Raw genomic sequence first — 117,137 nt, 5'->3', positions numbered from 1 at the left:
TGAGGTTTTAATCAGTCCTAAAAGTTGTACACTCCAGACAGTACCGTACGGATAAGTTTTGTATTAGGGTTAATATGAAACCTTAAACTGATCAATCTAATATGCTGAAACCCTAAAACTGAACTATTAAGATTTGCCGCAGGAATAAGATCACAAGGTTCAGTCCAATACTAGGGTTTACCGCAAGGATAAGACAAAACCCTAGAGTGGTTCGGCCACCCTTGCTGGATAGGTCCAACCTATCTTCTCTGATGTTACTTCTCTCAGAAAATAAAAGACTTACAATAGGATGCAGTTCGCTGCCTACCAAGGTTACCCGAACCCTAGCCTTCTCTGATTCTTCCTGATCACCAACTCACTACAACTGTGGCACTTCTTCAAACAGCTGCTAATCCTCTGGAGATCTCCAAGAACCAGTCAACGAACTCTGATTTCTCAGCTTCCAGCCTTAGATGGTTCTCATGTGGTCGGCTGGACTAGACTCACATGAGAAGCCCTAGCTCTGATACCAAGTAGAAGTTCAGGACTGTTATCAGTCTTGAACTCTAATGGATTTCAGGATCGAAGATAAGAAAAAAGGTAAGAGGAAAGAAGAGGAAGAGGGAGGAGAAGCAGTAGAACACAAGGGTTGAAAGGAGGAGCAGAAGCTTAATGTTCTGCCGCCGCCACTTTAATTAATATTTATAGGTTATGCTCATTACATGCCTTAGTCTTTACATAACAAATAGGGCAAAAAATAAGACTAAAATAAATAACAACTGAAACAACTAAATGACCAATAGCTAACCCTAGGCAGACTAGAACATCTTCTACCCTACGAACACAATGGGACCGTATCTATGGGGCCCACATCAGTGTTTTTTACAGTTTTCATGAATTAATGTTGAAGTTGCCAAAATATTTTCTTCTTCCTGTGAAATGATCTGTCTTTTGATCTATAAAGATGCAGAGAAACTGTGGCCTAACCATAGAACCCCTTAGGAATGGTCTTGTAGCCATTTTTTGTTTTCTTATAACAAAACCAGTCTAATTTTCAGTCATAATCTGAGTATGAATCGTGGCTGTAGATTGGGTGATTTGTTCATTATTGTGAGATCAATTTTATGACCAGCTAATCAGGCATGGTCAAAGTGTTAGAGAGAGAATGGGAAATGTACATTTCTAATGTGCAAGGTGTACTAATCAATTATCTCACTCTGAAAGTTTGGAGTGTGAACTCTTGTAATTTGATTATCATAGTGATGCAGGGCATCTCAATACAACTTTGTTCCCATTGTGATTGCCTCAGTGAATTGGGTGAAGACCTTTTCATCAAACCAGAGAGCAAAACCAACTATTACAAGAGACAAGGAACAGTGTGTTTTGATAGTACTGTTTACCTTTAATGACCATGAAAGTATTTGTGAATTTCTTTTTTTTTTTTGTGCTTTCATCTAGTAGTTATTCTTTCCCATAAATGGTGTTTCTGTTTCATCTTTCTGAATCTTTCCTTGAGGAGGATGATTTCTTAGCTGTTCTTTCCCTGGTTTCAATAGTTTAGCACGTCATTGATGCCTGTATTGACACATATAACCAATGCAACTATCTGACTACTCATAAGCACTAGGCATTATTGCAAGTTTGTGTCTGGTTTTTCATGGATAGAGGACAAACAATCTCTTATTCTGGGTTGAAATTAAAAGTCTGAAAATGAATATGTTCATCCATATTTGATCCACTGTAAGTTGAGTTCTACATCTGTACAATCCACTGTAAATCAAACCATGGGTAAAATTCATAAATCTGTTAATTAAGGTAAGGATGAGGGATGTGTTGCTCTTACTTATTAGCTTGTTAATGTCATAGAAGTTGCAGGGTTCCATCCTCTTCCATGTTGAAAAAAACAAAGAAGGATTTCTGAGCCAGACAAAATAAAAAATAAAAATAAAAAATAGAAGGAATTCTAATTCTACTGTTAGGGTGATGACATCCTGTTGATGTTAATTGTCGACCTAAAGCTAAAGCCAAAGCCAAAGCCAAAGGAAGGGGGCCAGCCAACCAGGAGCCGTTGCAGTCTCCAGTCCTTGATGTACCATTGACTGAAGTTACGAGCCAACAACCAGCTAAGCCTCCAAGTACGTACTTGGACGTTTCTTGCAACGGTAGAGTAGAGATTATTGGGCCCCACCCAATTCCACCACATAAGCATTTTGGCTTTACTTTCTAGAAATCCTATTTGGTTGCGCTGCAATATGTGGTTTATACATATTGTGTCCTCATGAATTTAACATACGAGTACGGGAGATAATCCTTAGAAACCCAGGATCAACCTTACTGCCACCCACGTTGGGGGGTTGAGGGAGGGAGATGGGTTACCCCCCTCCAGTTGTGTAATCCCATGAAGAAAAAAAAAAATACAGGAGATATTCCCAATGTGTGAATGGATGCCATGCAGATAACTCAATGCCAAACATGAAATATGCACACTCAACGTTTGCCATTGTAATGTTGTGTGTTTGTTGTGTTTATGCATCCGAAACCAGGAAAAGAACATCATGGATACAAAGTACAATACAACATTGTTTATGCTGTTTTATTACACATAAGTGCCAAAAATGCAACAAAGGAAATGTTTCATCTAAAAGTCCATTTAACATAATCCGAAGTAAAAAAGTAAAAGTACAAAATGTGAAAAGAGAAAAGTAAAAAAAAAGTACAAAATCTTAATACCCATCAATCGGAATCAAGCATATAAGCGCTTATGTGCGGAATCATAACATACAGACAACACCACGATACCAAACACAAATACCCAGTTATTTTTTACGATCTAACGAGTCAGGAAGAATCCCGGAAAGAGGCCCAAGTTACTCGACGTAAGCATGAGCAGGGGGGTGTCGAGTACGGAATCAACCAAGGCTGAACTACAAATTAACATACTGATTCAATGTCCGTTTCTTCATCAGGAATATGCCTTTTCATTTCTTATCCCAAATGCCACTATTAATCTTAACTAGTAAATAGTATTCTACACAAATCATGGACAGAATATGCTCTTACCGAGTCTTTCAATAAATATTTAATGCAGAAAAGTCTACGTCTCTCAAGGGATTTGCTGAATGCATGAGTGGAATTTTAGAAGTGACGAAGTCATCAAGATGCCCTTTGTCTAGAGGCCTTATTCAGTCATTCTCTCTCCCCCTCCCCTCTTTCTCTCTCTACTTTTTTATCTTTTTGAAGCTTTTCAACACCCACACGTGAAAGCCGAAAATATAAATTTCCACTTGCCATATTGTATCCATTTTCTAGAGAAAGGGATGGTAGTGTCTGGACTCTAGAGACTACTTCCTTTCTTTAATATAAAAATCAAAGAGAGAAGCTTCTCTCTCTCTCTGCAAGGGATTAGAAACTTCATAGTAGTTCACACAACATCCTAATTGCCTTATCCATCTTGTTCATTCAGTCGGTGGTCCAATTCCTTGGATAGCACGTGTGGATGACAAATAGGCCAATAAAAATGGGGATTGGACGTTCTTTTCTCCACCAAACCACTCTTCTATTGGCTTAATACACATCATTGATTGAGCAGTTTCTTATCACTTGTCGGTGTATATGTTTATATGTGCACGTGTGTTTGTTTATTTTATTTATCATCTCATCCACTCATCCATCCACCCATACGGGATTCAATGCACCTGCATAGCCATGGCCGGAATAAAAATGGTTGTACTTTGTGTTTGTGAGACACCAATACAGACAATAAGAAACTTATTTAGTGACCTTATCTAACAGCTTAAACTTTTATGTTTAAGTATTCTTTGAAATGGTATTAATCCTTACTTTCTTCTCATAATTAATTAAATTTAAGTAGAATGTATGAGTGGGTCCATGCTCATTCATACTTTAAGCTTGATGGGCTTTTACATGAGAGGGTGTATTAGAGAATGAAAACCTATTCAAAGACCTCACTTAACGGAAAATCTTTGGCTATTGTTTTGGGAGCCTATAAATGATATCTCATAATAAGTGTGTGTAAAAATAGTATTTACACTCAATACCTTTTTAGTTGAAAAGAGAAAATAAAGAGTTGAATTAGCTAAGGTGTTATGTGTATAGACTCCCAAAACAGCCCAGGCTGTTTTTTCCAAACAGCCAAAGTGATCTCTCACTTAACAGCTTAAACTATTAACTTGAATAGTTCCTTTAAGTCACATCCAAATTGTGTTTGGTATGACTTCCATTTATTTGAAAACGGTTCTGGTTCATTGCCATGTTGGTGTTTATCCCAAAATGCTATTTGATAAGATTGTTTATTAAATAAATATTTGTCATGGTTTATATTCCCCCAACACCAAGGTGTTTATTTACAATGCAGCTTATGTGGTGCTTAATAGCATCTAAAATGTCAACCACTTTTTCTCAATTCTAAAAATAAATCAAATACAAACATTTTTTAAATAAATAGAACCCATACCAAACATCCCATAAATAATTAATAACCTTGCGAGAATTAATCTAGTTCAAAACTTGAAATTTGGAAAAATTTTAACCCATGAGAATAACCCCTTTGAATTTGACGATGTGTGTATGAGATCACACACACAACGTCTATAGCACACTGATGAGTACTTGAATAAAGCTACAAAATCCTAGCATTTACCAAGGTCAGGATGACTGGGACCAGCATTGGGTAGTGGTCCCTTTTTATGGTTGACTCGGCCGGGTGAGTCGCTTGAACCAAGATTCATTAGACTTTAATCCTGTATTATTATGACTAGATTAGCTGGGAGTCATGAGACAGCTGGTGCATTGGACTGCTCCAACCCGTGACCGGTCAGCCTTAGCAAACCTCCAAATCCAATGAACAAAAATGTTCTTTTATTAGTTTGTGGATAAGCGAAGGGACCAATTTGCATTGAGAGTGCTGTCGAAGAGAAAATAAAATTTTGGACAAATTTTATTGGCTTTCTCTAGGGATGGCAATTTTTTTTATTTTTCCCGATTCTTAATGGGGACTCACCTTGGATAGGGTGGAGATGGGGATGGGAAAATTTTTATCCTCATTGGGGGGACAGGGCGGAGATGAAGAGAGAACCCCAACCCCTGCTCTGTGGGATCTCCATTAATATAAGCACGCATACATTTATATAGTATACATACATCTATATATTAATATGTTTAAAATTTTGGTTTAATATGTTTGAATCTTTTTTTAAATAAACTTATAAATTTTAATTGTTTTATTTTTTTATTTTTAAATAAAATAGAAAACAAAAACAAAATAGTTGACATTATAAAAAATCATGGGGAGTGGGGATGCCCGTGGGGACGGGGATGGGGATAAACTTGTCTCCGATGGTGGGGACAGGGATGGGGAGCGACTCCCCATCCCCCGCCCTGCCCTGTCCTGTTGCCATTCCTAGCTTTTTCTCATACTTCCAATTCCTTTTACATGATTATATGAATCCTTTTTCATGTCATTTTCCAATCAAGTTGTATGAATAGTTTAATATGTCGCATCTATTGATACTAGAGCTATAATCAAATCAGATTCAGATCGAATTCAGTTACATTTGAATTTGGTCCAATTATTAAAATTCTAAATCCGAATTGATGTAAAATTTATTGGATTAGGATTTAATTTAATTTCACTCTATTTTTATTAATATATATATATATATATAATTGAACTTGAATTTTTATCAAATTGAATGCAGGTATAGGTATAGGATTTTCGAAATCCATTGACAGCACTAATTTATACTGTTCTTGTTCACACACCAAGCACATTATCAGTCATCTATTTGGAATTGGAACCTAATTGACCTTAGTGACCCATAAGGTTTTGAGAATTGTGACTTGATTTGGGCAGATTTTATTAGAATTTTAAAATATGCATAATTGAGTTAATTAAACTATTGGTCCGGATTAACCTGGCCTGGTTTCTTTTTAGGTTCCTCATCTATACCGGCGGATACTTGCCTCGGTTGTGGTGTAGGTCATAAAAACTAAATTTAAATATACAATATTAACATCTTTACCCTTTACTTCCACACTTTCATAGCATGTGCCCTAACACTAGTCTCCATGATATTAAGATCTGTGTTAGAGTCTCCAGATCCCAATTCTAAAGTGGACAAAACAAGTCCTTCGAATTTGGGTCCAATAACCACCCATCTTCTGAAAATAAATGAAGTTTTTTTTTTTCACTAGTGTGAGCTTATCTTACACCACCAGTCCCTAACCTAAATAAAGGAGGGTTATATCAAATTGGCAGCTGGCACTACAATTTTTTGCCAAAACTCTCATGGTCATAGATCTTAATTTGTCTTTGATGAATATGGCACTAAATAGAATGGAATGGCAAAACATCATTCATAAAATCGAACCCATATAGTTGAGAAGATAGCAACAAGATAATCAAGTCGGAGCCAAAACCCATCACCAACATGAAAGATGAATAATCAGTTCCAACAAACTAAATGAAAACTAAGTGGCAATTCCATCAGAGAAGACTATATAGAGTTGTAATGGTAGTTACATTCCAAAGAAGGATCATAGACTAGCAGCAAAGAGGCTGAGGCTAACCCATTAAAACTCCTTTTGCAAAGAAGCTTTTTAATGCCAACAAGTCTGAAACTCTCTTAAAACATATTTTTCAATAGAATTTTGTTGGTATGCATGAGCGAGGTTCTCAAATTATAGAATCTGTGCTGGAGCGTGGCCAATGGAATATGAAAGAAAATGTCAGATTCAAAAGGGATAAACAGTACTGGAATGGACCTACTAGATTCAGTAGGATGAAACCATGTGGATGGAATGAATGAACTTATGGCCACCAGTCTAGAGGTTCCCATGTCTGATAAATGGCTTGGATTGACCACATCCTCCTCTTCATGGCAGTTATCAGAAAATAAGCTTGATAAGAGGCCTAATTGATCTAATTTCTATTCTAGAATTTAATTAATGAGAAAGAACAATCCCTCCCCCTTCCAAAGAAGTAATCATGTATCACAAAGGTGATAACTAATAATCTTTTTCATTTTCCAAATAAATCATACTTCAGCCTCCTCTATTGGTTAATTCTCCATTCCAGTAATACATGATAATTCTTAAGTTTCAACAATGGTTTTGTATGGTTTAGTTCCAGTATGCCAGTATTGAGAAATTAAAGTTTCTGTCTATTTTTTTCTATCTTTTTTATATTTGGCTCAATCAAAACCTTTGTGCTGGTTCTAGGCATGTTTGATGAGCTTTTACTGAAGAACTTAATTTTTTTTGTTCAACTTTTGCCAACAGTTAAAGGTTTAACTCAAGTTCTATTTTAAAATGTAAAAAGGATTTTGTTTTCCAACTTTAGACTGTTCAGGTTGGTAAAAGTTTTAATTCAATATGACTAATCTTTAACTTTATGCTAGATGTGTTTCTTGACCATTTAAAAATTATCCAATCTTGGAAGTGATAAAAAATTCCAGCCCAAATTGAAAATAAGGCTCAGTTTGGAAGGAACATAAATACAAATATATAACATACAAATGCATATAAAATAATACAAAATACAAGATTTTGCATTCTATAAATTTGTATTTATACTCCTTCCAAACTGAGCCTTAGGTCCACAAATGAATAAAACAGATTAATAAAGATGTGCAAAAATTATATGACATCGACCATACTACCAAAAGTGCAGTAGCAGGTTCACTACCTAATACATTTATGGTTGTATCCACGTGTACATGTTTATGTGTATAGATACATGTTTTGTTTTGTGTTTTGCCCACATTTATTTGGCCAAGTCCTAATAAAGTTCAAGGTAATAATTATCTTTTTCATTTTTCTTCTATTTTTTGTCATATAAAATTTGATTTTTTATTAATTTTAAGTTTTATACCTAATATTTTTTCCCCTCTTTCTACCATATTTTACAAACAACTGTATCTCTATACCAAGATTTTCCTTTCTGAATAGCAATAAATTTTGTCAAGAATTGAGAAATGGATACTTGGTTTCTGAACTTCAGATATTGTTTGGATTCTTTGTTTCTTCTTTTCTTCAATGTTAGGTGTCTATGATTTATCCTGGTGGTAACAAGGGAAAATAGTGTTTTTTTTTCTATATTAATGGTCGACCTTGATTGTTTCTATAAGAGGATCAACCGATCAAGTAAAGCTTGCATTTGGAGAAGCTTCATGATTTGTGTTTTTAAAACCTCAACTTTAGGCTTTGTGTTTTGCGGGCATTAATGAGGTTTGGCTTTTTTTTTAAAGAAACCCTTACCAAATACATACAACGCTTTTTGTCTTTTTTTTTTTGAAAAAAAATCCTTTTGGGTCATCTAACCCCTACCTTACACATTTTTTTAGTGCTTGATATTTTTTTTTCTCTACATTATTTTGATATTGAAAAGCCAGCTCTATTGAGTAAGATTGTAGTGGAGTGCACTTAGCTCCAACATCAACATCTAAGATCAAAGCCTCTTGAATAGCTTCATCCTAAGACAACTATTTGTTTTAGGTTTTGATTATATACATTATTCAAATTTTGAAATCATCAAAGGGTATATTGGATGGAGTCTCAATAAATTCTTACAAATAATTGAGGAAGTTTAAAAGATTGGATAAATATTTGAGACTAATGAAGTAGGGAAAAAAATTATTTGAGACTAATACAAGGCCAATTGACAATAGGTAAAACATATTTGAGACTAACAAAGTAGGGAAAAATATTATTTGAGTAAAGATGCCTTAAGCCCATTTATTTTCTTTAAACCATAGCTTTCAAATCATGGTTGACTTAGATAATCGGACTGTTTGACCCGGACATAGACTATAACTAGTTCCATTTCACTCCGAACCATTCTTTTGCCCAAAACTGTTGATTTCATCAGTAACCCACTGACTTAGGTGGTCAAACTGTTAATCAATTCATGTATAACAATTTTTGGCATTTTATTTTAATTATTTTTCTTTTTAAATTACAACAGACGGTTGAATCATTGACACAAAAATCGGTGGTTAAAGCATTTCTGATTCTGCATCAGTTTTTAAAACATTGCTTTAAATATCTGCCATGAAGCCATTTGGTAACAGCTGAAGTAGCTGAATTGATTAAATTATTGCTTCAGAATTCAGTAAATAAGCCATTAAGCAGATTATCAGTTCTTTTAGGCTATGTTTGGTTTGAAGGAAAATGTGAGGAAAAGAAAGGAAAGGTAAGAAAATCCATACAATGTTTGTAAAGATTTTCCTTTTCCCACCTTTTTCCTTTAAACCAAACACAACCTTATTTCTTCCTCACAATGCTTTTATTTAAAATAATAACCAAAAAATAATTTAAAAGGAAAAGAAAGAAGAAGCACTACAAATATTTTCTTTTTCAAATTCTAGAAAGCAAAAGTACTACTTGGATCCTTCTCTCTCTCTATCTCTTTTCTATTTTTCTCAATCCCAAATTGAAAAAGCGTGCTCCCATTACCCACGTGCTACAGTTACAGCCCAAAAACACCCCGACTTTTCCTTTGGGTTTTCTTCATCCATTCTTGGAGACTCGAAATCTGACCACGCCCACCTCCATTACTTCACCTTTTGGGGTGGATCAAATCATCCCCCCAGTACACCATTACTGCTTTTCTACGACTTTAATCCCCCTCTTTTCCTACATCACGTAATTTGCACTCAGACTAATCTCCGGCTTCAGCCTCCATTCCATCCCCTTTTTTCATATTTCCCAAACAGTCCTATCAACTTCGCCTTATTTGTGAAAATTTTCAACCTCAAAAGCAGTGCCAAATCAAGCTGGCAATTCCATCTCTTGTCAACGATTTTCAAATTCGGGTAAAACCCAAAAACATGCCTGATTGTAACAGATACCCTCCTTCAACACTTATCCAACGGATATTTCCCTTTACGGAAATAGGCCTTACAGAGACAACCAACTTAAATCCATCCAAACAAGGTAAATAAATTCCAATTGATTCGAGCATCCAAAAGTCCAAAACCAATGAGATACAAACATATCAAGGAGAGGTCTACACGTGTCGGTATCATAACCGACGTACGCAGAAAGCATCTTTTCTCAGCCCATGTAAAAACCAAAAAGGCCTTAGACTTTACAAGTCGGGCCCACCCACCACAGGATGTCCCCAGATTGTGACCAGCCCAGTTCTCCCGGGGTTGGATACCGGCTTTCCCGGTTGATCACTGGCTGTATCCACTATCCAGTTCCAACGGGACTCATCAGTCCTCACTCCTCCCCAACTTCCAACACTTGTTTATTTTTTAGCTCAAAAAAATCACTTTTTAGTACCCAAAAAATATTTAATAACTTTTTTATGCTTGTTCCAATGTTCTTCCTATTTATTAATTATTATTTAGTACTTCTCAGTAGGGGTAGCGCAGTAACCAACGCCAAGAGTAGCTGAGGATTTGGAGTTGTCCTTTTCCCCAAATTTAGCGGCTGCTTCGTTCTGATGCGGAGGGCCGCCCTGCCCGCCGTGATGTTGGCCCCACCAACCACCATCAGTGTCCGGCCATCATTTCATCGGAGAAGAGACGTACGCCCATTAACTCTAGAGTTGACAGAAAAGAGAAGTCACCCAACTGCCGTCAATCCGTCATCGACACTTCAACGGTCCGTTACGGCTCCGTATCGTATCGCTCCTATTCTTTTTTTCCGATATTCGTTTTAGAATTAGCGATTCGCCGAACCCGATACCCTCTTAATCCTTTGATAATATAACGGTAAAATACAAAAACTTTCCCAGAAGTTTCTGAAATCTCCCTTATAATTTTACTTTAGCAAAAACCTTTCCTGAACTTTTAAAAAAATTGACAAAAACCTCTCTATACTGACTCAGAAGGAAAACATTTACCGATACATGATTTTTTTTTTTCCAAATACTCATTTTACCCCTTTGTAAAATGGGTAGTGAAATAACTAACCGATGAAGAACGGATTACGCCGATCAAAAACAATCGTCGATGAAGAACAATTGTCGGAAAACATACTGGCAAAAGGGAATATTCCGAGTTTGATCTCCGAACGCCATGATAGGCCTGTCTGGGAATATTCCAAATACCCATCTTCAAGGCCACGATGAGATCTCCGAACGCCAGAGTTTAATCTCCGGTCACCCTCCAACACCAAGGCGCGAGGCCATGAATATCCTCCGAAGGGTCTCTTCTAGTTTCCCACACATTTCATTCTCGTTGATTTCGTCATTGGCCAGAACCATCCTCCTCACTGCACCGGCCAGAGTCACCTGAATGCCCTTCTCACTCTTGATCGACGGTGCTGGCTCCAACGGTGAACAACCATGGGGAAACGTTGGAAATAGAACCAGCGTCAAGTCCTGAATTGCCAGGAGAGGTGATCACAACGATGTTGTTCTTGACGGCATGGAAGGCTCCAATTGAAATGCCATCTTGGAAATAGTTGGAGGGGGCTTCACCGAGTACCCTGTACCCTGTGAACGAGCCCGTTGCAACCACAAACTTTCGTTCAGACACTTCAATTTCCGGTCGGGCTAGGAGCAAACGAAGTTCAGGGGAGGTTTTTGTTAAAGTAAAATTATAGAGGAGATTTTTATAATTGTCAGAAACGTCAATTTTGTATTTTACCCAAAATATAAAATCTCCCGGTTTCTTACAATTATAAAAGCTTTCCTGAGGTTTCATTTCCACAAAAACTTCCCCTATAGTATTGAAAGAGCTTGTAGTCATCTCCTTTTGTTATTTATTGTATTGGAGGGAAAACATTGACCAAATGCATTAGTTTTTGAAAATATCCATTTTACCCTTTTATCCATCATTTTAAAGGAAATTTATTAAAATATCCTAAAAGAAATTCCCACTTTTAATTAAAATATTTCCCCTACTAAATTAAAAAGAATAAAATAATTTTACTTCTATAAAAATGTTTGGTTTAGTGAAGTTCAGAAGGGACTGTTATTCTATAAAAATCTGGTATTTTGAATTATATTGAAAATTACCTTAATAAGTTGCAAGGGTAACTTCATAACTTTGAAGTCTCCATTAATGAGACAAAGATGGAAGGGAGGTAATTTCAGGGACTGTTATTATGATTGTCACAGACTTCAGGAGGTTTTTATGAGTAAATAAATAGAAGGAAAGATATAGGAGGAGTTTGGGGTCTAGATGGGTCCAGCAGTCAATGGTCAACTTTTTGAATGAAGGGTTAGTCCCATCTGTTTGATTTATTGCCTAAGATCGATTTCATCATGTTTGGATTTGTTATAATTGGGAGGAGCTGATCTAATGATGGCATTGTAAGATGGATTTGCCAATATACTGCCTCCAAACAGTCCCTACATTGGCCAAACTATATTTAACTACATCCATCGGTCCCACCACTTATTCCAATTCAAAGGTGGTGATTTGTTGGAGATGCGAACATGGCTTTTATGGAAGCTGTGACCTTCGTTGATGAATATAATAAAGGTCACATAAGGGCTAATGATTATTACCAAACATTTGCATACATGCTCGTATAAGTGATGTTCCCCAACATCAACATGGTTGATTTGTTTTGCTGGACGGATTTTCAGGAAAGTGGGCTCATAATGTGATTTGATTTTTAAATTGTTTTTTGTAGTGGTGGAAATGTTAACATGATGTTGTTGCTTATTATGAATTTTTGGCTTTTTTTTTTAATCCAATGCAAGTTTCATTTTGGTGCAATCGGTAATCGGTTTTGAAACTTTCAAATCGAAATAATGAACCACCTATGAGTTTTTGGGTTTTATTATTAATTTTGGCCATGGCTGATAGGGATAGCAATTTCTATCCTATTTGATGGGTATCCACCCCTATCAGTCCTAATGGGGTGGGGTTTTTTTGTTTGAAGTGTGGGTTTTGGGATTCTATAATTCGTATATGTACAAGTAAGATACAATATTAGGTTAAATCCGGCCCTTTCAGTTTGTATATTGTTTGAAAGCATATAAATTTTATATATTAAGTATTGAATTTTATGTGAAGGATAATCAATGGTTTATATGTTTTTTAAATGTCTTAATTAAATAATTGGAAACTTTGTTGTTTATTTATGTTATTTTACTTATGTATATAACAAGAAATAATGGGAAATTAGATGTGGATTCTAAACCCAATCAGCCCATACCCTTGAATGCGGGAAGGGTTTTGTATTTTCATGTGGAGAGGGTTTGGATTCTCAAAATCCAATCCACTACGGGCTTTTGGGGTAGGTACGGGTTGAGAAATTTAAGGAGGTGGATAGGGCCTAGAATTTATAAAACCCTCCTAGAACTCGCCCCATCGTCACCCCTAATGGCTAACAACACTACCTAAAATTAAGGTAATGTTTGAAACATGTGTTGTTTTTAATATTTAGAGAACTAGACCGGGCATATAATCGGAGAAGGGAGAGATTCACGGATCAGAGGTTCAATTAGGGTCAAACCAGAGATTGAACGGCGATGGCATGGCATATACATACATATATGGTGTATGAATGGCAAACAATTAGGGTTCACATAATTTACATGTTCTTTAAAATATATGTATAATAAAATAAAATGTACAATAAAAATTCATTAATTAACATAAATTAAGAAATGAATTAATAGTAATTAAATAATATATGAAAATAAGAGCTCATGGATTTAAATCTTATTAAACACATTTTAAAATTTCAATTGATTAAAGACATGGGAGATTTCATGAAACTGAACCAGTTCACCGGTTTTCCAATTAAACTGGTCGGTCAGCCGGTTTTTTAGTAAAAGCGGTTATTAAGATAAGAATGAACTGGCTAAGGTCCCAGTCACGGCTCAACTGGTCCGGTCTGATTTTATAAACACTTCAGTACGTGCTGTATTGGTAAGTTCTTTTTGCTGTTTGGGACTGCTACTGCCACATAGGCCATTTTTAATGCCACATCTGTACTGTTGCTACTAATAGTATAAAAACCAGAAAATGTTTTCTACTCCACCTTTTCCAATTTTCAATATATACTCTGAGAAAATATTTTACGAGGAAACACCCTACACCCAACCAAATAGTGAGGGTTTCTTCACAAAGCAGATTTCAGACATGACACTCTTTTTTAAGAAAACAGCAAATGTTCCAAGCATTACCTAAATCAGTTAATGTGTGTTTCATAATCTCTGTCATATGATTTCAGTTCTGTTGATTAATAAAATCAAAATTATTTGAAGGGTTAGACTATGAAATTGTTGATCATCATTCACCGCCTCACCTTAGTTTGAATAGTGGTTAGGTTTATGTGTAGGCATTTGGCAAGGTCACCTCGGAATCCTGAAATTTTGAAGTGTTTGGTACCAATTCGTTAATTTGGGTGTTCTATTTCACCAACTTGCCACGTCAGAAAATAAGTAGAAATGGTATCAAACCATGTTTGGTAGACCCGTTTTTGAAGATTTTTGTTCCAAATTCCAATGATTATGCTTTGGTTTTTATGAGAGAGGATGATCTTGAATATCCAAAAATAATGTAATATCTTGAAATTTGAAAAAGAAAAAGTGTTCTAAGAAGTCAAAAGCTCTATTATAATGATGAAGCCAAAGCACTTTAAACTCCTAATAGGATGCTTTCATGCTTCTCTACCAAACAGGTTTTTTTATTTAAAGATAATGATATATAATGAGGAGCCTTGCATCCCTGATTCTGAGTGAAATAGATCCCTCGTGAAACATAATGGTTCCAATCACCCTCTTTGTGATTCTAAGGTATGTATAGAAGTTGGAATGGAAACAAATGAAATGAACAAGTTGCCAATTGGGTGGTTGGTAAAGGCTTCCATTGGTTATAATAGAGGCTTGGGATTGAAGTTCGCTTTCACGTTGATGCGAAATCAATTCTTGCAAGGCCGCAACCACCCATTTCGGAAAACCGGAAGAGGTGGTTATTAGTGGTGTGTGACACCAAAAGAAATATCCCCCCTTATATTATTCATATTTCTAAAGTATTAAACCATATACTAACCAATAAAATTTTATCAACATTCATGGTATGGATAGGTTCATCAAATTCTCAGAAATGAGAATACATAAATATTCTAACTTTGACCAATCAGATCCCTCCTCAAATAATTTGTATAAATTCTCGTAATAAGATATGCAAAAATGTGAGAATTTTACTAAAAAAGGGTTTAACTGTAATATAGAAAATATATAATATTTAAAAAAACTTTTGACCAATCAACTGGGTAAATTTTCCCGCATCATAGATTTTCCCCCCAAAATATAACACATATAGATTTTCAAAAAATACGAGGTAAAAGTATGAAAATATAATGTTATTCTGTTACATTATAATTTCTTTCATATATGCATATGTTGCTGATCATGGTTCGAATTGATCTATGGTCATCCATAAATAAAATAAAATAAAATTCTGGCCCAACTAATCAACTTGGTGGGACCAATTCGATAGTGGGTCCCGGCTTTCCAAACATAAAAGGATTGCAATTTACGAGGACCGGACTGCCTTGCCCAGTTGCCCCAAACATCCGTCGACTGTCGTGTCTGGAACACAAAATTGAATATTCTGTCGATGGAAGAATCAAAAATTCAAAATCCCATTGTGACAGAATAAGATCCCTCAGCCCTTCTATCAATCCCCATACAAACAGTTAAGTGCCAAGTGCCAACGATGAATCGCTGACATGAAACAGCCAATTTGCAATTGTACAACCCAACCTTTCTCACTCGATTACTACCACCTTTTACAACGTACATCTTTAGTCCTTATTCATAAATGAACAGAGACGGATGGACTCTACTAAAAGCTACGTGGCAGTGGTTTATTGGCTAAACATTTGCCACATGGAAAGGTGGTAACATGAAGAGACGTGTACTTTGTGAGGGCTACACGTTTAGCAATAGACGCGGACAAATTAACAAGATCCATTACTCTTTTCTGTTTGTTTGTTTTCCGGATAACTTGCAAATGGTAGAGTCATAGTCAAGCATTCCTTTTTTTACATGTGGACGTTGGTCATCTTAAGACAATTTAGGGGGATGAATTTGGACAGCTTGGATATCAATGAACAGGCATGCCAATATGCCATCATGTTCATGCCTCTCACTTGTATGTTTGTAAAAAGTAAAATCTATTTATTTATTTAGAGTCTAATTATTGTATTCACCAATGTTTTAAAACTTGCCCTGAACCATGAAAATCGGGAACCGTGGCCTTTTCAGGCCTTGATTAAACGAGGGATCTGATGGGTTGGGTGAGAAAATTGCCCAATTAATTGGTAAAACCAAGACCCAGAAAGTAAGCCAGTTTTTAGTCCGGTCTGAGTTTTAAAATATTGATATTTAGATGTTAAATAAAGATTTTAATCAAGGTTCAAAGTATTGATAGGTAGTGGCCCGTATCAATTGATATGTATTGTTTTGGCATCCTTCTAATATGTCTCTACAGTGGATATATCGGGGGTCTGACTGTTCCAGGGGATGGAGGAGACCTAAACCAACCCCCTAATCGGTTGCAAATATAATACACCCATACAGATGTATTGAACGTATCAATATTTTGAACCTTAATTTTAATTAATCATGTTAAAGTTATTACATGGTATATTTACTTTGTTTAGATCTCACAAGCATGAAGATATTAATAATGCTAAAGGTATCAATTTGCTATTTCATTTTATCACTAGTTCACATATTTTGCTGCATGGTACGGTTGATGCATTGTAGATTTTGTCTTAAATTTATACATTTAGTGTTACGGGGTTGAATTTGGATATGGACCGGTTCGAACAAAAAATATATCTAAAATGATTATAACAATAATAATACAAATATGGGAATACCTAAATACTCTTTGTTTCTCTCTAGTAAAATAATTGATGTAGGCGCATATGAGAATGTCTAACTTGACCATCGGAGCCTTCGCCCCTGGGATAACACTTGGGGTCTCTAATGTGTTCTCTTGTTCATGAGTCGGACAATGAAACCCTCGGATTCAATTAGCCCTCATCTACGAAAGCGTAATTACATTATTGCCCTCGGTCCATCATTGGCAGCAACAATAATATTCCATGTTATTTTTTAATTTAATAAACGGTATGATATTAAAATAATTCAATTTAATCTAATCCGGATTTGGATATTCAAATAAAAATTGGTCGAATTCAAATTTGATAGGCCTTTTAAGGGTCTGTTTACATATTGAATGGACTCCTAAACATCATTTCCCTAGATTCAAATTCGAATATGACCAGAGTTGATTCACTTGGAATCACTCTGTTTAGGTGTATACACAAGGAAGCACAGATTTGCTGCAGATTCGTCCCTATATATAAATAAACATTTTTATAAATCCAATTAGACGAGTCCATGTCCATCAAACATGCGCCAACTCTTGCACAACCTCTCTCCTTTTGTTTGCTTTCTCTAAGGCTATGTTTGTTTTGAAGAAAAAGGTAAGAAAATTTTTACAAATCATGTATAAGTTTTCCTGTCTTATCCTTCTTTTCCCTACTTTTTCCTTCAAACCAAACATAACCTAAATGTGTGGATTCCATTTATCCCCTTCTCTTCCTTGTGCTATCCTTTCCATAGTTGTCATCAAACTGGACTCTCTCACACACGCATACACACTCACTCTGATGTCCCATTCATATACTTGGGATGAATGGACACATTTGATTGGATTTACGACAATGCTTATGCGATGGGCTTACAATAGATTCAATTTATCACAAAGGGATAAGGGGACAAGATTGGAAATAATAAAAAGATAAAAATAAAACAAAGTAGAAATCCCTAGTTCCATACTTGAGAGAGAGAGAGAGAGGGGGGGGGGAGGCATTAGTGAGGTGGAGAGAAACCACTTTGCTTTTAGTGGGTTTATATGAGTGTTGCAAGAGGTTCATACCTCAAGTTTTAAGAGGCATGTACTTAATAAAAAATAAATAATGTAGAAATCCCTAGTTCCATACTTGAGAGAGAGAGAGAGAGAGAGAGAGAGAGAGAGAGGGAGGGAGGGAGACATTTGCCCTGAGGTGAAGTGGAGAGAAACCACTTTACTTTTAGTGGGTTTATATGAGTGTTGCAAGAGGTCATACCTCAAGTTTTAAGGGGCGTGTACTTAATAAAAAAAGGCTAAAAACAAAGCACAAATCCCTAGTTCCATACTTGAGAGAGAGAGAGATTTGCCTTGAGGTGAGGTGGAAAGAAACCACTATGCTTTTAGTGGGTTTATATGAGTGTCGCAAGAGGTTCATACCTCAAGTTTTATGAGGCATGTACTTCATTGCCTCATTACACATCAAAATTGGTTAGGCAAATGCCTCAACTAGACAGTGTTTAATTGAAAAGATAAACTTTGAGAGTCCATTTGGTTCACTTCCAAACCAGAATTATAAATGGAATGGGAATAATCTGTTTCCATAACTTGTTTGGCTTAGGTGGGAATTAGAATTGGAATTGGAATTAAAATTAGCTGGAATGAGGTTTCATTCTCAAGGGAGGGGAGGGAATGGGCAAATGGCTATTTACCTATTCCCTCAAATGGGGGAACGCCACTCTACTAAAAATGGGAATATAAATCTGATTCCACTCAACCAAACAGTTGAAATCGGAATACACCATTCTATTTCTATTCCGATTCCAATTCCAGACCCCTATTCCTACAAACCAGATGGGCCCTATATATATATATATATATATTAATGTATTATATCTATGAAAATTCAATAAAACTCGGTTACTTAGTTGGTTACAAATAAAGCAAAATAGTTTATATACTAGAAAAATGTCTCATAATGTCTCTTCTTAATCCAAGAATAATTTCTTTACTTATCTCATGCTTAACAAATGCAACAATCTCAATGTTATGTTCAATGTACCGCATGTGAGAATAACATCTCAGTTCATATTAATAATATACTTGTAACACAAAAATATATAAATTGGTTCTAAAAAATTGTACTTTATGTACTTAAAAAAATTTGATATATATGATTTTGAGGCTAAAATTACATACGGTGATACTTGAGTATGTCTGATCATCATAGGGACCTTTAAGTGGTGGATCCGACCTTTGTTTGGGTCTCCTGTGCCTTGTTTTATATGAGCTGCTTGAGCTGTTGACCGGGCAACTTGGGTCGGGTCGGGCAAACAGTTATCAAATTCAGATGGCCGGCCAGAACCCCGGTTTAATTGAAAATTGAGATTATTCAAATTGGGCAGCCCGACTTGAACCGCTAGGTCGTGGGTATTGGATCATTTTGATTGACTATATAACCCGCCACCCGAAGAGTTTCGGGTTTACGCACGTTTCCGTTTTTACAACACTGCTTAGCTACACGTACTCACGTAGAGCCAAGAAGTGGGCGACCATTTAACACCGTTACCGCGCGCAGAAAGGTTCAAACGAGAGAACGTAACGTTTCGGAAGGTTTGGTAATCGGGATGCCGAGTCGGACACGAAAGTGTGTATCGGCCTATCGGGGCATTCCCTTTTGGGCTTTCCTCTGTCGGACGCGAAATTAATAAGGAGTTTTGACCGCATCCGAGGTGGCAGTGAATGGGCCCGGCGAGAAGGTGTCTTTGACCAAACGGAGTTCCCGGTTAGGTCTCTTTCCAACAGAGAGTGAGAAGGGGGGGTGGGCCGGTGGGCGGGTATTTAGTTTTGAGTTTTGACTAGAGTCGGGCAGCGGGCAGCATCTCTCGGGCAACTGAAACACTGCACGCCAGCCTCGCCTCACTTAAGATCAGCAGAAAGACAACAAAAAGATAATCGAACCATTTTCAAAGTAGGAGAGAGATATTGAAGATTAATAGAAAAAAAAGGGGGGAAAACAGAGAAAAAAGTTTTAATGCTGGAAAAGAATTTCTGAGGAAAGAGTAATGGAAAGAAATGATCGGGAATCTGTTGCAATCGTCTGTTTATTGTAATCCGTTTTGTTTTTCTGATGAGATCGGCTTTCGATTTTGATTCTCTTGACGCGTTATTCGAGGAAAATGGTGGATGTTTTGGCGACTACACTTGGACGAGTATGATGAGCTAGGGTTTGAGAAATTAGGGTTTCATTTTATGCGGAATTTAGTGGAATTTGTGTGGATCTGAGAAGATTGATGAAGTAGCCGAGTGGTTCAACTTTTGAGCTGGAGAGAAATGGTAGTCATGGAGCGGAAGATTGTGACTGCGGTTCTGCTCTGGTTGATCCTGGTGTTTCGTCCGTTGACGAGGATCTATGCTAATATGGAAGGTCAGTAGTTGCTGTTGACTCCCTTTTATGAGGCCTGTAGGACTTAGATCTTTGATTCTAAGTATTTCTGAGCTATTGATTTGATGAAATGTACACTCCATTAGCTGCTTCTGTGGTTGCTTATAATACACCGATTACTTTCGGGTCAAACAGAATAGAATCTCTAGTATTTACCTTTCGGTTGATTTTTATTTGTGGAATAAATCAAAAGGGCATGAAAATCGGGTAGAATTGGTGTTACAATTGCTACTATGCTCCGTTGAGCTTGTCTCATTCCGAATTTTCCGCAAGCCTGCAATTTCGGGGCTGCGAAGAACTTGATTGACTATAAGGCTGTAGTTCTAGCATGTTCAACTAATAAGTATTATATTCTCCACGTCTGGGTGACATGGAATCAAAATGTTAGGATCTTAATTGATTTCACTAGCATTGTTGACGCCAATATAAGTGGATGGCGTTGTATTGAGAATTCTTGAAAAGCTGTAAGGTGGTTGTACCCTTTTTACAGGCTATACCATTCTGATTAGGGGAAAAAATTGTTTGAAATTCTGCATCAGAATTTTCAACATTGAGAAAAAAAGAAAAAGACTAAAATGCTAGAGGCTTCTGCCTGTAGACTGTCTGTACTGATGGTAGCAATTGAATATGCTGACCCTTGCGTTTCTTTCACTAGTCTTTGACTTGACATTACTTGGCATCGATGTGGGGATTGATGAGTTCACTTTTATTGTTCTTCATTCTGTGAGTTGATTCTTGTTGCTTGCTTCTGTAACAGGTGATGCTTTGCATAGCCTAAAGACAAATTTACAAGATCCTAATAATGTGCTACAGAGTTGGGATCCCACCCTTGTCAATCCTTGCACGTGGTTTCATGTCACATGCAACAATGATAACAGTGTCATAAGAGTGTAAGCTGTTTTCTTTTGTGCTCGACATATAGAAGTTGCCAATTGGCAGCTGACATTGCTTTTTATTGCCTACCTTATGCTTTGGTAATTCTAATCGCATTTATTTTCTTACAGTGATCTTGGAAATGCTTTATTATCCGGTGAACTTGTCCCACAACTTGGTCAGCTTAAAAATTTGCAGTACTTGTAAGTTGTGCATGTATGATATGAACATTTTGGAGTTGTTTTGCGTATATGACTTGTAAGTTTCCATCATTCTGCTGATTGAAGTTTGTGTTCACCATACTTCTAGAGGTTGTGCATGTTCCATGAAGATTTGCCAATGTTTTAAAACGCGGAGGCGTGAGGCGTAGTTCAGAATGCAAGAGGCGTAAGCCTCCCGAACACAAGGAGGCGTAAGCCTCCTTAAGAGGGGGGGGGGTTAGGAGGAGGATGAAGAGGAAGAGGGGATCCCATTTTTCTTTATTTTTAATAAAGATCTTTTATATTAAGAAGAATAAAGATGCATAACATTAGTTGAAAAAGGGGGGGGGGTCTTGTCGAAGCGGAGCAAGACCCCCCTAACTCAAAAAAAAAAAAAACAAATTGGGCTGCATCGAAAAGGGGGGGGGGGGCGAAGCCGAAGGGGCAGGGGGAAAACCACTTTCTTTCCCCCTTTCTTTTCTTCCCTTCCATTTCCTTTCCTTTTCTCCTTTTTTCTTCTCTTTCTTTTACTTTCCCTTCCCTTTCTTTTCTTTTCCTTTCCTTTCCTTTCCTTTTTTCTTTTCTTTTTTTTTCTGTCTTTTTATATCAGATGTGCATGAGGTATACGCCTCTGTCACGCCTCATGAAAAAAACGCAAGAGGCGCACGCCTTTTAAAACACTGAATTTGATGTCTCTATAAGTTATCTTTGACCAATGATTTACCCAAATAACGGAATTAGTATGCAGGAAATGGCTAAATGTTAGTCATTTTCTTCTTTTGCTAGCAAACCCATCTTGTCTGTTTAGATATGTTACTTGTCTCATACCTTACCTTAAATAAGATTGGAACTACTTGTGATCAAAGAGAAAATGCTATTTTTACATTTCATATTGTAACATAACCTATATAACTTTTCCTTTCATTAGATATTTAAACATAAAGCTGTTACCTGATGCTGGTTGTGGCATTCCAGTGTCTTGGAAGGGGGGCAATATGTGGACCTAATCTCTGCCACCTTTTGTACAAAGTGGCTTCTTATGAGCTTTTCTGGAGTCTGGTTTGCCTGCTCCAAACTCCAGAGAAGTGTCTTATTTAATTATTTGTGTTGAACTAATAATTATTTAAGTTTTAAGTAAGCAAGTAAGCTGTTGCTAATGGTGTTTCTCTTCAGGGACTGGATGTCAGCAAAAAAATTAATTAGCTGAGAGCCTGAGAGCACAGTCACACTTTTTTTGGTCTACAGATTAGCTGATACATTAACCAAACAAGGGGTTAATAGGGAATATTTGTATTGGGCTTCTTGTTTGTAACTGCTTCTTCTATTATTATGCTTATCCTTGGGAAGGGTTAAAGAGTTTACCCCTTCTCTAGGAGGCTGTAATTGCTGTACTTTGTCTAATTAATAAAATTTCTGTTACTGATAAAAAAATATTTGTATTGGGCTCGGTTGTTATCTGTTTCTTTTTCTTCAATTATGCAAGAGGTAGCAGCCTGCACCTCTCAGAAGGATGCTTGTAAAGTTTGTATGTTATGTATATCCAATAAAATTTAAAGGTATTTATCAAAAAAAATATTTTGCTGATAAAGAAAAGGATGGGTGTGCTACCCCAAACCTCTGCATGGACTTGTTTGGGCTTGCCTCAAGGGGCCTTTACAGGGTTAGTGGGTCAACTCCCTAGGATTAGGAATGCAAAATGTTTAACATTACACCAGCTACTTGAAGAAATACAACTGGGGGATAAATGATTGAAAGTTTTACATGCTTGAATTATTGAGTGCTTGAAGTGCTTTGATATGATATATATTTGCTTTCACTTCCACATTCCCACTTTGAATATGCTTTATATTTTATGCTTATGCATTTTAATTTAAGTCTACAAGGTTTTCAAAACATTTGATTTCTTTCAAAACTCAGATATGCATTCTTTTGTAAGTTACTTTGTTTTTTATATTTTTGAAAATTTTAAAAAAATTGCACCTTGCTTCAGAAAGGTGCTTGCCTCGTCTTCCATCTAATACTAATACTAATACTAATACTAATACTAATACTACTACTACTACTACTACTACTACTACTACTACTACTACTACTACTAATATTAAACATGTTGAAGAAGAAATCACAAATGAAAGCTAACCACAAACAATGAATAAAAAGATGTCTCACGTTTTCCTCTTGCTTCTTTGTTATGGGCCCGGGAATAGGATCTCGTCACGGGTCGGTCCACGGGGAAAACCTCCTGTTTTCCCTTGTTCATCCCTGCTCTTGATGAACCTATCTTGGCGCCCTAATGGTGATTTGTCCAAGAGATCACCTAACTCTCCTTGCTCTCTTTCTTGACTGAAATTTTCGATGCTTTTATTGAATAATATCAGCTCCTTAAATAGGAGATTACAAGAGGTAGAATCCTACTTTTAGGAGGACTCCTTGCTAATCTACTACTCTATCCTATTAACTGATAAGATAAGATAAGACTTCCTTAATCTATCCCACTGATAAGATAAGATAAGACTCCCTTAATCTATCCTACTGAACTGATAAGATAAGATAAGATAAGACTTCTTACTAATCCATACTACTGAACTGATAAGATAAGAACACTGAATAGATAAGACTCCTACTAATCCCTACTACTGAAAGCAGATAAGGTAAGAATACTGAATAGATAAGATAGGATGAGAACACTAAATTGCTGATGCTGCGAACACTAAATTATTGCTGCTGCTGCACTAAATTACTGCTGCTGCTGCACTAAATTACTGCTGCTGCTGCCGGCACCCACATCATTCTTACACAAAAATCACATATTAGGAATCGGAAAACCTTTTAATTTCAGATGATCCAGAGCTAGATGCTGTCCGGTGCATCTAACCAAGTCAATGCCTCCACCCTTGGTAGGGAATTGGATCACCACAAACTCCACTAAAATTGCAATTCTCCTGATTTGTAGTTAATCTGTAACAAAGGGTTTAACAGTAAGTATTCCACCTTTACATTCATTCCACCATCTCATGTTTGGTGCATTTGAATCAACATTAACAGCTCTCAATTTATTGAGAAGATAAGAGCTTTCTTCCATTTTTTTTATTAATAGCAGAATTAATTTCATTAAAAAATAGAGGAATTTTAGTACAAGAAGAAAGTGGAGGAATAAACACTCTTAGCCCTCCCCAACAAAAGCATTACAAAACAGCCCAAAATAAGTTATTCCTTCCCGTCCTTTGTTTAGCAAGTGTATCGGCAACGGCATTAGCATCTCTTCTGACCCAATTACAAGACACCTCTATCCCATGCAACAGTTTGACATCTTTCCACTTCTCATAAGTGTAGCACCACCATCTATCTTCCTCCTTTTCTTGGAGCCAGCTAATTACAAGCTTTGAATCACCTTCAATTAACAACTTCCTGACATTCAACTCTTTAGCCTTTTGAATCCCTTCCATAACCACCATAATTTCAGCTATTAATGAGTCCCCAACTCCAATTGGACCTGAGTAGAGCACAATAATATTCCCCTCTTCATTCCTGAAAACTCCACCTATGCCAGTTGGACCTGGATTGCCTTCACTGCTATCATCAAAGTTGAACTTAATGAAGCCACAAGGGGGTCTGGGCAATCCTGGGTTGTCTGACATAGGTGGAGTCTTCAGGAAATGCCCTAGTTTCCCATTCAAAACTTGCCAGCCCATACTTGTCATCGCTTTTCTCCAAAATGCCTTTGTCAAATCTCCACATAAAATTAAACTTTGATTGATATTTTCTGGGCAATCCTGGGTTGTCTGACATAGGTGGAGTCTTCAGGAATTATCAAGGGAACATCATGGTTATTTTCTCCGGCTCTATAGGCTATGGGGATTCTAGAAAGGGATGAGCTATTGGCTGTTTTGCAAGGGCTAAGATTGGCCAAAACTCTTGGTTACAGAAATCTTATGGTGGAACCATGGAAGGTCCCATGGATGGTGAATGGTTCTTGGAAGGGGATTCAAGGATAGTTGTGGGTTGGCTAAAAAGTAACTATAATGGTTCCTGGATTTATAGATATATGGCAAGAGAAATGTTGCAGCTGGAAAGGGAGCTATTGGCTATGTTTTATGGACTCAAAGATAATCCAAAAACCTCACTGATGAATTAGCTAGGCAGGGACCAATAGGAGGGCTCTGTATTGGGGGGTTAGTCCCCATGAATGATGAATATAATTAGAAGACTTGAACAAGGGGTACATAGCTGGGGCTAGCCTATCACACTAAGGGGTGCTTGGTACATTTTGTATACCATTATTCTTCACACGTTAACAAACATTCTGGACCAATAAAAGAACTGTAATATGTACCAAAAAATCTATCATTCATAAGGTCAAATTACACATTACATGTGTATGAGTTTTGACTCTCAACTGCCAAACTTATGTTTGGTGCATGTGAAACAAATAGGTTCATGCCAATCCATCAGAAATTAAAGTCAGAAAATCACTACAGATTTTGTGGATCAAGCATATATCCCTTATTCTCACCCATGCCTTGTTATGTTGAGGACCTAAGGTAGGAAGGCATCAGATGTAATGAAGGGACCAGTTATCTTGGAATAATAGTCATATTTAGTGATGAAATTTCCTGTTTCAACAGCACCAATTTGCATGAGTTGATGAGTGCTTCTGCTTATAAACATCAACTGCAATTTTAGCCCCTAACCTCTTATGGTAATGAAGTTACAATAATAACTAGTACTGGTATACCTTTCTTTGTTTTCTTGAAAAGAGGTAAAATATTGTATTAATAAAAAGAATTTTTTTGATGAATAATATTAATAAAAAGAAATTACACCCCCACACTAACACAGCAAGGAGCTGTGCCAAAAAAAACCTCCATCTGTACAAAGAAGTGATTAAAACATTACAAAAAAGCAATGCGGCATTCAAAATGATTAAACATTAGTACTGGTATACTTAAAGTTGAAAATGATAGTCTATATTGGTTAAGCATTCAAAATGTACGTGCAGTTGCAGTCTGGAATTTGCATCTTAATATTCATGCCATGCTTTGCATTTTTCATATGATAGTATTGAAGTACTTAAAAGCCAATACCCAATGTTGGTCCCAACTATCTGGGATTGTCAGAGAGGTAGACTGTATACAGAAATTGCTTGTCAAGGCCTTGCTTAACTGAGTATGTAGCAGAAATTGTTTTATGAGTTGCATGTATCAATCTTTGACAATATAGATGTATACTTTTCAGCAGAGGATTCTGCCATATTACTGCAAATATTTGATGTACAAAACATTAAAGTTGATTTTTTTTTTATGACAGGGAACTATACAGTAATAACATTAGTGGACCAATCCCTAGCGAACTTGGTAATTTAACAAGCTTGGTGAGCTTGGATCTTTACTTGAACAATTTCAGTGGTCCCATTCCAGACTCATTGGGGAAGCTGACAAAGCTGCGTTTCCTGTATGAATACTCATCCTTCAACTTTACTTTTATGAATATTTTTTTTTTAGTTGCTGCTTGACACCCAAAGCAATGACAATAATTGACCTTTTTTGATCAGTAATGACAATAATTGACCTTTTCAACCCCTGCTTGCACATTATATTCAAATGGCACTAGTATCACAATGTTTCTCTAGTATTTGAATGAACTGCCTTCCAGGTTCCAGCTTTTCATTAGTTTATCCGGCAAGCTGGACATTGCTCAATTCACCCCAAATGACCCAAAATATGTTACCAAGCCTTTGTTAGAAGCTGCACTGAATGAGATGATCCAGATCCTCTTTCTTACAAAGCATAAAAATTTTGTAATGACACTTCAATACATTGGCCCATAAGATTTTAACTAAAACTACATTGTGGGAAAAAATAGAGAACTTTAGAGGAATTTAGACTATAGTTAGGTTTACTTTAAATGGTAGAACCCTTGAAGGGTCTATGAAATGAAAGAATGATTTTTTGAAAAGTGTCTCCCAGATCCCATCTCCATGTATTCATCTTCAAGCTCTTCTTCAACTTGCTCCTAATGTTGGGTGTCTTCTTACCACTCATTCAAATTTCTGTTAAGATCAGGTCTGTATTCCTAATTCCCTAGTTACCTTATCATTGTTTTAAGATGTGAGCCTAGGCGCACAAGTGAGGTGCATTTTAAATTGAACCTAGGTTCACTCTAGGAATTAATCCAGGTTACCTTTCACCTTGGCCTGGGTATGCACCTTTTATAAGTTCGCTTTATTAGCTTTTTTATCATCATCATCATCATAGTCATAATCCATGTTCATGAGAGTTTGGCAGCCTATGAACTCTAAATGACCTTTTATTGTTGCTTGTGCTCCAGTAATGGTTTATCAACATTTCAAAAAACAAAAACAAAAACCTTTTGAATACCTAAAACCCGGAATGTTATAGATAGAATCTTAAATAGTAAACTTTCCACTAAAAAATCAACAAAAGTCTAATTGATCTCTGATCCCTAATCCTAAAACAAAATGAACTGTGACCAACTTCCTAGGATTAGGAATGTGAGACATCTAAAAGCACACTAGACTTAAAATAATCTAACTAGGGGATAGATTAAAATGCTGAGAGTTTTACAGGCATGAATTGTTGAGTACTTCAAGCACATTGGTAGAATTCACATCTCTGATAGGAATATATTGTTTTTCTTTCTTAGCAAAAAAGTATCGTTTTTCTTTCTTTTTTCGTCACTGAAACTTGAGTCCATAAAATGAGGGCTCTACCTCTCCTCCCTTCATCCTACTCCTTTGTTGCTTGATGCCTCTATTTCTTAATGCCCTCATGGATTTGTATGTCTTCTATAGTTTCTATGTATTTGGATTATGACATTTTATAGATATATTAAATTTATTGATACTTTTTTTTCCTGAGCTATGGTTATGGATTATCACATTATGCCATTATGGAGGTTTGTATGCTTTTTATTTGATATATAAAGCAGATCTTCATATCTTTATATGCCAATTTATTTATTTGAAGAATGATATATTTTTATGTCATTTTGTTTCTATAGGCCCATGTTGTGTCCTTTTTTGTTCTGTAACCATTCCACTACCAATTTTGAATTACCGTCTGTAATCAACTTGTTGAAATTTATTTTATTTTATTTTTTTGCCTTCTTGACACCAAATAATACAGCCATGGTTTCTGTTCTTAGAGAATCCCCTTCTCGTATTGGCTCCAAGTACATAGCTATCAGAACATCTCTGTTGTTCCTAAACACTCCCCCACGTTATTTATCAAAAAAAAAAAAAACACTCCCCCCACGAGGACCCTGGATTTTCCATACTACTATCATCAAAATTTAATTTGATATAGCCTTCTCTAGGAGATGACCAACATTTTAGTGTCATCTCTTTCTTACTTGAAGATCCTGCCACTTCCCTCCATTTCCTAAAACTGTCATCACTCATCAGTGGTAAATGGTGAAATGAGATCCATAGTTTTGATCCAGTGTGCTACCCTCACTATATGTAACACATTCAATTATTGCTTCTCTTGTTCTCTCTTTTTACTCAAATATTCTTGTTGCCCTTGTCCTCTTCCACATTTTCTTTCCCCTCTTATTCAGCCATCTGATTGTTGTAGAAGCAAAACGTTCAGCCATGTTGATTGGGGCCTCCCACCTGCACCCAAAAAAGGAAAAGAACCATTCCAAATAGCAGCAACAAATGAACAGGGGATTAGTAAATGGAAGAAGTCTCATTACAATCCTTGCAAAGAACACTCCAATTCGGAGATAAACACCAATAAGACTTGTGACACTGTCAAAAAAAACCTTGTTAATCCACATTGTGTTATGATATTTAACATCACATCTAAGATCTTAAGACTTAGGACTAGGACTAAAATAATTTTTGGTTTGTCACTAGCCCCAAGGCTAGCTCAGTGGTTAGTCTTGCTAATATGTGTTCATTTGACTGTCAAGTTATTTTGATTCATGTATTGCATTCTGATAATCTGGAACTTATGTCTTCTTTTGGAATGTTCATGCAAGGATAGCCGGCTTAACAACAACAGCTTGTCGGGTCAGATTCCAATGTCCTTGACCAATGTCTCAGCACTGCAAGTTCTGTATGTTTCTAAAAGACCTCTCTCGTCTTCAATCAAAATCATTATCCCTCTTCCCTTTACTGACTTGCACTTGATTGCAAGGATGTTTTGTTAACATTTAGCAATTGGACTAACAGGGATCTTTCCAACAACCATTTAGAAGGACCTGTTCCAGATAATGGCTCATTTTCTCTGTTCACTCCTATCAGGTTTCTTGTTGATAAAATTCTTTGAAATGTATCGATTTTTTTTTTCATGATCGTTAATGTTAACTTGATTCATGTTTATTTCCTGTCTGCAGTTTTGCTAATAATAAAAATTTATGTGGCCCGGTTACTGGTCATCCTTGTCCAGGATCTCCCCCATTTTCCCCACCTCCACCATTTGTGCCACAACCACCTGTTAATTCTCCAGGTCTCTCTCTCTCTCTCTCTCTCTCTCTATCTATCTCTATCTATCTATCTATCTATCTGTGTGTGTGTGTGTGGATTATCTTTCCTTTTTTTTTCTTTAGTTCATTTGCCATTGCCATTTGTAAAATTTTGTTTCAGGAGGAAATAGTGCCACTGGAGCAATTGCTGGAGGAGTGGCTGCTGCTGCTGCTTTACTCTTCGCAGCTCCTGCTATTGGGTTTGCATGGTGGCGTAGAAGGAAACCACAAGAACATTTCTTTGATGTGCCTGGTTAGTGATTTAGTCACTAAAGTTGAATAAATTGAAAGTCTTGTTTAGCCAGACTAGGACTGCATTTGGTGCAGCTTCTTGACTAGGCTCTTTGGGCTTCTCATGTTTAAGAAACTAAAAGTTAGTTTTAAAATGTTTGGCATGTTGAGTTTAGATTGTCCTCGTGGATAATTTTCAGCTGTTTTACCTGATAAGCAGGAGGCATTCTGTATTGATTTCGGCTTCTACTTTTTCAGTGTTTACAAAACAATAAACACACATGCACATTTTATAACTTTAAGATTCCTTTTTAAATGCCAGCAATGCCCTCAAATTAAGCCTTCAACTATTTGTGATTACCTTAAAATTACTGGGATGCCCCAAGTACTTTCAAAACCTAGATTTGTGTGTTTTGTTTTCCTCCTTGTGCTTGTCCATTTACAACAAAAATTTATCCACAAATAGAAGCACTGCTTATGATAATTTTGAAGCTACTGTTTTAAGCCCTCCCAAACACTGCCTAAATTCTCTGCTACTTTTGCAGCTGAGGAGGATCCAGAAGTTCATCTTGGTCAGCTAAAAAGGTTTTCACTACGGGAACTACAGGTTGCTACTGATAGCTTTAGCAACAAAAACATTCTGGGTAGAGGTGGATTTGGTAAGGTGTACAAGGGACGCCTTGCAGATGGTTCTTTAGTTGCAGTGAAACGTCTAAAAGAAGAGCGTACACCAGGGGGAGAACTGCAGTTTCAGACAGAAGTCGAGATGATTAGTATGGCTGTTCATCGGAACCTTCTTAGACTACGTGGCTTTTGCATGACACCAACTGAACGCTTGCTTGTCTATCCCTACATGGCTAATGGAAGTGTTGCATCATGTTTAAGAGGTTTTGTTCTCTACATTCTTTTACATGATTTCTCTTCGATTTATTTCTGTCTCTCTGTGTGTACATATGTATCAAAGTGGTATGGTAGATTTGAGTATTCATTTTTAATTGTTTTCTCAAACATAAATGCACATTTGTAGAACGTCCACCATCAGAGCCACCACTTGATTGGCCAACACGGAAGCGAATTGCTTTGGGATCTGCAAGAGGACTTTCGTATTTGCATGATCATTGTGACCCTAAGATCATCCATCGTGATGTCAAAGCAGCAAATATATTGCTAGATGAAGAATTTGAGGCAGTTGTTGGAGATTTTGGGTTGGCCAAGCTTATGGATTACAAGGATACCCATGTTACCACTGCTGTCCGTGGCACAATTGGACACATAGCACCTGAGTACCTATCCACAGGGAAGTCATCAGAGAAAACTGATGTTTTTGGATATGGAATTATGCTTCTAGAGCTTATTACTGGACAAAGGGCATTTGATCTTGCTCGGCTTGCAAATGATGATGATGTCATGTTGCTGGATTGGGTATGCATTTACATCCATATTTTTATTGATGCACATTTGATTTCTCTTGGTTTTTTCATTTCAATGGATCTTATTTGTCCATGAGATTAGATTGGACACTCTGATTCATTAATTATGGTTACACTTGCTGATCAAGTTCTCACTGCCTATTTTTGAGCTTGAAATCTAATTTAGACTGTTCTACTTTGGTTTTTGTTAGCTTCATCACACAGTTGTCCTATTACTTTATGATGTATTGCTCATAGAAATAGAAGAAAAGAGGGAAATAGTCAGTTAAAGACAAGATAGAGGACAACTGACATAATGCCTATGAATTAAATGAAAAGAACTATATGATATAGGCATTTTTGAGCACTGAGGCCCTATACTATGAGCTTGATCATAGCCAAGTTTTATGTGAGAGAATTATTTAGCAGCACCTCTCTTTTCTACTCAGTAATGAGGGATTGTGTGCATTTCTTGGATTTATGACAACAGGTTTATTACAATACCATGTCACAATCCTCACACTGGATGTTCATCCATTCATTTTCACCTGCCTGATGCTAAAATTGAAATCTTTTCATTTGTCATTTAGGTTGAGCTAAGTACCCAGAATCTTAGTATCAAGGTCTCTGCTTCTCAGTATGTTTGCATATTGCATGTAATTCAAATGGCTGGGTTTGAGTGATTCGTCGGCCTCTGATGCAATTGTGCAACTTTTCAGGTAAAAGGACTTCTGAAAGAGAAGAAATTAGAAATGCTGGTTGATCCTGATCTGCAGAATAACTATGTAGAAGCTGAAGTGGAGCAGCTGATCCAGGTAGCGTTGCTTTGTACGCAAGGCTCCCCAATGGACCGTCCCAAGATGTCAGAGGTGGTGAGAATGCTTGAAGGCGATGGCTTGGCAGAGAGGTGGGAAGAGTGGCAAAAAGTGGAGGTGGTTCGACAGGAGGTTGAGGTTGGACCCCCTAGGAACTCCGAATGGTTTGTTGATTCCACTGACAACCTCCATGCTGTTGAATTGTCAGGTCCAAGATGACCTTGCCAGGGCCAAAGTAAAGAGGAAATTATTTACTCCCTTTTTTTACATATTTTTCTTCACCTTTTTATCATCTTGTTAGTCTTTTGTAAGCCCATCCTGTATCCAAAAGTGAAATTCATCACGTCTGTGCATATGAATCATTCTGGGGCCATTTGTATCATCTGCTGCAGCCTTTTCTCCATGATGAATTGATGTAATTTTTAAACGATGCTATGTGGCAGTTTGAACTTTCAGGTGCCGGGTCAAACTCGGCCAAAGAAGCACCTCTCGTGTCATGTCATGCAGTTCAATTGGTTTTTTGTTATTAACAGAATTACAGAGGTACGGAACTACCTCATAGGCACATAGTAAGGATTGTAACATGACTAACAAATTGCTCTCTGGAAACATTCCATGGATTGTAAGGTTTAACCCCTTCGCGTGCTCTTTTTTTTTTTTAATATTTCGAGAGAACTCGCGTGCTCATTTTCCCTTTTGCTTCTTCCCCCTTTACCGTTTCTTGTAAAGTGGATGGGCCTTTTTAGGACGACCTTTTGCTCTTTTCTCTTCTTGTTCCCCTTCTGTTGTATATCTAATTGATGGCTTATGCTACATACACTGAAATGATTTTGTTGTGACCCTGTGGGTTGCTACGTACATTTCAGACAATGCCCTAAAAAATGGGCAAATTGCCCCGTCTTTATTGCTCTTTGGCTTGGAAATTCAGACAATGCCCTAAATCCAGGTGCCCATGGCTTTTCATTTCTGAAGGTATCATGATGTTATAAGAATTGTAATAAACCACCTGTTTTTGAATATGTAACTGAATGTTCAATTGCAGAAAGGTCATTCATTACCCACGGTTTTAAAAGGCTAACGGTGGAGGTGAGGCGAATGGGTGTTGCCGTGTTGGAGAAGCGAGGTCAATACCCACAGTTTTAAAAGCCCTAAGACAGAGTCTCAACAGATCCAGACTCGTCCAATGAACATCTTCTATATATACATGTATGTGTATGGATTCTTGTGGGGAAATTTCTTACTGGGGACTGATTTGGGCACATTAAAAAAAAAAAAAAAAAAAAACTTAAAAGGTGTGATCCCTTATAAAAATGGGATGTGAAAATCACTCCTCCATGAATACATAGGTATCATGTCCGTTATCGATCCCCAGACAACATTAAAATACTTTGTGTTGCAGGTAGCCTGTCCTCTAAAACATAAACAAGGCAAATCAATAAACAATGACCTAAAAATATTGCCGAAGACAAGCTAACTGCCTTATTGAACTTATTTGTTACCTCCCAATCCCATGTGCAGATTCACATGCATCGTAGTCCTGATAAGACTGTGATGATAGACTCAAACAAAACTAGTTATTGAATGCTGAATATAGTAATATTCTCTGTCTGGACGACTGGACCCTCATGACTAGTTCCTTCAGCAGTAAAATTTAGCCTTTATTTTTGGTACCACATTAGTACATCATACAAGGGACTCGGGTAGCGACAAAGCATGACACGTGTGGGGTCCATTAGTTATACCTAGTGGTGCAATTCGGATTGGCCTTAGCATTTTACACTGCTTCCGACCAGGTTTATTTAATTTTGACAAAAGTCCAATCCAAACCTGTCCAATTTGCAACTATACTTATACCACAAAGATCTTGCAGTTTTTCGGTTTGATCCTGTATCTCCTGTTTTGAAGGGACACCAAGTGACCACGTCAACTACTAAGATTGTGTTCGATACCATTGTTGTTTCTTCATGAAATATTTGGGGTTGATAAATACAAACTGCTGTTGTTAACTCTAAACAGCAATGATCAGTCCCTGCATACATTTTTTCAGTTAAAGTGACTCCCATGTAACTTGGCATTTCATCTTTTTCATCGATTTCTATGATTGACCCCAAACATTTTAGGGAGAAGTATCAATCAGCCCAGATCATAATTTACTAGGCCCAAAGTACAGGGGGAATGCATCCTGACCATGAATTGATGCCAAATTCATGGGCAGGATGTGGTTTATAGGGGGGAGAGGGCTAGTTGTAAGGGGGCTGGAATTTAGAATTCTGCATCGTGTATTTCCGTACTTTTCCCAACATTTTATAAGGCTGTGTTTGGTTGGAATATGGACTTATTTGCACTGATGTAAAACTATGGTAGTGTAAATGTTTTTCGTGCAAATTATGATTTATTTTTATTTCAAAAGTTACCTTATTTTGTTTGTCAACGTTTTAAAAAATGATTCAGAAACGGAATCGTTTTGGCCACCGGTTTTCGGGTTAACGGTTCGACCATCCGGTTTGAATGGACGACCCGTTCTGACAGCAAAATTAAAAAAAAAAAAACAGTCAATGATTTGTTGACTTTTTCAATGGTTTTTTACCAGATTTTGGGTTTGGGGTAAAACGAATCCGGTTGGATTGGGATGCAATTTGAACGGTCCAACTCTCTGAATCAACGGTGGTTCAAAAACGTTGGATTGCAATATAAATGAAATAAAATAAGACCTGAAGAAGAATAAAGCAAAACCCAAAAAAAATTAAACCAAAATTTACATTTTTTTTTTCATTTGCACTGTCTGTATTTATATTAATGCAAATAAAATTACACTGCAACCGAATAGAGCCTAAAAAAACTGCAATGGTACCAAACACACGACCTCAGTCATTAGAGTAAAATTTACCCTGAGGGCTAATCAAGAGGGGAGATGGACGAATTTGTCCGTATGACAGCAAGCAGAAAATGAGGAGAGCAACAATTGAATATGTTGGGATAAGTCATGCTATTAGCCCGTACCAGTCACTCCACACAAAACCACAACTCACTCCATCTACTTGTAAATTGCAGTTAAATTGGCCTCCAAGATTAAACAACATATTACAGTCCTAATGGGCCATGATGGTTGATTATACATGAATTGGGCTTGGCAGGCTAGAGATATAATGAGCCTCCAACCCATTCGTTTAGGGGTGTTTGACAATGCAAAGTTTTTAAAATTGAATCAAATAATAAACCGGTCAGGGGTCTGGTTTTTGGGTTGAGCGGTCTGATCGTTCGAATCAAACAGACGATCTATTTTGACAAAAAAATTAAAAAAATAAAAACGGTCAGAACCGTTGGATGATTTGAATGATTTGACTGTCCGGGCCAATGTTTTGTTGGTCAAATCAATGGTTTTTGGCGAAATAACGGTTCTGGGGTAAAACGGAACCAATTACCTAACCAGTTCTCAGTTTTTCTGGTCCAACCATCTGATCCGGTCCAATTTTGAAAACCATGTGACAATGTGAATATTTTTATGGAAGAATGGTGTTAGTTTTTAAAATAAAAATAATTGCTACATCAGCAAACATGTATGTCAATAGTTGTTTTTTTGTTTAAGAAAACAAAAAATGTGAATGCCCTCTATTATTATTATTATTATTATTATTATTATTATTATTTTGTTGCAATAGACCATTCATTTAAAATTATTAACAAATTTTCGTTTTAATGGTAGCATAACGGGAATTTGCAAAATATATATGGATGCATTGTTTATAGGAAAAAAAGTATATATTTTAATCTTATTTGTAATAAAAAATAACAATTAAACGACAAAAGAATGAATGACATGTTTAGTAATGGGCCAAGCCCAGCCCAAAATTGTTACAGACCCCCCATAGTTTTATAATATCATCTTAGAAATCCCCTATAGTTTTACACTTTTTATTAGGATAAATTGTTGAAACCTCCCCTGAAGTTTTTTATTATAGCTGAAACCTCCCCCAAGGTAATTGCAATCATCTACCCTGAACTTTCTGACACAATGGCAAATAGATTCTCTCTTAAAATCCTCTATCAAGAGGCTAAAAAATGTCTAAAATATTCATACAGTTACCATTGAGACTGGTTTCTATAGAAAAAAACAATACAAACTTTATAAACAACAAAAAAAAGTGAATTTAAAGTTGCAGCTTTACCTTTGAGTAATTGATATGAAGGGAAAATTTAGAAAATAAATCAATTTCAGAAAAGAGATAGGAAAGGTTTGAGCTAATGATTCATTTGAAGTGAAAATTTGGAAAATAAGCATTTTGGTCAAAAGTAACTACATGGGTATATTGGACATTTTCATGCCTCCTTTGAGAGGATTCTAACAAAGGGGATCTATTTGCAACTAAGTTAGAAAGTTCAGAGGAGGTAATTGCAATTACCAAATTTGAGAGGAGGTTTCAGCAACCAGAAACTTCAGGTGAGATTTCAGCAATTTACCCTATTTATTAAAACCTACTGCATATTACTAAAACACCCCCTATAGTTAGCAAATTGCTTAAGTTAATCAACCTCCCCTTAAGACTGTTTGTATTTCTACCTGGGAATGGTCACATGACCTCTTAAAATGAGTGAAAAATATGAAAATGCATGGATTCAGGATAGGGATGCAATTTGAACGAACTCATGTTGGACTTTTTGTCAAAATATGAATGGGCCTAGTCCAAAGGCCCAAGCTCGAAGCAATGTAAAATGTTAATTTGCCCAACCCAAGTTATACACCTATTATTATAAAAAAAAAGTTGCACACCTATTTTTATTTTTAATGTCCCCAGCAATCCTCATATTATGCACACTCCATACCTTCTCAAGATCAAATTATATTGTAAAGGGAGGGTTTTGTTTCAGGCTTAATTTGGAAAGAGTACAAATACAAATAGGTAGAGTGTAAAGCATTGTATTTTATATTATTTTATGTATTTATATTGTACATATTTATATTTCTACTCCTTCTTAAACTGAGTCTAAAAGATTGATATGAGAGCTATTAGGTCTACTTTTGGAATAAAAAACCTTAAACCAATGCCCTGTCACAATTTTCACTAGTTTTAGGAGGTTATAGGGGGTATATAAGTAAATGACCCTTAATTCTACAACAATTTTTTATTTTTATTTTTTAGTTTTTGTTTTGGTTGAGAGCCTTTGAATCACCGAGTTGGTCGGAATAACCCTCCTGCCCTCTCCCTCTCTAAGCAGTCCAGATCTGCTGAACACACACATTGCTCACAACATCATCCAACCAATATTCCCGGTGTCTGCTGGGTGAACCTCGCCAGTCGCCGGCAAAACAATAGTGCTGTGGTCAGCAGATCCGGACTCCTTGCACCTCGTTAAAATTTCACTAAAGATTCGTCGGGTTTCAATCAAAATATCAGCTGTCTAAGTTAAACAGCCTTTGCTGTCCACAAGTTCTTGACCTGCCACGTTAGACAGGTTTTGAATGAAGCAATGTATGTAGGGAGTTTGGACTAACGTGACACGGTGCCAGGAGAAACCTATGGACAGCAGAGGCTATTGAACGAAGACAGCCAGAATTTTCCGAAGTTCTGGCGTGTGGCTCTCAAATTTCGACAGGTCCAATATCACAGCATGTGTAAGTGGGAAAGGCTACGAAAGCCCAGACAAAATAAATAAGCGATATGTGGCGAGGACAAGCTGCATCGCTGCCTCCACCAATGAGAAACTACTATAATTTCACTTAATTATCTTCTCTCTTGCCACGTGGATTTCCCGTAGCCACCCCTGTTGCCTCCATTTCTTACTTCTGCTTTTCCTCGTTTTCCCACTTTTTCGTCTCTGTCTCTCTCCCTGTCTTCTCTCTTTTCCTCTTCCAGACTCTCGGCTCCCTTGTACTTCGTCTCTGGTGCCATGGAATTTAGGGTTTAGTCAGTCACTCGATCAAGGAACTTTTATTGTTATTCTAAAGAAAGACTCCCAGAAGCTCCTGCAATGGCAGCTTTTTTAGCCGCCTCTACTGCACTGTTACCAGAACCCACGTTTCTCCGTCCAGAAACTAGTCGTAGACTTCGAGTTCCTCTCTACCGTTTCCAGGTTCAGAATTCTAGGTATAATTTGGTTCTACGGACTAGATTCAGAGCGGTTCAGGAAGAACGGACTGCAGTTCTGAAGGAAGAGGAAGAAAGTGAAGACTCATTGCGAAATGAAGAGACTGTCTTGAATTTTAATGGTAATGGCGGTAGCTACAGCTATAACGGTTCGGTTGGGAGCTCCAATGGCAGTGCTAGTGTTATTATTAATGGAAATGGAGCCGTTAATGGGAGTCTGGTGAAGTATGTTAATGGGAATGGCGCTGCCGCATCGATCGTTGAAGAAGTTTCTATTTCGAAATCAGAGGCGGTGGAGGAGAAGAAAAAGACTGTAGAGGACATAGGACAGGAAGAAGCCTGGTTTAAGCAAGGTGGACGAGATAAACTCGAGGTTGGTATGAACCAATTGACTGATATAGTCAAAGAGTAAGGGGATAATAAAGGGTAAAGTGAGTAGTCTCTTAAATTACTGAAAATTATAATATCACTGTTTACTGCAATTTTATATTTTTCTGGTTTGTATTTGATTTGAAGTATAATGTTGATTTAAATTTTCACTCTGGTGTATTGTATGGGCTAATGTATGACAATTGTACTTTTTGTAAGTTTTCTTCTTTGAAGAAAGTGCTTTAGATCTTGGTTGCATTATACCTTTTACTCACTGTTGGTTACCTATTGAACTTGAAAACTCTAATTTTACTGTAATTTATTTTATTTATTTCTTTTGCAGGTTTCTGTTGCACCCGGTGGCCGTTGGAACAGATTTAAAACCTATTCAACAATACAAAGAACTCTTGAAATATGGGGATTTGTACTGACATTTCTATTTAGAACTTGGTTGAACAATCAGAAGTTCTCTTATCGAGGTCAGTAACCTTTTAACACTTAATGAAACTAGTGGACTTAATTATTTTTCTTTTTGGCAAGCCTTGCATGATTTAAGGCGGATATTGGAGCTTAATGACCAAAGGAGTGCAAATAAGAAGCTGAGTAACTCAATTTATAAGAGGTTTCTGTTCCCGTCTATCATAATTATCAAAAATCAAAGGGGATAGCACCCTATTTGCATCAGTTACCACAGTAGACCACTGTAACTGATCAATATGATAAAATTAAACTCATGAATAGGAAAAAAAATCAATGGAAGCACCAAAAAACTGGAGATGGTGATACAACCAATGAATTATACTCTGGCTATCTCAACCCATGCATTACTTAACTTACCAGTGAGGGCTGTTTTCTTGTTGGTTTACTCAACATAGGCTTCTTTTTGGTGTCTGCTCATGCCCTAGAAGATCTTTGATCAACCATCAGGCTGCTGGGACTTGGAACTGGCAAGGATGATCAGGGAGGTCTTTCTTTGCAGATTCCACGTTTAAAACCCATTCATTTTGTATCACTATGGTAATCCTTGTCAAATTGGAGTAAATCTTGGGCTGGACTGCTAACAGAATAAAGTTTAATTTCCTAACCTGGCATTGTGGAGGCAAGAAATATGGAGGGAAATTGTTTACCTATTACATGGTTAAAACCTGCACCTTCATCACTGAAATAAGCAGCTTTGCTCCCATGTGGTTTGTGCCACCACATTGTGCTACTATCTAATAACTTTCCTATTACATGACTAAACTCTTCTCTGCCCACTCCCAATGGGTACACATGCAAAATTATGCTATTAACTATCTAATAGTCATCCTATAGAAGTTTCCTTCAAATCTTATTGATATACTATCATCACACAACACTCTATATGTGCCAGTGCTAGTTAATGGAAATAGCCGCTTTGAGGTATATATAGATATGATGGTGTTATAATATCTAAAAATTTGTATGTCTAATTACAATGAGAGCATTATGATACGCAGGAGGAATGACAGAGGAGAAAAAGGTTAATAGGCGTAAAGAGCTTGCTAAGTGGTTAAAGGAAAGTATTTTGAGATTGGGCCCAACATTCATCAAAATTGGCCAGCAGTTCTCCACAAGAGTAGACATTCTTCCTCAGGAATATGTTGATCAGTTGTCTGAACTTCAGGTAAGAGAAAATTTTCTGCTGGAATATCATTTACATGTTGGGTTAAAAGATCGGCTAATTCCCTAGCTGACGGTTTAGCTAAGGGGCAGAAAGGGATTCACTGTTTTGGGTTAAGCTGTAACTTTAGTGTTTTTTTTTTTTTCCCTTTTCTTGAGGTTCTTTGTTGCTCTTGGAAGATAAGTGTGTTTGTCTTCCTCTTGAAAATCTTCTATTGATGATTTAATGAAAGTGTTATTGATCATAAAAAAAAAGGTATCATTTATATGTCCTTTTGCCATAGTATGCTTCTGATCTTTACCTTTTAATATTGTGGCTGATTCAACGAAAATTTTGATTTTCTGAGAACTTTTTTGGTACTATGTTTAATTCTTTTTCTTTTCTTATGCTAGATTTTAGATATTAAATACCATTCATTTTAAACATCTTATTTATGGTTGATCACATTAGGGACTACCACAGCTATGGACCATTGTTTTGAATTCCATTTTCTTAGGTGCTTATATATGCAATTGATGATTGCCATAAGATAGATATAACATATATGTATTTTTGTGAGAATGGCAGTTTCTTCTTAATCTTACAATATTCCAGATATCTCCAACATGCAGTATAAGTTTGTACAGCACAAAAATTCTTCTAGTGTTTGTTCTACTTTGGGCCACTTACAGGCCATTTGATAGCAGTGAAGCAGCTAAACTGAAAGGCTTACTGCTTTGTCTTTTAGTGAACAAGTTTTTGAGGACGTTGTGGGCCCTTTAATGGTTGAAGCTAAATTTGGGTAGATTACTATACCCTTGAATATTTTATTATTTAATTTATTTTATCCACTGAATGTCAAAGCGATAACTCATTGAGTTAAGTAACTTCAGCCATTATCAAATGACCTTTTTGCATAAATTCAAGCTCTTATTATTTGGGATCACGCATTTACATTGTCTTGATCTAAGATTCATGTAAAGAACACTGGCTTAGGGATCTAAGATCCTTGGGGATTTGGTCCTGTGGTAGAATGAAAAGAAAGCAGCAAGGATCTATAGAGTAGTTTCAAAGTAGAACATGGACCGATGGATGTCAAATCACTCATGTTCAATTTTATGTTGGTACAACATAGATATAATGATTATCCAACATATGATATTAAAAAGAAAGAGAACTAGTTAGATAGGATAAATTGATTTGTAAACATTTACAAGGTGGGGCCTGACTATTTGGTGATAAAACCAAAACAATTATCACTTGAAGGAACTATGTATCAATGCATTTATCTTACCCAGTGGTTAAGTAGATGGTAAATTACTTCTACCTCTGATGCCAACAATTATCGTCAGTTTTTAGAATTAATGTTTAAATTGGTTTCAGTTTTCCTCTTCTTTATTTCTTTTCTTTTATGAATTTATATCCTTGTTGTTAAAATATATGTGTATAGTTCTGCTAGTCAGTTGGTTTAGTGAGCTTCCCTCAATTACAACACTCTTCAAATGTTTCTTGACTCCATGGGTTCTTTTGCCTACATGGGATAATTCCATGCCAAAAGTCTGAATGGTATATAACATGTGTGCATTTTCTTTATAATAAAAAAGTTGAAAGTCTGAATGGTATATAACTTGGACAAAACTTAAATATAAGGTGAGTATAAGGTTGGTATGGACAATGGGAGCAAACATATGGCTAGTCCAAAGGGTCCCCATCTAACGGATGATTCAGACCAGGCAAGGTTCACCCATGTGGGGAGAAATAACTGGCTCTAGTGAGCTTTCCTACTTGACCTGATTAGAGACCTTTCTCCACCCTTCCCTATACCCTGGATAACCAAGGCTGAGGTAGGCTGTGGTGCAACGTTTGGGTTGCTCCATTGCGACCTGGGTGACCAGGGTTCAAATCTTGGAAACAGCCTCTCTGTATGTGCAGGGGTAAGGCTGCTACATCTGTACCTCCCCAGACCCTGCATTGGCAGACACTGGGCTGCCCTTTTTATCTTGGAAAGTTGGAAACAGCCTCTCTGTATACAGGGGTAAGGCTGCGTACATCCATCCTTCCCCAGACCCCACATTGGCAGGAGCCTCGTGCACTGGTTTGCCCTTTTTTATGCTTCAGTGTCTTTCCATTCCTTACCAAAATCTACCCACGTCATGTCTTTAAATTCTTTCAGTAGAAAGGTCTACACTGTCATTGTCATGGATTAATGTATGCCTCTGCAAACCCAAGGGAGTTAACTAGATTTACCCGAATATTCTTCAGTTTTGTTCATTTCAGCTACTTGAAAGACTGTAGATGTCGTTTACCAAAAGAAAAAAAACAAAGATAGAAAGAAAGACTGTACATGGAGTGATTTTCCACAAAAAAAGGGGCAGCAGGCCAATCTTGAAGGACTTCATATGGAAAACCAGAAGTTTCCATAACAACCTAATAATAAAGAAGAAAAACTCCAAATGTTTACTTTCTTCCTTAACTGTTTTTTTCTAGGGGTTTCCACAAGCCGAGCTCGAGCCCAATTTACAGGCTCGTTTATTAATCGAACCAAGTTCGAGCCTAATAAAGCTCGACTCATGAGGCTCGCGAGCTGAGCTCGAATAGCTACATACATAATAATAATAATAATAAAAATAAAATTATAGAACATAATATATAATAAAAATATTATAGATATAATATTTTTATTTTTATATATAATAACTAATTATTATAATTCTTAATTTTTAAGTATCAAATAAAAAATATTTTATACATATATATATATTATTTTTATAAAACATTTTTCTCAAGTCGAACTCAAGCTGAGACGAGCTCGAGCTTATGAGCTTTTGACTCGAGCCAGGCTCGAACTCAAGGTTCTAGCTCAAACCAAGCTCGAGCTCGAGCCTCGTACTACCTTGGCGAGCCGGCTCGAATCCACCCCTAGTTTTTTCACATTAGACATACTGTTGCCAACTTGAATCTCCATCACTTTATTTTGTCTAAAGTCAAAATCTTTCTCAGTGCTACCATCTACTGGCCACAGAAAAGCCACAAGTCTTGGAGGTATAGGGAACCCCAAAATTTTCTTTACCCTAGAAGCTGTTGAACTTCAAATATTTTTGGTGTTTTCAAGTATCAGAAACAGTTTATTTTATCAGCAATGCACAGTCTCTTTACACAATAACAGATCTATTGAGCTAGCCCAATGTTGCTCCCCCATCAGAATCTATATATTTTTAGTATATTCTCAATGCCTTGAGGTAATAGTTGAACTGTGGTTTCAATGCAGGATCAAGTTCCTCCATTCCCATCGGAAACTGCTGCATCTATAATTGAGGAAGAGCTTGGTCCTGTGGATGATATTTTTGATCGTTTCGACTATGAGCCAATAGCTGCTGCTAGTCTTGGTAATCTTGATGTTATATGACAGCAAATTATATTTGATCAGCAACCTATCATGGCTTATTCATTCTTGTTCCATTTGCTACAATGTTTGTTAAATAAGTGAAAACTTTTGAATGTCTATTCTTTTTTCCCCCCTCTAAACAGGCCAGGTCCATCGTGCAAAAGTGAAGGGGCAAGAAGTTGTGGTCAAAGTACAAAGGCCTGGGCTTAAGGAACTTTTTGATATTGATCTGAAAAATCTAAGGGTTAGTCATTTTTAACAGATTTGATATTCCTATTTGCTTTTTAATAACTGGTTGCTTAGTAATGAGTATTGTTTTGCCAATATGTTATCTAGGCTCTTTAGGCATTCCATTTTTCTATTTAAGAGATTACCATAAAATATGTTATTCTTGTGCATGCACTATATCTTTCTTTCAAATTAACAAGTTTGTCTCCATGATCTGATTAAAGTTTTTACTATATGGTTCATTCAGGTAATATCAGAATATCTTCAGAAAGTTGACCCCAAGTCTGATGGTGCAAAGAGGGATTGGGTTGCCATCTATGATGAATGTGCAAGTGTCCTATATCAGGTTTTTCTTCCTCCTGGTTGTTAATCATATTGCTATTGTGAAATTTTTACAAAGGTCACCAATAAAAAAATCTGTTACAAAGGACAACTGAGTTTGAAATGTTCTGATAACTTTCTGGGCATATGTGATAATTAATTTGACACTTCTGCACATATATGGTTGCTAAGTATTCCAGGTGCATTTCTCAAAACCTACTGCAAGTTCTTTTACTTGTCCATAACTACTGCAAATCATCATCATCATCATCTAAGCCTTTCCCGACTATATGATGTTGACTACATGAATCCTGTTTCATCATTCTCTTCTGGCACAAAAAGAAGTTCGGATTCAGTGTGTTTGAACTCAAAGGGATTTGCTCTTCGAGTCCACTAAAATTTTGACACGTCTTTCGCTGCTAGACTGGTCATCACTGGCAGCTGGCTGAAGTTTTACTGCGGGTTATGATTGATAAAAATATTTTTAAATAAAAATTGATAAATATAAAATTTTTGTAAAGAAATCTAACTAAATATTGACAGAAAGTTCGAAACCCTCATGTTCTCGTACTCGAATCCTTCTCCCCCAACCATTAATGGGAAGACAAAACCTTCCTCACGGTTGTGGCTTTGGATTTGCAAGACAAATCCTTACACTCTCAATCCAAACGCAACTCAAGCCTTGCTCCTCCAACCATTAATGGGAAGACAAACCCTGTTTTGGCTTTGGATTTGCAAGACACGAGACGTCTTCTTCTTCCTCCATACTAAGCTTCTGAAAGTAAAAACAATAGCTCCAATTCTCCAAAGATATCTTTTCAAGAAAAATATATTCAAGAAGTCACGCTGTCACGCACAGGGTTTTCTTTCATGATAGGGTCTCAAAAAATTCTATTTTCAAAGGATTCTTGGGTTTCAGATTTTAATACGAAAAAGTGGTATTAGGGATTTTCAAACTGAAATCAGTGAGTTCATTAACTTGGTCGGTGTTGACAGCTTTTCCAAAATGAGTTAGAGTTAGGATCTTTAGTCTTACAAAGGATTCTTGGACACAAATCAGCGGGTTCATTAGCTTTTTTGTTCTCAGTTTCTGCCTTCTGTATTTTGGGGTTTCATTCACCTTTGAACACTTTGGTGTTTGAAACTTTCCGTTTATACCATTGCTGTCGTCGCTAAAATCTACAGTTGTCATTTTGTTGCAGTTACCATTGATAAGTCTTGTTGTTGTTACTGGTTGGGGGGAGAAGGTTTGAGTCACAGGGCTTTGAAGAGACTGCTCTGCAAGTCTTTTTCGCAAGTTGCAGAATGTAGATTTTTTATATCTTTTATCAATTTTTATTTAAGCTCCAACCAGTTGTAAGTGATGTCCAGTTAAGCATGACATGATGTGTCAAAATTTTAGTGGACTCGAAGGGAATTTTAGTGGACTTGAAGAGAAAATCCCTTCGAGTCCAAACGCACTGAATCCGAACTGCACAAAAAGACAATTGAGGGATCCGTGACCAAAGAGTTAAGCAAAAATTTTAAATGCCAGCAGCCAACCTGATGCAGGTCTCCTTTATGCAGACTTGGGACAGGCAGTGTAAGACAAGCTCACACTGGAAGAGTTCTATAACTACTGCAAATAAAAAAAAAAAAGAAAGTTTGAACTTCTAATGATAACTCAGAATGCACCCTAATCTTTGAGAGGCTTTTTTTTTTTTGTCAATGGAATCCATCCAATCACTTTTCTTTTTTCAGTAAATCCATCCAGCTACTTGTGTATAATTAGTCATGCCTTGAACATTTACAACAACATTATTATCTGTCTGATAGTGGCCTGCAGATTTGGAAGCATAGAATCCTAGACAACTTGAATACAGAAACCCTTTTTTTGAAGGGGTAGATGTAGCCTCACTTTTCAAATTAGTTTTTTTTTTTTTATCAGTCACTTTTCAAATTAGTTTCTTTGTTGACATTATGCATTTATGGCAGTTGAGTAGGATTACCCCATGAAAGATAGGATATCTAACACTGAGTCTCGTGGTTCCTTTGGCCTTAAATTGTTTGGATAAGTTCCTTTTTTTGGCAGGCCAGCAGGGTCCATATATTAAAAGGATTCACAGCTCCATGTGAACATGAAGGATTACCTTTAGCTATTGAGGTGTTATGAAGTAACCTGATGTCCACCTGAAATGTTGCTATTGTTGTATTTCATGCTGGGAAAAAATCATGTTGTTAGTAAACCCTAGCAGATTCTAGGTTGAAGTAGAGAAGAAGAAAGAAAAGAAGAAGAAGAAGAAGAAGAAGAAGAAGAAAGAAAGGTTCGGCCAGACTAGAAGAGAGTCAAAATCACCCCTCCCTAGTTGACCCACTTGTATTTATTCAAAAACATAGAGTTACAGGAAAGGGCATTTTTGTCCCTCATAGAAGATGGGACACATAACTTAAACACAGATACAATAGACCTTTCACTCTCAAGAAGATAATCCAGAATGACCAAAATACCCCGAACTCGAGCATTCTAACACTCCCCCTCAAGCTGGAGAGTATATATCATATAGTCCCAGCTTGTTACAAATGTAATCTATTCTTCCCCGAGACAATCCCTTTGTGGGAAGATCTGCCCACTGGTTTCCTGAGCTCACATGAGATGTGGTTATCACTCCACTTATCACTTATATCTCTTACAAAGTGACAATCAACCTCAATATGCTTAGTTCTCTCATGAAAGACGGGATTGGAAGAGATGTGAACATTAGCTTGGTTATCACAGTATAGTTTCATGGGTTTGTCAATTGAGAATCCCATCTCTTGAAGTAAGTTCTTCAGCCATACTAGTTCACATGTGGTATGGGCCATAGCCCTGTACTCTGCTTCTGCACTACTTCTTGCCACCACTGCTTGTTCCTTGCTCTTCCAAGTTACAAGATTGCCACCGAGGAAGGTACAATACCCTGTAGTTGATCTCCTATCTGATATAGAACCAACCCAGTCAGCATCTGTGTACCCTACTATCTCAAGAGTTCCTAACAATTCTCAGAACAACTTCCCAGTGAGGAACCCGAGGATGTTGCATAAACTGGCTCACCACACTCACAACAAATGATATATCTGGTCGGGTAATGGTCAGGTAGTTCAATTTGCCCACCAACCTTCTGTATCTTCCAGGATCATCAAACTCTTCACCCGCATCAACACTCAGCTTGGCATTGAGTTCCATAGGAGTCTCTGTTGGTTTAGCACCTAACAACCCTGTTTCTTCAAGTAGATCAAGAACATATTTTCTCTGACATAGGTTGATCCCATGTTTTGACCTCGCAACCTCTATTCCCAGGAAATATTTCAGCTTCCCCAGATCTTTCGTATTGAAGTGATCCTGTAAGAATTTCTTCAACCTGTTGATTCCATTGCTATCACTCCCAGTTATGACAATATCATCCACGTACACGACTAGCAAGATTTTCCCATCCTTTGAGTTATAGCTGAACACAGAATGATCAACCTGACATTGTTTCATCCCAAAGGTTTTCATCACTTCACTGAACCTTCCAAACCAAGCACGTGGAGATTGTTTCAGTCCATAAATTGCCTTTTTGAGCCTACACACTTTGCCAGACTCCCCCTGAGCAACAAACCCTGGTGGTTGCTCCATATACACCTCCTCAACTAAATCACCATGCAGGAAGGCATTTTTGATGTCAAGTTGTACAAGAGGCCAATCATACACAGCAGCTAATGAAATCAGCACCCGAACTGAACCAATCTTAGCCACAGGAGAAAATGTCTCCATATAGTCCACACCATACATCTGAGAATAACCCTTGGCCACCAACCTCGCTTTCAATCGCTCCACACTGCCATCAGGAAGAAACTTCACTGTGTAGACCCATTTACACCCAACTGTGTGCTTATCGGAAGGAAGAGAGGTGAGTTCCCATGTGTAATTATGTTGTAGAGCAGAGAGTTTTTCTTCCATGGCTTGCTGCCACCCTGGGGAGGCAAGAGCTTCCTGGACAGTCTTGGGAATGGGAACAGATGAGAGTAATGATATAAATTTGCAATGAGAAGCAGAAAGGTGAGCAGTAGAAACATAGTGTGAAATGGGGTGAGAAGTACAAGTACGTTTACCTTTTTGCAGAGCAATAGGAAGATCAGGATCTGAAGGAGAAGGAGCAGTAGTAGGATCTATCGACAAGGGCTGAAGTGGAGGAGGGCCCGATGCACTTCTGTGGGTATACAATTGAGTGATTGGCGGCTTCTTAGTAGTAACAGGCATAGGATGTGCATCTGCAGTAGAAACAGGAGCTACTGGAAGGATGTCCACAACAGGTACCGGAAGGGGAACCACAGAGGGAGAGGAAGAGACCCCAACATCTGAGAAGAATGGAACTGACTCAAAGAAGGTGACATCAGAGCACACAAACGATTTATAGGATTTTGGGTTATAACACTTATACCCTTTCAGAGTTCTTGAGTAGCCAAGAAAGATACACTTAGTAGCTCGAGGGTCTAGCTTGTCTAACCTAGGCCCCAAGTGTTGAACAAAACAAACACAACCAAAGATTCTTGGGGTAAGAGGAAATGGAGATAAAGTGGGAAACAACACGGAGAAAGGGGATTGACTTCCAAGGATTGACATGGGCATCCGATTGATCAGAAAATAGGATGTGAGAACAGCATCACTTCAAAAATGTTTTGGGACATTCATATTAATCATCAAGGATTGAGCAGTTTCAAGAAGATGTCGATTTTTTCGTTCAGCTACACCGTTCTGTTGTGGGGTGTAGGCACAAGAAGTTTGATGAATGATCCCATGATGTTCTAGGTATTGCTGAAATGGTGAGGAGTTGTATTCTTTGGCATTATCGGAGCGAAGAATTTTAATATGAAAACCAAATTGAGTGCGTATTTCAGCATAAAATTTTTGAAAAATAGGGAACAACTCACTACGATCTTTCATAAGATAAATCCATGTCATCCTTGAAAAGTCATCAACAAAGATTACAAAATACTTATACCCATTGTATGACACCACTTTAATTGGACCCCATACATTGGAATGAACTAAAGAGAAAGGACTTGAGACACGACTATCAACTCTTGGACTAAATGAGACTCTATGATGTTTACCCAGTTGACATGACTCACAATCTAATGATGAAAGATGACTCAAGGAAGGAACCAGTAACTTCAAGGCCTTGAGAGAAGGATGACCAAGTCTGCAGTGCCATTGAAGAGGAGTAAGAGATGACTGAAAAGCTACTGGAGGACCACCACCATCAAGGTAATATAATCCACCTGCTTCGTGCCCTCCACCAATCTTCCTCCCCGTCTTGAGATCCTGAAACACACAAGAAGAAGGGTAGAAGGTTACTGAACAATTAAGAGACTTGGTTAATCTGCTGACAGGCATAAGGTAGGTTAAAAAGAAACTTAGGAACATATAAAACAGACGATAAAGGCAAGGAGGAGAGATTAACATCACCAACACCACAGATAAGAGATGTAGAACCATTAGCAAGTGTAACTGTTTGAGGTGTGGAGGAGTGGGAAAGGGAAGAAAATACATCATGAGTCCCAGACATATGGTCCGAGGCCCCGGAGTCAATGATCCAGTGTGAGTCTTTGGAAGCTAAGTAAGCCATACCTAAATGGGCAAGTGTAGCGGTGTTCTGCTGAGATGTTTGAATGAACTGCTCATATACTTCACGTGGTACACTCACCATTTCCTTCTCAGAAGCACAAGCAGATGTGGAGAGGATTGGGTCAGTTTGCTGACTTTCAGTAATTGTGTCACTACCCTTAGTCCTAGCATGGTTAGCCCAAGTGTTGGGTGCACCACGCAAATCATAGTAGAAATTAACTGTGTGCCCCTCTAAACCACAATGTGTATACTTTCTCTGAGTATTACTCCTTCCTCTTCCCGGACCTCTCCCTGAGTCTCAGCCTCCAATCCGGCCACTAGCCCTGCTAAACATGTGACCACCACGGTTGCTTGGGAGTCCACTCCTGACACCACAACTTCTATTTCCACGACCACCCCCTTTAGTCACTACCAAACCAGATCTGTCAGAGAGAGAAGAATGTTCTCCCGACTCAATAGATGTCCTCTTAAGACGAGCAAAGACTTCTTCAAGTGAGGGAAGAGCAGATCCTCCCAATATTTGTGCTCTAACAGGCTCATACTCAGCCTTCAACCCCACAAGAAACCTTGTCACATCAAGCTGCTCACGTTGTTGTCGTTGGATTTGAACATCTGATGTTAGAGGATGATACACATCAAGCTCATTACGAATGTTCCTCAAACTTGCATAGTACTCTTCTAAGCTTTGACTCCCTTGTTTCAAATTGAAATACTCTTGGTACAACTGATACACCCTAGTTGTATTGTCTTGTCAAGAGTATAACTTCTTAGCATGATCCCAGATTTCCTTAGCTGTATCTAGGAACATGAAGTTCACACTAATCTTTGGTTCCATGCTGTTCCAGAGCCATGTCATTATCTGTGCATCTACTTGTTCCCAGTCACTGAACCCAGGGGTATCAGAGGGAGGTTTCTCCTCTCTTACATGTTTTACCTTCCTCTTGGCCTTCAAGAACACCTCCATAGATTTTGCCCATGGTACATAATTCTCACCATTCAACTTGATGGATGTCATTTGGACACTTAAATAGTCTGGGGAAAGCATGCCACCTGTTTTGTTATCATCCCCATTTTCAAATGAAGCCATCTTAATTATTTCACCTTCAAATATACAACACAACCTCATACTCTTTCACAAGACTTATCTCACTTATAACACCACCAATTCCAGCTTCTTTAAATACACATTACACACCACACACTAAGGCTGAAATCACTCAGTCTTCACATCAAACACCTGGGCTGCACACTGTAGGACCATTCACCATCAACACACTAAGACTGAAATCACTCAGTCCTCACATCAAACACTTGGGCTGCACACTGCAGAACTGATTACACACAAGGTATAGGAGATCACTTTTAAATATTTTGAAACATAGATACACCAATCACCACGACACAACCACCACCAATCTACTGCTGTTGTGAACTTCAGCAGTCGACAACTCTTCTTTCAACATACATACGAAGAGAAATGCAGAGGAACACGACTGAGATCCATATCAGTCACACTGAGCACCACCACAACCAACTTTTGAAACAAAACGAAACATTCGCAGTTCCTTACTTGGACAAACAATAGTAGTGTTCATACCTGTACACATTCAGCCCTCTTCGATACTGAATAGAGGGTTTAGTATACCACTCCAACAACCACCACAGCAACGACCGGAGGCATCCTCACCTCGAGGCCCACAAAACGACAGCTCCTTTTCAGCCCCCTATCGAACCTCCACTCAGGTCAGTCGAAAAGGAAGAAGATGACTGTGAAAGTTGGCGGCGAACCCAGAAAGAGAACAGCAGCAAGAAAGAAATGAGGATACGACCTTACAGCTCTGATACCATGTTAGTAAACCCTAGCAGATTCTAGGTTGAAGTAGAGAAGAAGAAGAAGAAGAAGAAGAAGAAGAAGGAGAAGAAAGAAAGGTTCGGCCAGACTAGAAGAGAGTCAAAATCACCCTTCCCTAGCTGACCCACTTGTATTTATTCAAAAACATAGAGTTACAGGAAAAACCGTTTTTGTCCCTCATAGAAGATGGGACACATAACTTAAACACAGATACAATAGACCTTTCACTTTCAAGAAGATAATACAGAATGACCAAAATACCCCTGACTCGAGCATTCTAACACATGTGAAAGTTGTTGTATGTTCTTGAAAGAAATGAGTTAAACAGTGTCATTCTATATATTGAAGCAAGTACCAGTTGGAGATTTACCAAGGCTACTAATGCTGAGGTCAGATATATTGATATAATTGGTTGAGTGTGACTCAGAAGTTCTTTTAAGGACTAGGAAATAATTGCAACTTTCAGTTCCATCCATCAATATGGTATTCCTTTTTTTAGAAAGGTTAACAGTTTTTATTAAGAGTTAATTGAGAAGTTAACAGAGTACAAGGCCTTGAAAGGCAGGAACAGAATTACACAGGCAGAGAAACATCAGAAAACATATTATCTCTATGGGCTCCAGATTTGGCTAAGCTGTCAGCTACAGTGTTTAATTCCTTAGGAATCCAAACCAGCTTCACATTCAGGGTATTTAGAATATCTCTGGCTTCAGTCAACAGATGAGCAAGCCTCCAAGGACCTCCAGTCCTCTGCCTTAACCAGTTTATTGTTTAGCTGAATCACCCTCGATTGATAAAGAGGAAAGGCCTAACATTTTGACGTAATGGAGACCTGTGAAGGCAGATAAGATCTCTGCCTTGGTGGCATCAGCTCTCCCAATTGGACCACTGAAAGCCCAAAAGATGCTTCCCCCACTCCCACCGATTATTCCTCCAACTCCTGCTTGACCTGTGGATCCTTGAGCACTACCATCAAAGCTTAGAGTTAACTGGTTCTCCTCCCTAGGACAAAATGTTTGAATGAAGCCAATTCCAGAGGAAGTGTAGAGGACTTCTTCTAGGTTTCTCTGAAGGTCATTTAATGCAATGCCTTTGAAGAATTCAGAATTTAGAGCCCAACTGTTGCAAAGGAATGTAACGTGAGAGATTAGATCCTCAGTATTCCTGGCTTCAAAGGTTCTGTTATTTCTTTCTTCCCAGACCCCCCACATCACTGCATGGGTCACCATACTCCAATAAATCATGCCCCTACTTCCAAGGCCTTTACAGTGCCATTGTTGCAGAAGATATATGACTTGTTCTGGGAATACCCAGCTGAATCCCACTAGACTGAAAAAGGAACACCATATTTTCCTTGTTATTGGGCAGTGCAGAAAAAGGTGCTCTGCTGTCTCGCCATTTTTGAGACAGAGGTAGCAAATATGAGGAGAGATACATCTGCCTCTGAGTTTCTTTTGTAACACATTACAGGTATTTAGTTTTCTTAGACAGGCCTCCCAAATGAAGAAGGATACTCTAGGAGGTATATGAGTATTCCAGACCTTCTTGGCTGTGAAGGTGGTATCCTGGTCATCTGAAACTAGAGCCTTGAAGCAGGAGTTGGTAGTGAACTTGTCATTTGGGTTAGGTTTCCAAATCCGAAGGTCGGGGGTTGTAGGGTAGATGTAGGCTTCACTCAGAGAGTTTACAAGATTTTCTGTTTCTGCAAGTTCTGCCTCTCTCAGTGTCCTTTTTAGGTTCAAGTTCCAATTGATTCTTGAGGGAGAGTAGCTTAGGCAAGTGGAAACTGGGGCATCTTGGGATTGTGAGAGGCAAAAAACTATGGGGTGAGAGAGTGCAAGGGAAGACTCTCCCCACCAGAGGTCAGTCCAGAACTTAATTTTGTTCCCATTTCCCACCTGATATCTAACAAAACCAACGAAAAGAGAGTTGGTAGAGGAAATACCTTTCCAAGGATTTGTTGCTTTTACCCGGCTTAAGTGGACCTTGCTATCCCAACCGTTGGCATCCCTCCCATACTTGCTGTTAATGACTTCCGTCCATGTTGCTTCAAGCTCAAGGGGATATCTCCATAACCATTTCCCAAGTAGGGAAACATTCCTTTCTTTAATGTGTCCTAAACCCAGTCCGCCAGCCTTCTTTGGCCTAGAAACATGTCTCCAGCAAACTAAGTGGCTATGTTCCTTTTGTCACTTCCTCCATCCCATAAGAAGTCACGCTGTAGTTTCTCGAATTTGTTTATTATTTTCCCGGGGACTTGAAAGACCGAAAGGAAGTAAGTTGGCAGATTGGAAAGAGAGGTCTTGATTAACGTAAGTCTACTACCCTTACAAACATAGTTTTCATGGCGCCAAGGCGAGGCTAGGCGACAGGGGGGCGCCTTGTTGCCTAGGTGGGCGCCTAGGCGATGGATTTTTTTATGTTGAAAACATAAATCCTAGGGTAGTTCCCTAGGAACCATAACCATATTTTCTTAACAATAATTCATAATTTTCATAAGAAAAGTATAAAGTTCATATTAAAGTATATAAAATCAACATACTCATGAGAAGAAAAAGAAGGAAAATAAAATTCAAAAAATATAGGGGACAACATATTCATGAGAAGAAGAAGAAGAAGAAGAAGAAGAAGAAGAAAATGTGCTGACTAGATAAAATTTTAAGTTCTTCCTTACTTATTGGTTCGGGTTTTGAAGTCTTTGAGGGTTCAATACAGCATTTAGCAATGTTTGTGTTGATTAAACCCTAATAAATGAGAAAACAATGAAAAGAAATTAGTATGCAAACACAAAATTATTATTTTAGTTTAATAATGTCTATTTTATAATTACAATCACAAAAAAGAATGAACAAAAAAGTATTTTATGGTAGGAAGTAAAAAACTGCTTGGCGAGCCTCAAAGGGCACCTTGTCGCCTAGACGTCGCCTTGACAACTATGCTTAGAAAGATAATTTTTTTTCCAGGTTGCTAATCTTTTCTCACATTCCTCCACAATCGGATCCCAAAAATTCTGGTTCTTTGGGTTCCCACCAAGTGGCATCCCCAAATAGGAGATGGGAAGGCTTTCCACTTTACACCCCAACAACTCCTTAAACCTGTCTAGCAGGGAATCATCCACATTTAATCCTACTATACTGCTCTTTGAGAAGTTGACTTGGAGCCCAGTCACCAGTCAGCTTCCAAGAACAAAATTATGTTGTCTGCATTCCCAGTCAGCTTCCAAGAATAAAATTATGTCCTCTAGCAGGGAATCATCCACATTTAATCCTTAAACCTGTCTAGCAGGGAATCATCCACATTTAATCCTACTATACTGCTCTTTGAGAAGTTGACTTGGAGCCCAGTCACCAGTCAGCTTCCAAGAATAAAATTATGTTGTCTGCATTCCCAGCCAGCTTCCTTTTTTTCACTTCCTAAGAATTGCATTACGGCCATTCATTTCTCTATTTTGAGTTCTGTAGTCATGCTTGGTTCAGTGAAATTTTGTATTTCTATAGAGGAATGGTGGTTTTCATATCCAAGAATACTCCTTGTGCTGTTCATATTGAGGAAAATATTTGTGTTGCCTTTTTTATGTCAAGAACTTTACTTTCCATTGAGACTGAATTTCAATTCTTTTTCTATTTGGTAATCCATGTTATGAGAAAGATGCTTATGTCTTTTAGCTTTGCACCTTCTACCATATTTCAAGTGAAGCTGTCTTAATTTCAGCACTATGAGCTAATAATATTCTATATTGGATAAGTTTTGTAAGTTTTGATGGTTTGCTTGTATATTTGAATATATACAAAGTCTTCAGCACAATAACATTTTTTTGGTCAACCATAAATGCTGCATAGAGTTCTCATGATGCAACATTTTGAGCTTGCAAGATTTACAGCCCTGTAGTGCTTTTGCAGTACTGGTATTCTGATGTTCATGTACCATAAAATTGCTCTTGATTGTATGCCCCCCACTTTGCTATATTATCAGGCATATTAGCATTCTGAGGTATTTTAGGCTACCTATTATACCATGAAAGCTGCTATTTTTTTTTTTTGATAAAACAAAGAGGTGCTACACGAGACGGGGGGTAGCACCCCCCCTCAGATTGTTCCAGCAAATAACATTGAGATCCCAAGGGGGATTACCAAGGTCAAAAGAAAAATGGCCATTCCCTACTGGATGAACCTTGCCCGCTATCCAGTCAGCCGCTTTATTAGCTTCTCTAAACACATGCCTATACTCTACTCTAAATCCAAGCTAGTCTTTGATCTGTAAGCACTCTTTAACAATATTTCTAATTGTTAATGTCGAGTATGTAGGGGTATTTCTGTCTTTGTGCTTATGGTTAGGTGCTGATGTGTAAGTTTATGTCAGATCTAATGCCCCTAACTTAAGTAGGGGCACATGTGACTTTTCCACAATATTTTTAGTAATATAAAACAGATCTGGCCGAATGGGAGGGTTGACTTTTCTCTCATTCGAACCAGACCTTTTTCTCCTTATCCTCTCTTCTACTCTTCTCCTTTCTCTCTTTCTCTCTTTCTCTTTTCTCTCTTTTCCTTGACTATTATCAGTCTAACAAGCAGGCCGAACTCTAATATGGTATCAGAGCTAAACTGAGCAAATCGGATCTGCCCAGAATTCTGTTCTCTGTGCACCCAGTCTTGGTCTTTCTCTTGCTTTCTTCGCCATCAGTTGGAGATAAGGGAAAGGGCTGAAAAGGAGTGTTTGCCTTCTTCCCTTGGAGGTTTCTATGCCTCCAGTTGTGGTGTTTGTGGTCGGTTGCTACAGTTTTTAAGAAGTCCTCCCCTAATCGATGAAGAGAGGAGGACTAATTCGTGTGGTGCAGTGGGTGCTTTGTGTGGTCTGGTTTTCGAGTGATCAGGCAAGAGGTTCTATGCATTCTCTTGGTGTGAATTAAATGATAAATCTGTTTCAGACGGTATGGTGGGATTTCAGATTGTTGTGTGCTAGGGTTTGTGCAGTTTTCAGTGTGATTCGAAGGGGAAGTGTTCCTCAAACAGTGTGGTGAAGTTTCAGGTAGTCGTGAGGTAGGGTTTGTGGTGTAAAGAGTGCAGTTTACAGCAATAGTAAGTGCTGAAATAAGTGTGTAGTGTGGTCTAGTGTGCCGAATTCAGCAATGGGATACAGTAGTGATAGCAAGACTAGTGTGATGGTTCCTACTGATTACCTGAATGTTCAAATGACCTCCATTAAGCTGAATGGAGAAAATTATGTACCTTGGGATAAATCTGTAGAAGTATTTCTTAAGGCAAATAAGGTAAAACACATAAGGGACGAAAAACCTTCCACCGATTCTCATGAGTATGATGATTGGGAGCAAGCTGATGCACAAATTATCACATGGTTATGGAATAGTATGGAACCCAAGATTAGTGTAAATTTCATGTTTCTTGATACTGCCAAAGAAGTGCGGGACCATGCTAAGAAGCTGTATTTGAGCCAAGACGATACAACTAGAGTATATTAGTTGTATCAAGAATACTTCAATCTACAACAGGGTAATCAGAGTCTTGAGGAGTACTATGCTAGTATGAGAAACATTCGTAATGAATTGAATGTTTATCACTCCCTCACTTCTGATGTCAAAATTCAGCAACAGTAGAGAGAACAACTTGATGTGACTCGATTTTTGGTGGGGCTGAAATCTGAGTATGAACTAGTGCAGGCTCAGATATTAGGAGGGTTAGGTCTCCCTTCCTTAGAAGAGGTGTTTGCTCGACTTAGGAGGATTTTCATTGGATCTATCGAGAACCCTAATGTTAACGATAGATCATCCTTTGTAGTATCCAGAGGCCGTGGTGTTAGAGGTGGAGCTCAGTCTGGCCGTAGTGGCAGTAGTGGACCGGCATATGGCCGGAGTGGTGGTAGTGAACCTACATATAACCGTGGTGGTGGTCGTACTGGAGGTCGAGATTCAGGGGGAGCCCGTGGCAGAAGGCGTAGTTTGGGTCCGAGGAGGTGTACACATTGTGGTATGGATGGACATACCATTAATTATTGCTATGACTTGCATTGTCCACCCTCAACTTGGGCCAATCATGTCGTGACTAGTGATAGTAGCTTCAGACAGGAAAGTAGCTTCAAACAGGGGTATAAGACAAGGAGACCCCCTTTCTCCTTTCTTGTTCATTCTAATTACGGAGGTTTTGGGGAAACTGATTCACATAGCAGATTCTAGGGGGCTCATTAGAGGCTGGAGAGTTGGGAGGGTGGAATCCCCCCTTCACTCACTTACAGATTGTTGATGACACGATTCTGTTTTGTGAAGGCGGTAATGTGAGCTTTATCAGGAACTTGAAGTTGGTGATACAATTATTTGAGCAAATGTCCAACTTGAAGGTTAACCTTGGGAAAAGATGTGTAGTGGGGGTGAATTTGGAGGAGGGAGAGATCAGGGAGAGTGCTGAAGTGCTGGGGTGTGAAGTCTCAGGGTGGCCTTTGAACTACTTGGGGTTGCCATTAGGTGATAATCCTATGAGAGAGAGCTTTTGGAACCCGATGGTGGAAAGGTTTGAAAAAAGACTGGTATCCTGGAAAAAGAACTACCTCTCTCTTGGTGGGAGAATTACACTAATTAAGGCCACGCTTGCTAACTTACCCATCTTTTTCCTATTGGTGTTTAAAATCCTAGTGAAGGTTGCTAACAAATTGGAGAAGCTAATGAGAGATTTCCTGTGGGAGCCAGGAGAGGAGAAGAGGGATCTTAGAGTTAGCTGGGAGATAGTGTGTAGGAGTAAGACTTGTGGTGGTTTGGGGCTTGGGAGTATTAGGAGAAGGAATATGACTCTGTTGGGAAAGTGGTTGTGGAGGTTCCCTATGGAAAAGGAGAAGCTATGGGCTAGAGTAGTGGCAAGTATACATGGGTTGGAGCACAATGGACGGGACGCTGGAATCATTCATGACCTGCTACTAGTTTCCTCCCCTAATATCAGGTATGATTTGAATTCCGGTAACTCCATAAAATTTTGGGAACAAACTTGGGTGGGGAGTGCCCCTCTAAAGGATCGGTTTCCTTCTTTGTATGCTCTTTCTGATTTAAAAAAATGAGCCAATCTCGTCTTTCACCACCCCGTCCTCTTCCACTTTTGGGATTGGGTGGAACTTGGGTCTAAGAAGGGATTTGAGGGACTCAGACTTCGACAGTATTTCGAGCCTTATTGCACTTCTTGATAACGTTGTCTTAGACCCCACTAGGGCGGATTGTAGAATTTGGACACCTACCCCCAATGGCATCTTTTCTTATGCTTCTTTCTTCAAAGTCTTAAGTCAGTCCACCAGTCCTACTTTCCCCCCTTTCCCTGTTGATGAGGTTTGGTGCAGAGCAATACCTCCTAGGGTTGGTAGTTTTTGTTGGGAAGCCTATCTGGAAAGAATCAACACTAGTGATCTACTCCAAAAAAAGAGACCCAATACTTGCTTGTCACCTCAGTGGTGTGTTCATTGTAAAGTGGATGGGGAGACTGGTTTTCACCTACTGGTGTCTTGCCATTTTGCGAGGTCAATTTGGGATTGGGCTTTCTCCCTATTTGGATGTAGCTGGAATCCTCCACCAGACTTGCAGGGCCTTTTTTCCCCTTCTTTTTTCAGATGGCGGATAAAAAGGGGAAGAACTATGTGGAGAGGACTAAGGGCTGCAGTATGTTGGACACTTTGGGAAGAAAGAAACTCCAGGATATTCTCAGAAGCTGAGAGAGGAGTAGCAGATCTGAGGGCTATCATACATATTAGGGCTGTACAGTGGCTGAAATCTTTGGAGCTATTCACAGATTACACTGTGGATGACATGTTGAGGAAGTGGGGTGAAATTGCAAATTGCACACAGACCAAGTCAGTAATGAGTGTGGCTTAGACCCCTCCACCTGGTGGATTCTTGAAATTAAACTTTGATGGGTGTAGTAGGGGAAATCCAGGACAATCGGGGATTGGGGGTGTTTTTAGGGATGAAAATGGGGTCATTTCTGCCATATTCTCAGGCCCAATTGGAGTGGGTGACTCCCTTAGAGCTGAGATCTTTGTAGTTATGGAAGGAGTCCGGAAAGCTAAGGAGTTGAACATCAGGAAACTCATAATTGAAGGGGATTCAGAGGTGGTGATAGGGTGGCTGATTAAAGATCACAATGGCTTATGGAAGTACAACAATGAGAGGAGGAAATTCAAGTGGCTGGTGTGGGAGATGGAAGTTAAGACATGTTGGGTTAAAAGATCGACTAATTCCCTAGCTGACGGTTTAGCTAAGCAAGGGGCAGAAAGGGATTCATTGTTTTGGGCTAAGCTGTAACTTTAGTGTTTTTTTCTTTTTTTCCTTTTCTTGAGGTTCTTTATTGCTCTTGGAAGATAAGTGTGTTTGTCTTCCTCTTGTAAATCTTCTATTGATGATTTAATGAAAGTGTTATTGATAAAAAAAAAAAAGTATGAGAGGTTTGTTCAGGCCACATCTCAGCAGAACACGGCCACTCTCGCACACTCAGGTATGGCTTGTCTGGCATCCACACCCAATCCCTGGATTATTGATTCTGGAGCCTCCGATCACATGACTGGAACTCCAGGTGTGTTTTCTTCCCTCTCTCATTGCCCAACATCACAATCTGTTACCCTTGCTAATGGTTCCACATCTTCCATTTGTGGTGTTGGTAGTGTTAACATGGACCCTATATCATTATCCCCAGTTTTGTATGTCCCTAAATTTCCTTTTAATCTTATGTCAGTTAGTAAGTTGACCAAGTCTCTTAATTGCTCCATTACCTTTTACCCTTCTTCATGTGTTTTTCAGGATCTCAAGAGCTAGTAGATTGTATTATCTTGATGGTGCTGGAAGTACGTCAATAGCTCTCCAATCGTCTTTTTCTCATCTCCAGTGGCACTGTAGATTTGGTCATCCTTCACTGAAAGTTTTGAAGTGTTTGGTTCCTCCATTGAGTCATCTATCTATTTTGGATTGTGAGTCGTGTCGGTTGGGGAAACATCATCGTGTTCCCTTTAGTCCTAGAGTTGATAACCGTATGTCGAGCCCTTTTTCTTTGGTTCATTCAGATGTTTGGGGTCCTTATAAAGTAATGTCATACAATGGATATAAATATTTTGTCATTTTTGTTGATGATTAGTCAAGGATGACGTAACTCTATTTAATGAAAGAAAGGAGTGAATTGTTTACCATTTTTCAAAAATTTTATGCTGAGCTTCACAACCAATTTGGTGTTCATATTAAAATTTTTCGTTCCGATAATGACCATGAATATTTCTCTTCATCATTTCAAGAATACCTAGACCAACATGGTATTATCCACCAGACTTCGTGTACCTACACCCCACAATAGAACGGGGTGGCTGAGAGAAAGAACCGTCATCTTTTGGAAATAGCTTGATCCCTCATGCATCACATGAATGTCCCCAAATCTTTCTGGAGTGATGCAGTGCTTACTTCTTGCTTCTTGATCAACTGGATGCCCACGTCTATCCTTGATGGTCATTCTCCATTTACCACATTGTTTCCTACTTTGTCTCCGTTTCCTCTTTCTCCTCGGGTTTTTGGGTGTGTTTGCTTCGTTCATAATCTGGGGCCAAGAAAGGACAAGTTAGATGCACGATCTATTAAGTGCATCTTCCTTGGTTATTCTCGGACTCAGAAAGAGTACAAGTGTTATCATCCCAGCTCTCAACGTTCCATTGTGTGTGCTGATGTTACCTTCTTTGAGTCTACTCCATTTTTCTTGGGGTTCGGTGATGTTTCTTCCTCTTCATCACCTCCTCCCCTTCCTCTTCCAGTTGTGGATTATGTTCCTCTTGTTCCAACTGTGACCAAGTCCTTGCCTCCGGTGTCACCACCTGTTGAATGACCACCTATCCATCACATGTATACACATCGCCCACATGTACTGGCTCCTCCTCCAACTCCATCATTGCCAATAGATCCGTCAGCTGTTCCCACACCAACCCCAACCCCAGTATCTAATTTTGATCTTCCCATTGCCTTACAGAAAGGTAAACACAGTTGTACCCTTCATCCTATTTCTAATTATGTTTCATTGACTCACCTTTCCGCTTCCCATCGCCAGTTTATCTCTTTGTTATCCTCTATTGTTATCCCTAAGGATGTCCAAGAAGCCCTTGCCTCTCCAGGATGGTGCCATGCGATGGAAGAAGAACTCTCAGCTCTAGCCCATAATCATACATGGGAACTCATCACTCTTCCTCCTGATAAGCAGGTTGTTGGTTGTAAGTGGGTTTATACGGTTAAGTACTTACCTGATGATAGTGTAGAGCGGATGAAAGCTAGACTGGTTGCCAAAGGGTATTCCCAAACCTATGGTATTGATTACACAAAGACTTTCTCCCCGATTGCTAAGATTGGTTCAGTCCATGTTGTGGTTTCTCTTGCTGCAATGTATGATTGGCCCCTCTATCAGCTTGATATCAAGAATGCCTTCTTGCATGGTGATCTGTTCGAGGAGGTCTATATGGAGCAACCACCGGGGTTTGTTGCTCAGGGGGAGGATGGTAAGGTGTGTCGACTACTGAAGGCCATTTATGGGCTTAAACAGTCTCCTCGAGCATGGTTTGGCAGATTTAGTGAGGTGGTAAAGAAGTTTGGTATGAAACAATGCCAAGTTGACCATTCAGTCTTTAGTCATGACTCTCAGACAGGGAAGATCTTATTGGTGGTGTATGTAGATGATATTGTCATTACCGGAAATGATAAAATGGGCATTGACAGGTTGAAGACTTTTCTGCAAGAACATTTTCAGACAAAGGACCTTGGTAAATTGAAGTATTTCTTGGGGATAGAAGTAGCAAGGTCTAAGCATGGTATTAACTTGTGTCAGAGGAAATATGTTATTGATTTGCTTGAAGAAACAGGTTTGTTAGATGCTAAACTAACTAAAACACCTATGGAAACAAACACTAAGCTGAGCAGTGATATGAGTGAAGTGTTTGAAGACCCTGGTAGATACCGGCGGCTGGTAGGTAAACTGAACTACCTAACCATCACTCGGCCAGACATTTCATTTGCAGTTAGTGTGGTAAGATAGTTCATGCAGAAACCTCTAGTTCCACATTGGGGTGCAGTTCAAAGGATTGTGAGGTATTTAAAGGGGGCTCCTGGTCGTTGTTTGATATACAAAAGTGGTAGAAAACTTGAAATAGAAGGATATATTGATGCTGATTGGGCCGGTTCTGTATTTAATAGGGGATCTACCACAGGCTATTGCACTTTTCTTGGGGGTAATCTGGTGACATGGAAAAGCAAGAAGTAGACAGTTGTGGCAATAAGCAGTGCAGAGGTAGAATATATAGTTATGGCGCATACTACTTATGAATTAGTGTGGCTAAGGAACCTTCTACAGGAGATGGGATACACTGTTGATACTCCGATTTAACTCTACTGTGACAATCAAGCTGCAGTTCATATTTCCTCTAATCCAGTGTTTCATGAGAGAACCAAGCACATAGAGGTTGACTGTCACTTTGTTAGAGAGAAGGTGCTGAGTGGAGTGATAGACACCGCATATGTCAACACAGGGAACCAGTGGGCAGATTTGTTTACTAAAGGATTGAGTCGGGGTAGAGTGGATTACATATGTAACAAGCTGGGATTATATGATATATACTCTCCAGCTTGAGGGGGAGTGTTAGTGTTGAGTATGTAGGGGTATTTCTGTCTTTTGTGCTTATGGTTAGGTGTTGATGTGTAAGTTTATGTTAGATCTAATGCCCCTAACTTGAGTAGGGGCACATGTGACTTTTCCACAATATTTTTAGTGATATAAAACAGATCTGGCCGAATGGGAGGGTTGACTTTTCTCTCATTCGAACCAGACCTTTTTCTCCTTGTCCTCTCTTCTACTGTTCTCCTTTCTCTCTTTCTCTCTTTTCCTTGACTGTTATCAGTCTAACAGGCAGGCCGAACTCTAATACTAATCAACCAGGGGGGCTTGATATTCCCCTTGAGGTGCTAATTTGAATCATATGCAAACAACATCAAAATACATGGGGTTATCTAGCAACCCCAAACAATATTAGACACATGATAATGCATTTAGGTGATGAGATGGCAAAGACCTCATTGGGATTTTGTCCACTTCAACTACACCAAACTGCAGTTAGATATCAGTAATGAGTATGGTCTGGCCCATGTTTAGATTAGCATGTCATGATTAAAAGTAAATAATAAATATACTTTTTTCTAAAAAAATAATAATAAATATATAAAGGCCATTAAGCCCATCACCCAATGTTGGTCTGATCTATCAAGGGTTTTGGGAGGGTGAACTGGATATAGACCTAGCCTTTAGCATATTTTTGGCCCAAAGTGGCTTCTCTTAGACTCAAACCTGCATTTCCATGCCTTTCAGCCCTTGTTTTTATCGTTGCACCAACCAACCCCTTGTTAAAAGTAGATATATGAAAAGAAAATTGCAATTTTTTAATAGAAAAGCAGTTTGCTATCTCCAACTGTGTGAAAAATATAATTATCAATTATCATGCATATTCAAATATGTAGTCTCAGTTATCCTTGCTTTGTAAAATACAATGCAGATTATTAGTCTTTACCTTTAATCTGCTTTCATTTGATATTGTGCCTCTATTTTTGTGTGATTCTCCAAAACTTACTACATTTATGATGAGAACATGCAAAAATACCTTTTCCTGTTTTCAGGAGATCGATTATACAAAGGAAGCATCTAATGCAGAACGGTTTGCAAATAACTTCAAAAACATGGATTATGTAAAAGTCCCAACAATATTGTGGGAATACACTACGCCACAGGTTCCCCATTTCAATGTCATCCTACTTTTATCAAGGCAGTTTCTATTCCATATTTTACTCTTATCCTTCACTTAGTTGGACTTTATTTGCTACTATAGGTTCTGACAATGGAATATGTCCCTGGAATAAAGATAAACAGGATAAAAGCTTTGGATGAGTTGGGTGTTGATCGGCAAAGGTGAGGATACATGTATACTGATGGAATCAAATGCATGACCTTTCTCCTTTTATTGATAAAAAAAAATCAAATGCATAACCTTCCACCTTTTGCTTTCCAGTAACAAAATTTCCTTCCTATCTGTTTAAATGATTTTGATCTTGCCACTTCATTCTTGTAGGTTGGGCCGCTATGCTGTTGAATCTTACTTGGAACAGATATTATCTCATGGTTTTTTCCATGCTGACCCTGTAAGTTTCACTTATTGTTCTCTTTAAATCTTTACCAGAGTAATTAGACATTTTTCTATTTGGGATCGACCAGCATAAAAAGTTTGTGAAACTAAAACATGGAGCCAAAATTGAAGGCCTGAGCCTATATTCAGGAAACAGAACTTGTTTGCACTTTCCAATTCTTTCATGCAAATAGGTAGAGGTAGGAAAAAATTGAGGGACAGCTTTTAATAAACAAAAGTGATGTGGGATCCACAATATTGCAAAATTATAGCAGTATATGGGATTTTTGAAAAAAAAAAAACTTGGGGAAAGGGACCTCCCCTGTCTCTGCCCCAGATCATGGATCATATCTTATTAAATTATGATCTCTGTGGTCTTTTGTTACTACTAAATCCACATCCTTGTTGGCCTTTCTTAGCGGTTCTAGAATGTTGAAATTCCTTGTAACAAGTGCAGTTTGTGCTCTTCATCCACATGACAAATGCATCTTAGTCAACTTTTTTTTTTATCAGTAACAAAATGCTTTATTAAATAATAATATTTGTGAAACTTTAAGTACAAGAAAGGGGAGGTAAACTATCTTAACTCCCCCACAACAAGGAACAAAGAAGAAACAAGGAAGAAAGCTAAACATAGATTCCTTAAGCCCTTGCTTGGCTAACCCATCAGCCATTGAGTTAGCGGTTCTCTTCACCCAACAAAGAAGAAAGCTAAAAAAATGCATCTTAGTCAACTTTCCTTTATCTTGCTACCAATTGGGGCTACCCTTTGGTTCCCATGAATACACTTGTTTCTTATTCTATCCTTACCTTTCCTCTCATCCATCTCTACAACCTATTATCTTATAAACCCATTTTATGAATGTTCTATTTCTTGATGGTTCAAAATTACTTTCTAATTATGAGAAGTGTCATCTATGGGGTCCAATGGTAGCCTTAGAAACATCTAACAGCCATAGAATTATGAAAACCTGCTAATCAGACTATGAGAGCATGGAATACCTGAATGTTTCCCCAACAACTTGTGCAAATGTAGCCCCCTTCTGAGGTGATTTCATTTCAGTTTTTGTTTGCAGGTCATTTACAGGACTGGTTTTGTAGATTATAGGTGTAATAAGGTTTGATCAACCAAGTGCAAGCAGAAGCAGTTTTCTTAACTAGGCTAACATAACTGCTGGAACCTTGTGTTGGGTATATCTGTCTCAACAGTTGTCACTGTTGGGAATCATGAAATGCAATTCCCCTGTGAGTTTCCATTTTAAGGAGTGCTAAAATGTTCACAAAAAAAATGTCGGCAAAAAGAATTATACTAATTACATTGTTTTAATAAAATGATGGCGATGTTTTCTTCAATATGCATCAAAGATCAGCTTTTGTGAAATTTTAGGTTATGAACTTACAAATTTTCAATCAAAATGAGAAATATTTTACTGGAGTTATCAATTTTGATCATAAGACCAAGAAAACCTTAATTGCTTCTTGTGGATTTTGGCAAGCTTAGGAGAAACTAACAGCTATAATTTCTTAAAACAAGACTTATATATGACAAACACAATACATCCGCACGGTGGACAGGTAAATGTTATTTCATTGAGCATGTAAGAAAAGCAATTAATTGCCTTTTGCTGACATATTTTTTAGATTCTTTTCCTGTACGCTCTTTTTGTTTATATTAAAATTAAAATAAAATATAAAAGAGTAATAAAGATATAGACATTAGTTTTGAACGATCTATTTCTTGTGTTTGTATACTTTTAGTCATTAGGTGATGTTTTTGCTTTGAATGAAATTTGGTTGTTAAACTGTTGCTAATTCCAATGCCAATGTATATACATATGCTGGTGACAGGGGCAGAGCTAGGGGGACCCCCCCCAATGGTTTGATACTCTTTGCATGGTTAATTTCCCTGTTCATGGGCCGGGTTCGGGCCGCACTTTGTCTCTGTATTAACAGAATACATTCAGGCCCAAGCCCGAGCCCAGCCCAGCGCAACCATCAGGCCTAGGTCTTGAGCCCAAGCCTGGCCCTCATATAAAGCCCGAAGCCCGGCTATAAATTTGAAAAAATATTTTTATTCAATAAAAAACTGTTTTATTTATATTAAAAGACTTCAAACCCCAAAAATAATGAAAGATCTCACTAAATATATTTTTTTATTATATAATATATTATCAAGCTCGGGCTCGGGCCAGGCTTTTTTGAGAAAGCCCAAACCCGGCCCGAAAATGGTTGGGCCTGGTGTTTTGGGCCCGAGCCTGAGCCCACAGGCCTAAAGTCATGTCCAAGCCCAACTTAGAACAGGCCAGGCCAGGCTGGCCCGTCAGGCTACCTGGCCCATGAACAGGTCTAATGGTCAAAAGTGGACCTATAGTTTGGAAAAAAAAAAGAAAAAAGAAAAAACACAGAACCATGAGGTGATTTTGAGCTTCAAATGTTGCCAACAGCCGAAATGCTGCCCAGAGCCGTTTATTCATTGCGTTCACTGTTCAACCACAACACAAACCGTTGAATACTTGAAGTTTTAACTTTGAACATTGCCCAAAACCAGAACCATTGATTGAATTTGAAGTCTTGATTTAGTGATTCTTAAATACAGACTGAACTGAGAACACCACTATCTGCACACAGTAACTAAATAATAAATTAGTCAGATGTTCTCTTGAATCAATGAATCTCATCCATTTTTAAACGTTTTTTATTATGTTACCGATTAATTAGAGGAATTCAGGAGTAATGTTTTCTTAATATTTTGTTATCAGTTTGTCACTGTATGCAAGTTAGAATATGTTTTGATCAGCAGAAATTAAGTTTTATATAGACAAAGGGATGCTTAGTACAATATGAGTACAGAACTGTCAAACCCTTTCCTCAAACCCAAGCTACATAGAAGCCCAGAACAAAAGTTGTCTTGGAACTCCTTGTTTAGCTAAGGAGTCAGAAAACCCATTTGCAGTCCTTCTGACCCATTTAAACTCTGCTCCTATGTCCTTGCGACCTTTTCCACTTCCCTCACTACATGTTTAAGAGTCCAAGGGGTGTGCCTGTTTGCATTTTCCCAAGATATAACTACTTTTGAGTCCCATTCCACCTCAATTGATCTGAAACCGAACTGTTTAGCTAATCTGAGCCCCTGCAGTAAGGCCAACAATTCAGCCTTCAAGGAGTTTCCCATGCCAATAAGTCCTGAATATTTCAATACGTAGAAGTTGAAACACCAAAGAAGAGGTTTTACATTGCAGATTTGAAATTGAGGTACAACTTTACATTCTTAAGATTTATTTCTATGTTTTCTCTTTTTTTTTTGTTTTATTTATCGGTGTCTTTTTTTATTATTTTGTATGCTCGGTGGATGAATGAGGGAAGGGGGGATCATTTTCGATAAAGACGAGATTTCATTAATGAGAACCATATGTTCGACAAAAGTCCCAAACGGGCTCTGAGAAGTCAATTAAGTAAATACATAACTAATCTACTTATTATATATATATTAGTTATGATAGAACATGAATAAGGGAAAAGGATATTTGGTTAGCAACTTAGATTTCCTGTATTTCTTAGAAATATTTTGTCATAATGTTCCTCTGAGAAAATTAGCCAATTAATAGTCATGAATTTTTTCTAGTTAATAAAGAAAAAAAAGAAAATGTTAAGCTAGGATTATTTTTCAGACTGCCCTTATTTGGAAGTTAGAGTAGAGGCAAGGGGCAAAACTAGGAATTTTATCTTCTTTTCACCTTTTTTCTCAAAAAAAAAAAACACTAAGAGAATGGACTGTATCTGAAAACTTTGTCTACTGAAAAATAAATACCTAGATTTCATGGAGAGAGAACAATTAAATTCATAAAATATTAGTGAAGGAATAGCTTATATATTCTCCTTTTTACATCCATATCATGAGAGTTTGGCAAAAGTTTTAGTTCCGGCTGCCAACCAGACTCACCCTCCTTTTTACATTCAATTTAAAAAGAAAGAACCCCTCCAAAAAAAGAAGTTAGGATCCATGTTTATTTTCATATTAGCCTTTACCACCCCCCCCCCCCAAAAAAAAAAAAAAAAAAAAAGAATCCTGGCTCTGCCCCTGCTGGTGAATAATTTTGTTAAAATATCATACATGGTCAGCTTTTTGTTGTATTCTGGGTCCTGTATGTGTAGTTATTATACCATTTTCTCATTTCCTGGAATTACATTGGAAGTTTTCATGGTCCTAAAATTTTCTCCATTTGAAATCTTTATGCTTTCCTAAATTTCCTACAAAATTTTCATTTTCAGTAGACTGAAGTTCTTCCTAAAACCAAAATTGCAAACCTGGCTTGGAACTAATATGAAATTTGGTTAGGAACTTCTCAAAAAGATGCCAAGAAAAATTACATCATGGTTGCCTCTGATGCTAGATTAGACAGTGATAAATGATTCTCTCAAGGTTAACCAATGAAGTATCCCATAAATATACCTAAAATTGCAGCATCACAAAGATCATCTTGATGTGTGTTTGCATTATAATAAGTAACTTTTGAAGATTTCCTACAAATGTTGTCTTGTCTTGCTCAGACATCTGATGAAATTTTCACATTCTAAAAATGAAAATGAGTAGGTTCTATAAGTACCTTAATGTAATGGCTGGTAGGTTGCACCTCATCCATAAGATCACATGCTTCCATGCTGTTTTCCCACTAATAAAATGGTAGAAATTTGATTAGCATTCTAACTTGCAGGATTATAAACAAAAGGGTAAATTATTGTCAGGTTTTAAGTTAGGTAGCATAAAGGTTAGCACAAGGATTTCCCCTTTTCCTATTAATTGTTTCTGTCGAAAGGGGGAGATTCAATGTTTTTGTCCTTGCTAGTTTCAGGGTCTTCCTGGCCATGTATAGGATAGGGGAAAGAATTTTGTTGCTTTCATTTGGTCTTCTCATATGAAATCAAAGACATCAACCTAGACATCAACCCATGTTTCCATAATATAGGGTTTTATCTACACAACTTCATACATCATAGTGTCAGTTAGCAGCTTTTTTACTAGTTTACAATTTAACCTTAGCCAAAACCATTAGTTTTGTTCTCATTTATCTGGGTATCAAATTCTAACAATTCAAAAACCTTTTTTGATTTTACCAGTCTGTATTCGGTATGCTTGTCCACAACTGCAGCCTCTTCTGGAACTGTTGGATTTTTTTTTTTTATATGATCAATAACAGAATCATTTCATTAATGAAAGATGAAAGAAAAGAAGCCTTGTTAAAAAATTTCCTTGTTTATTGGTGTAATCATATCCTGAGTTTCTGGTTCATGAGACACCATGGTAATTGTAATTTCTAAAGCTTATGCATTATGATAATCTCCTTTTATTCCCCTCAAGTTTCACTTATACTTCCTCGTGTATATTCCCAGTGGTTGAATGATGTTAGTTCTTCAATCAGGACTTTGTAGGGTTATGTACCAATATCATGACATGTTAGTTAAAAAGGAGGCTGAAGTATGAAATATCATCATCACTGTCATCAAAGCCTTATCCTATTTTTTGTGGTCAGCTGCATAAATCCTGCTCTGTCGATCCATTCTGTCCAGGGCCATATCTTTGTTAAGGCATATTTTTTCATATCTTCTCTGACTACCTAAGTCTGTTTCCTTTCATGAATCAAATTCCATTTTTAAAAGCCTTGAATTTGCACCAAATCACAAACAATTAATATTTTTTGAATATAAAATAAAATAGATAGTATAATGAATATGACATAAAAATTAATGAAATCTGCTTCTTTGTTAAGAGGGCACCCCATGGACTTCATAATTACATTAGTTCCTGGCTGCCCGCAATGCCAACCTTATTACTAATTTTGTCATTTCAGAAGTTTTTAACCAGAACATCCTTTCTGCAGCATCCTGGAAATATTGCTGTGGATGATGTGAATGGTGGACGGCTTATCTTCTACGACTTCGGAATGATGGGAAGGTATCTTCCAGTTTCAGACCTTTGGTGATGATTAGCTCTTGATAATAGTTTTCCCCACTAATATCTCCCCACTGTTCTGCTGATACTGAGAAATATCGTTTACATTTAATTAACTCGTGGTTTGGTGCCTTGCAGTATCAGTCCAAATATCAGAGAGGGCCTACTTGAAGCATTCTATGCAATTTATGAGAAGGACCCTGATAAAGTAAATTACTCTTCCCTTTAATTGTCATCCCGAATGGTATATATATATATATTAGAATATTTTTTAGTCTATATTACACACCAAAGTTTTCTAAAGCAGCTCACACTGAATGAGCAATGACTATTGCAAGAATGTTGCAGTTATGTCAAGTTACTGGTCCTTGTGGTACCCTATTGTGAATTATGACTTACTTTTCAAAGAAACTGCTTTTTTGCAGGTGCTTCAGGCCATGATCCAGATGGGTGTTCTCGTGCCTACTGGAGATATGACAGCTGTTAGAAGGACAGCGCAATTCTTTCTTAATAGGTGCTTTCAAGAGAGAGAGAGAGAGAGAGAGAGAGAGAGAGAGAAAGAGAGATTTGTTAAATGTTTAGTTCTCATGTTACAAATATTATTGCTGATCTATGTAATTGAAAATTGCATACAGCTTTGAGGAGCGCCTTGCAGCACAAAGGAAAGAGAGAGAGATAGCTAAAACAGAGCTTGGCTTTAAAAAACCATTAACTAAGGAGGAAAGGATAGAGAAAAAGAAGCAACGGCTAGCTGCAATTGGTAATGCACTTGTCATATCTTTTATGCATGTGAATCAAGGCCTTAATGACTTTCCATTTGATTTGATCCATTAACTTACTAGTGTTTGGTAGGTTAGACTTAATTTTTACGTTGGGAAGTTAGGCTTTTTCCTACGAGACTTGAATGAAGATTACATTGACTTTTGATTGTTTTTGAATTTAAACAAGAACAAGGAGCCAAAGAAAGGGGAGGTTGAGGGTACAATATGTTCATAAGCAATTTTTTGTCACTCCAATTTTATTGGCTTTAAATATCCTCATGAGTCTAGTCTCAGCATTTGACATGAATATATGAGCTTATCTATTGTAGTTATGAAAATCCGGACATATCCAATTGACCTTTAGTTTCTAGATATTTCTGAATCTTTAAGTAAGTTTAACTACACAAATTTTCTACTGTTACGTTAAAGATACAGCTAAGCAGGTAGTAGATATCCATGCATTCAATGTTGAAGGTGGAATGAGTTGGACTCAACATTGTCATGTTCTGTTTGCAGGGGAGGATCTATTGGCAATTGCTGCAGATCAACCTTTTCGTTTTCCTGCCACTTTCACGTTTGTTGTTAGAGCATTTTCAGGTATAGTGGCTAAGAAACTTAACCGCTTAAAAGTTGTATTACCTATTTGCGACATTTTCTTAAGTGGTAGCTGTTGTTGGTGCAGTATTGGATGGCATTGGGAAGGGTCTTGACCCTCGATTTGACATTACAGAAATTGCCAAACCGTGAGTATTTCTGAAGTTATTGAAATTCTTTATAATTTATTGATAGGACCTCTTGAATATTAGTTCCTACCTGTAATCTTTGTCTCTCTGACACACTTTACCTTGTAGTTATGCCATGGAATTGCTGAGGTTTCGTGAAGCTGGAGTTGAAGTTATCATAAAGGCAAGTTTCTTAAGTTATATTGATTTTACCATGGTCAGCTAGAGTATTATAATCTGATGACTCACAGGGGTCAGTTACATGAATCCTGTTTTCCATTCCATGCTGTTTAGTGCCATATCTATGACGACTAACATGTGATTGACAATTAATATTTCAGGACTTCAAAAAGAGATGGGACCGACAATCCCGTGCATTTGCCAACATATTTAGACAGGCTGACAGAGTTGAGAAGCTTGCTGAAATCATTCAGCGCTTGGTAGTGACTCAACTTCCCCCATTATTTTCATTATATTTTGAGTTTTTGAGTAATCTGGGTTCTGTTTCTCTTCTTGTCATAGACCTTGAATTCCTTAACTGCATTTGCATCTCTCAGGAACAAGGTAATCTGAAGCTTCGTGTTCGAACTTTGGAGTCTGAGAGGGCTTTCCAACGTGTTGCAGCTGTTCAAAAGACAGTGGGAAATGTGAGTGTAGCGCAATTATTACTTTATACAGTGCTAAAAAATCATAACTGTGACTTGTCAAAAAAAATCATGACTGTGTATCTCTTGAATTTTATTAAATGAAATTATGGAAATTCCCAAGATATTGAACTGTTGTCAGAAAATTTCAATATTAAATCTTAAACTATTGATATTTCATTAAAACATAAGTAATAGGAATCTCTTAAAATTATTATAATATTTCACAATATTTCTATAACAATTCAAAAATGCTTAACCAACATTAGTTAATCCATTGGATAGGCAAACAAAGAACCTAGCAGGACCCTTTGCTGAGTCGCTGACCACATTAGACTGTAGGGAGTTGGTTAATGAAGGTATACATAATCTAGAATAGTATTAAAAATAACCTTAATTGATAATGTCTTCAATGTAGTATAATTGAATGCCTAATTATTTAAATAATATTTTTAATTTTTAGTGCATTTTGTATAATAAAATAATCATTATCACAACAAAAAGTGTCAGGGTTCAAGTCCCATGGATAGGGACTTAACCTTTAGCATTTTTTTACACTTTTTGAAAGTCTGATAATATGCTAGATTTTCAAAAATAATGATAGTTATCATCGTGGGTTGACATTAGCCAATCCAAATATAATACGTAGCAAGAAAAGAAAAAGAATGGTATTGTTGACTATTTTTTTTTTTTGATCAGCAAAAAGATTTTATTAATAACATTGAATTATTGAAATACAATAGATAAAGGTTGCAGAAAGCATTAACCCAATCTGCAAACACTACAAAGCATTTACAGTTCTGCCCAGTACAAGGTAGATCTATTTGCCCCCTGTTTTGCTAGAGTGTCCGCCAACCCATTTGCAGTTGTTTTGATCCAGCCAAACTGAGTGTTGAACTTCCTTGCAATTATGTCAATTTCTCTGTATATAAATTTGAGCTTCCAAGGTGCTGATGTAATGTTTTTAGCCCAAGAAATGACCAGCAGTGAGTCTCCTTCTATTTCTAAGTCTGTTGTACCAATCTGCTCAGCCATCTTTAAGCCTTGAAGTAGAGCCAATGATTCAGCCTGTATTGAGTCACCAATATCTATTGGTCCTGAGAAGAGTGCCACAACTTCACCTAGATGATTTCTAATAACACCTCCTATACCTGCCCTTCCCGGGTTGCCAAAGGAACTCCCATCAAAGTTTAGTTTTAATTTGTTCAGTGCAGGTGGCTTCCACTCCGCTCTCACTTCTTTGGGAACATCTGTCTGTGCTACTTCAGGTGTTTTAATTTGTTGACTATTTCACCTAAACCTGTAATAGATATATCAAATCAGGTGTTTTCTATTGACAAAGTTTGAACCCAGAAAGAAAGTTTTTTTGTAAATAGTTTCCAAATCTTAAATTTGATATGCTTTTGTAAACTTGCAGCTTTAGTTCATGAACAAGTTGGCAATAGTAGTCTTGAATTGGATGTGCTATTTTCAAACTAATGCAACTTTAGTTCATGACATAGAATTAGGGCCGTAGCTTGTTGTAGCTTTAAGATGACAGAATTTTATTTGTTATTATGGAACAAGATACTTTTACCATGTGACTGGATCTCTTTTTTACGTTACAGGCAGTGGTTGCTGGAAGTCTACTAAACCTGGCAACAGTACTGTATCTAAATTCAATTCGAGTAAGCCCATCCTTGTTAATCTGTATTTCTTGCATATTATGTGAATGTGTGCCTTCCATCATATACATGGTTTCTGTTCATGCTTCTGACAAGCCCTTCATTCTTATAGGTTCCTGCTATGGTAGGATACGTACTTGGTGCATTTTTTGGCATTCAAATTTTCCTTGGCATTCTCAAGGTCAAAAAATTAGATCAACAAGAGAAGCTGATAACAGGCACAGCCTGAACCATTGGTGAGTGAATGCCTATGTTGAAGTGTAGTTTTGGTCTTTCATAGTCTAATTACGTGATACAATTTATTCCTCGTTTGCTGAAGCATATGCCTTCCCATCCACAATTGATTGTTCAACTAAAATAAGATAACTTCACAGAAATGTCATATATCATTATGTTTGTGCATGGATTTTTTTTTTTTTTTGGCAATTTATTGGATGAGCAATTCATTGAACTGCATTCTTGTGTTGGACCATGCCCCCCTATGTATTATCTGTTTTTCTTTTCCTTTTGTTTGGTAGGTGACCAGGCTAGGGATAGGGGTCATTGCCTGATATGATGGTAAAATCTCAGGCTGAAAAAGGTTTTTGAATGCCAAATGTCAGGTCAATATCTGCTCCTGGGGAGAGATAAAAGAGGTTGTGTTCTTTTTTCATCTGATGTAATCCTTTTAATTAATCAACTTTTATTGATAAAAAAATGTCAGGTCTATTATCTAGTCCACCCCTCCCAAGGCCCAAGATAGCTAGGATCAACATTGGTAGTGGCTTTTTACCAGGCTAGGTATCATTTAACGGGTGAAAATGAGTTGAACCCACATGTATGGTACCATAATTCAAGGCAAGGGAGAGATGGCTTTTTACATCCTATTCAGAGGGATGCTTGTCATATCTTGTATCATTCTTTTATCATCTAATAAAAATTCATTCAACTATCAAAAAATTAATATATATGTTAGTGGTGTTAGTGAAGGGGTATTTCGGTCTTTGTACTTGTTGAGAAGGTTGATGTGTACTGTTATGTTAGTTCAAGTGCTTCTTACTTAAGGAAGGGCACTTAAGTCTTTTCCATTTTAGTTAATAATATAATAGCAGGTCTGGCCAAATCTAGGGAGAATAATCTTTCTCTAATTCGAACCAGCCTTTCTCTCTTTCCTCATCTTTCTCTCTTCTTCTTCTTTCTTCTCCTACTTTACTTTACTTTACAGTCAACGAACAAGACAGAATTCTAGGGTAGGTCAAACTTTAACATGGTATCAGAGCGAGGTTCAACAAATCAGACTTGCTAAAATTCTGTCTTTTGCGCATTCGAATTAGGGTTTCTCTTGGGTTTCTCAGCTGTGAGTTGGAGACTGGGAAAAGGGCTAAAAGGAGTGATCGCCCTCTTCCCTAGGAGGTTCCTATGCCTCCGATTGTGTCGTTGGTGATTGGTTGCTGTGGTTTCTAAGCCCTAGTTAGGGCTGGTATGTGTGGTGCAGTGGTGTCTCAGCCCTTCGTGTGGTTGGCCTTCAGGCAATGAGGTAAAGTTTTTTATTATCTGTTATGGAATACATGAGAGGTGTAGTACAGTTCGCATGATGAGTTTTCAGATTGCAGTATGCTAGGGTTTATGCTAGGGTTTATTCTGGTTTGTGTGTGAATCAAAGGGCAATAGTGTCTACTTAATGGTGAAACTCCCTATAACTGTGGATTAGGGTTTGTGGTGTTACAACTGTGGTTTTCAGCATTTAATACTACTAAAACCAGTGTGCAGATTTCAGTGAATAGGGTTTGTGGTGTTGCAGGTCTCAGCATTTATTATTGTTGAAATCAGTGTGCAAATTTCGGTTAAGTGTCTGTGTGTAGTGTGCAGTGTGCAGTGTGTAGTGCTCAGAATTTAGTGATAAGGAGTTCGGCAATGGCAGATAACAGTGATAGTAAACCTAGTGTCATGATCTCTACTGACTACCTGAATGTCCAAATGACCTCCATTAAACTGAATGGAGAGAATTATGTTCCTTGGGCCAAGTCTGTAGAGGTTTTTCTGAAGGCAAAGAAGAAAGTGAAGTATATAAGAGAGGAGAAACCCCATGCTAATTCTCAAGAGTATGAAGACTGGGAACAGGAAGATGCACAGATCATTACATGGTTGTGGAACAGTATGGAACCCAAAATCAATGTGAACTTCATGTTTCTTGACACAGCCAAAGAGGTGTGGGATCATGCTAAGAAACTGTATTCAGGTCAGGATAATACCACTAGGGTATATCAACTGTATCAAGAATACTTCAATCTACAACAGGGAAGTCAGAGCCTTGAGGAGTACTATGCCAGTGTGAGGAATATCCGTAATGAGTTAAATGTCTATCATCCTCTCACTTCTGATGTCAAAGTTCAACAGCAACAGCGAGAGCAGCTTGATGTGACACGGTTTCTGGTGGGGCTGAAGCCTGAGTATGAACCAGTACGAGCTCAGATACTAGGGGGATCTGCTCTTCCATCTTTAGAGGAGGTGTTTGCCCGTCTTCGGAGGGCTTCCATTGGATCTATGGATTCTAATGTCTCCGATAAATCAGCATTTGCAGTGTCGAGAGGTCGAGGTGGCAGAAGTGGGGCTCGAGGAACCCAGCCTGGCAGAAGTGGTAGTGGTGGATCTACACATACCCGTGGTGGTGGTCGTACTGGAGGCAGAGATTCAGGGGGAGCTCGTGGTAGAAGACGTGGCTCGGGTCCACGGAAGTGTACTCATGACTAGTGACACCAGTTTCAGCTCTAGACAGGGGAACCGGTCAGCTAACCCGTTGCCTTCTACTCCCTTAGATGGCCCAGGCAAGGAGATGGTGAGTGTTCATCGGGATGAGTATGAGAGGTTTGTTCAATCCAAGTCGCAGCAGACCACAGCTTCCTTTGCACACTCAAGTATGGCTTGTTTGGCATCCACACCCAACCCCTGGATTATTGATTCTGGAGCCTCCGATCACATGACGGGAACTCTAGGTGTGTTTTCATCCCTCACTCATTGCTCAACATCACAATCTGTTACCCTTGCTAATGGCTCCACATCATCTATTTGTGGTGTTGGTAATGTTGACCTAGACCCTGTATCCCTATCCTCTGTTTTATATGTACCTAAGTTTCCATTTAATCTTATGTCTGTTAGTAAGCTGACCAAGTCCCTTAAGTGCTCCATCACATTTTACCCTTCTATGTGTGTTTTTCAGGATCTCAAGACGGGGATGAAGATTAGTGGAGGGCATGAAGCCGGTGGACTGTATTATCTTGATGGTGGTGGACGAACGTCGACGGCCCTTCAGTCATCCATTTCTCCTCTCCAGTGGCATTGTAGATTTGGTCACCCTTCGTTGAAAGTGTTGCAGTCCTTAGTCCCTTCATTGAGTCAACTTTCTGTTTTAGATTGTGAGTCGTGTCAATTTGGGAAACACCATCGTGTTCCCTTTCGTTCTAGGGTCGATAATCATGTGTCGAGTCTTTTTTCTTTAATTCATTCAGATGTTTGGGGTCCTTATAAAGTGATGTCATATAATGGATACCGATATTTTGTTATTTTTGTTGATGACTGTTCAAGAATGATGTGGCTCTATTTAATGAAAGAAAGAAGTGAATTATTTGCCATCTTCCAGAAATTTTATGCTGAGATCCGCAATCAATTTGGCGTTCATATCAAAATTTTCCGTTCTGATAATGGACGTGAATACTTGTCTTCATCTTTTCAAGAATACTTGGACCACCATGGCATTATACACCAAACTTCATGTACTTACACTCCGCAACAAAATGGGGTGGCTGAGAGAAAGAACCGTCATCTTGTAGAAATGGCACGCTCCCTCATACACTACATGAATGTTCCCAAAACCTTTTGGAGCGATGCAATGCTCACCTTTTGTTTCTTAATTAATCGGATGCCCACGTCTATCCTTGATGGTCGTTCTCCTTTTAGTGTCTTATTCCCCAACATGTCTCCGTTTCCGCTTCCTCCTCGGGTATTTGGGTGTGTCTGCTTCGTTCATAATCTGGGTCCCGGGACTGACAAGTTAGATGCACGTTCCCCGAAATGTATCTTCCTTGGCTATTCTCGAACTCAGAAAGGGTACAAGTGTTATCATCCCAGTTCTCGTCGTTCCTTGGTATGTGCTGATGTTACATTCTTCGAGTCTACTCCATTCTTCATCGGGTCCGGTGTTGCTATTTCCTCCTCATCACCACCTCCTCTTCCTCTTCCCGTGGCTGATCCACCTCCTCTGGTTCCAGTCATGCCTACGTCCTTGCCTCCGGTGCCACCGTCGGTTGACCGTCCACCCATCCGTCACATGTATACACATCGCCCGCGTGTACCAGCTGCAACTCCTCTAACTTCATCACCGTCGACAGATCCAGCTCCGGCTCCAACACCAGCCTCCGACTTAGATCTCCCTATTGCCTTCCGGAAAGGTAAACGTACTTGCACCCTTCACCCTATTTCCAATTTAGTTTCACTTACCCACCTCACCGCCTCCCATCGCCAGTTCATCTCTTTGTTATCCTCCGTGGTTGTTCCTAAGGATGTCTAGGAAGCCCTTACCTCTCCAGAGTGGTGTCGTGCTATGGAAGAAGAGCTCTCTGCTCTGCATCATAATCACACTTGGGATCTCAACGCTCTTCCTCCTGGGAAGCAGGCTATCGGTTGAGCGCGGATGGTTGCCAAAGGGTACTCCCAAACCTATGGCATTGACTACATAGAAACAGTCTCCCCAGTTGCTAAGATAGGATCAGTTCGTGTCGTCATCTCTCTTGCAGCTATGTATGATTGGCCTCTCCATCAGCTAGATATCAAAAATTCCTTTTTGCATGGTGATTTGCTCGAGGAGGTCTACATGGAGCAACCACCAGGGTTTGTTGCTCAGGGGGAGGATCGTAAGGTATGCAGACTTAAGAAGGCTATTTATGGACTTAAACAGTCCCCTCGAGCATGGTTTGGTAGGTTCAGTGAGGTGGTCAAGAAGTTTGGTATGAAACAGTGCCAAGTCGATCATTCTGTCTTCAGTTTTGACTCTTCAGCAGGCAAAATAATATTGGTGGTGTATGTGGATGATATTGTTGTGACTGGGAATGACAAAATGGGCATTGACAGATTGAAGGCATTCCTATAGGAACACTTTTAGACAAAGGACCTTAGCAAGTTGAAATACTTTTTGGGCATAGAGGTAGCAAGATCTAAGCATGGCATTAATTTGTGTCAGAGGAAATATGTGCTCGATTTATTGGAAGAAACATGGTTGTTGGGTACTAAACCGGCTGACACACCTATGGAAACAAATACGAGGCTGAGCAGTGATATAGGTGAAGTATTTGAAGACCCTGACAGATATCGACGGCTTGTAGGCAAACTAAACTATCTAACCATTACTCGGCCAGATATTTCATTTGCGGTTAGTGTGGTGAGTCAGTTCATGCAGAAACCTTTGGTCCCACATTGGAATGCAGTGCTAAGGATTGTGAGGTATCTGAAAGGAGCTCCTAGTCGTGGTTTGCTGTACAGGAATGGTGGAAAACTGGTAGTAGAAGGATACACCGATGCTGATTGGGCAGGTTCTATGTCTGACAGACGATCCACCACAGGCTATTGCACCTTTCTGGGGGGTAACCTGGTAACGTGGAAAAGTAAGAAGCAAACAGTTGTGGCAAGAAGCAGTGCAGAAGCAGAATATAGGGCCATGGCACATACTGCTTGTGAATTAGTGTGGCTGAGGAACCTTCTACAGGAGATAGGATATGACATCAGTAATCCAATGAAGCTCTATTGTAACAATCAGGCAGCAGTTCATATCTCTTCCAATCCAGTGTTTCATGAAAGAACCAAGCACATCGAAGTTGACTGTCATTTTGTGAGAGAGAAGGTGCTGAATGGGGTGATAGAAACTGCATATGTTAGTACAGGAAACCAGTGGGCAGACTTGTTTACAAAAGGTTTGAGTCGGGGGAGAGTGGACATCATATGTAACAAGCTGGGATTATATGATATATACTCACCAGCTTGAGGGGGAGTGTTAGTGGTATTAGTGAAGGGGTATTTCGGTCTTTGTACTTGTTGAGAAGGTTGATGTGTACTGTTATGTTAGTTCGAATGCTTCTTACTTAAAGAAGGGCACTTAAGTCTTTTCCATTTTAGTTAATACTATGATAACAGGTCTGGCCGAATCTAGGGAGAATAATCTTTGTCTAATTCGAACCAGCCTTTCTCTCTTTCCTCATCTTTCTCTCTTCTTCTTTCTTCTCCTACTTTACTTTATTTTACTTTACAGTCAACGAACAAGACAAAATTCTAGGGCAGGTCAAACTTTAACAATATACATAGAGAGAGAGAGAGAGAGTACAAACTCCTCATTGGCCTTACCAACTTAGCAACCTAACCTGACTGTACATCTATTAACCCTTGATGATAATAAGTAGACATTTCTTTGTTTCCTTTGTTGTGTTCAATTGGGAAAGGAAACTCGTGTTGGTATTGAGGGGAGTATCAAGTGTTTTGTACCGATCAACTTTATGCTTTGTATTGATTCACAGTAATTTAGGCTTCGTTTGTTTGTGATACAAATGCCGAACCCGGGTATTTATGTACTCCGATTCGCGTTTGTGAGCATTTGTTTGAAATGTAAAAAAGTAAAGATTATCAGAGTAAAAATGTATTTTCTGACAGTTTTGTACTCTGAGAAGAGAGCATTACTGTACCTATTTTTTGGATACAATTTTGTGTTTTTTTGATAATTAACTTTTTGACCAAAGTAAATGCATTGGAGCATAAGATAGTTGGAGCTTTTAATGATGGGCCTACACTTTTGTACCGATTTCAAACAAACAAGATGAATGCAAAAACGGTTTAAAATGTGAACCGTGTTTGCATCCATGAACCGAAAAATGGGTAAATATGTAGTGTACATATTTGCATTTGCATTGGAACCAAGCGCAGCCTTATGCCCATCTTTGCCACCTTTTTATCTAAATGAATTAGAACTATTTGAACCTTAAAACATTATTTGCACAAATGAAATGCTTTTTGCCAACCACCTTATTGACTCATGGCATATTTAGAGTGCAGGTTCAGCCCTAAGCTTTTTGGTTGTAAAGCAATCTCCAACAATTTTTAGAAGCAAACAGGCCGAAGAACTGTGAAGAGTGGTTTTCTCTGTGAATATGAACTCAAACTTGCCAACATTCATGTTTTCCTATGATGCAAAGAAAAGAAGGTTATCACAGTTGGCATTGAGTCCTTGCAGAACAGTTCTGATCCCCTCATTAAAAGGTTTTTATTATACGACATTTCGCGTCCAAGAGTTGGACTTTTTGTAACGGAACATTTGCAGAAAAAAATAGGTGTCATGATATATCAGCAATAATCTTACTCAATTCATGAGAGCTTTGAGCCTAAATGTAGATTCACTGTTTTTAAGAGCCTCCTAAGTTGGCAACCCAAAATCATCATCCTTGCTTTGAGCAAGAATGTCCACAAGTGTCTACAAGTGTAAATTGTGAACAACTTCTGGTGTATCATATTAATAACCTTTTGTATATGTTTTCTGTGGTTCATAATGAAATGTCAAATAATTTATGAACGAAAGATCTCTTTTGATAACAGTTGTCTATCTAGAGTTTTCTCCATGGTCCATCAATTTTCAGGCCTGAACGTATAAAGATCATCTTGAATCACATGGTTCTTTCCCACTGTCGGATTTGAGAACGACTGTAACAAGATACCATTTAAAGAGAGAAAGCGCAACAAAAATTTGAGGTTTACAGTCTTCTGGTCAGAAATTCAAAATTAAGAGTCAAGGGTTTGATTGCTCGAAGGGTAAAGACGTTTCTAGAAACATGAGGTAAAATGCCATGGAATCTGAGCCTTTTGTCATCTGTTTGACCATTTACAATTATAGTGGGCGGAATTGCCTTGACTTTTTTGAGTATCATACCTGCTAGAGTAGTTGGCCATATGTTCTCATATCCTTAATGTTGCTTTTTCTTGGAGAAAAAATATGAACACTTTGTTTAATTGATATTTGTTTAGACAAAAAAAAAAAAAAAATCAGTCAAAAAGAACAGATTCATTGGCATGATTTCTTTTTCCTGAATAATCACTACCCTAGCCTATTTTGAATGGCCTTGCATTAGCATGTCTAAATAAACTGTTTTGAGTCCAGGACCTCCAGGTACTATTTGGTGACGTTTCCCCAAGGCTATGTTTGGTTTGATAGAACTTTCTGTTTCCCCAAGGCTATCAAACCAAACACAACCTAAAACAATTTCTCCTTTTTTTCTATTCCCGGTGTGTATAAAAAACAACTATTTTCTTATGCAGCTTGCTTTGACAGATTTGTAAACAGACTGAAGTACCTAATGTTTCAACTTTAACGAATAGTTCCTTCTGTCAAAATAAAAAAACAAAACAAAATCTAACTGGAGGGAGAACAGAGTTAAGAAAATAAATGGTTTTCTGGAAAAATCACTATCTAGGAAAAAGGTTAGTGATTTGTGAATGCAAATATTTGATGGGGAGGCAGGAGGCAGGGGAGTGGAGGTGAGACAGGAGAGAGGAGTCCGGATCTGCTTTAATCTAATAGCAGTAGATTCAATGAAAGGCCACCGCCTGTGATAACCAATGGACACTATAAGCATCACGTGTTAAACCTTTTCATATTTTTTGAAACTTCACAACCTATCTCCCGTTTCCTTCGTCAGACTTAACCCTCTCCTTCCCCAGTTCCCCTTCCCCAAATCATAACCCACCTGTCACTAGGCTTTTCAAACAAAGCAGCCACATTAACATGGATAATCAGATGAAAATCAAGTGAGTGAGCAAAATGAGATTGAAGATTGAACCCAGTAAGCAGATTGATGAGAATGCAATAAGATCTGGGATGCAAATGTTAAAGAAATTTAATGTTATTTTCGAGTTATAGTGTTTAAAATTCCTAAAAGGCCAAAACATTAAGAATGCAAGTGTTGAAGGGGACCGTATGCTGTGTTATGTTTCTCAGTTGCTTGGTCCTGTAGTTTCTTTGTGTTCATTGTTCTCTTTGTATGTCGTTGCTTCTGGTTGGTTGAATGGAACCGTTTTTTTACCAGAAAAAAAATAATAATAATAACAATAAGCGCTAAAATTTCAGCCTGCTGTGGAGAAACTGCAGAACTCAGCCCATGCTTGACTCCCATAAGCAAACCATCATGATCTCTCATTTTAACCCCAAAAGATGTCAGCTCTCTTCTTTTAGAATCGCCGTCACACTGTTTCTGGTTGGTTTATCGACATTTTTAATTTAAACAGAAACAGGAATAGCAAAAAAAAGAGAAGCATAATGGAATGTTTTGTGGTGCGGGTTAATTATCACACGAGAGAAGGCCACCAACCGTGCAAAGAAGAGATAGAGAGTGCCCTTCTATTGGGTCTGCAGCAAAATCTACAGTGAATTGGTGCAGTGGAAAAATTAGAAGAAAAACAAGAGAAATTATAGATCACGCGGCAGTGCTACGTAGCTTTTTTGTCGACCATGGCTGGAGGATTATGATTTCCATTAGAGGTGTAAATCGGGCTGGCACCGTGGCAAGGCATGGCCTGTGCTTTTGACGGGCTGAGTCAGGTCGTGTTTTTTTCCCTTAGGATACTTTGAGAGTCGGTCCGCATAGCTCATGACCCGTGTCGTGCCATGAGCCAGGCTGGTCCATGGGCCAAGCCTTGGGTCAGACTGGGCTATGGACCAGGCCAAACCATGAGAGGTACATTTTTTAAAAAAATTAAAGTAAATTAATAAAATAGATAATATTTAAAAAAAAATCTTAAATTTTTATTTTATATGTATTTGATGTATACAATTGTTTATACACGCAATAGGCTCATTGTTTGGTATCAGAGCCATCCAAATCCATGGATGTGTGGATGACAAAGCTTGAAAACCGTCTCAGTATTCTTGAAAGAAATCAGAGGATTCAGGAAGGAATTCTGGCCAAGCTGACGATGATTTTAGACAAGCTTGACACAATGGTCAGTTCTCTATAAGAGCGTAGTAACCGAGCTCCTTCCATCAACACTCATTCAGGATAAGATGGAGAATCGAAGCCGACTGAGAGCGTTGGAAAACAATAACGACACTAGGATCGTCAACAAAAGTTGAGGCTTCAACCCTAGCACCAAGCTCAACGAAGTTAGGTGGCAGAATAGGAAGGTGGTTCAAAAGGGCAGTGTGAAGATTATACCCCCAGCCAATATCTACCAGCATCCCAACCCTAGTCAATTCGTCACCCCATCCACGGCTATCCATGTAGTTCGACCCCCTGGCCCCTGTTCTCTCCTCTCTCACTCTCCCTTAAACCGAGCCCGTCCATACCCAGCAAAGGGCTGTCTCAATTGCTCAACCTCTGGTCATCATTTTCGTTGGCAACAACCATAACCCGACCCATTTTACCATGCCGCCTGAAACCCACCTCTCCTCACTCTTTAGTTTTACATATCCTTGTTCTATTCCCCTTCCATTTCAGTGGGTGGGACCCTCCTTTGTATAGCATTCCTCAACATCCTTCGGTCGCACTCATGACCCGAATTATCATTTCCAATACAATTCAAGCAAACCTTATTAGATGCAAGGTAAGGAGATTGCTTAGTGACAGACCAGTGATGATGAATGCACCTTTGCTCCCTAGTGACAGCCATGAGTTCCGGTTCATTGTTGGAGTTAAGCCCGGTGGTCAAGGAACTTTCAACAACAGACATCACATTGGACGTATGCTTGCTCCCACCACAGTGATATCAAAATGGCTAAGGCAGACTCAATGATTTGGGTTTTGGTTCCAACAGGACCTCTAGACACAGGTCAACAATGAAAGGGTGAAATGATAGGTAATGGTGAGAATCGAAGCGCCATTAACGTAGTCATTGTTCACCTTGTCCATTCTAGCATCCTATATCTTGGTGGATGTTGTTGTTGTGAGTATGATCAAGTAGTTTGGAGTTGGATTAATTAATGCTCATCCTGTTGCTACGAAGAAGAGATTTGTCATTGTCGTGTAACTGTCCCTGCCTCAGCTACGCCCTCACCAAAGAAAGTAATTCAAGTCTCTTTTATTTTTTGGGAGTTTAGATGGATATTTTCCTTAGGGATGTGGTTCCTTGCAACCAAGCAACCAGCAACTTGCAAAGAGGTGGGCAAGTAGGACCAGCTATTGAGATAAGTAAAGGCATATTTGTCCACAACGTCTTGAGGAACCCAAAAACTCTTGGTCACCTACGCCAATTCTTAGAGTTGGCCCTCACTCTTTTGAAGGAAGTGCCTTCTGATGACATCAGAGAAAACCCGCCCATCTGTTCTTCAGTTTCAAATGTTTTCAATGATTTTGGGGGTTATGATGAGGACCCTCTAATTCATTCTACATTGGTTTTGCCTAGATTCAAATCAAACATGTTTATGGTGCCCACATTGGGTAGTATGTGCCTACAAGTTTTCTGTCTCATCCTTTATCGGTGGTGGTTCGGTGAATTGTGTGAATAAAGAACAAAATAGTTTAATCATCCAATAACGGCTCTCAGCCTTATAAATATCACAGAATGTGTGAATAAAGAATTATTAGATGATTAAACTATTTTGTTCTTCTTCGGCGTTCTTTTGATCGCTGAGTCCTCTGTGAGCAATGCTCCGGCACTATAGCTCGGGGAATCATGTTATTATGTCCACATCCGAGATCACAAAGACCCATGGGTATACCAATCAAGATGAAGTTTGGGAATTCTCAAAGTTTGAGAAGATGCCTCTGATCCCTCTCACTCTCAGTTGTTAAAAACTTAAAATACAAAGTAACAAAGGTAGGAGTATCAGTCTGTATCAATACAACTGTTACAAATCAACAGCTACAACGATTACAAACCGATACTTAACTGTTACAAAACATTACCAACCAATACTCAACCATTACAAACCGATACTCAATTGATACAAACCATACTAACCTATATTCAACTATTACAACTAAAACTAAATTGATATAAATGGTTACACACCCTTAACCATCACAAACAATACTCAAGTGGCACAATTCCCATCTCATCAATTACAAATTGATACTTACCTAGTACCAACCCTTCTCAACTATTACAAACCATACTTAACGTCTTAACCATCACAAACAATACTTATCTAGCACCAACCCTTACTCAATTGTTACAAACCAATGTACACCTGCCTACTTCAAATTTGAACTATCCTATTAGCTAACACTCAAATTACCCAAATGAAAGAGGAAGATCCTTCTACTGAGCTAAACTTTCACAACTTGTCAAAATGACATGTACCTTAATTTTTTAACTTTCTGAACTATTTCTGTCAACCTTTTTCTTATTAATATAATATTAACCAAAAATAAAAAATAAAATAATTAAATGATTGTTGAAATTAATAGTTATTCTTGATTTAAACCATATTTTTAATTCTTCTATTTCCCAATGTCTCCTTGATGCATTCTAGTAGTACACACTTCACATTATCTATTGAAACATATGTTATTTATAGTTATTCAAAACTTAGGTTCAATTTCATTACTATACTTTTTTTATATTTGAGTTTCCTTGGTGTATCCATGCATATCTTAATTTTTCCAGTGTATCTATGCATATCCAAAGCATAGCCCAATATGTTTCTTAAATCCATCCTTCTGATACTCTTTGCATTTCAAATACTTTTGAACCTTTCCTAAGATAATTTTTCTAATATTATCCGACATTTTCAGAATAAAACAAGCAGTGTCAAATCAATTATACAGATACTTAAGCTTCACAGAATGGAAAATCATTAATTCCTTCTAATCAGCTATATTGTTTCTACATCATAAATTTCCAACCTTGAGGGAACATGTAGTTTGTAAGAGGATTTCTATTGCCTTTAGCTTCAGATTCATATTACCTCTCACAATAATATTAAAACCCAATAAAGTCAATCCCTAGTTTCCACTTACATAGTACATACCATTTCGTCTTGAATAGTGCCCAACTTTACTTCCACTGCAATGAATCTAAAGCCTGTTGGTGAATCTTTTCATCTCCTGCTGCCACTACGTTAAAACCTAAGAGAAAAACGAGAGCAGAAGGCCAAAGCAAACTTACATGTTGGAGCTTGTATAAGGCATGCATGTTGCATGTGCATAAAGTGATTCGGAAATTAGAAAAGAAATTAGACAGCAATACTTGTTGCACGTGAATGAGAAAAGGCCTCCCAATAAAGCTGATGTCCTTTCCAATCAGTTATTACTCCAACAGCACCTTCGATGACGGGAACCAGTGAAAGGAAATCATACGGCTGAAAAAGCAAATATTTACAATCTCAGTATGATCTACTGGACTCAGAAGTATATCTTCCATGATGAACGGCCAATGAACAATCAAAACTAATAGGCATTGTGTACTGCAGGATCATCCAATTTAAAGGTAGCATGAAGACCAACCAGTGGAACCCCCAAAGGTCTTTTCCATAAAACCTGGATTGCAGCACCAGTTTCCACTCTTTTCTGGTAAGCCCCAGGGCCCATGGCCACAAAATGTGGCCCCAAAGTTTTGACCATTTCATGTGACAATCCATGCCTTACTCCTCAACCAGTCATAGACTCAGAATCACAGTAGAGCCATATAATTAACAGAAAAAGAGCTAGCTCTGCAAGCAAGCACACCCAGGAGAGTACTTTCTTGTTTAATACAAGTAACAGAGATAGTAAGGCAAACATCTTACCTTGAGACCAGACTCAACAACAAGATCCACAAAACCAGATGCCAAGAGAGCATAGGCATAACAGTCACAGCCATACAGCGGAACTTTCACCTTTACACCATTATAAATGATACATGGAAAAATCATCAGTATAACTAGGCACATTTAAGGTTGTCAGAATTCAAAAAATTATAACATTCAGGATAGCAACTGCATTACCACGGTAATCACTGTGAATGGATGATCTAATTCAAACTAATAGAGACTAACCTTGCTTCTAACACGAGCAAATGCCTCTTCAGCATCTCCACTGAACAGATGAGGACTTGTCGTATACCTGAAAAGCAAAACGAGGACAGAGATGAACACCCTACCGTCCTGGGACTTTGTATTTAACTCAGAAAATAGTTTACATGCAAAAAATCATATCATAGGTTTATTTTCTAGTCTACAACTTTTTCTATGATACAGGAAGGGCAGAGAAGAAAACATACAAATAGGCTTGGGAAAGATTTGCGCAGGCACGTGTTAATGTTTCTTGTCCATTCAGTGTAGTTCTCCTCCTACTTACCCCAATCCACCTTTCTCTTAAAACAGGCTGATCAATAATGCCAACGATCTGAAAATAAATAATTGTTGGAATTAGACCATGTCCAAATACTCAGGCCATACAAGAAACCAACAATGGAATTTGTGCATCACTTGATACAGCTACAAGTTTTAGTTGACGATACAACTACTCAAAAGGCTGCATAAAGAATATACATTGGTCCCAGATGGATTTCTGATAACATATACATGGCATCAAAATAAGAAACACCACAAAAATGAGCGTTTCTCTAAGATCCCCAGACAGAACAGAAGGAGACGGAATGATAAAAAGGAGTTCAGCTTCCCCACTGGCACTAAATTATCATTACTTAATAATGTTCTAAATTTCTGCTTCCGTACTGAAGCTTAATTATCTACAAGTCAGATGCTTGGTGCCTCAGAAATGCAGCCATTATTTGTACAGTAATATTACTCCTACTACCCCACTAGCACCTGGTTTCCGTGTCTCAACCTTCTTAACGGTGCCAGAGATAACAGAGATCTACACGTACTCAGCAAGTATTCAGTTAGCAGTTAGTCCTTATCTAGATAACTACAAGTCTTGCACAGCAGTTGTATTAAGTTATGTAACTGTAAACAAAATATATTATTAATATAGAACCATCTCACTCTGTTCAACGTGGAGTGAGTCATTCTCGCATTTGTTTTTTTGTTCTCTGATTCAATTATGGTATCAGAGTAATCAGACTTGCGTCATACTCCATCATTCATGGCAACATCTGCAACAACCTTTTTAACCAATTCTACTGTATCTGCCCTACCTTCTGTAAACATTTCACAATTAATTTCAATCAAGCTTGATGGTACAACCCATCTGGTATGGAAGTCTCAATGGCTTCCTGTTCTTCGAAGTCACAAACTCTTGGGCTATGTAGATGGCACACAGAAGTGTCCTCCAAAATTTTTATTCACTCAAGATGCAACTCTTACTACTGAAACAGATGCTACAGCAGAGATGAACCCAGAATATGCAAATTGGATGATACAAGACCAACTCTTGATGAGTTGGCTTCAAGCTTTACTCACAGAAACTGTGCTTGTTCAGGTTATTGGCAAAATCTGGATAATTTATATTCATCAAAGTCTTCAGTGATAATCATGCAGTTACATTTTGAATTGAGAACAATCAAGGGAATTCTTACTATGGTGGACTATCTGTGTAAAATCAAAGGTATAGCAGATAATTTAGCAGTAGCTGGCCAACCATTGGCTCAGGCAGATTTTATGCTCTCTCTCTCTTTTGTCAGGGCTTGGACCCAAATATGAGTCATTCATGACTTCCGTTACCACACGTCTAGATCAAGTATCTTCTGATGATGTTCAAGGTATGCCTCTTAATCATGAATTCAGACTTGAACACCCTAAGTCCTCTCTGGACACATCTCTTTTCTCTGCAAATGTTGCTACCACAAACAAACTGTATTAGATTACCAACACAAAACATCCAAAAGCAGAGGAGATAGGATGTAGAACAACAACTCTAAGAACGAAACCTATCCACTCTACCAAATTTGAAAGAGAAACGGACACTCTGCTTAAGTGTCACTTCAGGTTTGACGGGAATTATGAACAGTCTCCACCTCAATCACAACAGAGATCAGCATATCATGTTTTTCTTCTCAATCTCAACCTCTTAACAACAGTTGGCATCTTGCTTCAGGGGCAATGAATCACCTCCTGCTGATTTGCATAATATGAACATTCACTTTGAATACTTAGGCACTGATCAGAAGTTGGAAATGGTGAAGGTTTGTCTATTTCTCATATTGGTTCCTCCATCATTCCCACCATAAATAGGCTTATTGTTCTTTATAATATTCTCTGTGTTCCTCATATTACTAAAAACTTGTCATCTATCAGTCAGTTTACTAATGACAACAACATCTATTTTGAATTTCATCATTCACATTTTGTTGTAAAGGATCGGCACATAGGGATAGAGGTTCTACACAGGGTGAATGAAGATGACTTTAAAAACTGGTGGCTGGTGAGCAGTATAAATCTGATAACAACAATAATAGTAGTAGTGGTATGAATAAGGACTTCTTTGTCGGTGTTGGTGAGAAAGCATCCTTTGATTTCTGGCACAATCAGCTTGGCCATCCAAGTCACAAGATTGCTCATAGCATCATCTCTTCACATCTTCCAATCACATCGAAGACAGTTCCCTCTTTTTGTTCTTCTTGTCAACTTGGCAAAGGACATAGATTGTCATTCTCACCTAGTGTTTTTTGTGTCGATGCACTACTAGATATTATATATACTGATGTATGGGGCCAGCCCATATATTTACTAAGTTCACATGGATTTATCCTATGAAGCTCAAATCTGAGGCGCTCTCTCTCTCTCTCTCTCTCTCTCTCTTTTTTTTTATCAATAACAGTAATTTTATTAAAAATATATGGAAATTACAACCAGATTGGAGGGGCAAGAAATCTTAACCCTCACTTACAGAACTGAAAACACCTATTACAATATAGCCCAAAAGAAATTAGATCTTCCCACCCCCTGTTTAGCCAAGGTGTCAGCCATGGAATTAGTGCTCCTCTTGGCCTATTGAACTCTTACAATCATATTCTGAGTTAGCTGCTTGATTTTTTTTCTTTCATTTGAGAACTTCCACAAGCTAGACTCTTCCTTCTGCAACCAACTAACAATCAATTGAGAGTCTCCTTCCACCAGCAGCTTACTAATATTCAACTGCTTAGCTCTTTTTACTCCTAGAATTGCTAAGATTTCAGCTCTCAGAGAATCCCCCTAGCCTATAGATCCTAAGAACATTGCAATAATTCGACCTTCTTCATCCCTGAAAATACCACCTATGCACTAGACATAGGAGCTGACCGAGCCACTTCTTCCCAGTTTCTAATGATGTCTCCTACTGAATAGGCTTCAAAAAGCTTCAAAGACTTGACCCAGTGTGCCACCCTAACATAAACAATTTCTATGAGGGCTTCCTTGCTTTTTTCTTTGTCATGAAATAATGTTTGATTTCTTTCTTCCCAGACCGTCCAACAAATAGCAGCTCTAGCACATCTCCACAAAATTTAACCTCTCTTTTTTAAACCCCTAACTGGAGTGGAACTGAACAAGCTTTGCATGCTTGAAGGGGAGGACCACCTGCAACCAAATAAAGAAAAGAACCAACACCAAATCTCTGAAACAAAAGGGCAAGAAACAAGCAAGTGATAACAGCTTTCACCATTCTTCTTACATAAGATCCACCAATACGGAGATAAACACCAATTAGGCCTTTTCTTTTGAAATATGTCACAAGTGTTACACTTTTCTAGGATTGCTTCCCAACAAAAAGCACCTACCCCAGGAGGAATAGGGCTACCCCAAACTTCTCGGACTAGAAAAGAAGACTCAGGTACCGGACTAGGCTATTTCAATGCTTTGAAAAAAGAGGAGCAGGAGAAGAGACCCGAAGGGACAAGAGACCAAACCCTAGAGTCCACACTGGAAGGTTCAAGAGCTACCTCATCCAAGATTTTAAGTAAATTCGAAATGGGTTCCAACTCAGAATCTCTGGGAGCCCTTCTAAGACCCAAGTTCCAACCAATAGAAGAATTAGATAGAGTAGCAAAGGTTGCTACTGGTTCATTTTTAAACCTAGACAGAGCATACAAGGAGGGGAACTGCTCTTTGAAAGGAAAATCCCCCACCCAAGTGTGTTCCCAAAAATTTACCGACAAACCAGAACCAAAATCATACCTGATGAAGGGCAGAAAATGATGGCATGAATGGACTTCCAAGGAGAGGCTCTTAAAGCCCTAGATGATAGTCCTGGATCCCAGCCAGCTGCCTCTTGCCCATGAATACTTAGGATTATTTTAGCCCACAGATTCTCCTTTTCTTTGGACCATCTCCATAACCATTTCCCTAACAGAGCTTCATTCTTCTTCTTCAAGTTCCCCAGCCCCAGTCCCCCTTCACTTTTAGCTATTGTAACTAGCTCCCACCCAACTCTATGGTCCCTTTTCTTCTCCCCAAGTTCCCATAAAAAGTCCCTCATTAGTTTTTCCAACTCCCTACAAACTCCTTCAGGGATTCTGAACAATGATAAGTAATAGACTGGAAGGTTTGCCAATGTTGACTTAATTAGGGTTATCCTACCCCCCAAAGACAAGTAATTCTTCTTCCAAGAAGCTAGCCTTTTAGTGAACTTATCAATCACCGGATTCCAAAAACTCCTTTTTCTAAGATTATCCCCTAAAGGAAGCCTAAATACTTCAGTGGCCAATGAGCTATCTCACAACATATCACTCGGGCCCTTTCCTCCACCTCTCCTTCACTCATATTAATACCAATCACACAACTCTTATCAAGGTTTACTTTGAGGTGAGTCATTTGTTCAAACACTTTAATCACCATCTTTAGATTGCCCACCCCACTAATCTCCTTGTCATCACAAAACAGAATTGTGTCATCTGCAAATTGTAGGTGAGTGACCAGAACCCTATCCCTCCCCACTCTCCAACCACTAATCAGATTTCTGGAGTCTACCCTCTCAATAAGCCTCCCTTACACTTCAACAATTAAGGTAAAGAGGAAAGGCGAGAGAGGGTCCCCTTGCCAATTACCCCGAACAGCTAGAAAGTGATCCACCACTTTGCCGTTTACTAACACAGAATAATGGCAAGTTCTAATGCACCCTTTTATCCACTTGCACCACCTTTGCCCAAACCCAAAAGACTCTAAAACTTCCATCAACAGAGACCAATCAACCAAATCATATGCCTTCTCCAAATCCAGCTTACACACAAACCCTTTCTCACCTCTACTTCTATAATCCTCCACACTCTCATTTGCAATTAAGATTTGGTCCACAATTTGCCTACTTATCACAAAGGCACCTTGATTGTGGGAGATAATTGAGGGGAGCACCACTCTAATTCTTCTGGATAACACCTTAACAATGATCTTGTAGAGGTTGTTAACCAGACTAATAGGTCTGAACTCTTTAGGGTGACAAGCCCCAACCTTCTTCGAAATTAAAGCAAAAAAGTAGAATTCAAGCTTGGGTTTATCGCACCTCTTCCAAAGAATTCCGAGAACACTACTTGAGAGGCTCTCTCTCATTTCATTACATTTAAAGCACGTGTTGAGAATAATTTTGGTAGAAGAATATGCAAACCACCTTTCTTCATGGAAATTTGCATGAATAAGTTCTATGGAGCAACCCCTGCTCTCAAGGATGAAAACTTCGCTTCACATGTATGTCACTTACAAAAATCATTGTATGGTTTAAAGCAAGCTCCCAGAACCTGGTACCATCGGCTCAAAGATCATCTTCTCCTCTTGGGATTTAGGGAATCTAAATCTGATTCCTCTCTTTTCATTAAAATTTGTGGAGCTGATATCACATATATTCTCATTTATGTTGACGATATACTAATTACCGGATCCTCTTCTCATGTGGTGCAAGATGTTATTAACTCTATGGGTTCTGAATTTGCGATCAAGGATCTCAGTACTGCCATTATTTTTGGGGCCTTGAAGCTCACTAGCTAAAGCATGGCTTATTACTATCACAACAAAAGTATATTGAGGACTTGTTGAAACGTACAAACATGGATGGGGCAAAGCCTTGTAATACTCCTGGTACTGGTTCTAAGTTATCCATACATGATGGTAACCTTGTATCTCTTTCTAATGCTTCCCTTTACAGAAGTATTGTTGGTACACTTCAGTACTTGAATAATTGCATGTCCTGATATCACAGACCCTGTTAGTATAGTATGCCAATTCGTGCACTCTCCTACGACTGTTCACTGGGAAGCAGTCAAAGGTATCCTTAGATACCTAAAGTGCACAATTGATTGTGGTCTCATGCTTCGTCTTTGCTCCTCCATGCGTCTTAGTGTGGTATAGTGCCTTCTCAAACTCTGATTGGGCTGGTTGCCCTAATGACAAGAGATCACATGATGGACATTGTGTTTTTCTTGATAAAAATCTCATTGCATGGTCTTCACAAAATCACAACACTATATTGCAGTCTAGCACTGAAGCTGAGTACCGCTCTTTAGCTATTGCTTCTTGTGAACTATCATGGCTTCAATATCTACTCTCTAAGTTGGGTTTTTCATCACCCTCTTTCTCATCTGGTGTTGCAATTTAGGAGCTACATATCTTAGAGCCAATCCAGTTTTTTATAGGACAACCAAACATGTTAAAATTGACTTTCATTTTGTCCATGAGCGTGTGGCTCAAAAAGTCCAGAAGTTAGATTGATCTCCACTGTTGATCAACTAGCAAATATCTTCACCAAAGGGCTCACCCTTCCCGTTTTTACTTTCTCAAGACCAAGTTGAACATTGTTGCACCCGTTCAGCATTTTTTTATCAATAACCAAGGTTCAAAATATCGATACGCCCTTGTGTATTGGCAAGAGCATATCGGTACTTAAATTAACGCACTTTATATTTTATTTTAGTTTTTTTTCAAAATTTGGTTTTGGGGCATATTTTTAACCATATTTTTATTAAAAAAAATAGTGGTTCCCGAAACACCTTTAAATAGGCATATTGTATCAAAATTCTGAACCTTGTCAATAACATTTAACATCATTAAAATTTAGGAAAAATTACATACAAGCAAAGGGAGGTAAACTACCTTAACTCCCCTGTAAACAAATAAAAAACAACATTAGAAATGTGCCCAAAACAAAGAATCCCTATTCACCCAGCTGCATTTTATCTCAATATCCTTAGCCAAACATTTGAACTTTTTCCTTTCATTGTTGTAGTTCCACATTGTAGTCTTTTTCCTTTCATTGTTGTAGTTCCACATTGTAGTCTTGTCTTCCTTTAACCATCTTACCACCACCTCCATGTCACCTTCAATTACCATCCTCCTAATGTTCAAATCTCTTGCTCTTTGGACTCCTTCCAAGGCCACAAAAATCTCAGCCCTGTGAGCCACCCTCTCCAATTGGGCCTGAATAAATAGTTTAAACATTCTCTTCCTCATTCACCCCGTTCAACTTGAGGGAGGATGTTAGAGATAACAAAGATCCCTAACACGTGCCCAGGCAGCTCAGCAAGTATTTAGTTAGAAGTTAGTCCTTATCTAGATAACTACAAGTCTTGCACAACAGTTGTATCAGTTAGCAGTTGTATTTAAGTTATTGTAAACAAAATATATTATAAAAACAGAACCATCTCACTCTGTTCAATGTGGAGTGAGTAATTCTCTCATTTGTTTTTTGTTCTCTGGTTCAATTAAACGGACTAGTTAACAGCAAGTACTGGATTATCACATTTTGAAAGTTCACGTACTAAATTGTCGCATTTTAAAGTTCGGGGACCAAATTGTCACTCGAGCCAAAGTATAGGGTACTAATAAAAATTTTTTCCTAAAAAAAGGGTTCTTATATGAAACTCTTCTTCACTTTCTAACATCCTCTCACCCTATTTTTTAATATTTTCCATGAGAAATCAAACAGTTTTTGCAAGATTACAAATTTACAATGATATTTCACCATTCAACCGTATCCTTAAGATTGTTTTTGGCTCAAAGGAAAAAGTAAGGAAAGGATGGGGAATGTAGGGAAATCTTTTACAAACCTTGTATATAGGTTTCCCTTCATTTTCCTTCAAACCAAACATAGCTTGTTTGTGCAGGATTCGATCCCAAGTCTCTATTAGCAAAGACCTACAAACATTCTTTTTCATTTGTATCCGATCGTTTTGGGTCTATATCGACTTAATAATTCTTTGTCTCTCTAATAACTCCTACATTTAGGGAAATTTGCCCTAAATAACTCATAATCCCTTGTAATTATTACCTCTCTCTCAATAACTCTTTTTCTCTCTTAATTAATTAGTACATTTAAGACAATATTCAAATTCAAATTTCAATTTGACCCGCCATTAATCAATAAATTTAAAGTTGATTTGTCATTATACCAACCTATTTAAACTACAAATAAGAGAGGTAAGGATAATTTAACTCTAATAATTTGATTGTAATAAACATAAACAAACCATTGTGCCACATTCAATTGTTGATTATAATTTTATGTATTTTAATCTTAAGCAATTATTTTACTTCTTCCATTATCTTTAATTTGGACAGATCGGATGGACCAACAAGACATATTGGGTTGGACCAATCCAAACTATTTATTAGATTGGGCTGGATCTGGTCCATCTATAATAAATTTATATTGGATTCAGTTGGATAAAGCCGATATATGTTTCATTGATACATGATAAGAATATAGGTATCAATGGACTGGGTTTGGATTGAAACCAATCTAAATTAAAACAAATTTGAACAAATTGGACGGTCCGAACATTGAATTGGACCAGTCCAAAATATTCATTGGATTGGATTGGACCTGGTCCATTTGTAATGGACTCACATTGAACAGTAATGAGACTCACAGGAACCATAGTGAAATTTCAATTTTTCAAACCTTGATTTGATCAATATACCGTAAGCTTGGTTTGGAAGGAGTACAAATGCAAATATGTAGAGTGCAAAACCTTATAATTATATTATTTTGTATGTATTTGCATTGCCTAGTCAAACCTTGATATGATTAAGGCTCAATTTGGAAAGAATACAAATGCAAATATGTAGAGTGCAAAACCGTGGAAGTATATTATTTTGTATGTATTTGCCCTGTACATATTTGCATTTGCACTGTAAAATAGATGCATTTATTAGTCAACTTTGACTTTTGTATACCATTAAACCTGCAATTACATATCATAATATGTGATAAGCACATCTATATCTCTTTTTGTGTAATAACCAAAGCAAGAGACCATGAACATCTTAAATTTAGACCACCACATACCATATTCAGGTCTGTTTTGTTCACAGCCAGAACCGGAATGAATTGAAATCGAAATCCTTCATAGTCGAAATATGGTCTATCTCTATTTGATTTCCTCTTCCCCCTTTCTCCATTCACTCATATAAAAGTTGATGACTAGATCTGTGAACTAGTAAATCCCCACCACGTTTAACTGGCTAGGAGCATCACTCAGTTGATTCTGTAATTTAATGTCTTTTTCCGAACTTTGCAAGAGACAAGATACCAAGCAGATAAATGATGACGTATGTCTTTGAAATCAATATAGTGGCAAATGGATCTTTGGTGCCTATAAAATGATGTTTAGGGACAATATCGGTACTATTTATAAAAATGAGGATGGTAACAATTTTTAGTCAAAAAGCCTTATTTTACTTTTCTTTTTTATCCTTTATGATTTTTATTTTTCTAATAATTTATTTAAATATCATGATAGGCCATATGCTAATTTTTAGGGGGTGTCCTTTTTTTTAGATTATGAGAGGGGGGAAAGTTGGTCAATGGGATTTTGATTCCCATTAACCAAGAAACACATGTTTAATTTTTAGATTTATGTGGGGACCAGTGAAAGTTTATTTTCTTGGGTATCACTTAAGTGATACTGATCTCTTAGGTGGATAATTTAATTTTCCCATCTAAGGGAAAGTTGTCAATACTTGGATGGGACAAAAATGCCCCTTTTAATAATAATTTTTTTTATGATTAAGATGGTCATTGCCTTATTTACATGGAAAATAAAAGAACATGGGTAAATGCACTTACATGGGTAAGTATTTCCTAGGATACACTTACCCTTGTAAGTGACTTATTGAAAAACGAATGGGGCATTAGTCAAAAAATCCTGATTTTACTTTCCCTTTTTACCCTCTATAATTTTTGTTTTCCAGTAATTTATTTAACTATCATGATTCACGAGGCCATACATTGTCCATCAAACTTTTTCCAACGATAAAAAATGAGAATCCAAACTATTAACATGGTTGTATCTTGATTTTGCTTTCCATCTTTATCATCAACAATTTTTGTTTTCCAATGTTCTTTTTTTTATCATTCAAATGTTTGATATTATCATAAATGGTCACGTACACTCTCCAGTGGTGACCTTGTTGCTACCTACTATTTTCATTTTTGCTTCCAATTAATTTCTTTATTTCCTTTTTAATTAAAAAGTAAGAAGAAAATGCTTTTAGACTTAAATGTAAGTTATTTAACAATCATCTTAGATAATGACTTCTACTATTCAATAGTTAATTGAGTAAATTAACATAATAGCTTAGTTTACTTCTAACCATTAATACTAATTTTTTGGGAAAATTCCTCGATGAGTACCTTGTACTTTGGCTCGAGTGACATTTTAGTCTCTGAACTTTAAAATGCAACAATCTAATATCCAAACTTCCAATTTGTGACAATCTAGTACCTAACATTAATTCACGGTCAGTCAAAGTCATCATGTGAGAACAGGTGCAGTTTAAATAATTTCATAATGTCAAAACTAACCTTTATTATTCAAATTTTACCCTTTTCCTTTCTTTTTACCCTATTCCCCTTTCTCTTCAATATGGGTTAAAGAAACAACAGGTGGCATTCACTGACCGTCTGTTCTTTTTCCCTCCTATCTAATTGAATTCTAAAATCTATTCTACTTTGTCTTCAGTCTGTCATGGGGATGGGTGGAAAGAACAAAGAGGTTGCTAAATCTCGAAAGACTCTAGTCACTTGGTCATTGTTGAGAAAGATGAACATGAACCAAAAGAAAATGGCGGGGTTTATAGGGAAGCACACTCGATTCATCTACAACAACGACGACGAGATAGAAGAAGAAAGAAGAGATTGCAGAAATGAAAAGTTCATCGCCTAGTATTGTTCGTTTGAAGGGTATGCCCACTCCGGAAGGGTAGCATCTTCGCTTCCTCAAAGAAGAAGAGTAAAGAGAATAGATGGGCTTTCGATGGCGAGCAATACTGTAGGAGATTATGATCTTTGTGTTTTTTTAGAGGAACGAATTGCCAGAAGCGACACAACCTATATGTTGAGGGGAATAGTCTGTTTTTATTCTTAGTTTACTAGTTCTCTTTCATAGTATAATTTCAAAACGAGTTAAAAATCCCCACTGTCGATTCCACGGTTTACTACTTCCCGCAAGGCCATGCGGAGCAAGCTTCTTCTTCTCCAGATTTTAGTTCTCTGGTCTGCATCAAGCACATGGCTCTATGCAGAATCGTGTCAGTTATGTTCCTAGCGAATTTTGATACTGATAAGGTTTTTGCAAAATACGTTTTGAACCATTGGATCGATCATTTTTCAGAATGGTTCGTATGCCATCGGTTGCAATGGGATTGTTGCAGGACGGTGAGGTTGAGGATTCTGAGTAAAAGATTTTGTCATTCTCGAAGATCCTGACACCAAGCGATGCAAACAATGGAGGTGGGTTTTCGGTTCCCAGGTTTTGTGAAGATTCAATATTTCCCCCACTAAACTACAAGGCGGAGCCACCAGTATAGACGATTGCAGTGAGAGATGTTCATGGTGTGATGTGGGATTTCCAACACATTTACCGAGGGATGCCGCGTCAGCATTTGTTGATGACTAGGTAGAGTAAGTTCGTTAATCATAGATGCTTGCTTGTTCCTTGAGATTCAGTGGTTTTTATGAAGAACCAAACTGGAGAGCTTTTTGTTGGGATAAGGCACACTATGAGGTCAAGTGGTAGTATGGATTGTGTTCAGTGTTATTATCATGTTGGGTCTGTGGCTTCTCCTATTGTGAAAATGGAAGAGGGGTTTGGAATGGAGAGAGGTTCTTAACGTAGTAGAAGGGGCAGGTTCCAACTGAATCTGTAGAGGCTGCTGAATTAGCGGGAGTAAATAGGTTGTTTGTCATTTCAAAAATGGTTCAAATTTGATTGTTGAAAAATGAAATGGGTATTTATGTCTTTCTATGCACTGACTGACGATGAGTTAACGCCAGGTACCATATTGTCACAAATTTAAAGTTCGGGATTGTCACATTCTAAAGTTTGGGAACCAAATTGTCACTTGAGACAAAGTACAGGGTACTGATCAGAAAATTTTTCTAATTATTTATAAGTTTTAAGTTATTAAAAAATAAGAGACCGATTAAGAGTGGCATCTCCAATTCTCCATAAATTTTGCATTTCGTTAGGATGAACTATATCTATATATAATATTGTTGAATGTAATTTCATAATTGATTTAATGCATTAATATTTCAATCTGATGCATTTACAATCAATATTTTATAATTAAAAAATTCGCATTTTGTGAAGATAATCTTTTGTATATATTATATAATTGTGTTAGAACTTTAACAGTATGTGAACTTTCGACTACTACTAATCATAAATTAAAGGTAGGTATTCATTCTCTTTTTCTGCTTACTGTTCAGACCTCTTTTTTTACATTGTTAAGGACAAACAGTAGGATTATGCAACATAAATTCAAACTATTAAACATGTAGTTAATTAATACTTCAAGCAGTATTGAACGTGGCAACAGGCGTTCACTCTGGGCAGGGAATTCCTGCCGAGGGTGGGCAGCCAAATTTTCCCCGTTACAGGCTATCCCGTTGTTACTTGACCCAACAATGATGCAATCTATTTTTGTGTCGAGTTGTTGGAACGAGAGTATCATACCTTCGAACCAAATGACTTCTAACCATCTAATTTCTAGTTAGGCCATGTTTGATTGCAATGTAAATAAATTTGTACTGATGCAAAATTATAATAATGTAAAAGATTTGAATGTAGATTTTAATCTATTTTTGTTTAAAATTTTAGTTTATTTTGTTTGATTACAATACAAATAAAGTAAATCAAGATGTAAAACAGAATAAGGTAAAACCCAAAACAAAATTAAATAAGAATTTACATTTTTTTCATTTGCACTCTCATGCATTTGCATTAATGCAAATAAAATTATATTTTGTATTATTTTATATATATTTATACGATGCATATTTGTATATATATTCCTTCCAAACTAAGCCTTAAATTTTGGGGTTGCATGAAAATCTTCTCAATAATTTTTTTAAGTAAACACCTTAAGGTGGGTTTGTTTATTTGTTGAGTTTGTTTGTTGTGGAAAGGTCATCGGATGAGACATCCACTGCACAATGCAAACCTCCTCTTTAGTTTTTATTCTTTATTTATGTACTTTGGTAACTAAGTTGGGAATATTGATCATGCAATGTCAAAAGTGGTGGTTGCATTACCATTATGTGTTCTCTCCCTCACTCTCTCTCTCTCTTCCTTTAAAACCCAAATGAAAAGATGAAAAGATGATTTTGTTTACATTATAAGCTACTCATGTCAATGGTTGGCAAAAGAGGGGTGGCCATCAATTTCATCTTGATTTATGAATTCTGTTCTAGATATGAAAGATGTAATTACAAAGGAATGCCACACCAACTCTTCCCATCATAAAGGCCATTTTTGAACGGTTGGAGTAATTTGGAATGACTACAGGTTTCTAATTAATGAAAGTAACCCAAGAGCACTCATGGTACATCAAGATGAAAATAACAATTGCTCACCAAGAACCATAACCAAGAATTAAATTCTAAAGATATTATTATATATCCTCTAGCTAGGGGATGGAGTTAGTGTAGATGTAATCCTCATTCTCAAACATCTTATCTTCAGCCTCTTTGCATTCCACGTCTCCTTCCTTCTGGCAATTCACCTTTCCCTGCATTTCTCTCAATCATCACTGATTGACTGACAGAACCTAGAGTAGAGAGAGAGATATATCTTTTAAACTAAGAGAAGTAACAGTGAACGCCAATATCGATCAACTCACTACATTTGCAGAATTTCCGGAATTCACTATTAACTCATTAGTGGCTACGGTCTTCCCTGGAAGAACAAATGATAAGCACAAGAACAATAAGAAGATAAAGAGAAAGAGATGAGGAGGGTGATCTAGCACGATCCGGACACTCCTAACTGACACTCACAAATGCTCCTGAAGGAAGAAGAAGAATTCCCGGGGGGGTTTGCCCGGCGGGAACACTCCGATGATTAAGTCAGTATTCTGTGTGAGAAGCAAAGGGAAAACGAAGGCTAAGAGTGCAGATTGCACAAATGGTTCGAAGATACCTTGTTCCTTGAGAATCAACTTCTTATAACAAAATCCGTTGCTTCAGGCCCCCCGGCTATGGTAGACTGACAAGGCTAAGAGTGCAGATTGCACAGATGGTTCGAAGATACCTTGTTCCTTGAGAATCAGCTTTTTATAACAAAATCCATTGCTTCAAGCCCCCTGGCTTCTGATAGGGCAGGTATAACCGCCATTGTCAGTCTACCATAGCCGTTACAGGCAAGGCTGAGGTGGCACGCGCAGGGCCGCCGTTGTAGAGTACGTGCCTGTCAGGTGTGAGACACCTTCTAAAGGTGACAGGCGTGATGCTATTTGACGAGGGACATGGCTGCTGTCCCCAAATTTGTCAGGTACGGTGGTCGAGCAGGAGGCCTTCCTGTGGTATACCGAACTATCCTTCCGCGAATTACCTTCCGTAGGGCTATCTCATGAGTGATGAGCTACCTGTAGCAAGTTATATTGAGTTGGCTAACCCGAGGTGTCTAAGCCTTGGGGTATTCAGAGATGGATCGGTGCGTTCATATTTGGGAGTGGCCCGAAGTCCATTGGGAGGAGTTCGGGTCTCGAGAGAGGTCAGGGTGCCCCGAAGTGGCTTAACCCGAGGAAGAGATGCGGGTAAGGCGGCTTCCGACGAGTAGCTTATCCGCTCAGTTGCCGAACTGGACTCGGCGGGACCTTCCCTCCGAGTTGTGATTACGTCTGTTGCGCTGTCATGCTGAGTCACTATTTGAGCAAGGTCACGTCCACGTGTACCCGTGCTGCGAGGTCGGGGCAAATCACCCTCCAACAATTGCCCCCCACTCCCTGCGCCGACGGCTATGACCCAGCGCGGGGAGGTCATGACGCGCCAGGTGGATTTGGCATTGGTATTTATGCCGCTTTGTCGCGTGCTCCGTCCAGCTGTATCGGTCTAGCGCACGGTTTGACCAAAAAAAGACTCGAATTGCATCCAGATTACGCGCAGACTTCACACGCCTCGATGAACCCGCAGCTGCGGCTATAAATAGGGGGTCCCTTGGCCATTTTCTTCGCCACAAAGCTTTCAACGTTAGCGTTTGAGCTCGCGCCAGGGGTCTCTTAGCTCGGGTCCTCCAGTTCATTCTGTTCTCCCAGTCCGGTTGCGTTTCTTTGGTGAGTCTTCTCGAGCTTCCTTTTCCCTTCTAGTTTGTTTCTTTCCCTTTGGTCCACTATGTCGTCTAGCGTAGACAGCCTTATCGACGACCCTGAGGTGGGTACCTCAGCTCGGGGTGGCTCCTTTGTTGCTCATCCATCCGAAGTATAGGTGGCTACGGGTAATCTAGCATCCACCTCCCACCGAGGTTGGGAGCCATATCAGTTTGGCCCTTCTATAATGACTTTGGAGAGGCTTCAGGACCTCATACAGAGGTTCCACCTCCCTAAGGAATACTCGTATAGCCTTCCCACTGGCAACTTTCCATGGGAGCATGGTCCTGATGAGATCGTGATCTTTAGGGAGCAACTGATAGTCGGGTTCAGACTTCCTCTTCACCCTTTGATCGTTGAGGTGTTGGTACACTTTAACATCACATTGGACCAACTCCACCCGAACTCCATACAAAATGTGGTGGGGTCCATTTTCTCTTTGCTTTGATCGTTCTCTCTCCATAGATTTAGATATTCTCAGGACAATTTTGGCCATAAAGAAGAGTGCTTCGGGCGCTCTCCTCGGGCACAAGCGGTCCTACTACCTGTCCCCCCGCCCAGGTTTCAAACTCATGCACAAGATCCTGAGTAAAGTCCCATCTTGGAAGCGGGACTACTTCGTAGTTTGGAGCAGCACGGGGTGGCCCTTCCTCACTAATTGGAGGATGGTCGTTCAAGACCTCGGTGTCATCCTAGACGGGAAAACCAAGAAAGCGCTCCAGTCACTAGCTCAGCTCGGGTTGAATTATAAAGACTTCACATCCAAGGAGAAGCTCATCCAGGCCCGCTTGAGCTCGGATAGGTTTTCCTTCATTTCGGCTTTCTGTCCATATGTTTACTTTGGGTTGTTGATGTCGTGTTTTGCTGCAGATCCAATTGAGGCGGAGAGAATAGATAACCAAAAGCTCTTTCGCCAGATGAAGAGGAAGAAACGCATAGCCAAGAAGGCGCGTGTTGAGTCCCCGCGAGCTTTAGTCGAGCTTCAGCCAAGCCCCAACCTCCGCAGACTTCAGCCTTGGGGCCCGAAGTGGTAGCGGAGCCTGTCATCAATTTGGAAGAAGGGGTTGTGCCTCAGGGGCCCGAGGTGATAGTAGAGTCTGTTGTTAGGCTCGCCAAACTTGCTGTCAAACCCACTGGTCCTGCTGGCGAGAGCATTGCCGAGGCTAGTGCTGCAAGTGCTGCTGCCGGGGTTCATCCTGCCGAAGCTATCGCCGAGGCCTCTGAGAGTTCCACCCGTGACGTGGAGATGATGGCATCTAGCTCCGAGGGTCAGGGGAGCCAAACCGTCCTGAACCCCCAGTGCAGCCTGAAGAAGAGCAAGCTAGCTGCGTACCCGGGGGAGGTCAGCGAATGGGCTGAACTCACTCCTGGCCAGCTCGGTGCCCGCGCTGCCACTCATACTATGGTGGTGAGTCTCCCTTCTCTTTTCTTTTCTTTTCTTTTCTTCTCTTCCTTTCTTCTCTCTCTCTCTCTCTCTCTTTTTGACTGGTTTCCCTTTTGCAGGTGAACTCCGCCATTCGCACCTTGACCCTTCAATCAGACCGGCACCTGAGGCGGGTTCTGGAGGCTGAGAAGTCATCTCGTGCAACCCATACTGAGTTGAGGGCAGCTCGTTGTCAGATCCACCGCCTGGAGAGTGACGCCTTGACTCGGAAGAGCTTCATCGAGGTGTTAATGTCAGAGAAGGGGGAGCTGGCCTGAGACAAAGATAAGATGAGGGCCGAGGTAAACGAGCTCAAGGTTGGTCAAGAGGCCTTAGGGCTTGAGGTGAACAGCCTCAAGGCTGAGCGGGATGCCCTGAAGCTCGAGGTGCAAGGCTTCAAAGAGGCAAAAGGGAAGCTAGAGCACAAAGTGGGGTACCTCCAGGAAGACATAAGAGAGAAGACCGTGATCTTCGAGGGTGCTCTCGAGGAGGCCAAGACTCAGGCCGTCATCGACTATGTCCATTCTCAAGGTTTGACGACGTGATGACGGAGGCCTACCATAAGGGCTTCAAGCTCAGTCGGTGGCTAATCAGGCACCTCTACCCCGACCTGGATACAAGCGCCATCACTACTTCGCGGATTACTAACGACATCGTGCATCAGTCTAAAGATGACCCCGGTTCCGAAGATGAGGGTGTCGAAGATGAGGCAGAGGATGCTGGTCCAACTACTGCCCCCGAGGAGGTCCCTAACAGAAGCGGCGAGCTCCCGAAGTAGTTTTCTCTTTGTATTCGTAAACTGAATCTTCTCCCCTTTTCTTTCTTATAGTTAAGACATTCTCAATGGAATTTATGTACTGAACTTCCTGTAATGAAGAAATTTTTTTCTTTCTTTTTGCCCAAAAGTTTGTGCATTTTATTTTGTCGAAGTGGTCATTCACCCCAAGCTATTAACCTATTGTTCTGAACTTCCGAAGTGGGTGTTCCTTAACGGCCATCGTGGCCCCGAACTGCTTTGTAGAGGGGAGCCTTGCGTATCCCGGGTTGAGGGACATAGTAGGGTGCATGCCCGACCTGTTCGCACCCGGGGTAGTTTGCCGTCAGTTTTCCTTATGGGTTCAACTCTTTGCATGCCAAAGCGGGCTATTTGTTGTAAGGTTTATGCCCGAGCCGCCTGCACCTCAGGCGTTGCAAGTACTTAGTTCACGCTGATGGGGTAACTTAGTTTTGTACGCTGTCGAGGTTTCTTCACTAGCTCGGCGTTTCAGCCCTTAGGCTAGAAGAGTGGTCCGTGGCCCACTTCCAAAGTCTGCACATGCCATGGAGGTGACCGGGTCCTATTGTGCTGAGATCATATTAGCTCGGCATTCTGGCCCTTAGGCTTTGGGAGTGGCTCGTGGCCTACTCAATTCTTATAGATAGTATTGTCTTAGGTTGACAATATTCCATGCCCGAGGTACTTGTTTCCCTTCGAGGGTCTTGAGCTCATACGTTCCTTCCCCGAGCACTCGCTTCACTCAGTAGGGACCTTCCCAGTTGGACCCGAGCTTGCCAGTGCCGGGCTCAGGTACCATAAATTTATGAAGGACCAGGTTGCCAACGCGAAGGTTCTGCCTCTTGACCTTGGCGTTATAGTACCGAGCTACTCTCTGCTGGTAGGTTGTGGTCCTGATGTACACGAGGTCCCTTACTTCGTCGAGTAGACTGAGGTTGGTACGTAGCTCACCTTCGTTTCTTTGATCACTGTATGCTTATAGCTGCAGTGTAGGTACTTTGATCTCAGCGGGGATCACTGCTTCGGTGTCATAGGTGAGATTGAAGGGTGTTTCTCCCATGGCGGTCTTCTCCGTGGTCCGGTATGTCAATAGAACGCTGGGTAGCTCATCTGCCCACAACCCTTTAGCTCGGTCCAGCCAAGCCTTCAGTCCGCGGAGGATGGCTCTGTTCGTGACTTCGGCCTAACCATTTGCTTGAGGGTGTGCGACTGAAGTAAAATTCTGTCGGATTCCCATGTCTTGGCATCAGTCTTGGAATTTGATGTCCTCGAACTACTTGTCGTTGTCAGAAATCAATACCCAAGGTAATCCGAAAACAACACACGATGTTCTTCCAAAAGAAGTTTTGGACGTTCCGGGCTGTGATCGTTACAAGGGGTTCAGCTTCTACACACTTGGTGAAATAGTCCACTGCTACTACTAAGAGCTTCCTCTCACCCGTTGCTGGCGGGAATGGCCCGAGTAGATCCATGCCCCATTGTGCAAAGGGCCATGGGCCGGTAAGATACTTGAGGTTGGCAGCGGGTTGGTGGTGAATATTGGCATGCTTCTATCATTTGTCACATTTTCTAACAAGCTCGATAGCAACTGCTTTCATTGTTGGCCAATAATACCCCTGTTGAAGTGCCTTCTGGGCGAGATCTCTGCCCCCCAAGTGTCCGTTGCACAATCCCTCATGAGTGTTGCGGAGTACTAGCTCGGCTTCGATGGGTCGCAAGCAACGCAGGTAGAGGAGTGTGTAAGATCTCCGGTATAGCCGTTCGTCTATCATGACGTATTTGGCTGCCTGGCGTTGTACCCTTCTGGCTGATTGAACGACGGGAGCGACCTCCTCTGCCCCCCCCCCCGAGAATGCTAGGCCGAGGCAAGTCCTCTATGTACACGGTTCTCATGGTGATGTCGCTGGCGCTGGATAATCTGGACAGGGCATCGGCCTCAGTGTTCTCCGACCTTGGGATTTGCCTGATAAAGTGTGACTAGAAGTTGAGCAGGGCCTCTCTGACTTTGGCTAAGTAGGCGATCATGGTTGGCTCACGAGCTTCGTACTCGTCGGTGACCTGGTTGACCACAAGCTAGGAGTCACTGCAGAAAACAATGTGCTTGGCTTTTACTTCTCTGGCTAGAGCTAGTCTAACTATCAACGCCTCGTACTCCGCTTCATTGTTAGATGTCACGAATTCGAAGCGTAGCGCGTACTCCAGTTTTGTTCCACTTGGGCTGTGCAAAACTATTTCGGCTTTGCTGCCCTGCTGGTTCGAGGAGCCGTCTACGTGAAGGATCCAGGGCTCCTCATCCCAGCTCGGGCATGGTCGAATTAGAAGAGATGCCACACTGGTTGCTACCTCACGGGGCTCGGACTCGACCGGCCTGGGAGCTTCGGGCTTACCCGAGTTGGGAGCCTCGCTCTCAACCGGTCTGGGGGCTTCGGAGCAGAATGTGCACTCGGTGATGAAATCTGATAAGGCTTGGGCCTCAATGGCAGTCCACGACCTATACTGGAGATCGTACTTGCTGAGCTCAACGACCCACTTTGTCAACCGACCAGAGACCTCAAGCTTAAGTAAGACTTGCCTCAGAGGTTTGTTGGTGAGAACGATAACTGTGTGAGCTAGACGTACGGCCAGAGCTTCCGAGCTGCAATTACCAGTGTGTATGCTAGCTTTCCTATCTCTAGGTATCTTGTCTCTACTCACTGCAATACTTTACTAACATAATAGATGGGTCGTTGAACCCGATCTACCTCTTTTATTAGTACCAAACTAACCACTTCGTCTTTTGCCGAGAGGTACAGTCCTAAAACATCGCCCTCATCGGGCCGGGTTAAGATCGGCACACTAGCGAGGTATTTCTTGAGCTCGTCAAATGCGAGCTGACAGTCTTGGGTCCACTGAAATCCTTTGCTCTTGATTGCCTTAAAGAACGGCAGACAGCGGTCCGCCGATTTGGACATGAAGTGGCTCAGGGCGGCTATGCGGCCATTCAACCTATGAACCTCCTTCAACTTACGGGGTGGTCTCATATCTAAGATGGCCTTAACCTTATCCGGGTTGGCTTCAATGCCACACCAGTTAACGATGTATCCTAAGAACTTACCCGAGGTCACACCGAATACACACTTGTTTGGGTTCAATCTCATATTAAACTTACGCAAAATTCCAAAAACAGAGTGCAAGTCTTGTATTAATTCATGTGAGAATTGGGTTTTGACGACCACGTCGTCTACATAGCATTCTACTTTTCTGCCGATTAACGGTGCAAACAATTTATTTACAAGCCTCTGAAAGGTTGCCCTTGCGTTTTTCAACCCGAAGAGCATAACCTTATAACAGTAAAGACCGAACTCCGTGATGAAGGCAGTCTTTTCTTCGTCCGCCGGGTCCATCTTGATTTGATTATAGCCCGAATAGGCACCCAAGAAACTTAGCAACTCGTGCCTGAGGTCGCATCCACCAAGCAGTCAATTATGGGGAGCAGGAAGCAGTCTTTTGGGCAAGCCCAGTTCAGGTCAGTATAGTCGACGCACATGCGCCACTTGTCGTTGGCCTTCTTTATTAGGATGGGGTTGGCTACCCAGCTCGGGTAATGGACTTCTCTTATGAAGTCAGCTACGATGAGCTTCTCGACCTCCTCGTCAATCGCTTTCCACCGCTTCGGGGCTCGGTTGCATTTCTTCTGTCTAATGGGCCTAACTATAGGATCAATATTCAGGTTGTGAGTTATAAGGTTGGGGTCTATACCGGGCATCTCTGTCGCGGACCATGCAAAAATATCTAAATTCTGAAGTAAGAAACTTACCAGTTTGGATCGTAGAGGTTCCTGGACAGAAGTGCCGATCTGAAGCGCCCGAGTTGGGTCTTCCGCTGAGGTCGGGACTGCGATTGTTTCTTCCGTGGGTGTGGCTCATTCTTCGTCTTGCTCCGTAGGCCGCTCCAGTTCGAGGTCGTCGGCCACCTTGGTCTTTCCCTTCAGGGCGGTGACATAGCACTTGCGGGACTCGAGCTAGTCGCCCCGTGCTACCCCCACACCGAAGTCTGTTGGGAACTTCATAGCCAAATGGTAAGTGGACACCACTGCCTGTAGGACATGGGTAATCGGCCGACCTATTATGGCATTGTAGGGGGAGGGGGTTGCGACCACTAGGAAGTCGTGTTTGAATCTGACCATGCAAGGTCATGTGCCGACTTCCACATGTACTGTTATTTTCCCAATGAACCGGACTTCTTCTCCGTTGAAGCCCACCAAAGGAGTGTCCGCAGGCTTTAGGTCGCTTCTCTGCAAATGAAGCTGGTCGAACGCAGCTTTGAAGAGGATGTCGGCCGAGCTGCCCGAGTCAACAAGTACGCGCCTGACCTCGAAGTTGTTGATTCTTAGCTTTATTATGAGTGTGTCATCGTGGGGGTAGTGGACCCCTCGCGCATCATCTTTTGTGAAGAAAATTGGCTCTTCTGTCCTCGGCCGCTTTGGAGGATTCTACACTTCTCAGGCGGCCTCGCGAACTGACGTCCAAGCTGCTGTTGAAGTGCAACCCGCAACGATCGAACCTCCCACTATCATGTGGATGGTCCCTCGGACCGGCCTCTCTTCTGGAGGATGCCTCTGTAGCTGTTCGGTCGGCCTGCTGCTGAACTCGGGAGCATCCTTACCGTGCTCCCCTTGCCGACTTGCCTTACTATTATTATTATTATTATTATTATTATTATTATGTACAAAATTTCTTAAATATCCGCGACGGATGAGCTCCTCAATCTCGTCGCGGAGGTTTTTACAATTTTTGGTACTATGACCGTGATCTCTGTGAAAACTGCAATACAAATTCTTATTTCTTTCATTGGGGTTCCCCTTCAAGCGGGGTGGCCACTTCACATACGAAGCATCCTTGATCGCCATCAGGATTTCGGCCCGCTTCGCGTTCAGTGGGGTGCAAACAGTTCAGTCCGTTACTGGAGCTCGGAATAACTGTCCTGGCTTTGCCCCCCGAGTTACATCTTTTTTCTTCCGGTTGTCCCCTTGACTGGAAGGCTCTCCTTCCCTTTTCCTCTTTTTGAGCGCTCCTTCGCCCTTCTGGTTGATCTCTTCCTCGGTGGCTATGAACCTGTCCACGAGCTTAAGGAACTCAGTTATGGTCGTTGGTTGGTTGACGACCATGTACCATTTGAACTCTTTGTGCGTCACGCCTTTCTTGGCTGCTGCAAGGCGCACGGCGGGGTCCAGACGCGGTATCTGCATGCACGCATCGTTGAACCGCTTGATGTAACTTCTAATGGACTCTCCCTCTTTTTGCACTATGCTGAGGAGACTTTCTTCAGTTCGTGGGCACCGCTTGCTGGTGACAAAGTGGGACATGAAGGCTTGCGCGAACTATGCCCAACTTCTTATCGATCCAGGTGCCAGGTTCCGGTACCATGTACGTGCTACTCCTCTAAAAGTAGTGGAGAAGGCTACGCACATGCACAACTCACTAGCTCTCGCCAGGTGCATCTGCGACTGAAAAGCGTCCACGTGATAATTTGGGTTGAACGATCTGTCGTACTTGTCAAGAGGGGGGAGCTTGAAGTCTTTAGGCATTGGGACTGCTAGGAGCTCGGGAGATAGGGGATTGAACTGAAAGAATGGGTGCTTTGACCTCGCCCGAGCTTACCTCTTCTTTGCCTCCGAGCTCGGGTAGGTCATGGGTAGCATATCGGCGAGCTCGGCGGCAGCGTCTCTGCTTCCTGGCGGGCTCAGTATTCGTGCTGCTCACTTCCGTACTATCAGGAATGGTATGTGCAGGAAGTAGCTCGGGCCGCTGGTGATGGCTTCGGACAGAGGGCTCCTGCTTGGAACCTGCGGCCAGGACTTCGAATCAGTTTTCCATGAACGGAGTACCAGGCTTTGAGGGCTGGGGCGACGTGGGCCTGGCGAGCTGAGGTCCTCCCGACCTGACTGCCCGTGGAGAGGTCGGGGCGGCTGGTCTTTCTTGTCTGTCGTGGGTGGATGCTTGGCTCCTTGGAGGGTTCTGGGGGGCCTCTCCTTGGTGAGATGGGTGCTCCTCCTGTCGACGAGACCCAGCTCGCTATGAGACTGGGTGCCGAGGGGGAAGTTGTGATTGCTGAAGTTGAGGTTGAGGTAACTAGGGAAACTGCTGTTGATAATGATACTGGGAGACCTGGTGCAGCACGTGTTGTTGATAGAGCTGAAGTTGTTGGAACTATTGCATTTGGGCCTACATAGCCCGCATGCACTGCATCAACTCCTTCAGTTGGTTCGGGCTGGCCGCTGGGGGCACGACCGAAGGTTCGGTGAATGTCGCTCCGACTATAGCAGGGAGTGGCGCGACGACAGGTGCCACTGCAAGAGGCACGTTCAAGCTGGGGATTCCGTCCGTCGAGAGGGGGACGGTGAACTGCCCGATACAGACAGTAGGAAGCTGGGGTTGTTCCCTGAAGTTATCCATTTCCGTGCTTCGTCCAACGTTGCTAGAGGAAGCCATGAGTGTCGAGTTTTTGAAGAGTAAAGAGATGTGAAAGTTTAGAGAAAGGCTTTTCGAAGTGTTTCCCACAGACGCGCCAAATTATGTAGCGCGATTCGGGCACTCCTAGCTGGCACTCACGAATGCTCCTGAAGGGTACCTGAGACGAGAAGGAAGAAGAAGAACTCCTGGGGGGTTTGCCCGACGGGAACACTCCAATGATTAAGCCAGTGTTCTGTGTGAGAAGCAAAGGGAAAACGAAGGCTAAGAGTGCAGATTGCGCAGATGGTTCAAAGATACCTTGTTCCTTGAGAATCAGCTTCTTATAACAGAATCCGTTGCTTCAGGCCCTCTAGCTTCTGACAAGGCAGGTATAACTGCCATTGTCAGTCTACCATAGCCGTTACAGGCAAGGCTGAGGTGGCACATGCGGGGCCGCCGTTGCAGGGTACGTGCCTGTCAGGTGCGAGACACCTTCTAAAGGTGACAGACGCGATGCTACCTGACGAGGGACATGGCTGCTGTCCCCAGATTTGTCGGGTACGGTGGTCAAGCAGGAGGCCTTCCTGTGGTATACCGAACTATCCTTCCACGAATTACCTTGCGCATGGCTGTCTCATGAGTGACGAGCTGCCTGTAGCAAGTTATGCCGAGCTGGCTGACCCGAGGTGTCTAAGCCTCGGGGTATTTAGAGATGGATCGGTGCGTTCCTATCTGGGAGTGGCCCGAAGTCCATTAGGAGGAGCTCGGGCCTCGAGAGAGATCAAGGTGCCCCGAAGTGGCTTAACCCGGGGAAGAGATGCAGGTATGGCGGCTTCCGGCGAGTAGCTTATCGGCCCAGTTGCAGAACTGGACTCGACGGGACCTTCCCTCCGAGTTGTGATTATGTCTATTATGCTATCATGCTGAGTCACTGTTTGAACAAGGTCCCACCCATATATACCCATGCTGCGAGGTTGGGCCAAATCACCCTCCACATCCAACACTCTTCATTGTCTCGTTGAATTAGATTGAATTATCTGCAAAGAAAGTTGTTTATATATATATATATATATATACGTGCATCTGTGTTAGATGCATAGATAAGAGTGAGAGAGAGATGAGAAGGAAATTAAATTAACAAACTCCACCGACATAAAATAGAGAAATAAGCAAGCAGAAATAATGGTGTGTACAAGTAGGACCTACCTAGCCTCATGCCTCCTGTTTGTAGTGCAACAAAAGCTCGGATTTCAATAGAATGTGCTGGCGCTTTTGGGTTTTTTCTCATTATTATAGACTCGATGAAGGAAAAAAAAGAGCATACCATGTTTGTCGGTTTCTCTGAGATTCCCCAGGGTGTTAATGGACTGATTTTGAATTGTATTCCGTCTAAATCAAAATCTATTTGAATGGATTGGATGGACGTATAAGATATATTGAATTTAGACGGAGTGAATGGACCAATGTGACATATTGGATTGGACCTAATCTGTTTATAATGAATTTATATTGACTGAACCAATATCTCCTCCATTGATAAAAGATAAAAAGGATTGAGTTGAAATCAATCTAAATTAACAAGAATTTAAACAGATTCAGATTACAGTCTCTACACTGATCCAAAATATTCATCGCACTGAATTTAACCATATCCATTTATAATGGACTCACATCGAACTGAACTGGATTGGACTAAATCCAGTCCATTTAACACCCCTACCCAATTAAATAGTTGGTGCGTTTGCATTGCATGATGTCCAATTCTCTCTACTCTTGAATCTCAAGAGCAACCTCACTAACATTCACATAGACATAGATCGACAAGGGGACATCTGGCTTAGTGATTCAAACTTGAATGATGTGAGAGTGAGCTATTCAGCTGATAATGCATTAGTATATATTATATTACATGTGCATTGTACTCTGCATCCTTGTCTTGGTCAGAGGGATAGTTTATTTTGTCTGTAACCCATCAAAGTCTAAATATGCCGGAAGTTAACAAGCTATATAAGAACATACTGATGAGTATTTCAATTGATCAACATATATATATTAGTCAAAGCAACATGCTAGGGATCCCTCAGCATGTTACTTCCTCGGAGTAGATGGCATTAAAACATAAAATAGGAGAGAGAGAGAGAGCGCTTTGCAATGAGAAATGTATGCATCTTCATCGTTGATATGAAATATCAAGTGCATCCCATGTGGATATTCCATATGTCTTGGTTATTTCTGTTATAATTAATAACAATTTTTTAGATCAACCGTTGGGATGCTTGAATGGTTAAAATATCCCATCAGCCTGTGTTTGGTTGCGGTGCAATTTTATTTGTATTAGTATAAATGCATATGGGTGCAAATGAAAATAATGTAAATTTTGGTTTAATATTGTGTTGAATTTTATTTCATTTGTACTGCAATTAAACAAAATAAGATAAATTTTGAAATAAAATAAAATCATAATTTGCACCAAAATCATTTCCATTTCTGATCTTAGTAGTTACGACATCCACCCACCTACACATCGGTCGATAAAAATAAATAAATAAATGTTCGAAATATACCATATTTCTTAACCATAATCATCACAAAGCTCGAACTGGATTAGTTGCACTGGTGTTTAAAAATCGGTCAAGAGGTTGACCCGATTTTGTGGTTTGGTGATGATTCATCGGTTCAACCATCCAGGTGAAATGGATAGACTATTAAAGTAAGGGTTACCTTTAGATGAGAAATATCAATTTAATAGCCCTTAGTCATAGATAGAAATATTATGTTATACTTTAGGGTAAATTGCTAAAACCTACCCCGGAGTTTGATAATTGCAATCACATCTCCTAAATTTTATGACCTAGTTGCTTGTAGATACTCTTTGTTAGACTCTTCTAAAAAGAAGCATGAAAATATCCAAAATGCCCATGCAATTACTTCTGATCAAAATGTTTAGTTTTCAAATTTTCTCTTCATATGAATCGCTAACCCAAATCCTTCCAATTTCCTTTTTGAAATTGATTTATTTTTTAAATTTGCCCTTATTGTCAATCATTTAAAGGCAAAGCTACAATTTTAAATTCTATTTTTTTGTTGTTTATAAAATTTGTATTGAGTTTTATGTAGAAACTAACCTCAATAATAATTGCATGGATAATTTGGACATTTTTGTATCTCTTTTTAGAAGATTCTAATAAAGGGGTTTTACTTGAAACGGTATCAGAAAGTTCAAAGGGATGATTACAATTATCAAATTTCAGGGAAGATTTCAGCAATGGTCATAAATTTGATGGAGGTTTTAACAATTTACCTTATATTTTATAAAGAAGAAGAGAATAAAAATAATAGAGAAAGAGGGGCCGAGAGGGCTTGTTGCTGCATTGGATGTCACGTGTGAATGTATATTTCTCAATCTTCCTATCTTATTTTTAAAGCATCATCATCCAAGCCTTATTCCAATTATATGTGATCGGCCACATGAATCCCATTTCATCGTATCATTCTGTTTAATGTCATACCCATTGTTTAATTATGGACATTCTAAATCATTTTTAAGTTCTAACCACTTTGACCCATGTCTTTAGTGGTCTACCCCAAGCCCTTTTAGCTCCTTCATCTTTGCCTTCTCTAATTTTATCCTTTATTGGAGCTATTCCTACTTTTCTTTTTTTTTAATGACTTCATTTATGACCCAATATTTTTTAATTAGTTTTTTTTCACTCATCCATATGCATTTCTGCCACATGCATTTCTGCCACATTCATTTATGATCATATCATTATCTTATTTTTATTATTAGTGTTATTGTTGTTATTATAACTTAGGCCCTATTTGGTTCATAGGAATAGGGGTCTGGAATCGGAATTGGAATGCTATTCCATTTCAAACTAGGGGTGAGCATTATTCGGTTAAAACTGAATAACCAAAACAAAATTTTCGGTTTTGGTTTTTTCAGTTCGGTTTTTTTTACTTTTGGTTAAATCGGTTCGGCTTTTTTCAATTTTTCTATTTCGGTTTTTGGAATTAGAATTTCGGTTAATCAAATTAACCAAACTTTTTATTATTATATGCAATATATAAATATAATATATAATATACTGAAATTTGATTTCATAATATATATTTTATAATATATAATAATATATACTATATATTATAATATATAATAGAGTATATATTATTAAAATTCAGTTTTAACCAAAATAACCAAAAATTTTGGTTATTTCGGCTTTTCTAAATTTTGGGTTCGGTTCGGTTTGTATTTTTACAATTCAGTTTTTAAAATTTTGGTTTATTCAGTTCAGTTTTTAACCGAATAAACCGAATGGTCACCCCTAGTTCAAACTATTTGGTTGGGCGGAACCAGAATCCCATTCACATTCGTGCTGGAATGGCATTCCCCCATTTAAGGGAACCACCATTCTCTACCCCTCCCTTGGGAATGAAATTCCA

The 117,137-nt window shown here is 39.1% G+C and overlaps 3 protein-coding genes across 4 annotated transcripts; 2 read left to right on the top strand and 1 right to left on the bottom strand.

Annotated features, from left to right (window-relative positions):
- Positions 1 to 19,707: 19,707 nt before the first annotated feature.
- Positions 19,708 to 32,729, top strand: LOC148851420 (LRR receptor kinase BAK1). Its single transcript, XM_088944396.1, has 11 exons — positions 19,708 to 20,208; positions 20,984 to 21,116; positions 21,231 to 21,302; positions 26,607 to 26,750; positions 29,309 to 29,380; positions 29,497 to 29,568; positions 29,661 to 29,773; positions 29,911 to 30,042; positions 30,566 to 30,907; positions 31,048 to 31,442; positions 32,149 to 32,729. The coding sequence occupies exons 1-11, from the start codon at positions 20,115 to 20,117 to the stop codon at positions 32,461 to 32,463; spliced, it is 1,884 nt and encodes a 627-aa protein (XP_088800522.1). The 5' UTR covers positions 19,708 to 20,114; the 3' UTR covers positions 32,464 to 32,729.
- A 5,193-nt stretch (positions 32,730 to 37,922) lies between these two features.
- ATH13 (ABC2 homolog 13) lies at positions 37,923 to 82,221 on the top strand. Of its 2 annotated transcripts, none has more exons than XM_088944060.1 (21): positions 37,923 to 38,700; positions 39,040 to 39,175; positions 40,175 to 40,341; positions 43,586 to 43,703; positions 43,846 to 43,946; positions 44,178 to 44,276; positions 64,394 to 64,504; positions 64,603 to 64,682; positions 64,843 to 64,912; positions 70,773 to 70,846; positions 70,982 to 71,051; positions 71,269 to 71,357; positions 71,479 to 71,603; positions 72,121 to 72,201; positions 72,287 to 72,347; positions 72,456 to 72,510; positions 72,668 to 72,766; positions 72,884 to 72,973; positions 74,578 to 74,637; positions 74,747 to 74,870; positions 81,703 to 82,221. In XM_088944060.1, exons 1-20 carry the CDS (start codon positions 38,212 to 38,214, stop codon positions 74,861 to 74,863), a joined length of 2,292 nt encoding a protein of 763 aa, XP_088800186.1. In that variant the 5' UTR covers positions 37,923 to 38,211; the 3' UTR covers positions 74,864 to 74,870; positions 81,703 to 82,221. The 2 variants fall into 2 exon arrangements, with proteins under 2 accessions (XP_088800186.1, XP_088800185.1); XM_088944059.1 differs by having other exon boundaries at positions 81,696 to 82,221.
- A 5,361-nt stretch (positions 82,222 to 87,582) lies between these two features.
- LOC148851418 (bifunctional phosphatase IMPL2, chloroplastic-like) lies at positions 87,583 to 89,584 on the bottom strand. Its single transcript, XM_088945681.1, has 7 exons — positions 89,561 to 89,584; positions 89,373 to 89,432; positions 88,834 to 88,958; positions 88,610 to 88,676; positions 88,361 to 88,450; positions 87,823 to 87,934; positions 87,583 to 87,701 (listed from the first exon to the last, which is right to left on the bottom strand). Exons 1-7 carry the CDS (start codon positions 89,582 to 89,584, stop codon positions 87,631 to 87,633), a joined length of 549 nt encoding a protein of 182 aa, XP_088801807.1. The 3' UTR covers positions 87,583 to 87,630.
- Positions 89,585 to 117,137: the final 27,553 nt, after the last annotated feature.

Source organism: Nelumbo lutea, chromosome 5, assembly GCF_056320005.1.
Source record: "Nelumbo lutea isolate HS-2025 chromosome 5, American lotus-T2T, whole genome shotgun sequence".
Classification (NCBI taxonomy): domain Eukaryota; kingdom Viridiplantae; phylum Streptophyta; class Magnoliopsida; order Proteales; family Nelumbonaceae; genus Nelumbo; species Nelumbo lutea.
The sequence above is the reverse complement of the archived record's forward strand: the minus strand, read 5'-3'. Positions and strand labels throughout refer to the sequence as shown.

What these genes read in the sequence shown, in the direction of transcription:
- LOC148851418 (XM_088945681.1), bottom strand. Translation starts at nt 89,584, where the DNA reads ATGACTCACTCCACGTTGAACAGA. An exon ending in AATCTTTCCCAAGCCTATTT is followed by an intron (nt 88,677 to 88,833) that starts GTATGTTTTCTT and finishes TTTGCTTTTCAG; the next exon opens with GTATACGACAAGTCCTCATC. An exon ending in TTCTCATTCACGTGCAACAA is followed by an intron (nt 87,702 to 87,822) that starts GTATTGCTGTCT and finishes TTTTTCTCTTAG; the next exon opens with GTTTTAACGTAGTGGCAGCA.
- LOC148851420 (XM_088944396.1), top strand. Translation starts at nt 20,115, where the DNA reads ATGGTAGTCATGGAGCGGAAGATTGTGACTGCGGTTCTGCTCTGGTTG. An exon ending in CTGACAAAGCTGCGTTTCCT is followed by an intron (nt 26,751 to 29,308) that starts GTATGAATACTC and finishes ATGCAAGGATAG; the next exon opens with CCGGCTTAACAACAACAGCT. An exon ending in ACATTTCTTTGATGTGCCTG is followed by an intron (nt 30,043 to 30,565) that starts GTTAGTGATTTA and finishes CTACTTTTGCAG; the next exon opens with CTGAGGAGGATCCAGAAGTT.
- ATH13 (XM_088944060.1), top strand. Translation starts at nt 38,212, where the DNA reads ATGGCAGCTTTTTTAGCCGCCTCTACTGCACTGTTACCAGAACCCACG. An exon ending in ATGAGAAGGACCCTGATAAA is followed by an intron (nt 71,052 to 71,268) that starts GTAAATTACTCT and finishes GCTTTTTTGCAG; the next exon opens with GTGCTTCAGGCCATGATCCA. An exon ending in TGTTGTTAGAGCATTTTCAG is followed by an intron (nt 72,202 to 72,286) that starts GTATAGTGGCTA and finishes TTGTTGGTGCAG; the next exon opens with TATTGGATGGCATTGGGAAG.